The sequence below is a fragment of the Stylophora pistillata genome, chromosome 5 (genome assembly GCF_964205215.1).
Source record: "Stylophora pistillata chromosome 5, jaStyPist1.2, whole genome shotgun sequence".
Lineage (NCBI taxonomy): Eukaryota > Metazoa > Cnidaria > Anthozoa > Scleractinia > Pocilloporidae > Stylophora > Stylophora pistillata.
Genome location: NC_142523.1, coordinates 36,748,609 through 36,870,504, shown reverse-complemented (window position 1 = coordinate 36,870,504; position 121,896 = coordinate 36,748,609). Strand labels below are relative to the sequence as shown.

The following is a 121,896-nucleotide window of genomic DNA, read 5'->3' as shown; positions in this document are numbered from 1 at the left end:
GTGTTCGAAATTGAAGCTGCAATTTAAAGAATGGCCTTATTGTGACTTGATGATAGCTTCCAAGGGAAAAAAAATGAAATTTGGGGAGTGAAACTCCGAAAATTCGTCGTGGGAATGATAATTGATTTTGAATTTTTCAAAATAGAGATAAATATTAGATTTATCGTCCCTCCAACCGGTACTACAGACATATAAGCCTGAGTGACTATGCATTTTATTTCCTTCGCATAAACAAAATTCCATATTACAAAAATATATAGGAAAAAATATCTCTAATCTTAACTTGAGACACTTTTCTTAGTTAAATTTTCTTGTAGTGCCTCAACAACTCCAATTCTTTACAATAGCTCATGAACAGATCTCCGCATCTTTCGACGCATGAAAAACTTCAGCTAGTTACCGGATCTCTGATTTAGTAAGTGTGCTATGATTGTTCAATTTAACGGGCTGTTTTTCCCTGTGTTTTTTGAATACAGATATATCTTAGTAATCTCGTTTTCCAGGTTCGTATTATATGTTATGCCTTTTTCGCTCGTTTTCTCCACTCGAAAAAAGCTCGGTCTATAACTTACAGTACGGACATCGAGCTCGGTTAGTAAGTAGTATTTCAGTTTCTCTATTTCACAAAATAAGCGGCCTAGATTTATGTACCGGTATTTATTCAATTACACACACGTGAATGTTAATGAAACTAACACCGTGTCTTTGATTTTTAGTATTATATTATCAGTGATATTATTCGGAGACACATTGTGAGAGTTAGACGTAAACAAAATGCTTCGTAGGGATCAAGAAAAACCTAACCATATTTGGCAAATCAATCTTGCCTTTTATTACCCTACCAGCTGTTGAAAGTATCCCATAATATTCTTTGACTTCATTATGTCTCGTATGTCTCTGTCTCGTAATTTTGAAGAAAATTCTGAACGTGAATCAATTTATTGAAAATTGCAACCTCTTCAGGAGAACGTATTTTTTTCAATTCCTCAAATATTTTGAAGCTATTAATATCACAAGGCTCAAATAACCGTGACCTCTATAGTCTCACTGCTTTCCTGATTTTCCGGACTTTTTTCGTCAATTTCCTCAGCTTTCATTGCACGAGCCAAAAGTTCCATCCACCTGATAAGAAATAAAAACTCTCCTTACAGTTTTCCGCTTATTTCTTTGGATTAAGGTGCGGAGAATCTGACAAAATTCAGCCCTGATTGTCAGCAGTCTTCTCCTGGAACAGTTTTCTCTATCTACCCCCTGCCATGGTATGAGAAATCATTCTTCAATGCGCTCTTCAGTGTAGTTATACTAAACCACACCGCTGGAGATCACACCAGTTTCTGTATCAGAGGGTAACAAGTCGCAATGACTACCGCACCCCCACCCACCTCTCCACGGGGTTCTAGTCTATCAAAAGTTATCCCCTTTCCATCCCCTTCCGTCCCAACTCCCTCCCTTCCCGCCATTTCGCCAGGTCTTTTGACAATGTGCTGGTCTTCATTGGGGTGGACAGAGGAAGTTAATACTTAAATTCCCCGGAGTCGATTCACAACGATCTTCTACCTATAATACCCATACATTATCCAGCAAACAGGTAATGAGCATTCTCAAACTTATCAGGTAGAATTATCATCTTGACCCGTCAACAAATTCCCATAACTAAATTACAAGGAAATGTGTAGCAGGTGGAGGAGAGAATTAACCATCAGATTTTGGGAGTTAGAACCCAGACCTCGCGATTTGAATTCTAGCGCGGAGACTAAAACATAAGTAGAAATATCACATCATAGCGATCTCTGATTCATTGACAAATTCTGACTAGAAACGTATACTGATTACCAAGGAGAATTTGAAATTTCGTCAGTTGTTATTACCTTTGCATGCTCTCTCCATTTTCGGCCTGGAAAAAGTACACCCGTAGGTTTTTGTGATGTGCTTTAAACACATTTTTTCGGCCGTCCACCCCGTCTGCCTAGAATGGAAAATGTAACAAGATACATAAAAATCATTTTGCAATGATGCGTGTAAAATAATTTTAATGCGACATCGTAAAACAGCGCGTGCTTAGAACACAGAGGCATTACTTGCTGCAACAAAACAAACTTTGCCATCTACTGAGAGGCTTTGCAAGAATATCAATTTACCATAAAAGTAGGCATACAAAAGTTAAAATCTTATTAGAAACCGTGCCAAGTTTGTAGTTCAGAAAGAGAAACACTGTACTGTTTACACGATTTACATACATTTTATGCTTCGCTAAAGACTTGTAGTAAAAATGTCGTAATGTGATGAGTCATCGCAGAGAATCCAAAGCACTTAACTAATCGATTGTACGTCGTAAAATCAGTAGTCAAGTGATCAGAATGGCCAATCAGAATAAAGGAAGAAATCACGAGGAGCCAATCAGAACTCAAAGAAACAATAGGCCAAGGGCCTGAAGCGCGGGAAAACGCGGTTGACGCGCTTTCAAGAAAGGAGATTTTCATGCAGGGGTTCATTTCACAGGAATTACACGGTGCTGTCAACAGAACTTACCAGAGATGGTTTGTCTGCATTGTGACCAGGGAGGGGGAGGTTAAACTCTGCTTTTGTGTCCTGCATCAAAGAGACACAAATACTTTCAATGAACTCCACCAAAGACTAAAAGCACAACACTTATAACAGCACGAGAATCGCAGGGACCGCTGGAGGCAGCTTAAACAATCTTGGCGCACGCATGAAAAACAAACTCGAGCGATCGCAGAAATAAGTTTGATTGTTGCACTCGCAACAAGCGCTATCGCGTTTTCTTTTTCTTTTCTTTTTTTTTTTCTCAGCCTACTTAGCGAAATAGTTTCCAGTTTCCAACCTAAAAAAATTCAACGAATTTACAATTTAAAATAGGTTTAACTTGTCTTGGTAAATTTCTCTCTATTTTACGTCTAGCTGTAGTAATGCAATCATTGATTAAGAAACACTTCCTGTCAGTCTTCGATAAAGTTAAAAGTACCTCAAGATGTTGCCAGCCAATACTGGAAAACTGTTGTTACTAGTATTGCCACAATGTAAGTACTAATACTGACTCGGAAGTGATCAATATGATACTGATACTAATAATGCCTTTACATTCTTGGCCTTGTACCGCAACAACACAAAGTCACTCGGAAGCACAAACCATATCTTCTGCCAGCTTTTATCTCCTTTGGCCTTGAAATTCAAGTATCCACTGTGCCAGATCTTTGATTCCTGGCCGATTTTCAACACACTCTGACCCATCCCTTCCACTTCCTTAACTGCTTCCTCGCTGGAGCCCTTCACAAGAACACTGTGAGAAATTTCGCTAACCTTCTCCAGTTTCCCATTCTCGTACTCCAGCGGTGCTTTGAAGCCAGAACAATGTCCGCACACCACCCGTCCAAAGGCGCGAAAATGATGTCTCCGACGAAACTTCGTAAACAGGACGTCTCAAAGCATGCACGTGCTCACTGCTTCGTCTCGTACCCAGGCTGGCGCTTTCTTTCCCAGGTCTCCCTCTTCCATGACTTCAAGCTTGGTCCCTCTTCGATAACTCACTCTTTTCGTTGTCAGTTCGTCCACGGTCTCCTTAAGTTTATTCACCCAAGCTTCTTTCTCCTCGGCGGACGCTGCGGTGAAATCCATGACTCTTTGTTTGCTTACTATACGAAAGCAATTCTCTATTTCCAGTTCCTCGTCCACGTCGTGTACTTCCATTCCGTACAAGTCCATTTCTACTTTCACTTTGTAGTTGTTTGTGCCAGGAAACTTTGCACAGCAAAGGAGAATGTCGTTGAACTGCAAAACAAAGAACATGGTCCAAATTTAGCTTCTACTACCCTTTTTAGAGTAGAAAGGGGCGAAACGTTTGAAGGCGAACATTACACTTTGCGGCTTTTATTGTAGTTATCTTAGAATAGGTTTACACTGGAGGAAATTGTTCCGGATTCGTGATGAATTCCAAACGTTTTAGTACCGGATTCATTCTGCCGTTTACACGAAAGTGGACGAATCCGAGATAAAAACTTCCCGGTTTGGTCGTGTCTCCGGAGATTTTGAATCCGGAATTTAAAGTAGGAACTTTGAATCCGATAACTTTGAATCCGGAAAGTTTTGTCGTGTAACCGCTTTTTTTCTCGAATCCGGATATTATTTCCACCTGCAATCTTTTGAGTTTGCGGTGAAACCAAAATGGATCTGGTGCTAACATTGCTGGCGGTCTCCGGTTGCCTAATCTTGTTGCAGGTTCAGGCGATAAATTTTATCATGTGTACCGCAGTATTTCTGAAGAAACGCAAATTATGATTGTAAGGAAGTTTAACGTCAGCCACACTTAGTCGCCGACGACGTAGACTGCTTGGCATCTGTCCAACTCAAATTTGCTTCAGTGGCATCTGGATCTACTCTAGCCATTTTTGGGGGAGGCATTTTCACTTTGTCGATCGAACGACGAAACAACACTGGGCTTGGTAACCATTCCATTTCGAATGTTCCTGGAGTTGTCGTTGTGTGTAAACGGTAAGGAATCCGAATATCCTTTCAGTGTAAACGCCTACGAATCCGAATACTCCAAAATTGATGAATCCGGAAACATTTAAGAATCCGGAAAACTCTCCTCTAGTGTAAACCTAGTCTTAGAGTAAGAGATAATTTATTCCCATTGTTAAGTAAGTCGCATTTCAGCCGGCCCGGGGACTGCAATGATTTTACTCCCCTATAAAGCTATTTATCTATCTAAGCTATCTATCTACAAAGGCGTTCCAAATATAACAAGTTTAAGGAGCTAGTCCCGAACTAGAACTCTGAACTGCGTGCTCTCCAAACATATACATATATTTATTTAACAAGTAAGTTTTAAAAAATACGCAACTGTACAGCTGACATGGACCTACCACTACTAAGTCTAAATAAGGGAAAACAGAAATTTACAATACAATTGTCATAAAGCTACAAATAATATACAATACAAACTAAAAGAGAAACCAGATAATTTTAAAAATATGTAAATTCAGGGTTCCTTTTATATTTGTAGGGCATTCCTTTTGAATGGTGATGTCCCTGACATAGGTCTTGATAGAATTTATCTTTCTTTTAAAATAGACAGGGTTTTCAAGCTGTTTAATAGTGTCAGGTAAAGGAGGAGACGGGAAATATAGTTCTAAGTTCTCATCCGAGAGAGCGACAATCAGCGCTCGACACTAACTTTTCAACTCACTAGCCAAGTGGCTAGTGACATCTTACATGTTTTTAGATGTTACGACAATTTCAGTTTGTTTACTAGCCAAACTGGCTGGTGGAAATTGAAAACCACAAGCCAAAACTGAATTTCTACTGGTCTGTGGCTAGTGGGCTACTGTGTCGAGCGCTGGATAATGTCTGACATTAGACAGAGGGCATCGCAGATACAGAGAATTCTCTTCATTAGTTTTATGAGCATGGACACATCCTTTACTTACCAACATGAATATTCGTGTTTACAAGGCAGCTTGGGTTACTCTAGTGCTAGGGTAACCCTAGCTGCCTTGTAAACACGTCGATGAAAAAAAGAAGAAATGTGGGAGCGTTAGGGTAACCCTCCTGCCAGGGTAACCCTAGCACTAGGGTTACCCTACCTGCTTGTAAACAAGGCCTAAGTTACAATTTAATTCGGTAAAAGAAAGGCAAGGAAAGATTGCCACCTAATCGACACGAGGAAGAAAAGGTTGGCACAAAAAAATTACAAGCAACAGTTCTGTGCCTCAGAACAAATTCCAGATTTAACTTTAAGACTTACCGTTTTCTTCATGCTGTCACTGGCTCACTGGCATGCTGTGCTGAAGCAGAGATGATTTTTAAAGCACCTAAAATAAAAACAAAACAAAAAAAAATTGATTTTGACAGCACCTCAAAAAAAGAGGGGAGACAGAAAGAGATAAAATTTGGTTGGTTGAACCGTATGGGAAAGATGTAAGGAATTAGGGAAAAAAGAGGGATATTTCTGTAATGAATCCCACCACATCAAGATACAGGCTAATACGTCAGTCACCGATACTTCTCTGAAACTTGTCACGTTATGCATGTTGGCACAGGAAGCCCAGCCTCGATATACGATTACACACGTTTTCACTTTGCAACGGTAGAAATATCAGGGCTAAAGGAACCGAGGTCCGCTATTGTTTTTAACCTAAATCTTGGATAATTTTTGTTTTTTTATTACCATCATATTCCCGATAAAATCCTTATATTTGTTATTGCTGTGTAACAACAATATAGTACAGACAGATTTACTGAGCTTTGGCTTGGGCCACCTGTGAAACCTCCTCCTTCTGATCCCCGTAGGGAGGGGGAGGGTGGGCTGTGGGTACCCCGGTATAAAGGATGAAGCAAAGGGGGAATTAGCCTTACATCTTTCCGTCGTGAGAGGATGTGGGTGTTACGAAACACGAAAAAAAGGGTCAGCATACCTGAAGTGTTCTTCAAGTCAGGAGAGTCCTGTGGTAGCTTTGCGACATAGTCTGAACAAAGCAATGAGTAAAAATATTACCAAAGTAGAGGGACAGACAATTCCCTTTTCATGTGAGACTTAACATACGGATCTCAAAAACGTTTTTATTTTTGCGGGCGCACACATGAAACCATGGCAACACTATACTAAAATACCATGAATTTTTGTTACACAGGTTGAGACGTAAGCAAAGAGGTAAAGATTGAAACTTTCGCCACAGACCGTCCATCACCAGTGGTACAAAATATCTTTTGCACCTGACCAGGTTTGATTCTTGCACTCTTGCCGAAATTTAGCCGCTTATATACAGTGGTAATCAGTCAATGGCGAAAATGCATTCACGCACGTTAGCGAACAGTTATGTCGATATGTCTACGGGAGGTTTCAGATGGAAACAGTTATTCCCACTCGCGGCTTTACCTCTCAATGTTTCAAACCGCGCACAAAACCGCCAGCTACGCAGGAAAGGCGCATTTCAAACAACAGAGATGAAAACGGCCCATCACATCGAAAGGAATTTTCAAAGCAGTAAAAAATTGCAACCTACATAAAGCGGGGGATAATCGGGTAACCGAGCCTCGGTTGGTTTCAGTGTTGCATCTGATTGGTCGAGAGGGTAGTCTGGCTTCTGGATAATTCATCAAAAACGTGAGGAGAAGTTTTACTTCCAGTAAGAAGATACAAAATTAACTTCTGATAATCTCATGGCACCTAAAAACGACATTAATTGCTCCACTTGACTTGGTTGTTGTGGATAACTTTTGCGAGACATAATGGCAAAGCATGTTATTTTTGCAAACGTGTTATAAAACGAAAACCGACGAGAACTCGATGTAAAAAACAAGAAAACTTCCTAAAGCGCGGGAAAACGCCAGCGATCAGGTCGTGATTGGTTTTAGTTTTGAGCCTGATTGGCTGAGAAAGCGGCGCGAGTTTTCTGGACCAATCACAAAGCAAAATGAAGCAAAACCAAAGCAGTCTCGGGTCACTTTGGACGCTCAATTGAAAATTTCTCTAATTGTGTGACGTACTTGGATTTCCTCAAAAAGAGTCACCATATTTGGTGACTTCTTTATCCAAGATGCTAAAGTTTCTGTTGAATTGGCGAAGTTTCCAACATACAGTGTATACATCTAAAGAAGCAGAAAATGACAAAAACAACATTATAATTGGAATTAATAAGGCTTGGGAAAATGGAATCAAATGATAGTTTAAATTGACAGTTGTAAAAAACAATGTATACGAATTGAAATTATCCAATTTTCTTTTTTAGCCTGTAAAAGAATTCACTACAATTCGAGGCAACAACAGGACTCAAAGCCATGATCTACACTCAAACATCAGTATGGATATTCTCCATACTGTTCTCTATACATTTCCTTAGATGCTGACAAGGAGAATTTGTCAAACAATCAAGAGCTTCTTCAGGGCTCGACACTAACTTTTCAATTTACTAGCCAAGTGACTAGCGACAGCTCAGATGTTACTATCATATCGGTTTGTTTACTAGCCAAACTGGCTAGTTGGAAACCAAAAACTACACGCCAAAACTGAATTTCTATTAGTCTGTGGCTAGTGGGCTAATGTTAGTGCCGAGCCCTGGGTTCACTTCTGGATTGTGAATCCCTCTGAGAAATAACTTGATGTAAGAATGTGCAAAAACGAAATTAACAATGTGTATGCGAAATAATTTGAAAAACACTTGCCTTTTTAGAAATGGAGCCAGCCCTTTTAGAATATTCCCAATTTGGTTGTTGGTGCCCCTGATAAAAGTAAATAAATAATTATTCTAAGTCAATAAATGAATGAAAACCTACAGGCCAGAGAATCAAGCAAATTCATCAAATACATGTTGAGAACTGATTGACTGACTGACTAATTGATTGATTAAATAATTGATTAAATGACTGACCGATTGAATGACTGAGTGACTGACTGACTGACTGACTGACTGAGGGACTTACTGACTCAGACTGACAGACTGAGTGACTGACTGACTGACGAAGTCACTGACTGACCAAATGATTGATGGATTAACTGACTGACTGACTGTCTAAATGACCATTGAATGTCTGGCTGAATGAGGAACTGACTGATGAATAAAGTGGGTAAGTTTCTAACCTAAGAGAAACTGGAGACGCAGTGGCCTGACTTACTGTCTAAATGACCATTGAATGTCTGGCTGAATGATGAACCGACTGATGAATAAAGCGGGTAAGTTTCTAGCCTGAGAGAAACTGGAGGTGCGATGGCCTCATGGTTAGTGCACTTGACCCCAGATCAAGTGGTCTGGGTTCGAGCCCTGGAAGGGAACTTTTATGTTGTGTTCTTGGAGAATAAATGAGTACTGGCGAATTTAACACTGGGGTTAGGGTTAGACTAGCATTCCATCCAGGGAGGAGTTGAAATACTCCTAGTCGCTTTATGCTACAGAAACTGGATTTAAGTGCTGGCTGGATGGGCCACTTGGCTCATAAACAGGCTTTTACCTTTCTACCTTTCTAGAGAAACTGTGGTGCTGGGTCCATGGGGAGGTATAACAAGACAAATTGGTTTTATCAGCTCAGTTGATAATGTAGATTGGCCACCATAAAGAGATTCTGAAGCTAACATTTTGAGCATCAGCTCGTCTAAAGGAAGAGCTGAAGAGACACTTGAAATATTCTTCTCAGAGCCCTTCTCTATGACCAAGGGTTAACACTCAACATGTCAGAAACCCTTTACTGTGGTCAATCTACCAAGGCTGACCAACTCATGGCAGCCTTGAAGTTGGGAGCACTCTTTCTATTGATGAGAAAGAAGCACTATATAATTCAATTCCAAAAATGAAACTGGATGAAGGCTTACTGTCTTTGGCTTCATTAAATATTCATTAGATATGTATTAATTTCTTAACTTTGATTGAATATATCTAGTAACCAAAACATAAACATAATTATACCATTCTTTCATCCTCGCCTCCAACTTAGGCAACAAGAAATCTCTGTGCAGTTGGTGAATAGCTTGAATGTTGGAGAAAATGTCATTAAGAACTTCCCAACAGAGGTAAAAGCCCTGTTGCACAGCACTGGTTATTAATTTGCTGGTAAAAGACCTATACATGACATGAAACAAATAAATAAATGTCAAATATAGACCACTTTCATAAATGGCTACCAGATTAATATTCATTTGTTTAAATTTAAATTAGCCCTTCTGGCCTCGTTTTCCAGTACAAAATTCAAAAGAATACATTATCTCAAGCGAGGCCAGAAGGGCTAATTTAAATTTAGGCAAAAGAATATTAATCCGGCAGCCATTTATGAAAGTGGTGTATACAGAACCCTTTTTAAATAACCAAAACCCGGGTGAGCACCAGGGGTAATGAATATGTTTTTAGTAGTTATCATGGTACTCAATCATCAAATTGTAGACAAATAGAATCGTACTGAGTTTTCTTTCAAAGCAATCAAATCTGAAATCCAATTTCACACTAACCCTGGCCTGGGATTTTAAAGGAAGCCAATAAGATCAAAGTCTTCCCCACAGCCATTGTTTGATATTTTCACAGAAAACTTTTTCTCCCTCTCTGTAGGAAAGGAGTTCACTGAATGACAAATTTACAATTGCTCCAATCAAAGTTACGTACATTGAAAATTGTTTCCAGTAAACAAAAGAAATGAACATTACAATTGTGCCCTGTTAACAATAGTTGATAAAATACTGCTAACTAATATTTCTTAAAATGTTAAAAGTAATGATTAAAGCCAGATCCACAATTGCAGAATAAATTTTCATCAAAAAGTGTTCCATACATAACCACCAAAATGACTGCACTGACACAACATTGACTGTTTATTGTATTTGAAAGATGTAACAAATATATAAGATAAGATTTTAGTGAGAAACCTTGTATCTGGTCAGCCCCCTTTCAAAATTTTCTTGCTAAATTTTATTACAATAAATGCAATAGGAGTGTTTCTCTTCCCTGCTTTTGTTTTTCCTTCCTTAGGGAAATTGCACAGTCTCTGTCTAACAAGCATTGACTTCATTTTGTACGCCTTACCTGATCAAGAAGGTGCAGTCTTCTGACATAGCTGTAAATAAAATAAATGAATTAAAAAGAATTAGTTTAAAAAAAAACAAAACAAAACAAAACAAAAAAAATAAATAAATAAAGCAAATCATTTCAGTAAAAGTTTCTCAAGATCTGAGACGATCATTTGTGCTGGTAGGGCTCTGAGCTCAACTTTTTTCTGTTTTCAATTGGGGACCCAAATCAATAAATGGTCACTGGAAAGTCATGCAAAAGAGACTCTTAAATTCCATAAATCAAAGAAGCTGGAAATCAGTTTTGGAGGTTCATACCATTTCTTAAGGCCTGGTTCAAAGGACAAGTAGATTTTTCTAATTAAAAAGTAAAATTGGCCTTGACATTGACCTTGACATGGATATTGACCAAACGTTCTGACCAATCAGAATGTCTGGTTTGTTTCTTTCTTTGCACTGAATTAACCCAATTCTGCACTGATATAACTCTCTTCTGCACTGAATTAACTGAAAACTGCATTCATCTTACCCAATCAGAACTGAGAAATTTTTTCATGTATATTATTAAGATTTAAACAACAAAAGCATGTCTCCGAATTTTTTATTTCCAAATACTTTTTTTCTCCAGAGCGATCTTTGTATGATCAATCCACATTTTTTTTAATCCTTTTTCAAAATGTTCTGTACCTTTTCACTGAAATTGAATATGGCAAATCACAGACGCTTTGGTCCCGGGGACGGAGGAACACATTAAATGAGCAAAAAACAAAATTTGCTGGCAAGAGTAGTACATTAATAACCCCATACATTAATTATGCATTCAGTCTTTGTTCAATGATCTGTCCTTTGATAGCTTGCCACATGGTTTAATTTTAGCCAAACTTGCTGCCTATGGTATATCATCCAAAAGTTGTGCATTTATAGGTAATTACTTAACTGATCACTTACAGAGAGAAAAATTAGGCGATCAATTTTCAGATTGGAGTCCTCTTCTTAGAGGAATTCCTCAAGGGTCTGTATTAGGTCCCCTTCTTTTTAATATTTACCAAGATGATTTACTGTTATCTAGTCTTCAGTCCAAAATAAGTTCATTTGCCGATGATAATCAGATCTTTGATATTAATAACGATGTTTCCCTACTACATGGACACCTACAAACTGATCTTGTCACTGCTCATTCTTGGTTTTGCTCTAATGGCCTTGTGATGAATCCTGATAAATGTGCTACCATGTGGGTGGGTAAGAGCAATGACACAACTATACCCTGTTTTTCCATTGGGAGACAGGAGATCAGTTTTGTGGGGGGTGTTAAGCTACTGGGTGTAACCTTGATCATGACTTAAAGTTTAATGAACATGCATATAGGTAACATAGCACGGAAAGTTAGCAAGCAAATTCAAGTTTTACAAAGACATAAGAAATTAATTAACATCCATGCCAAGGTTAAATTATATCATGCTTATCTTTTGCCTCATTTAAATTATTGCTCTATTGTATGGCATCATTGCAGAAAAGGTAATTCCAACAAATTGAAAGAACTTAGTGAATGTGCATTGTGCTTTATTTACAATGATGATAAAAGCTCGTATGAGGAATTATTATTGCATATTAAGCATCCCACTTTATTTAACAGAAGAATTCATAATATTTTAACATTGGTATTTAAAGCTTTGCATGGGTTGGTTCCAGAATATATTTCTAGGTTATTTACTTTATGCAACTGCAAGATTAATCTGAGGGGGGATAATATTCTTATGGTACCCAGGGTTAATACCACTAGCTATGGCCTCCACTCATTGGCCTATCAGGGTAGTAAGCTATGGAACTCTCTTCCCAATAACATAAGACTGCTACATGAATTAAGTCAATTTAAATCCGAAATTTCTAAATTGAAATTCGACCTGTAGAATAAATTTTACTTAGTTGTCATCTTGTTTAGAAATTATATTTTAATATCCTTTGCTTTCAAATTATATTTTGTATTTTATATATAGATAGTATTTAGATAGTAATTAGGTTAATTTTAAATATTTTAAATTTAGATCATTTAACTTGGATATATTAGCATGTATTTGCTATCTTAAATTCAAGTATAAATAAAGTTATTGTCATTGTCATTGTCATGAAAACAATAGCGATAACAAATAGAACTCCGCAGAGACTAGTAGTCTTTGTTCTCAAAATTTGGATTTTTTGTCTAAGTCTTTTTTTAAACAAGGTAAATTCGACACGTTTGTAATCACATTTAGAATTGTGACTGGCTTGTGTCATTCCTCACCTTTGCTGTGTACACGTTTCAAGGGGGTTTTCAGTCTTTGCTTCCTCGAAAACTTTTTGCCCCAAATCGTGCATTTGTAGAACGCTCGATTCTTGTCGATTATTTCTACATAAAGTGAGTTCACATCATTATTCATATCAACGTCAGAACGAGGATCCAAGGGTATCCATCGACCAAAAAGCAGAGCAACGTTCAGAGAAGGCAGGATGTTCTATAATCTTGCTATCTTGCACGCTTCTCTTGAGACTGCAATCGGGCAAGCCAGCGGACTATCTTAACTAACCAATGACAATTCCCAACATACGCACGTGATCATGCCCGAGCAGAAACAAAGAAAATTTCAATTAGCGCTCATCTTTGAATGTAGTTTTCATCTGTGGACTGCATTTACGTTGTTATTTCTCTTCTTGACTGATTAGCTTAAAACAACATCCCTAAAAAAGATGGGTTTTTACCGTCGTTCGATGGGAAGACGAGAACAGCGTGAGTATTTTAGATGAAAAGCAAGTTGTTGGCGCCGTGGAGTTTAAAGAAGGGACAACAGTTCACATATCGACTACATAGTAGTACAAACAAGTAATAAGGGTCGAGCGGCCATTTATAAAGCTACGATTTTGAAAGTTGGTGGTGAGTATAAATTGCGATATTCAGTACGGGATCAAAACTGAGAATCGAATCGGTCAGTTGCATGCGACAGTTTCTTAAGCTTACGCTTAAAAATGAATCAAATCTATCCGTAAGGTAAAGGTTTCAGGATTATTTTAGTCACGTTTGACAAGCTGCGACCCCAGCAAAAAAAGACACAGCTGCTAAGCCTGCAGTTTAGGATAACTTTATTACAACTTGTTGTTACAGTTACAACACGATTCTGATGAAAAAATCAATTATTTAACTGTTATTAAGCCCTAGCTTCACTCCCAAGAGTGTTGGGTCAAAATTGAGTAGAAATCTTTGAATTTCAATTTGCAGTTCTAATCAACAAAAACAAACAGTATACATGAAAATGCTGCTTGGCAGCTTACATTTGAATGCTAACGCACAAGTGTTTTATCCAAAGAAATTACAACCACAAAAAATTGAGTCAAAGCCTGACTCTCACAGGAAAGGGTAAATACCATTTGTATCATTTTGTGACTGATAGTATTTATTGAAATAAACATAATTCAGGTTAATGTATTTCATAGAAAGGAATCAACATATTCTATTCACAATTTGTGTCAAACCAAATTGAATGATTGATTAGGACTATTTTAAATAAATAGCTGTAATCAAGGATAGTGTTTATGAAGTTTTCAAGAAAAGAAAAATAAATCAAATTTCACTGTAATATTACTACACATTGATGTTAATATACCATAGAATATAAAATTATTTTACATCTAAACCTGAGTTAAACATGTAAATAAATTTCATTTAACTAATTGAATTTTTAGTTGGAAGTTAATGCATGTATTCATTTTATATTTAGTTATCTCAAAGTTTTCCTTAAATTCCCAGTAATTCTTGAACATTCTTAGAAATTCCTAGGAATTTGTGGCAAGTTTTTCATTTTATAGCCTTTCAGGGAAGTGATTGGTGCTCTGAGTTGAAATTCATAGGAATTGCTTAGAAATCCAAGTCCTGTTGGCTATGAACTTGGAATTTCTGGGTATTTCTAGATTTTTAGAACCAGAGTGGTTGCAGTTGGGAATTTCCATTCAGAATTTACCATAAAAACTCACCTCTTATTCCTAGGAATTCCTAGAAATAAATACTTAGTAATCTGTGGATAATCCTAGGAATTCCAAAATCCATTTTGTAAGGGGGGTTCAAAAGGGGGTTAATATTGATCTAACATAGGTTAACCTTGGTTTTAAATTTCTCAAAACTGACTGAAAAAATGCAAATGAAAAATTCCTTTGCAAAGCTACTTAAGTAAATTAAAATTTTATTCTAACTCCAGTGTAGGTTAATTGTGTTTTGAACAACCTGGTCCAACTGGTATTTTAAATGCCAATGCAGACCCTTCTCCCCATTCCCCTAGTGAAGGACATTTCTTTACAGTTGGTGACAGGGGTTTTGTTTGTCATCAACTGAAGCAATAGGCTAACTGTATTCTACTTTTGTTTTTTTTTTTTTGTGATTTTTAAAATTATCACTTCAATCTCTGTAACAGCCCATTTCTGCCAACAACCCAATTGAACAAGAATCTACAGTCAGTGATATCAGCAAACAAAATGCAAACAAAAGGAATCCTCTGATGTGACTGTCAGTCACAGGGAGGCCAATCTTCAACAGAAGAACACGATTAAGTACTAGTCCCACCTGCTTCTTTCAATATTGAATCTTCCTTGAACAAGAAGGACTTGATGGATCTTATCAAAGACAGCAGTTATGGAGATTGTTCTGGGGATGCGATAGGATTTTTAAGGGGTGAACTGCCACATAGCAAATAATATACATCATATCATATTTATGCCTGCCAAATTTCCAGAGTCAAATGCATGCAATTTTTCTAACCTTCATTAATAATAATAATATAATAATAATAATGATAATAGTAAATGCCCTCATTGCTCGTTAGATAAAAATACGTATCTAGGATGAAAGGATTAAAACTTCACCTAAATTGTAATAGAGTAAAAAGATTAAAAATGTGAAAAACTAGTTACATTATATCTGGCATAAAATATCATAAAAGGTTCTATTTAAAAATTAATCTATTTACAAATGTGTTCTTATAACATTCTGTGTTTATCTTGGGCATTTCGCAGTTTTTACGTCTAAGCTTGTTGGTTAAATTGTTTTTTTCTTACAGTAAGCTTACCTCAGAGGGTGGTTATCAGGCTGTTTAACTTTTTAAAAAATCACTTTTAATTGTGTTTTCTTGTAGTAATGATCTAGTCAATCTCATTACCCAAATTTCTGAAAATCCTTCAACTTCTGAACACTATCAAAGATTATCAAAAGACTATCAAACCCAAGGTTAACCTTGTAAGGTCCCTTTTGCTTGCATTAGTCATGCCTCATATGTTAAACATCAGTATGCATATTCTCCATACTGTTTTCTAAAACATTCCCATGATACTCATGATGAGAATTTGTTAATCAAACTATTGGGTAGTCCTTTCAGCCTTAAGGCAGCAACTTTTACTTCATTTTACATTGATTAAAATAAATCTCTGATGAAGAAGTAAACAATTACACTATAGAAAAACTGTGGAAGAAATTTGTGTTACAAAGCAGCCCCTTCCCATTTTTCCTGTGGAAATGCTCAAAGGCTTGTGCAAACTTAAGACATTTTAACTGAATACTGTATTTACCTGTGTATAAATCGACCTTTTATGACCAAAAATATCAGCTCAAAAAATCACCCTTAGCTTATACACGGGTCATACACAAAAACCTGACCCAAACAATCCAAGAAATTAGCATAACAATTCTCAGTGTGGGCATAATCCAACAAAACAACATGGTGTTCACAATAACCTGGTGCCCTACGATAATTTCTTATTTGCTTTCTGCTTTCAAACTAGTGTTGACAGACTTGGTTTCAAAGTATCTTTGATTGCTTCTTCCTCAAGCTCCCAAAGTATGAGAGGTTATAATTGTGAACCTTCACCTCCTTAGACTCCATTACTCAGTAATAAGCCTATATTATTGTATGATTCTTACAGATTTACAGTAAGACACACTTTATAAAGAAAGTAAAGAAATTTTCAATGCAAGTCAAGATAGGATACGTTTGGAATATGATATGAAGTTCAAGGATGCTCACTGGTGGAGATGAGACACTGGAGACTGGACAGATGACTCAGATCAAATGATTTTGATTTTCTAGTCTCCATCACTTTTTCAATGGCTCATCCTTGAGCTCTACTGCAAAGAGCCCCCTGGCACAAGTAAAGACTTTAAGACAGTAAGGGCTCTAGATTGACTTGAGGTAAACCACCATTGTAGATAAAAATAATATGTGATCTGTTTTTAATACTGATTTGGAGTGTTGGCTGTTTGATTTCTTGCAGTTGGTTCCTGTTGATTTTGCCAAAAAAAAATTAGATTTTGGAGCAGAAAAGGTTTTCCAGAGCTAGGTCATAGTGGTGGAATGGGAATTGGCGGGACCGCATAATTATGGTGTTCTGCATCATCCTGACTTTCTTACTGATCCACACAAGGTACAGAGAAATGAGGGCAGTCAGTAATTTGCCCTGGCCTGCTCAAGTAAATATGATTAATAACAATTTAATATTTATATTGTGCAAATTAACATTGGGATATCATCAAATGCACATCAGAATGTTTCCTGGTGGACTTAACAGACTGCTTGCAGCAGTTTACAATTTTTTGTGAAGACTTATTTTAATATATGCCCCCAATTTCAATAAACAGGCCAGACCACAACAGTGGCAACTACATTCCCTACTCCCCTGGTCTGGGGCTCAAACCCTCAACCTCCCTCCTGCACAGCAGTCCAGCACTTGAGCTAACCAGGTGGCATAATGAACACTTTTACCCCTAAGATCATGTTTAGTAATTCTCATTACTGTCTGCCATACAATTCTTATAGTGTTAGTTTGGAGAATTTGATATTGGATCATCCTTCACATTTCTGGGATCAGAAAGTCCAGTTATCACTGATATTCTTACCCCATTTTGATGACTGCCGTTATCTATTACTGTGCAGACACATAGCAAGAGCTTCAATTGGTGATCATTTCCTTCATTCTCATAACTTTAATGTATGATTTTGGGCTGATGTTCCAAGGAGAAATTAGATGCTAATCACTCTGAGGGGTAATCATGCATTTGTCTCCCAATAGATCCTGAGTAACAACCGATCAAAGTGCGTGAATAATTCAGCTTGTTAGGTTAACTTACTGCTTAATCTTTGTTCTCAGGCAGCCGAGTACGTCTGGGAATCTTGAGGTCGCTTTGTAGCTCCAAACGGAGGAGTCATGCACACTTCAATTCTAGGAGTTCATAACTTTGGCGACATACGGATGCAGTGATAGAGAACACAAAGGCAGCATGTAAAGTCACCCATGCAGACCCAAGATGCAACGCGTCTTGTGTTACCGTGACAACAACCATTGCAATCATGTTGCAAGGAAAGCATTTTGTGGAGGAGTCTGGAAGCTATGATGCTGCGGCATTGATAAAGGAGGCTTTTGGTTATGCCTGTGCCACACTTGAAACTGTCGAGCAGGTAATGTTCGTTCATGTGTTATTGCACCCTCGGAGACCTAGGGGATGTGGGTCGATTTCAAGTTAGGGCATGAAGAGCCTCTGGGGACATTGTCTTACAAAACTAGTTCCAAACGGTCGCAGTCGTTCTGCCATCTGATTGGTGCCAAAAAATCTTTGTGTTTTTCTGCCCAATCAGAGTGAAGTGTACTTTGGAGTCCTTCCGTGTGTTGTAACACGGACAAATATTAATAGCTCAGCTGCTCGCTATGTTTGTTTGGGCCGTGTGATGGAGAATTGCTTGAGGTGAAAAGTTTCAGTCTCAGCACACAACGTAAGAGAAATTGATCAGATTGTCCGCGAAAATCTTACCGGAAATTATACTGAATACTTTCGCAGGTATCACTAGAGAACGTGTTTTAAAGTTTGCGAGGTTTGTATACAACACGATGGTGGCAGTCATTGATATGTCGCTTTAAACGTTAAACGAGATTTGAGCTTAAATCTTTCTAGACTTTTTGCATAATTTGCTGTGACTGAAACTTTGCCAATCCCGTGAAGTTATTTCGTCGCACGGGCCACGCAGCTGTGTCGAGCAACTAGCGCTTTCGCCTACGTAGCTTTCTGCTTTCTGTGCGCGCCAAAATCTAATCTTCGCTTTGTAGTTAAGTCGTTCACAATACGGCTTACGTTCGTGGATGACCTCCAGCAAGCGCTTAGAGAAAGCTTAGCTGTGTATCCGGTTAGCTAATTAAAATCTGAACAATGACTTAACGAGAACATCGTGGGAAGGAGAGGTTTTTTCTGGCAGTTACCGAAGGGGTTTGGAAAGATTTGGAGATATCAACAAAGTTGAAGTGGTAATTGGCTACCGTAACGATTTCAAAAGCTGACGTTTCGAGCGTTAGCCCTTCGACGAAGGGCAAACGCTCGAAACGTCAGCTTTTGTAATCGTTACGATGGCCAAGTTACCACTTCAACTTTGTTGATATATCCAAATTATTTCGTTACTCCCACCAACGCAGCCCCAAACAGTTTCTTCCGAAACTATCAGCCTTTATTCATTTCGAGCTAGGGAGGCCACGGATTCTCTTCTAATCCCTTGGTCATTGTCATTTCACCTCTTCTGTCGATTGTTGAAGACCAAGTTAAATACCTTTGATAATTGGGAATCGATCCGATGCTGCTTTCATTGGGAAAAACAAAACCAAAGACCAAGAAATAATGGATGGAAAGGGCGGGTTTGTTTTATTGCAAATGTCAGCTTAATAGCACAGGGTCATCTACCCACATCTAATAAGCAAAGTTTCCACGCTTTGCTTTTCTTTTTTTTCAAGTGAAGATGAGATTAGATTTTGGCACTCACAGAAAGTTACGCGAGTACCAGTTGCTCGACATACCTGCGTGGACCGTGCGACGAAATAACTTCACGGGATTGGCAAAGTTTCAGTCACAGCAAATTATGCAAAGCTGAAATCTCGTTTAACGTTTAAAGCGACATATCAATGACTGCAACCATCGTGTTGTATACAAACCTCGCAAACTTTAAAACACGTTCTCTAGTGATACCTGCGAAAGTATTCAGTATAATTTGCGGTAAGATTTTCGCGGACAATCTGATCGATTTCTCTTACATTGTGTACTGAGACTGAAACTTTTCACCTCAAGCAAATCTCTGTCACACGGCTTAAACAAACATAGCGAGCAACTGAGCTATTAGTATTTTTCCGTGTTACAACACACGAAAGGACTCCAAGGCACACTTCACTCTGATTGGGCAGAAAAACACAAAGATTTTCTGGCACCAATCAGATGGCAGAACGACTGCGACCGTTTGGAACTAGTCTTGTAAGACAATGTCCCCAGGGGCTCTTCATGCCCTAACTTGAAATCGACCCACAGCCCGTGGGTCTCCGAAGATGGTGTTATTGAGCACGCAAAGAAGCCTCGTGAAAGCTGGTGACCAACGTGACTGTGCTAACCATTGAAGAAATAACTAACGGGAAGTTTCTATAATTTAAATGGGGTAAGTTTATAAGAAAACTGTGGTGCTGTATCCGTAGAAGGTATAAAAAGATAATTTGCTTGGATCAACTAAGTTGATAATGTAAATTGGCCAGCTTAAAAATTGTAAAGATGACGTTTGGAGCGTTAGCCCTTTGTCAACACGATTTGCTTTATTTGGCCCTCAAGCTACCAGGGTGTGCAATTTCTCCTACCACCTACTCAAAGGCTCAACATGGAAAGACTCTATTGAGATAGTCGGCTTAGAGCCTGGTTCTCAGGTTAAGAGATACGAGTCCCCTGAAGTGTGCACATAAGCATAGACTTAGGCAGTCCTCTCTTAAGCGTGTATGAAATAATTCTAAGGTACTTCAGTTTTCTGTTGATTTACAAGTAAAATTACCAGTAGGTTTTTGACTGCTTCAGGGACCTGTCGTTATTTATCGCCAGTTGAAATGGTGGATAAAGGATTCTTGGGGGGGGGGGGGGTTAGAGGGAACGGAGGGGGATCTCTCGTCGCCAATAGAATTTAAAGGGGATTAGAGAAAATTGACCTCCAATTAACTGCCAATCAGCCGGTACCATGGAAATATCACAGAGCGTTATAGAGAGATCTGGTAAATCTTCTCGTAAAACAACCAAAATCCTTACCCCTCCCCCCTCCCCCAAAGCGATAAATAACGAGCGGTTCCATAGAGCATCTGTATGTGGCCTGTCAGTTATTTTAAACCAAAGTGAGAACCTTATCTCGTGAATTGCTTTTAGAAAAAGGGTTTGGAGGAACACATGTTTGCTAAGTCATTGGAAGAGATCTACAGCTTGGCCAACACGACAAAATAGGTTACACGTACAAATGTTTAGGCGCTGGAATTTGGTCGTTGAGGCAAAATGATTTTCGTGCCGCTATAGAAGCAGTGGCATATGAGGTAAGTCTGATATTTGGCAAAACACATTATCGTTTTGAATTTTTCTTGTATAAACCATCATTTTGAAGAGTCCAATTGAATTGTAGTTTCTACGGAGTCTTTGTCTGAATTGCCGAGGGAATATGAATATGAAGCATCGTCTTACCTTTGCAAAATTCGTTTCTCTGGGAACAAAATCTTCCACAATTTTGATGCGCTACTCATATTACAAGAATTTTAAATCTGCAGGCAAGGCCCATTATGTAGGACTATCGGTGCACCATTAGAAGTCAGTTTGCTTTATGAGGTTGTTGGAAAAATTTTGCGATTAAAGAAAATTTCAAAGGTCAAGTTTTAAGCCACATCTGTTTCAACAATGTTCTGAAATTTCTTTTTTCGCACGCACTAACTTGCGAACCTACATTTCTTCTCAGGCCGGGGACGCTGACACAAATGGCGCAGTAGCCGGAGCGCTGTTAAGCTGCAGACTGGGTGCCAGTAAACTTCCAGAGTCTTGGCTACATAAGAAGTGGCTAGATGAGAAGATTGAGAAGTAAGTAAAACATCATAGAAAATTACGCGTGTTTTCGGAAGTAGCAGAAATTGCTCGAGTCGCTGCGCGACGCGGGCAATTTCAGCAACTTCCGAAAACACGCGTGATATTAATCCTTAATTTTACTCGGCTCCATGCGATTACCTATACTAATCGGCCCTCATATTGGTGAACCTGCTTTGTACTCTCAGTTGGCGGAAAGACAGCGGAAGGTAACGTTATATCATTAGCATTTTTGTTTTTCATTATCAAACAAAATTGGTGAACCCCTTTTTTTTCAGGTGCTTGCCTCTACTTGGTCTGACTGAATGAAGAATGAAAACCCGCTCCTTCCTAACTGTGACAATATTTAGCAACAACTTTTTTATTTTTATTTTTACGGTATCATTTACACCGCTTTTTAAACTAGTTTTTACATAGATCCAAATATATATTATTAGAAATTTTAACCAAGTTATTTCCTCAACAGTTATAATTTAATTTTAGAATCTTTTCAAAATTAGATCTTATTAGATCCAAGCAGAAATTTATAAAATTTCAAAACGGTTTAGCTTACTTTTTTTTGTTTCTAGGCACTTGGATTATTATAGAATGCGAATTTGATAATATTCATACGTTAATTTGCGCAATAGAAGCCCTAAATTGTCATTTACATTTTAAGTTAAACTTAGAACTACTAGAAACAAGGAGAATACTACCTGCGCTAGCTTTAGCGTCATGTTAGTGTTATAAGTAACACACCTGTATAACGTATATGAGAACGATCCTTCGCAGTAAAGCACTATTTGAGCAATAGTGAAAATCAGACCTGAAAAAAATTTCAGGCCTGTACGGGATTCGAACCACTGACCTCTGCGATACTAGTGCAGCGCTCTACCAATTGAGCTAACAAGCCAACTGGGAGCAGGCCATCAAATTAATTCGATATAAACCCGTCGATGATAAATCAAACAACAACAAACATATGAAACATATGTGTGAACTGCGGTTATGAGACGTATATGAGAACGATCCTTGTTTGATTTATCATCGACGGGTTTATATCGAATTAATTTGATGGCCTGCTCCCAGTTGGCTTGTTAGCTCAATTGGTAGAGCGCTGCACTAGTATCGCAGAGGTCAGTGGTTCGAATCCCGTACAGGCCTGAAATTTTTTTTTTTTTTCAGGTCTGATTTTCACTATTGCTCAAATAGTGCTTTACTGCGAAGGATCGTTCTCATATACGTCTCATAACCGCAGTTCACACATATGTTTCATATGTTTGTTGTTGTTTGATTTAACACCTGTATAAATACACACACGGAAACTCACACAAACTCGCTTTAGCCAGAAGTCACCAAACTTAGGTAACGGTTTAAGTATGTTCCGTACAAATGGAACTAGAAAGATTTATTATTTAGATTACTAAAGGTCAAAACAGGTAATTGAAGCTCTACCGAATATACATTGAGATGTAATTAGTGTATGAACATACTAATTAAACAATGGACAAAACCCCAAAGTATGTATGAAGTCAAATAACTTTTCCTCGGTTCAGAAATTCTTCAGAACGGTGAATTGAAATACCCACCCAAGAAAGCGAAAGGCTTTCTGCGTAATGAAAGGATGGCTCGCAAGGTGATTGAAAATTAAATATTGGCGCATAAAGGAAAAAAAAGAATTATAAATTTTAGCCGCAAGAAGGAATGAACATTTCAAGGAAAGGTAAAAATGGAGACAAATATTCTTACAATGGCATGAAAACAATGGTTTCCTCAAAAAGTGCGAGAGAGTTGGGGATAAATCAGTTGTACGTAACGAAGTACGACGGAAGGGCAGGTATGCCCAGGCTTCCTTCGGGAAATCTTAGGACAAGTCAGCTTAGGTGTGAGAGACGTGAAGTAGAGAGAAGCACAGCAAAGTACCGATTTAGTTTTCTTTCACTTGCTCGAGCTGCTACAGCACTTTATGTCTACGGTGCTACATTTCCTGTGTTAGGTAAATATCCTTGCTTACATCTTAACACACTGCTCAAGAGGAAACTTAAAGGGAGGGAAAATTGTGATATCTGTGGTCTCCTGACATACCAATCCATCCATACAGCCACATCCATGCAAATCCTGAGAAAAAGATTGGAAATACCCAAGAATGACTAACGATGAAGGAAGTTAAAAATATTACTTATAAGTTAAACCCTTGGCCTTCTATCTAGTACTTTGAAGTTGCAGGCGCCGTCTTCTGGGATTTTCGGAATAGACCACTGGGCCAGAATCGGACAGCAGAAATTTGCGGCGGAGTCAACCTCATATTGACACCTGGTTTATAAAAAAGAAAAAGAAATAGTTACTAATAAAACTGCTTTTCGAACTGAACTGCATGCGGATTCCTTTACCTAAGGATCTGTTGATGGGCTGTTTAGTTCGTTCGAGAGGTAAACTTCGATTTGTCCTTGACACCCGTTTCTAGAAATCTCCTTCATTTCGTTCTCAGCAAAGTAAGACAACCCCCTCCCTTGGCTGCGCATTAGTTCCGGTAAGAATTCCCAGGAAACGCTTGACTCTGTAAGCTGTGTTGGCTGCACCGATCTGCTCCTCTGGGTCCACGTTGATTTTCTCCACATCAATCTCCTCATTGTCGCCCATGCATTACTTGACGGGAATAGTTTTGCCATCCACGATCATTTGTTTGGTTAACCTGCACGATAGACCGGGTTGGCAGTTGCAATCAAAACCCTGTGAAAGAGAAAATAAACCAATGAAAGCGCATAAGAGTGAGTGTCGCGAGACCGATTCGTAATAAAAACCACGGCGGCCAATCGCGACACGGGAAAAATCCCAATGAGAATTCATATTAAATTCTTGTTAGCGGTCTGAAGCGCGGGAAAACACAGATGACCAAATTTCAATTTTACTTTTGACTGGTTGAGGAGATGGCGTGAGTGTTTTAGACCAATTACAGAGCAATGTGACGCATAACCTATTTCACCCTGATTACAATCCTTTTTTTTTTTTTTTATTTTATTTTATTTTTTTTTTCAGGTGTAAGGGAAAAATTTAAGGTTGCTCCGTTTTTTTTTAATCATTCTATTTTAGGAATAAAATAATTTTCCCTATCTGTACACTCACCTCATTGTTACAAGCCTCGAGCCTCTTGGGATTTTCACAGGCCTGGGAAGTGATAATCACACGAACAAATTTGAATAAAGATGTCAAATATCCATATCGACGTTAATCCTGCAGTATTGAAATATTGACAAATGAAGATATAACATTTTACCCTCTATTTCAGTATTTTGCTCTTTTAAACAGTAAGTGATAGAATTGAATGTTATACAATCCACAAGGTTTCTTTTGTCATTAAAAAATCATCATTTTTGAGATCATTCCGTTTTGTGTATTACTTCTTATTTCCAAGTCGCATGCATTTTGCTGACTTTTTCTAAAGTTCTGTGATTTTTCAAATCTAAGCTAGTTTTAATTTTTGACTATTCGCGCATTTGATCATATTGTCAGTTTGTGCGCTATAAGTAGTAAAATTATTTTTACTATTATTATTCGTAACTGAGTTGTACCATTATAAAATGCGAGAGGGAGGGATGTTTGCATTTGTTAGTATTGCAGATTTTTTTTAGGGAAGAAAAAGAATAATTTTATGAGCTCAGTTTAAACTATTCTACAAACGAGATATTAAAAAAAGAGGGATGCACTTCAATCAGCTGGGAAAAATCAGGTTTTACCTTCAAGGAAACCGACTCTAGATATACTTTGCGAAAAATAAATAATTTCTTTTCTTGTTGTTACTGTTTATAATCCAATTTGTTGAAGAATTACTGAGAAACATTACCGTCTTGTTGACATAACCCATTCGCAATTTCGTCAAATCTTTGGCAAGTTGTCACAGATGCTGTGGAACAATTTGCTTTGAAAATATTATTTGTTTGCTAAACAATTTCAAACGTTGATGTTCAGGTAACATTAGTATTAATGATATGTAAGGCCATCCTTTGAAAACGAAACGGTACTACGTAGTATTAAGGATTTTGCAGCAAGGAATTTTAATATTTATGCAAGTTAAAATCACTCCTTCTCCCCATATATCAAAATGTGCATGATCATGGATGGACTTGAGTAGCTAAGCAGCTGTCACATTAGTGTAGAGCAATTATCAAACTGCGTATAATCCCTTTTAGAAATTATTTTGATCTGTGATAGGGAGAAAACAAGGCATCCAACAGATTTTTCTACCAAAAGCCAAGATTAAAAGAGAATTGAGGTTGCCATTTCAATGAATAAAATTAGCCTTGCCTGTTTTGGGTTTGATATTAAATAACCAAAGACGACAAAATGATAAAGTCGATTTTGCGTTTCTGCCAGAAATGTAAATTGCACCACTTGCTCTTTAATTTTAACCGCAGTTCACGCCAACATTTGAAAGAAAACACTCACGTTTTGTTTTAAGGTTTAACACATTTATTTTAAAAACTGCATCTGGAGTTTTTCAATCTTTGTTTTCGCTTTTATAACTATAGCTAAACGCCATTCTTTAAGCATCCATACACTGCCTCAGAGAGAGCCTCGTTCCTGTGATAGGAAGCGTGATGTAGGCTGTCTCCTTACGTTCTAGTCCATCTGCGCAGCCGCACTTGTATACGTCCTAAAGAATAAATAAAAAGGAAAATGTTATTACGCCAAAAGCTTAAGGAAGCTTAAAGTCAATTTTGGAAAGATGAGAGAAACTTTATCAATATCTTACCAAAAAGAAATGCTATTAATGGCTTACCGTCAAAATGCAGGTGAAGTATTTCTTGAGTTTAGGAATACATCGGTTGTTAAAGGCTCAGCATCTATTGTAACTGCAATCTTCTACGGTGAGGCATCTCTAATTCATGACGAAAAGATAATTTTCTTTGAAATATAAAGAAGCCTAGGTTTGGGTTTCTTTACGTTTTGTCAACTACCTCACGAATGAATGAATGAATGAATGAATGAAAACTTTATTTGACTGTCTATGTTTTTAGCTATAAGCTAATGGGGGACACTAAAAAATTTAAAAGTCAAAACATTTACATGTGAAGATCATAGTTATTTACAGTAGATAATTAAAAAGATTATAAAGTTATTTAGTTAAGTTTTAAATTTCGACGAGAGTTGAAAGGTCGACTTTTCGTATGTTCTTCTTGAACGAATTTAGGGTTTCTATCGTCCTTAGGTGTCTTGGTAGCTTCGACCGGATGAGAGGTCCCACATATTTAATAGAATTCCTACCAAGTCTTACAGTTTCGAATCTTTGCAGTTCGAAGTCACTGTTCCGTAAATTATACTGAGTGTTCTTTATATTAAATAAGTCAGAAATATTCTCGGGAGCGAGACTGTGCTTAACTTTAAACATCAAAGTGGCAATGTCTTGTAGGCGCCGATTGTACAACGTCGGTAGTTTGGCGCGACTTAGCAGTTCTTGATAGGACGCTGATCTAGTTTTGTACACCGCCCTAAGTGCTCGCTCCTGAATCCGCTCAAACTTTCTCCGTTCCGATGCATTACAAAAGTGCCATCCTAGATGACAGTAGGTTAGATGGGGCAGAATTGAAGACCTGTAAAGGGATAGTTTAGCATTACAGGGTATCAAATTGCGTAGCCGCACTAGGATCCCTACTTTTTGACTGGCCTTAGAGCATATTATTAGAATTATGACTAGTAAAACTCAATTTTCCTCGATTTAAACTCCTAAAAGCCGTATTTCCCCCATTCTCTCAATAGTATGACCGTCAACAGAAAAGTTATCGGTCCTCAAAAATTTTCAATAAACAAACTTTCAAACTTACTTTGAAGTACAGCCAGCGCCTGACCCTCATGGGTGCATCTGCTGCCTGGTTATAGCAAGGTCGATCGTCTCCACTTCGATATCCATATCTCCCGGCATGCATTGTTTAACGGGATTCTCGATTCCGTGTTCTATCACATTCTTGGTGAGAACGCAGGAAAGACCATTCTGGCAACTGCAATCTCCTTCCTGGCCACAGAAAAGGAGTGACGAGAGCAGAATAATAATTCTCATCCAGTGAATTATAATTCAAAATGAACTCGCCACCCGCTTTGCCGTATGACGAGCGAGCTTAATGAAGAGGTAACCTTACAGCTGAATAAATTCTTAGGAAGTTTGTTCTTCGTTCTTCTTCTTTGTTTTTTTCTAACTTAGAAAGGCATTGATTTTCTTTTTCTTTGCCAGTTGCTAATAACGACACAAAACTAGTATAACCTTGGTCTCTAAAAGATTCACTCTATTGTAGTGTCACCTGGCAGGACGCTACAAAACGCAAGTCTCCTCATGAAAAATATTCGAAGCATATATGTGGTAGAATTGTTATAGAAAATTTGAGTTACCAGACTTCTTAAAGACAGCATTTTATGGCATTGAACAATAAAATAATCTAATTCAGGTGTTTACTCACCGGTTTGTTACAAACTGAAAGTTCAGGAAGTTCTGAACATCCCTGAAGAAAAAGAAAAGAACAGCATGCACAAGAAATGTGTGGAGTAATTGGAATCGGACATTTTACTCGAGGAGTACAAACGACAACAACAAACAGAACAGAAAAAGACTCATATCTGGTTTCCAAGTTTGCTCACAAGTTTAGAAAAGAGGTATGTTTTGTCTTTGTTTCCAGTTTTCCTTGAATGTGCGCGTGGTATAAAATAAAAGAAGTTCTGTGAAGTATTTGATAATGAATTATTTAAAGTTTAATAAAGCAGAAAACACGCCGTTTTGCCAGCAAATACTCTGTTCCAGTTTGATAGAATTAAACTCAGTTTTAGCGGTGCGTGTCTAAAATTGAAATAAAAGATGATGTTCAGTAGCACCATGTGTCTTAAATTCCTCAAAGCTCACCAAAGCAAGTAAAATGCTTTAGCTCAAAATTAGTATGGCAGTCATCATGTTTCTTTCGTTTAACTAAAAGAGCCGAAAGTATACAACTGGGATGTAGTTCACACTCTAACGGGACGTTTCAACTGAAACGTTGTTCCTTATACTTCACTACTTAAGTACAGTATTTTCACAGACATTATTAAAAAAAAAGTAAGAGTACTTTTAAACCTCTTACGAAAACGAACATTTTCAATGTGATAATGTGTTTTTTCAACTGTTTGTACGCATACACCGCAAGGGTCATGATCGAAACGCATGCGAGTGGAACCCTTGATGCCAGACAAGGGATTTCCATCATGTCCACGCATAATAGCATTATTTCATGTGTCGTAAGACTAAAAAAAATTAAATTGTAAGGAAGTATTCATCTCTACAGCAGAGACACATCCGCCTGTAGACTAGAACGACAAATTCTTTGCACGATAACCTTTGTATCTCCTTAGGTTGTTTAAGCCAGTTACTGAAATCCGCGGTAGTAGTTAAGTGTGCAGTACACTTTTTCAAAGTATTAATGCATATTGAGGACGTTTCTTTTTTTCTAATGGCAAGTTATCTTCATGTCGCAGAGTTTAACATTTGTTTTTATCAGTAACGAAATTATACTGTATTATATTCGGAGGGAGCTCTGAATTAAGTTCTATTAAATGAATTCAATTGTTTTTCGTATGACAGATTTTCAGAACGATCTAAGCCATAGTGCTCACTTGGAAACCAATTCCTCAGATGGATGAGAAACCACGGCGAAGCGAATTTAGGCGTGTGTATCCAGCCATCTTATGCCGAAGGCCATGGAGAACTCTGTGTAAATACAAAATTGTCAAATGGTCCAACGACCTTTGAAGAAAAACTATTTTCTAATCGTACGTTGTCTTGAAATTAAAACTAGATCAACAAAAGATTGCTATGCTAGCTAAGTGCCTGTACAAGTCTGATGCTATATTTGAATTAAAGAAACGTTTATTATTCGATGCTCCTGCGAATACATACTTTATCTTGCTGCAAATAGAGTAAGAAATACAGGTTGTTTTGTTTTTTTTACCAGCCTTTTTTCATCGCCAAAAAAGGAAGCTTTGATTAACAAAATAACACACACTGTTACCCCTTGTTTTAAGACTTCTTAAACCTGTTATAGATACTTCACGGTATATGACTTATTCTCTTAAAGCATGAACAATTTAACGCAACCATGTTAGTTAAGTTGTGTTTGTAGACATAGACTGTAAACGTAGTTATTTGTCGTAGTAGAAGCATTAACAAATCGTCGAATAACCATTTTTCAGAAGTCTGGGTCAGAAAAATTCCTCCTTTTCCCCAACAAGGGATTACTGAGGCGCGTTCTGAGAAACATGCATGCCAATTTGAATTTCTCTCCATAGCAAATGGTTTCTTTTGTATCATTTCTACAATTATTTTCACCATAAAAATATAAGGCAAGGATACAACTGAAATGTAATTGCGTTTGATAAATTTACTTCATTCCTTTCAACAAACAGCTAAGCAAATTTTGATTTCACAAATACAGTTATGCGCCTCAAAACTATAAAACCGCTGACACAGCAGATTACAGCACTCAACTTCACCAAAAGTTCATTTGGATCTGAGAGTTTCTGTTAGTCGTTTCATTGAAGTCATGAAGATTCTCATCATTCTGAGTGTTTGGGCTACAGCTGCTTTGGTGAGTTTAACAGCAACTTAAGAAATAATTTCTAGCCTTTTTCCTCATAAAGATGATTTATGTGCTTTTCACAAAGTTTTTCCATTAAGCGACAGGCACTTTTTTTCCATCAGCGAACGGAAAGTTTTGAAACAATCTATTAAGCCGTTATTGGAGTTTAATTTTTTTTTGTGTTTCTAGAAATGAATTGTTTGATGTTTTTTCCGATGTTTCAACGATACCAATTCTCTCCTCTTGGATTAAATGGATGTATGCGTCAGAAATAAAAGTGATAATTAAGAAAAAGCTTATCTGATACAAGAAAAAGAATTGAAAATAATAATCGAGGTTGGTTTTTTAGTGTTTAGAGTCTACAGTCACCATGATAATACAGCATTAGAAGTTGGCACAAGGTAGTCTCTCGTGGAACAATTTTTAAAGTCAAGATATCTTTTCTACCTTTCTCTAGGGATGCAGTAATCTTCCAAAACTGGCGGCTTGCAACATTGCTCCGGTAGGTGACTGAATGATGCTTGGGGTTCTCAGACTGTTTGGGTGGCTAAAAGTATCAGTAAGAGAACAATCACATTCTGTATTATATATACCGGCGCTTGTCCACCGCTAGCTGGACCGCACAAAATCCACTGGTAAATACAATGCACCGCACCAAACTTCTTTAGAGACGTCTCCTTCTTTATTATTGTATTACACCATGAAACTAAATATTGATTTAAGAAATTATGGACATGCAGATAGATTACGAAATGCTTCAGGTGCATCAAACTTACATAATTTCCGGGTTTGGCGAGGGTTGAAATCAATCGAACCTTCCCTTTCTTTCCTTTTTCTGATTTCTTTCCTTCCGAGCACGAGTGCTTACCAAAAACTGATCAAAGGGCCTCTTATCAAATATATTGAATTACACATAAGAACGAGTGACAAGCCACCAAGTGCGACTTAAAAGATTATAATAAACCTGAAATCAAACAAGGAACAGAAACTCGTGCTATAGGCGCACTTACAAACATAACAAAAAAGAAAGAAATACTCAGTCTTAGCGTCAAGAGGATATCAGGAGAAGGTTTAAAAGAAAAGGCGCCCCGGTGGACTGCTAGATCAAAATTATGTTTTTGTACGAGAAAGGGAAAAAGGAAAAGAGAGATTAAAATTCATCATATGATAAGCGTTTTGATTGGTTATTACTTATGGTTTATTGGAGGGCAAAAGCATAGATTACATCACCGTTCACAGCATTTTGGTATTTTATCATATAAAACAAATACATTCCATGTCGTTGTCTGCAAAAGATCACAGATGACGTCAAAATGTGGTTATTCATTTCAGGGCGGAGGAGACTGTGGCTGCCAAGCCGGTTTGTCCTGTGCGTTGACCAAGAATATAATTTACAATGGACAGGTTATTCCTGTTAAACAGTGCATGCTGGAAGGAATGGACATTGAGGTGGAAGAGGTTGATCTGGATAACCAGTCTGCTGACGAACCAATGAGGAAAAAACGATTTCTTTTTAACGTAAGACTTTCAACTTCCTCTCCCCGCTTAGAGGACCAAAATGCTATGAGGGGAAGGGGGGTGAGGAAGGTTTAATGAAGGAGCAAAAGGGTAATATCCCCCAATTTTACTGAAAAGTATGATGAACGTTCTGAACATACACCCCACATCCACATAGAACCCTGAACCACCGGCATTGTTTCAGCCCTAAACTATACCCACCCACCCCTACTCAGTAATGGCACTGCTTCCTACGATGAAAATACACCCCACATCCACATAGAACCCTGAACCACCGGCATTGTTTCAGCCCTAAACTATACCCACCCACCCCTACTCAGTAATGGCACTGCTTCCTACGATGAAAATACACCCCACATCCACATAGAACCCTGAGCCACCGGCATTGTTTCAGCCCTAAACTATACCCACCCACCCCTACTCAGTAATGGCACTGCTTCCTACGATGAAAATACACCCCACATCCACATAGAGCCCTGAGCCACCGGCATTGTTTCAGCCCTAAACTATACCCACCCACCCCTACTCAGTAATGGCACTGCTTCCTACGATGAAAATACACCCCACATCCACATAGAACCCTGAGCCACCGGCATTGTTTCAGCCCTAAACTATACCCACCCACCCCTACTCAGTAATGGCACTGCTTCCTACGATGCCTCGAGTCTCAAATTCATTTTCTTCAGTTATCAAATACCGAGAGAAGAATTTCCCGTAAGGATGGGCCTCATTCTAAAGGTTACCTTTAAACACGCCGAATCTGTGTTCCCATGCTTTTTCACAAGAAATTTGATCTTCCTTGTCATCAAGTATTTCTTGATCGAATTGATGCTGGGAGCGTTGTCCTCCCAAGACAAATTCAACATTAAAGAAATGAAAAAAAAGATTTTTTTTAGCTGATCTTCTCAGTCCGAGGCATATTTATTTTTTATTTACGCCATGTTGCATCTTCATAGAGGTGCAGTTCCGAGGCTGAATGTCAAGATAACTACTGCTGCGCGCTTGGCAAACGTTGCGCTCCTAAACTCGGAGAGTTCTTCACTTGTTTTTTTGTGGTCAGTAACAAAGTTCTCTTTATAAATGTGTTTGTGACTTTTTTGGTAACGAATACTCGAAAAGTGAAGTAAAATATTTTGATTCACGATATAAAATCTTCTTTACTTGGTTTTAGTGACACTGTCAGTGTATTATCAGCTAAAGCCATATTTTTTACACTAGTTGTAACTACGTCGTGGAGATTTCGGTCAAAATATTGGAAAAGTATTTATTTAAAACTGGGGGTAACCATGCAATGGACTAGCATCCCATCCAGGGGGGAGTAGAAATACTCCTAGTCGCTTCATGCTACAGAAACTGGATTTAAATGCTGGCCGGATGGGCCATTTGGCTTGTAAACAGGCTTTACCTTTTACCTAAGAGAAACTGTGGTGCTGGGTCCATGGGGAGGTATAACAAGACAATTTGGTTTTATCAGCTCAGCTGAGAATGTAGATTGGCCACCATAAAGAGCTTCTAATGGTGACATTTTGAGCATCAGTTTATCCAAAGGAAGAGTTGAACACACTTGAAATACTCTTCCCAGAGCCCTTCTCTATGACCGAGGGCAAATGCTTAACATGTCAGAAACCCTTTACTGTGGTCAATCTACCAAGACTGACCGACTCATTACAGCCTTGAAGTTGGGAGCACTCTTTCTATTGACGGGAAAGAAGCACTACATTTCAATTCCAAAATGAAACTGGATGAAGGTTTACTGTCTTTAATTTCGTAACTTTGATTGAATATATCTAGTAACCAAAAAGTAAACTCACACTTCTTATTCCTAGTCTTTCCTAGAAAAAAATACTCAGGAATCTGTGGATAATCCTAGGAATTCCAAATTCCATTTTGTAAGGGGGGTTCAAAAGGGGGTTAACATTGATCTAACATAGGTTAACCTTGGTTTTAATTTCTCGAAACTGACAGAGAAAAATGCAAATGAAAAATTCCTTTGCAAAGCTACTAAAAGTAAATTAAAATTTTTATACTAACTCCAGTGTAGGTTAATTGTGTTTTGAACAACCTGGCCCAGCTGGTATTTTAAATGCCAATGCAGACCTTTCTCCCCATTTCCCTAGTGGAGGACATGTCTTTACAGTTGGTGACAGGGGTTTTGTTTGTCATCAACTGAAGCAATAGACTAACTGACTATCCTATTTTTTTTTGTTTTTTTTTTGTGATTTTTAAAATTTATCACATCAATCTCTGTAACAGCCTATTTCTGCCAACAACCCAATTGAACAAGAATCTACAGTCAGTGATGTCAGCAAACAAAATGCAAACAAAAAAGAATCCTTTGATGTGACTGTCAGTCTCAGGGAGGCCAATCTTCAACAGAACAACACAATGAAGCACTAGTCCCACCTGCTTCTTTCAATATTGAATCTTCCTTGAACAAGAAGGACTTGATGGATTGTATCAAAGGCACCATTTATGGTATGATTGTATCAAAGGCACCATGTATAGTTTTGGAGATGCAATAGGATTTTTAAGGCCGGGGTGAACTGCTACATAGCAAATAATGTACATCATATTATATTTATGCCTGCCAAATTTCCAGAGTCAAATGCAAGCAATTTTTCTAACCTTCATTAATAATAATATTTTGATAATAATAATAATAGTAATAATAATAATAAATGCCTTCATTGCTCATTAGATAAAAATACGTATCTAATGTTACAGGATGAAAGGATTAAAAGGTCAGCTAAATTATAATAAAAGATTAAATATGTGAAAAACTAGTTACATATATCTGGCATAAAATATCATAAAAGGTTCTATTTAAAAATTAATCTATTTACAAATGTGTTCTCATAACACTCTGTTTATCTTGGGCATTTGGCAGTTTTTACGTCTAAGCTTGTTGGTTAAATTGTTTTTTTCTTACAGTAAGCTTACCTCAGAGGGTGGTTATCAGGCTGTTTAACTTTTTAAAAAATCACTTTTAATTGTGTTTTCTTGTAGTAATGATCTAGTCAATCTCATTACCCAAATTTTTGAAAATCCTTCAACTTCTAAACACTATCAAAGATTTTGCAAGGAATGACAAAGGCAGGGGAAGCTGTAATTCTTGATGTCATTGTGAAACCCAAGGTTAACCTTGTAAGGTCCCTTTTGCTTGCATTAGTCATGCCTCATATGTTAAACATCAGTATGCATATTCTCCATACTGTTTTCTAAAACATTCCTCATGATACTCATGATGAGAATTTGTTAATCAAACTGTTGGGTACCCTTGCGAAATGGTTTCCTAGCTTTCTAGGATTCCTAGGAATTTCCTAGGAATTTCTTAGGAGTCAGTGGAATTTTCCTAAAAACATTTAAGCTCTCTAGAGGTGTGAACAAACATTACTAGGTTCCTAAGAATTTCCTAGGAAATTCCTAGGAATGATTACAGGTAGAATTTACATAAAAAAATAGATTCTTGATCCTTGGGAAATTCTTAGGAATTTACTAGGAAAAATTATTTTTTAAAATAAAACCTTAATTCTTAAGAATTATACTTGTGAGTTTAGCTTTTGAAAGAAAAGTGCCATTTTAGATGTTTCAAAAAGTCACTACTTGCAATATACCACAAATTTTCTTTTATTTCGCGTTATAATTTATAACTCATTAATTTTAAAGCAGATATTCTTGAAACTTATACAATTTCCAATAAAAGATTAATTTTTTATCCTTCAATTGCATATCACAATACATTGAAATAAAAATTTACTGTAGTAAAGAATACAAGCAGAAAACTAAATCAAATGCAATTCAAGTGGGATTTCAATCCATGTGTTTGGTGCTCCAGTCAGATAATAAAAAATGCTATACTGCAAGGACAGCGACTCTGACCACACTGAAATACAAAGTTATATTAGCCTGAGGCATCCCTGAAAAATGGTTTATCACAATGTGTAAGATTCAGCCAACATAATTTTGCACTGTCTCCTGATTTATTCCAATTATATGGTGAATTCTACATACTTTCCATTTAAAGTAAACTTAAGTAAGTTCAATATAGATAGTATCAAGTATCAATTTATTTGCCAGATTAGAATATTTTATACAAAAAGCTTAAGAACATATCTTTACTTAAATATTATCACAAGGAAGTCTTATTTGAAGCGATGGGAAATTTCAAATCTGGCATATTGAGACTTAAAAAGTGATATTTTCTTATATCTAACCACAGACACCATTAAAGTTTGGAAATCTTATTATAACATGGTTTCTGGAATTGCCATTTAGAAGCATAATCTTCTCCAAAATTTCAGTGACACTCTTTGCTTTCAGGTCAGACCTAAAACATTGAGAATAAGAAATATCAATGCGATGCTTCTTTTCAAAAAGTGCTAGAGGAATAAAAGAATAGTCGTAGGTTCAGAAGGAACAGTTGAGGAAGAGAGGATTTTGAAACTAATTTCTTAAGCTTAATTGCCATTTTTATAAAAGAATTGCTTATCAATTCTATAGTTTTTTTCGTACTGGTTTTGAAACTTACAAGCATCATTGACAAAAATGTAAGCTTGAAGTGCATTGAGACATTGTGAAATGCGCTATATAAGCTTAAGCACTACATTACATTTTCTTACCCGGTCCAACGTAACGATGCACAGAGCGCATGTGATTTTCCATTGTCTGTTGTCGTGAGAGAACACGTTTACAAGCCGTACATTCATACTTCTCTTGGCCGTTAAGTTTGACTAATTTGTAAATTTGATGTTCATTCCCATCCATGGTTCATACTAGCAGGCGTTAACACTAACTTTAAAAGTCATTTATCGCTACTTCGATCACCGTTCATAAGATGGCGACCATGGCGCTGAATGGATCACACGATCACTAGTCCCAGTCTTTCATGAGCAAAATCTTCACATGACCGACACATGACCAAGTATAATCCAATAAGGTGAAGTTTCCAGACGTGCCGCTCATTTCAACGTTCTATTCCGCTCCACAACAACCTTTACTCGAAAGTTTTGTGCGTTGCAGCTGAGTCTTGCTGTGTTCTTCTCTGATCTAAACGTTTTAAAGCGTTCGCAGCGTTATGTGGGTTCTGGTCGAATGGATCGAAGAAGGTCATAGCATAAGCGTCTTAAAAGACGAAGACATAATACGTTATCGAAAAGAAATCGCAACACGAATAGAATAATGTCGTGGAATAGTCCTCTTTACAGTTCCCGGCGCCATATTGAATGTGTAACCGCGCAAACATGATAGCGAGGTTAGTGTTGAGTCGCGTTGCGAGTTCTAGTGAGAGCTTAGTGAAATGTGGTTTTGCACTGTCCTTTTCATCGAGATATTTCGACAATGAACGATACTTTCCCTACGCAGGATATTCCTCCTTCTTCTTCGAAAGGAAGAGGAAGACACTGTGCCGCTTTTTGGTTGTGCTAATAGCTATTATGACACAGCAGGCAATTCAACAGGTCTGCATTTCCTCTAGTTTCCGAATGACTTCCAGCAGGAGTCAGATGGTGCAATCTCCTGAATCGCCAGCATGGAAAGGACGGATTCTTCATCACAAAATCAATTTTTTTTGTGCTCAGAACATTTCAAAAAAGAAGACATGCGAAAAAACGTGGGCAGGTCGCTGGAAATTGGTGAAAGGTTTATAATGTTTGTACGGTTGTTTTGTTGCTTGGATACCGAAAGAAAATGCCTGCTTTGATTTTCGGTACTGAAGTGTTTATGCTGGGATTTTTGTTTTGGGGGAGGGATTTTTTTCTCCTCATTAAAAAGGTGATATTTATATTTCTTTGTGTACTGTGGTCTTATACGATATCTGTAAACTGAATGTAAAATTATAAAATTGTAATGTAGAATTAAAATGTAAAATTTTAAACTTATAAAATGATGAGTTTAATTATTATATATATGGGCAGAACCATCTCGATTTAACTGGTCAGTACCGAAAAATCTATGGAAAATGCCTGCTAAAAGGGTCCCGGTAGCAACTGTGAAAACTGAAGGAGAGTCATTTGAAGTTGAACAGGAATTATTTCAACAAGAAGTTGAAGCACCTGTGTCAACTGTCAATGCTGCTTCACCTTCACCAGCTCAAATTTAATGCTCAAATTGATTTAGGTGTAATCTTTCCTTACATTAAGAAATATTAATATTAATGTTGTTAGTACTCAGGGAAAAAAGATGATGTTGGGCTTGTAAAATCAAGATAAGGTACCATTGTACATTGTGTAAATAAGAGAAGTGATTGGCATGACAATAAAACACGAGTTAAACTATGTTTTATGGGAAGGAGCTTCAAAATTCTATTCTTCAAACATAACATTTCGAAGAGCCTATTGACAATAATTAACATTATTATTCACAGAAGAAAAAATAAACAGTTCTGTACTGTCTAAAATAATCCTAGTTGTTGCATATTGAGCAAACTCTTGCAGCATATTCTTGTAAACAAGTTCTTGTGCTGGAGATGGGAAAGGTTCTTTCGGTTCCACATAGTTAAGATTAATCCATGTAATGCAGATTCTGGACACCAGGCTCTTGCTGATCCCAAATCTATCAGCAAGATATTGTACAAATAACCCAGCCTTTAGTCTCATAAGTATGAGTAAAAATTCATCCAAGAATGACAGTTTCTTGAAGGCCCCGGCTTACCTCTGTTATCATCTGTTTGGTATGCTGACTCTCTTTCGACAATTTCTCTCCTCTCCAGTACTGCATCTTTGCCAGCATTGGTTCAATAAAATTATAGAAGCTTATGAGTGCTCCATAGTTTGGGAATCCAGTATAAAATAGAACCGCAGACTCATCATCTTTAATTTTGTCAATTGAAAATTGGCACGCCAATAAATATCCCCCTCGTTTTCAACTTCACTTAGTTTTTCTTTCAAGTCAGCTAATTGTACTTGCAGTAGCTCTATTTCTCGTTGCAGCTTAAGAACATCTGATTGTTGCAGGGCTGGTGAAGATGAAGCAGCATTGACAGTTGACACAGCTGCTTCAACTTCTTGGTGAAATGATTCCTGTTCAACTTCAAATGACTCTTCTTGAGTTGTCACAGTTGCTACTGGGACCCTTTAAGCAAGCATTTTCCGTGGTTTTTTCGGTACTGACTAGTTTAATCGAGATGGTTCTGCCCATATATATAATAATAAACTCATGATTTTATTAAATTTTTAATTTTACATTTTAATTTTACATTATAATTTTATAATTATACATTCAGTTCACAGATATCGTATAAGACCACAGTGCACAAAGAGATATAAATGTCACTTTTTAATGAGAAGAAAAAAATCCCAGCATAAACACTACAATACCGAAAATCAAAGCTCCATTTTCTTTTGGTATCCAAGCAACAAAACAACCGTACAAACATTATAAACCTTTCACCAATTTCCAGCGACCTGCCCACGTTTTTTCGCATGTCTTCTGTTTTGAAATGTTCTGAGCACAAAGAAGTTGATTTTGTGATGAAGAATCCGTCCTTTGCATGCTGGCGCTTCAGGAGATTGCACCATCTGATTCGCTGCTGGACGTCATTCGGAAACAAGAAGAAATGCAGACCTGTTGGATTGCCTGTTGTGTCATAATAGCTATTAGCACAAACAAAAAGCGGCACAGTGTCTTCCTCTTCTTTTCGAAGAAGAAGGAGGAATATCCTGCGTAGGGAAAGTATCGTTCATTGTCGAAATATCTCGATGAAAAGGACAGAGCACCACCACATTTCACTAAACTCTCACTAGAACTCGCAACGCGACTCAACACTAACCTCGCTATCATGTTTGCGCGGTTACACATCCAATATGGCGCCGGGAACTGTAAAAAGGGCTATTGTCGCCATACGAAGTAAAAGAGGGCACTCAGATTTTCAAGGCGAAAGTTATTTCTGTTCATAGTAAGTATTACACTTTTATTTGGTTAATCGTTGTCATATGTATCATTTCTACTTCTATCGATTGATTGCAGAACATATGAATAAATATTATGTAAGAATTTTAAGCTTAGCTTTAAAAGTAGCTTTTCTAAGTTTCATTAGTTTAAACTGAATATAATGGTAATAAATGCTTCTTATTTGTGTCATTTAAAAGGTACTAAAGGTGAAGCTACAAAGAAAGAACTTAGTTTGCTTGTTCCAGGTAATTTTGAGTTAAAGGCTTTTCATAACTTTTTGCACGTGTGACAAAGCGAAGCGCCATTTTGCGGGGTGACGACGTTACAGCGGACCAATCCTTTTCCATCCCCCTAGAAAAAAGCATTTCTGCTTTAGAGTACACTTTAAAGCTTTTAATAGCCCATAGTCTTTTTGTATGCCTAGATCATTTGTGAAAATTCACATCACTTTTGGTTTATTTATACGACAAAGATCCAATATAAAACCTCCGCAAATTATATAGGAACTGTCTCAGAAGATATTGAAAGCATGAGAGACACCAGCGTTGCAACTTTATATCAGAAGACACTGTTTATATGTAGCGATTATTCGCCGAGGGTGAGGTGAATATCGTCGAATAATCCTCTGAGACGAAGTCTCGGGGATTATTCGACAATATTCACCGAGCCTGAGGTGAATAATTGTTTTAGTATAATTTCAGAGCTGAACAACAGAGAATTTTCAAAAGTCATAGCATTTTAGTAACATTTATTAACATTTTATTTTAACATTTTATATAAACCGCACAGAGCGGTTTATATAGCGTCTTAGTATGATTTCAGAGCTGAGCAAAGAGTTCCAGCCATCTGATTTGTCGAGCAGTTCCTTATATGATGCTATTTAAACCGCCCCACGCGGTTTATGTAAAATGTTAAAATAAAATGTAAATGTTACTACAATGTTATGACTTTTGAAATTTCATTGTTGTTCAGCTCTTAAATTATACTAAAACAATTATTCGCCTCAAGTTCAGTGAATATTGTCGAATAATCTCCTCGACTTCGTCTCTGGGATTATTTGAAGATATTCACCTCGCCTTCTGCGAATAATTTTTAAATAAGGAACCGCTCGAGCAATCAGATTGCTGGAAACTCTTTGCTCAGCTCTGAAACTATACTAATTAACAATTAAAATGATATCACATAAGAATAACAATCTTAATTAGTTCAGATGCCAAAATAACATTGACATGTTTGTGCGCGCATTTTATCAGCCGGAATGAAAACATGCTCCACTGGAAAATAATGATTTTGCCAAAAATGTATATTTTGATCCAAACTTTTCAAATTGCATCAGCCATGCATGATTTCTGATAATTGATATATGTGAATCCTAAGTTGTCAATTTATTAATCCTTTGAATGATCTTTTACTGTTTGTTTTGCATTCCAAGTAATTTTGTATATGCATGTACAATCTATAGTAACAACAAAAAGTATTGTTAATTGTAATGTTTATTTGAGTTGTATATAATAAATTCAATTCAATTCCTATCATATGGTGTTGTATGTTTTATGCAGTTAAGTGCAATTTAATGGAGTTGACAATGTGGAGCACAAGTGCTACCCGGTGCAGTCAGCGGTCTGGCATGCACCTGCATTCCTTTTGTTCTTGGTCCACGGGGCGTTGTTCAGTTTTGTTAGTGTTTTAGTCAGTGTTTTTCTGAGCGTTAGCATTTTTCCCTGTTTTTCTCCTTCTGTGTGGGGGCTCATGGCTGGGTCGCCTGGATTTGCCATCCATGGGAGCAGTCTTCATCTAGGAGCTGGCTGCCAATAGTGGAAGCTCCTGGATGTCTCAGGCACCCTACCTCCACTTTGTGGGGCAGTTGTTAAAGTGTCTATATTCTATTTTTCCTATTTTCCTAAGAAATTCCTAGGAGTTTCCTAGGAATTTCCTTGGGGACCTAATCTTGGTCAGACAAAAGTGAAATGTGTATCCTAAGAAATTCCTAGGAATTTCCTAGGATTTTTTTCGGATTTTAATTTTTTCACTCCTAGGAATTTCCTAGGAAATTTCTAGGAATTCTTTGAATTCTTCGTCCCAATTTACTGTGAAATTTCACACCTTATTCCTAGGAATTTCCTAGGAATATTCTTAGGAAATTCGTAGGAGAATCTTAGGATTTCCTAGGAATTTCCTAGATCTTTTCGCAAGGGTAGTCCTTTCAGCGTTAAGGCAGAAACTTTTACTTCATTTTATGTTGATTAAAATAAGTCTCGGATGAAGAAGTAAACAATTACACTATAAGAAAAACTGTGGAAGAAATTTGTGTTACAAAGCAGCCCCTTCCCATTTTTCCTGTGTAAATGCTCAAAGGCTTGTGCAGACTTAAGACAATTTAACTGAATAATGTATTTACCTGTGTATAAATCGACCTTTTATGACCAAAAATATCAGCTCAAAAAATCACCCTTGACTTATACACGGGTCATACACAAAAACCTGACCCAAACAATCCAAGAAATTAGCGTAACAATTCCCAGTTGTGGGCATAATCTAACAAAACAACATGGTGTTCACAATAACCTGGTGGCCTATGACAATTTCTTATTTGCTTTCTGCTTTCAAACTAGTGTTGACTGACTTGGTTTCAAAGTATCTTTGATTGCTTCTTCCTCAAGCTCCCAAAGTAGTAGAGGTTATAATTGTGAACCTTCACCTCCTGAGACTCCATTACTCAGTAATAACGCCATATTATGGTATGATTCTTACAGATTTACAGTAAGACACACTTAGTAAAGAAAGTAAAGAAATTTTTCAATCATAGGATACGTTTGGAATATGATATGAAGTTCAAGGATGCTCACGGTCGAGATGGGACACTGGAGACTGGACAGATGACTCGGATCAAATGATTTTGATTTTCTAGTCTCCATCACTTTTTCAATGGCTCATCCTTGAGCTCTACTGCAAAGAGCCCCCTGGCACAAGTAAAGACTTAAAGACAGTAAGGGCTCTAGATTGACTTGAGGTAAACCATCATAATAGATAAAAATAACATGTGATCTATTTTGAATACTGATTTGGACTAACTTGGCTGTTTGATTTCTTGCAGTTGGTTCCTGTTGATTTTGCCAAAAAAAAAATTAGAGTTTGGAGCAGAAAACGTTTTCCAGTGCTAGGTGATAGTGGTGGAATGAGAATTGGCGGCACAACATAATTATGGTGTTCTGCATCATCCTGACTTTCTTACTGATCCACACAAGGTACAGAGCAATGAGGGCAGTCAGTAATTTGCCCTGGCCTGCTTAAGTAACTATACATGTAATTAATAACAGTTTAATATTTATATTGGGCAAATTAACTTTGGGATCTGATCAAATGCACATCAGAATGTTTCATGGCGGACTTAACAGACTGCTTGCAGCAGTTTACAATTTTTTGTGAAGACCAATTTTAATAGATGCCCCCAATTTCAATAAACAGGCCAGACCACAACACTGGCAACTACATTCCCTACTCCCCTGGTCTGGGGCTCAAACTCCAACCTCCTGCACAGCAGTCCAGTGCTCTAGAACTTGAGCTAACCAGGTGGCATAATGAACACTTTTACCCCTAAGATCATGTTTAGTAATTCTCATTACTGTCTGCCATACAATTCTTATAGTTTTAGTTTAGAGAATTTGGTATTGGATCATCCTTCACATTTCTGGGATCAGAAAGTCCAGTTCTCACTGATATTCTTACCCCATTTTGATGACTGCCGTTATCTATTACTGTGCAGACACATGGCAAGAGCTTCAATTGGTGATCATTTCCTTCATTCTCATAACTTTAATGTATGATTTTGGGCTGATGTTCCAAGGAGAAATTAGATGCTAATCACTCTGAGGGGTAATCATGCATTTGTCTTCCAATAGATCATGAGTAACAACCGATCAAATTGCGTGAATAATTCAGCTTGTAAGGTTAACTTACTGCTTAATCTTTGCTCTCAGGCAGCCAAGTACGTCTGGGAATCTTCAGGTAGCTTTCTAGCTCCAAATGGAGGTGTCATGCGCACTTCAATTCTAGGAGTTTATAACTTCATATATTTCATTGTATCTGATTTATCACTTTCACGGGTTTATTACGAATCAACTTAACGGCCTGCTCTCAGTTGGCTTGTTAGCTCAATTGGTAGAGCGCTGCACTAGTATCGCAGAGGTCAGTGGCATCATTACGGAAAAGGTTATTCCAACAGATTGAAACAACTTAATGAATGTGCGTTGTGCTTTATTTACAATGATGATAAAAGCTCGTATGAGGAATTATTATTGCATATTAAGCATCCCACTTTGTTTAATAGAAGAATTCATAATATTTTAACATTGGTATTTAAAGCTTTGCATGGGTTGGTTCCAGAATATCTTTCTAGGTTATTTACTTTACGCAACTGCAAAATTAATCTGAGGGGGGATAATATTCTTATGGTACCCAGGGTTAATATCACTAACTATGGCCTCCACTCATTGGCCTATCAGGGTAGTAAGCTATGGAACTCTCTTCCCAATAACATAAGACTGCTACACGAATTAAGTCAATTTAGATCCGAAGTTTCTAAATTGAAATTCGACCTGTAGAATAAATTTTACTTAGTTTTCACCTTGTTTAGAAATTATATTTTAATATCCTTTGCTTTAGAATTATATTTTGTATTTTATATGTAGTTAGTATTTACATAGTAATTAGATTAATTTTAAATATTTTAAATTTAGATAATTTAACTTGGAGATATTAGCATGTATTTGGTATCTTAAATTCAAGTATAAATAAAGTTATTGTCATTGTCATGAAAACAATAACGATAACAATAGAACTCCGCAGAGACTAGTAGTCTTTGTTTTCAAAATTTGGATTTTTTTTTCTAAGACTAGGTTTACACTAGAGGAGAGTTTTCCGGATTCGTTAATGTTTCCGGATTCATGAATTCCGATCAAAGTGCGTGAATAATTCAGCTTGTTAGGTTAACTTACTGCTTAATCTTGGTTCTCAGGCAGCCGAGTACGTCTGGGAATCTTCAGGTAGCTTTCTAGCTCCAAACGGAGGTGTCATGCGCACTTCAATTCCAGGAGTTCATAACTTTAGCGACATAGATGCAGTAATAGAGAACACTAAGGCAGCATGTAAAGTCCCATGCAGACCCAAGATGTAAACCTACCCCCCCCCCCCCCACATAATTTAAAGGGGGTAAGTTTATAAGAAAACTGTGGTGCTGCATCGGTGGGAGGTATAAAAAGATCATTTTCTGGGATCAACTAACTTGATAATGGAAATTAGCCAGCTTAAAAATTGTAAAGCTGACATTTGGAGCGTTAGCCCTTTGTCAAAGCGACTTGCTTTATTTGGCCCTCAAGCAACCAGGGTTAGAAATTTCTCCTACCAGCTACTTAAAGGCTCAACATGGAAAGACTCTATCGAGATAGCCGGCTTAGAGCCTGGTTCTTAGGTTAAGTGGAGATGCAGGTTCCCTGAAGTGCGCACGTGAGCATAGACATAGGCAGTCCTCTCTTAAGTGTGTATGAAATAATTCTAAGGTATTTCAGTTTTCTGTTGATTTACGACAAGTAAAATTACCAATAGGTTTTTGACTGCTTCAAGGACCTGTCATTATTTATCGCCAGTCAAAAAGGGGGGGGGGGGGGAGGGAGATTCTTGGGAGGTTTCCAGGAAGAACTGAGAGAGAACCTGTCGTCGCCAATACAGTTTAAATGGGGATTATAGAAAATTTACTCCGGTACCCTAGAAACATCACAGAGCGTTAAGGGGAATCTGGTAAATTTTCTCCTGATACAACCAAAATCCTCACCCCTCCCCTCCTCAGGCGATAAATAACAACCGGTCCCATAAAGCATCTGTATGTGGCCTGTCAGTTTAAACCAAAGTGAGAACCTTATCTCGTGAATTGCTTTTAGAAAGAGGGTTTGGAGGAACACATGTTTTGCTAAGTCATTGGAAGATCTTCAGCTTGACCAACGCGGCAAAATAGGTTACACGCACAAATGTTTAGGCGCCGGAATTTGGTCCTTGAGGCAGGATGATTTTCGTGCCGCTATAGAAGCTGAGGCATATGAGGTAAGTCTGATACTTGAAAGACACAATATCTTTTTGGATTTTTCTTGTAAAAACCATCATTTTGAAGAGTCGAAATGCATTGTAGTTTCTACGGAGTTTATGTCTGAATTGCCGAGGGAATAAGAATATGAAGCATTGTCATACCTTTGGAAAATTCGTGTCTCTGGGTACAAAATCTTCCAAAATTTTGATGTGCTACTCATCTTACAAGAATTTGCAATCTGCAGGCAAGGCCCATTATATAGGACTATCAGTGCACCATTAGAAGTCAGTTTATAGGGCTTTGTTAGGTTGTTGGAAAATGTTTTACGATTATAGAAAATTTTAAAGTTCAAGTTTTAAGCCACGTATATTTCAACAATGAGATGCAATGAATATATGCAGTTCATATATTTTGAACTGCGGTAATAGATACGTATGATGTGCGATCCTCGCAGTAGATAGCGCTATTTATGCAATAGCGAAAATCAGACCTGAAAAAAATCAGGCCTGTATGGGCTTGTTCGCTCAATTGCTAGAGCGCTGCACTAGTATCGCAGAGGTCAGTGGTTCGAGTCCCGTACAGGCCTGATTTTTTTCAGGTCTGATTTTCGCAATTGCATAAATAGCGCTATCTACTGCGAGGATCGCACATCATACGTATCTAATACCGCAGTACAAAATATATGAACTTCATATATTCATTGCATCTCATTTATCACTTTCACGGGTTTATTACGAATCAACTTAACGGCCTGCCCCCAGTTGGCTTGTTAGCTCAATTGGTAGAGCGCTGCACTAGTATCGCAGAGGTCAGTGGTTCGAGTCCCGTACAGGCCTGATTTTTTTTCAGGTCTAATTTTCGCTATTGCATAAATAGCGCTATCTACTGCGAGGATCGCACATCATACGTATTTCAACAATGTTGTGAATTTTCTTCTTTTTTTTTTTTTTTTTTTACGCACTAAATTGCGAACCTATTTTTCTTCTCAGGCCGGAGACGCTAACACAAATGGCGCAGTAGCCGGGGCGCTGTTAGGCTGTAAACTGGGTGCCAGTAAACTGCCAGAATCTTGGCTCAATGAATTGCTACATAAAAAGTGGCTAGATGAGAAGATTGAGAAGTAAATAAAACATAGAATGGCTAGAGGTTTCGAACATTTAAATATAGCCAAACAAAACAAGGATTTATTATCATGGTACATTTCAAGAGATAAATCACTCACGTGATGGGCACGTGGAACGAGGCACGCGCAATCAGGTGTGTGACTCAGACGGTAAGTCACGCATAAAGTCACGCAAAAAGTACAATTTATATAAACTGGCGTTTCTAATACCAGTTAAAAGATAATCATTATAACATATACGTTCCGAAAAATTGTAGAATAAACGATCCCTGAAAAGGTCTTTGAAAGAAATGGTTATATTTGTATCAGTAGGGCCTTTGAAACGAGGATAATAATCCACGGCTTGTGTAAGACGGAAACTGGACCAATTATAAGATCGCGGTTTACATAAACCGCGAAATGTTCGTATGAGGGGTTCATGTCTTACGTCTTATGAGCATGTGTGAGGTCACGAGCACGGGAAAAATGCCCAAGCGCGGGAAAATATTGCGCTTTCGCATTGTAAGGTCGCGTCTTGCGTAAGCCGCGCATGAGCTGCAATGCCATTTATACGAGTAGTTTCGCATCTTATCAAAGCCGCGGCTTATTCAAGACGTTCTCATAACCCCTATTTTGCAGAAGCGGCCTTAAAAGTGGCAGTGTAACGTTTACACGATGAGTTCGCGACTTAGCTATGCTGCGAATTAGTTTCTTAGTATAATCGGCCCTAATATTGGTGAACCTGCTTTTTACTCTCAGTTGGCGGAAAGACGGCGGAATTTAACGTTATATCATCTGCATTTTTTAGTTTCATTGTCAAACAAAGTTGCTTTACCTTTTTTTTTCAGGTTCTTGGCTCTTCTTGGTCTGACTGAATGAAGAATAAAAACCCGCGCCTTATTTACTGTGACGATATTTAGCAACAACTTTTTTTTCTTTTATTTTTACCTTATTATTTACACTGCTTTTTGAACTAGTATTTAGATAGATCCCAAAAGATATTATTAGAAATTTTAACTCAGCTATTTCCTTAACGGTTATAATTTAATTTTAGAATCTTTTCAAAATTAGATCTTATTAGATCTAATCAGAAATTTGTAAAATTTCAAAGGGGTTTTGCTCACATATTTTTGTTTCTATGCACTTGGATTATTATAGAATGCGAATTTGATAATATTCATGTTACTCTGCGCAGTACAAGCCCTAAATTGTCATTTACATTTTAAGTTTAACCTAAAACTATGAGAAACAAGAAAACTGCCTGCGCTAGTTTTAGCGTCATGTTAGTGTTATGAGTAACACACCTGTATACATACACGCACAGAAACTCACACAAACTCGCCTTCTGAAAAGAAGTCTTCAAACGTAGGTAACAGTTAAAGTATGTTCCGTATAAATGGAATTAGAAGGATATATTAGATTACAAAAGGACAAACGGGTCATTGAAGCTCTACCGAATATACATTGAGATGTAGTGAAGATACTAATAAAACAGTGGACAAAACCCCAAAGAATGTATCAAGTGCAGTAACTTTTCTTCGGTTCGGAAATTCCTCAGAACGGTGAATTCAGATACCCACCCCTGTAAGGGAAAGATTTAATGCGTAATGAAAGGATGGCGCGCATGGTGACTGAAAATCAAATATTGGCGCAGAAGAAAAAGAAGTAAAGAAGTTTAAATTTTGGGTGCAAGAAGGAATAAACATTTCAAGGAAAGGTGAAAATGGGACAAAAAGTCTTGCGATGGTATAAAAAAAATGGTTACCTCAAAAAGTGCGAGAGAGCTGGGGACAAATAACAGTTGTACGTAGCGAAGAGTACGACGGGAGGGCAGGTTACCCAGGCTTCCTTCGGGGAAGACTGAGGATAAGTCAGTATAGGTGTGAGAGACGTGAAATAGAGAGAAACATGGCAAAGCACCGTTTTATTTTTCTTTTACTTGCTCAAACTGCTACAGCCCTTAATGTCTATGTTTCCTGTGTTAGGTAAATATCCGTGTTTACATCTTGACACACTGCTCAAGAGGAAACTTAAAGAGTGGGAAAACTGATATCTGTGGTCTTCTGACACACCAATCCATCCATACAGCCACATCCATGCAAATCCTGAGAAAAAGAAATTGGAAATACCCAAGGATGACTAAGTTAAAAATATTACTTATAAATTAAACCCTTGGCCTTCTATTTAGTACCTTGAGGTTACAGGCGCCGTCTTCTGGGATTTTCGGAATTAACCGCTGGGCCAGAATCGGACAGCAGAAATTTGGGGTGCAGTCAACGTCAGATTGACAACTCTGGCTTATTAAAAGAATTAAGAAATAGTTACTAATAAAACTGCTTTTCGAACTGAACTGCACGCGGATTTCTTTACCTAAGGATCTGTTGATGGGCTTTTTGGTTCGTTCGAGAGGTAAACTTTATTTTGTCGTTGACACCCGTTTCTAGAAATCTCCTTCATCTCGATCTCAGCAAAGTAAGACAACCCCTTCCTAGGCTGCGCTCTAGTTATCGTAAGAATTCCCAGGAAACGCTTCACTCTGTAAGCTGTGTTAGCTGAGCTGACAAAAAAAAGAGAAGAGTGCACTTCAATCAGCTTGGAAAACTCACGTTAAATATACCTTGCGAAATAGAAATAATTTTTTTTCTTGTTGTCATTGTTTACAATCAAATTTCTTGAAGCTATACTGACAAACACTACCGTCGTGTTGACATAACCCATAAGGTAAGGTTTTCGTCAAATCTTTGGTAAGTTGTCACAGATGTTATGGAACAATTTGCTTTGAAAATTATCAAAAAATTTCAAATGTAGATGTTCAGGTAACACTAGTATTAATGATATGTAAGGCTATCCCTCGAAAACGAAACGTTCCTATGTAGTATTAAGGATTTTGCAGCAAGTAATTTTAATATTTAAATGAGTTAAAATCACACATCCCCACATATAAAAATGTGCATGATCATGGCATGGGCTTGTGTAGCGAAGCAGCTCAGTCACATTAGTGCATAGCAGTTATCAAACTGCGTATTCTTCCCTTTAAAAATTATTTTGATATGTGATATGGAGAAAACAAGGAATCCGGCAAATTTCTCCACTGAAACCCAAGATTAAAAGAGAATTGAGGTTGCCATTTCAATGAATAAAATTAGCCTTGCCTGTTTTGTGTTTGATATCAAATAACCAAAGACGACAAAGGATAAAGTCGATTTTGCGTTTCTGCCAGAAACGCAAATTACACCACTTGCTCTTTAACTTAAACCGCAGTTCACGCCAACATTTGAAAGAAAACACTCACGTTTTGTTTTAAGGTTTAACACATTTGTTTTAAAAACTGCATCTGGAGTTTTTCAAACTTTGTTTTCGCTTTTATAACTAAAGCTAAGCGCCATTTTAAGCATCCAACACTGCCTCAGCGAGAGCCTCGTTCCTGTGATAAGAAGCGTGATGTTGGCTGTCTCCTTTCATTCTAGTCCATCTGCGTAGGCGCACTTGTGTACGTCCTAAAGAATAAATAAAAAGGAAAATGTTATTACACCAAAAGCTTAAGGAAGCTTAAAGTCAATTTTGGAAAGATGAGAGAAACTTTATAAATATCTGACCAAAAAAAAAGCTATTAATGGCTTACCGTCAAAATGCAGGTGAAGTATTTCTTGAGTTTAGGAATACATCGCTTGTTAAAGGCACAGCATCTATTGTAACTGCAATCTTCTACAGTCAGGTATCTCTAATTCATGACGAAAAAATAATTTTCTTTGAAATATATAGAAGCCTAGGTTTGAGTTTCTTTACGTTTTGTCAACTACCTAACGAATGAATGAATGAATGAATGAAAAACTTTAAGTGTCTATGTTTTAAACTTTAAACTAATGGGGGACACTAAAAAATTTTAAAGTCAAATACATTTACATATGAAGATAATAGTTATTTACAGTAGATAATTAAAAAGATTATGAAGTTATTTAGCTAAGTTTTAAATTTCAACGAGAGGTGAAAGGTCGACTTTTCTTATCTTCTTCTTGAACGAATTTAGAGTCTCTATCGTTCTTAGGTGTCTTGGTAACTTCGACTAGATGAGAGGCATGACTAATGCAAATCCTGAGAAAAAGAGATTGGAAATACCAAAGGATGATAAACGATGAGAGAAAATTAAAAAATGTTGCTTATAAATTAAAACCTTGGCCTTCTATCTATTACCTTAAGGTTGCAGGCACCGTCTTCTGGGATTTTCGGGATACACCGCTGGGCCAGAATCGGACAGCAGAAATTTGAGACGCAGTCAACGTCAGATTGACACCTCTGGCTTATCAAAAAAAAATTAAGAAATAGTTACTAATAAAACTGCTTTTCGAACTGAACTGCATGCGGATTCCTTTACCTAAGGATCTGTTAATGGGCTTTTTGGTTCGTTCGAGAGGTAAACTTCAATTTGTCCTTGACACCCTTCATTTCGTTCTCAGCAAAGTAAGACAAACCCTTCCTTGGCTGCACCTTAGTCATCGTAAGATTTCCCAGGAAACGCTTGACTCTGTAAGCTGTGTTAGCTGCGCTGACAAAAAAAAAAAAGAGAAGAATGCACTTCAATCAGCTTGGAAAACTCAGGTTTTACCTAGAAAGAAACTGACTTTAAATATACCTTGCGAAATAGAAATAATTTTTTTTTCTTGTTGTTACTGTTTATAATCAAATTTGTTGAAGATATACTGAGAAACAATACCGTCTTGTTGACATAGCCCATAAGGTAAGGTTTTCGTCAAATCTTTGGTAAGTTGTCACAGATATTGTGGAACAATTTGCTTTGAAAATATATGTTTATAAAAAAATTTCAAATGTAGATGTTCAGGTAACACTAGTATTAATGATATGTAATGCTATCCCTCGAAAACGAAACGGTCCTATGTAGTATTAAGGATTTTGCAGCAAGTAATTTTAATATTTAAATAACTTAAAATCATACCTCCCCATATATAAAAATGTGCATGATCATGGGATGGGCTTGTGTAGCAAAGCAGCTCAGTCACATTAGTGCATAGCAGTTATCAAACTGCGTATTCTTCCCTTGGGTACGTCCTAAAGAATAAATAAAAAGGAAATGTTATTACGCCAAAAGCTTAAGGAAGCTTAAAGTCAATTTTGGAAAGATGAGAGAAACTTTATCAATATCTTACCAAAAAGAAATGCTATTAATGGCTTACCGTCAAAATGCAGGTGAAGTATTTCTTGAGTTTAGGAATACATCGCTTGTTAAAGGCACAGCATCTATTGTAACTGCAATCTTCTACGGTGAGGCATCTCTAATTCATGACAAAAAAACAATTTTCTCTGAAATATAAAGAAGCCTAGGTTTGGGTTTCTTTACGTTTTGTCAACTATCTCGCGAATGGATGAATGACTGAAAAATTTTATTTAAGTGTCTATATTTTTAGCTATAAGCTAATGGGGGACACAAAAAAATTTAAAAGTCAAATACATTTACATATGAAGATAATAGTTATTTGCAGTAGATAATTAAAAAGATTAGAAAGTTATTTAGTTAAGTTTTAAATTTCGACGAGAGTTGAAAGGTCGACTTTCCTTATGTTCTTCTTGAACGAATTTAGAATTAATTTCTATCGTTCTTAGGTGTCTTGGTAACTTCGACCAGATGAGAGGTCCCATATATTTAATAGAATTCCTACCAAATCTTACAGTTTCGAATCTTGGCAGTTCGAAGTCACTGTTCCGTAAATTATACTGAGTGTTCTTTATATGAAATATGTCAGAAATATTCTTGGGTATGAGACTGTGCTTCACTTTAAACATCAAAGTGGCAATGTCTTGTAGGCGCCGATTGTACAACGTCGGTAGTTTGGCGCGACTTAGCAGTTCTTGATAGGACGCTGATCTAGTTTTGTACACCGCCCTAAGTGCTCGCTCCTGAATCCGCTCAAGCTTTCTCCGTTCCGATGCATTACAAAAGTGCCATACTAGATGACAGTAGGTTAGATGGGGCAGAATTGATACTTTAGCATTACAGGGTATCAAATTGCGTAGTCGCACTAAGACCCCTACTTTTTGACTGACCTTAGAGCATAGATCACTGAATTGACTACTAAAACTCGATGTTTCGTCGATTTGAGCTCCTAAAAGCCGTTTTTCCCCCATTCTCTCAATAGTATGACCGTCAACAGAAAATTTATCGGTCCTCAAACATTTTCAATCATTCCAACAAACTTTCAAACTTACGTTGAAGTACAGCCAGCGCCTGACCCTCATGGGTGCATCTGCTGCCTGGTTATCAAGGCCGATCGTCTCCACTTCGATATCAATATCTCCCGGCATACATTGTTTAACGGGATTCTCGATTCTGTGCTCTATCACATTCTTGGTGAGAACGCAGGAAAGACCATTCTGGCAACTGCAATCTCCTTCCTGGCCACAGAAGAGGAGTGAAGAGAACAGAATAAAAATTCTCATCCGGTGAACTTGCCACCCGCTTTGTCGTATGAAGAGCGAGCTTAATGAAGAGGTAACCTTACAGCTGAATAAATCGTTAGGAAGTTTGTTCTTCGTTCTTCTTCTTTGTTTTTTTCTAACTTAGAAAGGCATCGATTTTTCATTTTCTTGCCAGTCGCTAATAACGACACAAAACTAGTATAACCTTGGTCTCTAAAAGATTCACTCTATTGTAGTGTCATCTGGCAGGACGCTACAAAACACAAGTTTTTTCATGAAAAGTATTCGAAGCATATATGTGGTAGAATTGTTATAGAAAATTTGAGTTACTAGACTTCTTAAAGACAGCATTTTATGGCATTGAACAATAAAATAATCTTATTAAGGTGTTTACTCACCGGCTTGTTACAAACTGAAAGTTCAGGAAGTTCTGAACATCCCTGAAGAAAAAGAAAAGAACAAAATGTACAAGAAATGTGTGGAGTAATTGGAATCGGACATTTTACTCGATGAGTACAAACAACGACAACAACAAACAGAACAGAACAAGATTCATATCTGGTTTCCAAGTTTGCTCACAAGTTTAAAAAAGATGTATGTTTTGTCTTTGTTTCCAGTTTTCCTTGAATGAGCGCGTGGTATAAAAAAAAGAAGTTCTGTGAAGTATTTGATAATGAATTAATTAAAGATTTAATTAAGAAGAAAACACGCCGTTTTGCCAGCAAATTATCTGTTCCAGTTTGATAGAATTAAACTCAGTTTTAGCGGTGCGTGTCTAAAATTGAAATAAAAGATGATGCTCAGAAGCAACATGTGTCTTAAATTCCTCAAAGCTCACCAAAGCAAGTGAAATGCTTAAGCTCAAAATTAGTATGGCAGTCATCATGTTTCTTTCGTTTAACTAAAAATTAGCCTAAAGTATACAACTGGGTTGTAGCTGACACTCTAACAGGACGTTTCAACTGAAACGTTGTTCCTTATACTTCACTATTTTTAAAACAATTTTGAAGTACAGCATTTTCGCGGATATTATCAAAAAAAAAAAGCAAGAGTACTTTTAAACATCTTACGTAAACAAACATTTTCAATGTGATAATGTGTTTTTTCAACTGTTTGTACGCATCCACCGCAAGGGTCATGATCGAAACGCATGCGAGTGGAACCCTTAATGCAACACAAGGGATTTCCATCATATCCACGCATCATAGCATTATTTCATGTGTCGTAAGACTAAAAAAAAATAAAATTGTAAGGAAGTATTCATCTCTACAGCGCAGACACATCCGCCTGTATATTAGGACGACAAATTCTTTGCACGATAACCTTTCTATCGCCTTAGGTTGTTTAAGCCAGTTAGTGAAATCCGTGGTAGTAGTTAAGTGTGCAGTACACTTTTTCAAAGTATCAGTGCATATTGAGGACGTTTCTTTTTTTTCTAATGGCAAGTTATCTTCATGTCTTTATCTGCTTTTTCTTTCATTCTTAGCGTAAAAGATATCGTTATCAAAGTTAGTAAAAAATTAATGATTCATGTATTTTTTTTTTTTAAGATTTTCGATTGTAAAAAACTTCGGTAAGCCACCCAAAACAGTACTCAAGAGGTTTAAAGAAACCGACTAAATCTAGGTAAATATTTGTGTTTAAGAATAAGAAAGACCCCCACCCCACCTGTTCTTCCGCTGACCCCTTAATCGAAAGTCAAGCAATGGTCTCGCTGTACGTGGCTCAACCCTAAGCAAAACCTTTCGACTCAGCGTTTTGGCGGCTAAAAGCCAGGAGGACTCAGCACAAATCAGACATGACTAAATTGGCATTGCAGCTGAACAACTTTGCACTGCGTTAAGAGCTCCTTTCTGCTAACATACAAAATTATCCAACACTAACGCACTGAGTGTTGTCTCCTAAAGTGCCTTACTCAACACGCAGTTGAACAAGCTTCGTTTCATTTTCGTTTAAACGCGCTGTTTGAAATACTTAGCCTCATTTTGCACTCCTTGAGATAAATTGCAAAACATACCACTTCAAAATTTTTCTCGGAAACTTTAAGAGCAGGGCGCGAGGGCCTCTAGTCACAATTTGTTTCATCAAGATCATAGCCTCTATATCGTTGTGAGCGATTCAAATTCCATTCACTCAAACTCAAGCCATGAAGATCTTCATTTTTCTGAGCCTCTGTGCTGCTTTTACTTCGGTAAGTTTCCAAAAGTGGAAGCGTTTCATTTCTTTTAATACTCCATCTTTTCCCTCTCAGTAGAATGAAGAGAATCACTAATTCATATCCCTAACCAAATCACGCGTTTTGTGAACGTTCTTTGAAGAGGCAATTAAGAGGCTTGTGTTTCTTTCAGGGATGTTCAAATCTTCCAGAACTTGCAGCCTGTAACAGAGAGGTGAGCTCAAAACACATTTCTCATCCTTTATGGTGTTCATAAATATTTATGGTAATAATGTTAGTAGTCACTTCAATTAGTCACTTCAATGGCTTAGAGAAATTTTCAGTTGACCGTCGAAAGTAATCCGGGACTCCTTGGTTCTGCTTAGACTCCACTTGGTGATTGGTCCAGAAAACTCTCGCCTTTACTTTTAAGAACCTCAATTAAAAGCTAAAATATTACGTGAGGTGGCTCTACCTCCCAGATTGTAGTAAGGGAGGGGAGGGGGGCATTAGAGCCCGTCCCGCCGCTCTTATTCCGCCACCAAAACTTCTGCCTCAAGGTCTCTAAGACTGTTGTGTTGTCCTCGGAATTTTGGTCCTCGAGGCTGTTAGTGCAGTTGTCTCCCTGTGTGTCTCAGTTTATAATGTATTAGTTACACCCACGTCACGTGAATCTTATAACAGAAGGGAGACTGCAGCTGCCAAACTGGTCTGTCCTGTGTTCTGACTAAAAAGTTGATCTACCAAGGACAAATGACCGACGTCAAACAGTGCATGCCAGAAGGGATGGAGATAGAAGTGGAAACAGTGGATCTTGACGGGGAAGGTGCTATGGCTCCCATGAAGAAGAAACGTTTTTTGTTTAATGGATTATTTAAGGTAGGGGGGATTTAATTGTAATAATTGGGTAACCATAGAATCATATATCACAAGCGAGACTGTTCCGTCTAAGGATTGTAAACTGTTTAAAAAAAAAAAACAAGGGAAGGTCAAGAAATACACTGAACGAGCGTCAAGCACATGAAAGGCAGGAGCATAAGTCGTGAATTGCTAAAGTTTCAGTTGCGTTTAATTGATTGATAATATCAAGGGATGTTAAACCCACTATATGCACCAAGTAATAACAACATTTTTCTTTCATGTTTAAAGCTTAGTGTTGCACGAATGTTACTATTGCCAAAAGGTCTGGAGATATGTCACGAATTTATGTCACAAGTTTATGAAAAGATATGATATTTTTTAAGAACATATTTCGGCAGTTCTTCTGTCATCTTCAGTTCAATTTAGACAACTTTGTGCTTTGCATGTTTTTAAAAATGTCGTATATTTTCTAACATGTTACTATTATTTTGCAAAACAGAGATGTAAAACTCAAACTGACTGAAGAGAAGACCAGTGTTGCTTATTGAACAAGAGATGCTCTCCAAAACTTCCGAAGTACTTTACATGTTATTTAACGTTAGTTGAAGAATGAAGGTTTACATTATTTCTTGTAGTCCAGTCGTAATAAAGGCAATAACAACGGTGGGGTATCATTAACAATCTTGTTATCGCTATCCTTATTTTTGCTGTTATCCTTTTGATCGTAATTATCATTATTAGCATCCGCCATTATCATTAGCATTATTGGATTTATTGTTATCGTTATTATTATTAATATCATTATGAGCAGTGTTAATAGCCTCATCATTATTCCTATCGGTTTTGTTCTTATTATCATTATTATTATCATCAGACTGATAATTATAAGCAGTGCCAGCATCATTATCAAAATTATCTACATCATCATCACTGTTGTCATAACCATAATGAAAATGAAAAAAAAGAAAAAAAACCAAAAAGTACGCGCCTCTGATTGGCTGAAAACGAGTGTATTTTTCCATGTATTTGTAACACGATGTATATTACAAATAGTGCGCGTGTGCTGTGAAAACTTCGTTTTTCTTGACTTAATGTAATGATTTTTTCTTTTAAATTATTAGTAAGTAATACCATGATTCGTCGTGCAATTTAATGTAAAAGAGAACCTTTGTAAATTTTTCAGACCATAAATTGCACTTACCTTACGGTACCGTGCAATGTTTTTGTCTTTGAAAATTTTACTCGCACTTATTCACACCAAACTGCACTCGAAATCATATCATTATCCATATTTGTCATTTTTATTATTTTCATTATCGTCTCATTATCATTTCATTACAGTAACTATAACCAATAATATTATCTAATTGATTTTTTTCAGCACTTGCACGAGTGTGGTTGCCGTGACGGTCTCATTTGTACCGAAACAGCCTCCGTTACCATCCGTCTGACTGGTATCAAGGTCGCCCTGAGGCAGTGCATGTAACTCGTACCAGCCTCTTGACCGAGACAAAGTAATCAGCCGAGGAGAAGACAAAACTAACCATGTAACGCTTAGAATAATTTCAGTGAAAGGAATAAAGAAAGTCTTCGAGAAAAATCTGGAAATTACTTGTTGAATTCAGTTAACAGACTCTTTAATTCGAACAGTTCAGTGACTTGCGGCATAAGATTGAAAGTCGATCATTTGTTATCATTCAGCCAAGCAAGGGGAAAAATTGAACAATTCCTGTGCAGGTAGGAAATTGTCCCACAGTTCTGAGAACTGTTCATTAAATCTTCTCCAAAGCGGACGATAAAGCTAAAACAAACTTCGTTCTCAATTGCAACTTATGAGGTTATCTTTCATTGCCATGACACCAATCTCCAAAATAAAAAATTCATAAAGAGGAAGAAGAACAGCCTATCAGAGACTTACATTTTAGGTTAGGTGTCGAATATGAATGAAACAGAAGAAAAAATTCCAGAGTTTTCATCACGTAGTCGTACACCAGATTTTTACTTGTTCTACTCAATTGTACACTATTGAAGTAATCTTAAACGCCAGTGGTGTGGCACGCGAGTGACCGCCTGTGCCTCTGGCGCGAGCTCTTAAGGGGGTCCGGTGGAAGTGAAACAATTTCGTAAAAAAATCCTTTCATTTATATTTTTAGGAAAAATCAAACTAAATAACAAGAAAGAAATACTGCTCAAAGGGAAGAGGGAGGTTTACAACTCCCTCAGCCCCTACCCCGGATCTGCCTCTGATATAAAATCCTTCAATTCTTTGTTCTAAAAGGCCGATAATTTGCCTGACATTATTTCTCAAAAACCTGCAAGTGATGAAAGCAACACGACACAACACAACTCAATTTCAATGCAATAGCTTAAGGGTGACAAAGCTTCATAATGAAATCCATTACTTTGAATTTGCCTAAAAAAAAATTTAAAGGTAAACTGCCGTTTAACTTGTGTACACACCACAAGTTACTACAAACAAAATCAAAAGATTCTTGACCGATAGCTTCGACGCGAAGCATACTTGCACATTTTCACGTGGCCTTAGTCAGCTTTTTCCTACGATTACTTCACAAACTTTGATACGCTTTTAAAACTGTCGAAAGGAACATACCGTGCTTTCGTTTGTTCCTCGAGACAATGCAAAGTCGTTTCTCAATTTTTCGAATAAGATGAGAAGCTTATGACTTTGAAGGGAAAACATTTGGTAGAAACGTTAAGTTGTCGTCACAGTTCGTCCCCAAATTTCAATTGATGAAAATTCATGATTTGAATGGAGCGCTTCTTCCTACCAATCCCATGTGGATGACCGCGCATATTTTGATTGGGTAGTGTAGCTGCACGGCCTTTCCGCCCCCGAAAAATATTTTTGACTAATTAGGAACGAAGTTAATTACGGAATACGTGAGAGATTTTTTTCACCAATTTTTTTCCTTTCAGACTAGATTGAAGAAAAGCATACTTACTGCTTATCTTCTGATCAAAAAAAGGAAGTCCAAAAAGCAATTGTTATGGAAAAAAGCGTTTTTTCACGGAGATACACAACTATGACAAACAGAATATATGAGCGATTTTTTTTCTTTATCTCTCTTTGATTAATATGGGAAAATCCCGTTAAACAGTTTTTGGGGAGGGTCTCGGAGAATTCCCAATAAATTTTTCTCAACTTGGGAGCGTGGCCTCACTACTGAATGATTCTTAACTAATTAAATCCAGCGGTTTTCAAAACTATGAAGCCGCAGAGTTTAACGTTTGTTTTTATCAGTAACAAAATTACACTTGATTATATTCGGAGGGAGCTCTGAGTTAAGTTGTATTAAATGAATTCAATTGTTTTTCGTATGACAAATTTTCAGAACGATCTAAGCCATTGTGCTCACTTGGAAACCAGTTCCTCAGATGGGTGAGAAACCACGACGAAACGAATTTAGGCGTGTGTATCCAGCCATCTTATGCCGAAGGCCAAGGAAAACTCTGTGTAAATACAAAATTGTCAAATGTTCCAACGACCTTTGAAGAAAAACTATTTTCCAATCGTACGTTGTCTTGAAATTAAAACAAAATCAACAAAAGATTGCTATATTAGCTATCTAAGTGACAGTACAAGTCTGGTGCTATATTTGAATTACAAAAGATTGCTATGTTAGCTATCTAAGTGACTGTACAAGTCTGGTGCTATATTTGAATTAAAGAAACGTTTATCATTCGATGCTCTTGCGAGTACATACTTTATCGTGCTGCAAACAGAGTAAGAAATACTGTTTGTTTTGTTTGTTTTACCAGCCTTTTTTCATCGCCAAAAAAGGAAGCTTTGACTGACAAAATAACACACAGTTAGCCTTTGTTCTAAGACTTCTTAAACCTGTAATAGATACTTCACGGTGTATGACTTATTCTCTTAAAGCAGCAACAATTTAATGCAACCATGTTAGTTAAGCTGTGTTTGTAGACATAGACTGTAAACGTAGTTATTTGTCGTAGTAGAAGCATTAACAAATCGTCGAATAACCATTTTTCAGAAGTTTGGGTCAGAATAATTCCTCATTTTCCCCAACAAGGGATTATTGAAGCGCGTTCTGAGAAACATGCATGCCAATTTGAATTTCTCTCCATAACAAATGGTTTCTTTTTCATCATTTCTACAATTGTATTCACCATAAAAATATAAGGCAAGGATATAACTGAAATGTAATTGCGTTTGATAAATTTGCCGTGGCAATTAACATTCAGAGCGGAAATTGTTTATTCTTCTCTAAAAAAAGAGCACATCAAAAATATTTCAGAATGGGTTCTGTTTTCTTTATTCCTTTCAACAAACAGCTCAGCAAATTTTGATTTCACAAATACAGTTTTCGTTTGAAAGATTTGTTTAAAGACTCTCACATTGTTAGTAATGTTGTAAAAGCTGCTACTCAGCCTCTGCGCCTCAAAACTATAAAACAGCTGACACAGCAGATCACAGCACTCAACTTCACCAAAAGTTCAGTGGGATCTGAGAGTTTCTGTTAGTCGTTTCATTGAAGTCATGAAGATTCTCGTCATTCTGAGTCTTTGCGCTACGGCTGCTTTGCTGAGTTTCACAACAACTTAAGAAATGATTTCAAGCCTTTTTCCTCATAAAGATGATTTATTTGCTTTTCACAAAGTTTTTCCATTAAGCGACAGGCACTTTCTTTCCTTCAGCGAGCGGAAAGTTTTGAAACAATCTATTAAGGCGTTATTGGAGTTTAATTTTTTTTGTGTGTTACTAGAAATGAATTTTTTATGTTTTTTCCGATGTTTCAACGATTCCAATTCTCTCCTCTTGGATTAAATGGATGTATGCGTCAGAAATAGAAGTGATAATTAAGAAAGAGCTTATCTGATACAAGAAAAAGAATTGAAAATAATAATCGAGGTTGGTTTTTTAGTGTTTAGAGTCTACAGTCACCATGATAATACAGCCTTAGAAGTTGACACAAGGCAGTCTCTCGTGGAACTATTTTTACAGTCAAGATATCTTTTCTATCTTTCTCTAGGGATGCAGTAATCTTCCCAAACTGGCCGCTTGCAACATTGCTCCGGTAGGTGACTGAATGATGCTTGTGGTTCTCAGACTGTTTGGGTAACTAAAAGTATCAGTAAGAGAAGAATCACATTTTGTAATATGATAGAAAAGAAAGAAATACTCGGTCTCAGCGTCAAGAGGATATTACGAGAAGGTTTAAAGGAAAAGGTGCCCCGGTGGACTGATAGATCAAAATTATTTTTAGGGAAGAGAGATTAGAATTTATTATATGATAATATGATAAGTTGTTTTGATTGATTCTTACTTATGATTTATTGGAGGACAAAAGCATAGATTACGTCACCGTTTACAGCATTTTGGTTTTTATCATATAAAACAAATATATTCCATGTCGTTGTCTCTCTGTTCAGCAGTGATCAAAGATGACGTCAATATGCGGTTTTTCATTTCAGGGCGGAGGAGACTGTGGCTGCCAAGCCGGTTTGTCCTGTGCGTTGACCAAGAATATAATCTACAATGGACAGGTTATTCCTGTTAAACAGTGCATGCCGGAAGGAATGGACATTGAGGTGGAAGAGGTTGATCTGGATAACCAGTCTGCTGATGAACCAATGAGGAAAAAACGATTTCTTTTTAACGTAAGAATCTCAATTTTTTTCCGCGCTTAGCGAACCAAAATACTATAAGGGGGAGGGGAAGGGGGTGAGGGAGGTCGAGTGAGAGAGCAAAAGGGTAATATCCACCAATTTTACTGAAAAGTATGATGAACGTTCTGAACATACACCCCACATCCACATAGAACCCTGAGGCACCGGCATTGTTTCAGCCCTAAACTATACCCACCCACCCCTACTCAGTAATGGCACTGCTTCCTACGATGAAAATACACCCCACATCCACATAGAACCACATCCCACATCCCACATCCACACCCCACATCCACATAGAACCCTGAGGCACCGGCATTGTTTCAGCCCTAAACTATACCCACCCACCCCTACTCAGTAATGGCACTGCTTCCTACGATGAACATACACCCCACATCCACATAGAACCCTGAACCACCGGCATTGTTTCAGCCCTAAACTATACCCACCCACCCCTACTCAGTAATGGCACTGCTTCCTACGATGAACATACACCCCACATCCACAGAGAACCCTGAACCACCGGCATTGTTTCAGCCCTAAACTATACCCACCCACCCCTACTCAGTAATGGCACTGCTTCCTACGATGAACATACACCCCACATCCACATAGAACCCTGAACCACCGGCATTGTTTCAGCCCTAAACTATACCCACCCACCCCTACTCAGTAATGGCACTGCTTCCTACGATGAACATACACCCCACATCCACATAGAACCCTGAGCCACCGGCATTGTTTCAGTCCTAAACTATACCCACCCACCCCTACTCAGTAATGGCACTGCTTCCTACGATGAAAATACACCCCACATCCACATAGAACCCTGAGCCACCGGCATTGTTTCAGTCCTAAACTATACCCACCCACCCCTACTCAGTAATGGCACTGCTTCCTACGATGCCTCGATTCTCAAATTCATTTTCTTCAATTATCCAATACCGAGAGAAGAATTTCCCGTAAGGATGGGCTTCATTCAAAGGGTTACCTTTGGACACGCGGAATCTGTGTTCCCATGCCTTTTCACAAGCAATTTGATCTTCCTTGTCATCAAGTATCTCTTGATGGAATTGATGCTGGGAGTGTTGTCCTCCCAAGGCAAATTCAACATTAGAGAAATGAGAAAAAGGATTTTTTTAGCTGATCTTCTCAGTCCGAGGCGTATTTGTTTTTATTCACGCCATGTTGCATTTTCATAGAGGTGCAGTTCCGAGGCTGAATGTCAAGATAACTACTGCTGTGCGCTTGGTAAACGTTGCGCTCCAAAACTCGGAGAGTTCTTCACTTGTTTTTTTGTGGTTAGTAACAAAGTTCTCTTTATAAATGTGTTTGTGACTTTTTCGTAATGAATACTCGAAAATTGAAGTAAGATATTTTGCTTCACGATATAGAATCTTCTTTACTTGGTTTTAGTGACACTGTCAGTGTATTATAAGCTAAAGCTATATATTTTGCACAAGTTGTGACTACGCCGTGAAGATTACGGTCAAAATATTTGAAAAGTATTGGCACAGTATATTAGCGACAGAAGTCTCAGAAACTTTTCATTATTTATCTCCTTTGTGGTAATTTTGAATTTTGAGGGAGATCACATGATTTTTATGGAGAATGAGTTATCGCCAAGAAAGTATAAAGGGGGACTCAAGAAAATAGACTGCCAATTAACTGTCAATGGTAAAAGGGGTGGGGCATAAAGATGTTGTAAGGTGTTATGGGGGAATCAAGTGAATGTTATTTGGACAACCAAAGTCCTCCAAGATCCCCCCGGTCCCCATATTTCATAAAAAACAGTTAACATTGTTCCCTTCTGTATAATTTCTTTCCATGAGTGCGCTTCATATTTTTTCCTCTTTTTTTTTTACCATAGAGCAAACATAACTGCGGTTGCGGTAATGGTTTGGCCTGCAAAGTAACAACCACGATCCGATTGCCTTTTGGGATCAAGATTCCCATCAAACAGTGTGTGAAGCCCGAGTGAACATAGCGCAGAACTGACATGATTCAAAATTGCAGATAAAGTAGTTTGAAATTTGTAGAGCAAAATCTGTAACAACAAAGTGAGGAATAAAAGCACATTGAAAACCTTAAACAATCTCCTTCTAAAATATGACTTTGTAAGCGGGTATTGGAGAGCGCCAAATAAGAGTCAGGTCCCTCACGGTCACGGTCAGTGTTGTCTGTATCAGGGAGGGTAGGGGAGGAGAAGGAAAGGGGAAGGGGGGAGGGGAGCGTCAATTGGTGGGAAATTTGAGCTTCGTAGCATGGTATGAAACCTTACTAGTCAGCGAATCTTAGCCTCGCTGTTATTCTTCTCTTGACTATGCATTCTCTCGTAAATTAAAATAAGAATATGGGTTGTATGAGGATAAATAACTTTACTTGATACTTTTTCCAGTTCTCGCACCCGTTTCACAGTTGATTTTTAAAACTCGTACCGAGATTTTCTGTGTTCATCCACTGTTAGTGGCGCGGTTGAAGAGTTGAAGATAACTGATTTCAAGACTAAGATATTACCGTTTGCTCATAAAAAACTTGGAAAAATTAAAGAGCCCCATGTGAAGTCCATTTAAAATTTGACACAGTAATACTTACAAATGATGAATTGTTCTTTGTGTACATTGTGTATGTGTACTGGTGTGTGCTATTATCTATGCATAAGTCGTGGCTTCTACCCGGGCTTGAATGAATGAACAGATATTTGGAAGAAGTGTGATTCACATTTAGTAGAGTGACCTGTTCAGATCAAATACATCTAATTAAACATATTGTTTAGGTATATTATTTCTTTTTTTAAAAACCTTACCCTTGCTCAATTTTTGGCATATTAATGTACAGTTTTTCATCATCTGTTGACAATTTGCCATTTCCTTCCGATTTATTCTATTCATTTTGATATATCAGTTCTTCCTCCCCAGGAAAATATCTGGTGTTCTTTTACTATCCCTCTGACTTGTAAGTATCAGATTTTAGTAACATCTTTAAAATAAATTAAAAGCATGTTGTACTTTGCGGCCTCCTTGCTATCCTCATAAATTACATAATTAGCCATCTCTCCACAACTGTTACAGTAATCATGACTGTCCCCAAGGGGACTGGTAATGAAAGGTTTCCTTTATTGTTATGACCCTAATGCTTGAACCAGCGTGACGCTGTAGGTAGACATTAGATACCAAGAACTCCGAGCTATCTGAAGGTTGAAAAATTTCGATTAGTCTCAGCGAACAACTCGACGGAAAAATAATTAGTGAGTACCAGCCGCTGTTCGGGAAATGAGCCCACGCTCTTATTCAGATCCCAGTAACTGGCGGAAATCGAACCTGCATGTGGAGTTAAGGATCAGAGCTGACGGTAGGAGAGACTACTTCGCTGTTTGAAAGAGTGCCCTCAGTGTCTTTACCAAGGTGACTGGAAAAATATGGATATGTTTTGCTTTTATAGATTTGATGACATTTGAAGCTGGCCTTTTTTTAAATCCAGCCAGTTCCCCTTACCCCAGCGAATAAGAGGTAACTCGTGGGTCCTACCCTTGTAATGTAATGTTCTGTTCGAAATAAATGTGCAAGAAAAGATTATGAAGACAAGGAAGGGGTGTAGTGTGGGAGGGATTTGACCGCTGCTGAACAAAATGTTACCTTTTCTGTTGGTAGTTTTTTTCTTTCCGAAACCCTTTTTACAATAATATTTCAATGCTAACCAGAAGGGTGATGCTCGAGGGACAAAGACTGCATTTTCTCTAAAACTTTCCGGGTGTAAACTGCAGTAAATATATAGAAAGAAGTAAGAAGAATCGATATCAAGATCTTTGGAGTAAAAATGTTGATGAAATGGACTAGAACTACATTATGTACGAAGCAAATACAAAGGAACTCCTTTGTTACCGCATTTCATAATTTAATACAATGTCTGCTTTAGGTTTTTGCAATAGTACATTACTTCTAAAGTGGAATGTGGAATAACGATTTAAAATGCATTTAAAAAAGACATATGTACAACTTGTAGCAAGTCAAAAACTTCAAAGGTAAAATATCTCTACATTATTGGTAACACCAAAATTGAAACCTGGTATTTAGCTAATGCCTGAAGCTGTTCGGAAAATCATAAAATTGTTGTTCGTCTCTGTGAAAATGACTCGATAATAAGCCACACGAAGTTTCACGTTGATTTTTTTGCAAAACGTTGCTGAATAATCCCAACGGAGACCATGTAAAATTAGTTAGAATGTTTTGTCTTCATAATGTCTTCCGTATGGCCGTAACATTAGCTACTCAATATCCACAGAAAATCTGTCATCTAATTTTCATCAGTATGAATCCCCAAAACTGAATATAATGAAAGACCAAAAAGAGTTTTGAACTGTACATACGTATTATTGATCGCTTTGGTTGCAATTAAAGTCGTTTATTTTTTAATTGCCTCGCAGCAGGTTATTTAATACTTCCAGCCACTGCTTAACATTTAATTTGTGGTTTCCCTCTGTTAGTTCAATCTGCCATCGGTCGATGTCACCCGCCGGGGATCTAGTCATGTCTTGTCTGCACACAAATTGATTCTGTAATGACCTAAAAGAAAAATGAAAAAACTACGAGATATAGAGGCATATTCAAATTTGAGGTATTTCTTGAGTTCCTGTAAGGGACTCTAAACACGGGGATGGGGACCCTATATGAATGAAGTAACCTACATAGCCGTGCTCCAAAAATAGCCCTCGTCTACATACAATCTTACAATTTCGGAATTCCAGGGTGAGAAATTGTTGGCGTGCTTGCTCATGTAACACGAACGCACCCCTAGACTGATCACCCCACCTTGAGACGTTTATATGGCAAATTGTCGGACAGACTGAGCAACCTGCCAAGACAGGTTGCCCCCGCCCCTCATCATGTAAACGTGATTAACATAAAATAAGAGATTATCTGGACGGGCAGGTCCCACTTTCCTGGGGTCCCTTACCTCCATGTAAACAGGCCCCAACAAAATGAACCTAGGTCCCGTGCTTCATTGAACGCAGTGACTCAACTCAAAACATAGGTCCTTGGTTTTTTTGGTCTCTTTGCATTATACGCCTTCTGTCTCGGCTGTTCGATCAAAGTGAAGTTTAAAAAGATAAAACTGAATTTGACCTCAGAGTAACTGAAAAAATGTACAAATCCTAATTCAAGAGTTGTCAATGTAAGGATAAAGTAATAATTAACATCTCACTTTTTCTTGATTAAACTTAATTAAAAGTGCACTCACGTTGAGAACATCTACATCTCGGTCAATTCCAGTTTCACGTCATCTCCAATAAGGACAAAAGGCGCCCAGTAATACGCTTTTCTAAACATTTCAGTTTCTCTTAGACACTTCGTGGCTTGACTGACAGCTTCACTGGCACTCCTCCCTTCAGCCAGGGCTCCATAAAAATATTTCATGAACATCAGAGTACCATGGTCGTCAATGGCCCACAGGGCTACCAGAACGGATCGAGCACCGGCACCCAAGAACGCTCGTGCAATACCAACCACACCTTCGGCCATGACCTCTCCGCAGGCGCTGTGACAACAGCTCAACACAACCAGCCTCGCTCGCAGCCCAGCCTGCAAAACGTCTTCCATTCTCAGTAAATAGTCTTCCTCTTGAGCTTGACGAGTTCTCCTCTTGATATCTGGTGCCAAGAGAATTTCTCCTGTTTCTTTTTTACCATGTGCTGCAATGTGAATTAGGGCAACTGAGGACATTCGCCTTAATACCTCGTACTTTGTGGCCTCCTCTCCAATAAGAGGAGCAATGCCGATGATTTCTCCAATCATCTTCACCTCTTTCCTTGCACCCGGAAGTTGACTGAGCAATTTCTCCTGATGAATAACTTGTTTGTAACACGGATCACCCACGAGCAGAGCACCGGTTTTAACATGAAATTCTTTCGGGCAGTCAGTGATTGATTTTAAAATGGTTAAGGATGGAAGCACTCGAATCCTGAAAGATTCGCACAAATACCTTAAATTCGAATCCACCAATGCAGCGTAAGGCACCAAGCAGAGTGGACCTTCAGGAACAAATACAATCTCATCCCCTTCCACCAAATCAGCAATAGGAGTAACTATGATATCATGGAGCTTCCTCAGAGCATTTGTCATCGAGTTTCGCAAGGAGTCATCGTTCGCTCCTTTTCCATCTCGGCCCACTTCAGGTAAACTCATTTCCCATTCAACAGCAGCCCTTGCATTGACTTGTGAGAGAGTAGCCTTATTCAGAGAGGTGAGGTAGAATTCTAATTCATCCTGGTAAACAAAATTGTTCACATGCTTCATTCTCCATCCGACGACTTTCCCATTTCGAATTACCCACGAAACAATGTAAGGTCCGGTTATTGCTAGAAAAACTCCATCTGATAAAATGTTTCTTAATGAAAGGCAATCATAGCGTTTTCCAGAGCTCAACCGAGCGTAGGCTTGTACAAAGTTATACTTTACATCCATCAAATCTACTAGAGCTTGTGCACGTCCCTCTTCGGCAGCAAGAAGAGCTTTGACATCCTCACCCTGTCTCAAAAGAACGCGCCAAATACCCTTGTATGCTGTTTGGTGAACATTTCGGAATGAAATCTTCCATGCATCGTGAGTCAGAAGAGTAGCCCGAACCTCATTAAAAACCTCTCCACTGGAAACAAAATAGTCCAGGGCCAACTGGAGACCCCCCTCCTTTTCATGAATGAGAGCAAGATTACATTGAGTCACGGCCATTTCAAGCATTTGCCCTTCTTCTTTGGCAATTTCTAGCGCGCTTTTAGAGTACTCGATGGCTGGTTTGAACTGTCCTAGACAAGAGTAAGCACTGCCAAGATTTGCATAACTCCCTCCTTCTCCAGCCTTGTCTCCCACTTCTTTGGCAATTTCTAGGTCACGTTTATGGTACTCGATGGCTGTTTTGAACTGTCCTAGACCACGATAAGCATTGCCAAGACTTCCATAACTCTTTCCTTCTCCAGCCTTGTCTCCCACTTCTTTGGCAATTTCTAGGTGACGTTTATGGTACTCGATGGCTGTTTTGAACTGTCCTAGACCACGATAAGCATTGCCAAGATTTCCATAACTCCTTCCTTCTCCAGCCTTGTCTCCCACTTCTTTGGCAATTTCTAGGTCACGTTTATGGTACTCGATGGCTGTTTTGAACTGTCCTAGACCATCATAAGCAATGCCAAGATTTGCATAACTCCCTCCTTCTCCAGCCTTGTCTCCCACTTCTTTGGCAATTTCTAGGCGACGTTTATGGTACTCGATGGCTGTTTTGAACTGTCCTAGACCATGATAAGCATTGCCAAGATTTGCATAACTCCCTCCTTCTCCAGCCTTGTCTCCCACTTCTTTGGCAATTTCTAGGTCACGTTTATGGTACTCGATGGCTGTTTTGAACTGTCCTAGACCACGATAAGCATTGCCAAGATTTCCATAACTCCTTCCTTCTCCAGCCTTGTCTCCCACTTCTTTGGCAATTTCTAGGTCACGTTTATGGTACTCGATGGCTGTTTTGAACTGTCCTAGACCATCATAAGCAATGCCAAGATTTGCATAACTCCCTCCTTCTCCAGCCTTGTCTCCCACTTCTTTGGCAATTTCTAGGTCACGTTTATGGTACTCGATGGCTGTTTTGAACTGTCCTAGACCATGATAAGCATTGCCAAGATTTGCATAACTCCCTCCTTCTCCAGCCTTGTCTCCCACTTCTTTGGCAATTTCTAGGTGACGTTTATGGTACTCGATGGCTCTTTTGAACTGTCCTAGACCATGATAAGCATTGCCAAGATTTGCATAACTCCCTCCTTCTCCAGCCTTGTCTCCCACTTCTTTGGCAATTTCTAGGTGACGTTTATGGTACTCGATGGCTGTTTTGAACTGTCCTAGACCATGATAAGCATTGCCAAGATTTGCATAACTCCTTCCTTCTCCAGCCTTGTCTCCCACTTCTTTGGCAATTTCTAGGTGACGTTTATGGTACTCGATGGCTGTTTTGAACTGTCCTAGACAATGATAAGCATTGCCAAGATTTGCATAACTCCTTCCTTCTCCAGCCTTGTCTCCCTCTTCTTTGGCAATTTCTAAGTGACGTTTATGGTACTCCATGGCTGTTTTGAACTGTCCTAGACCACGATAAGCATTGCCAAGATTTGCATAACTCCTTCCTTCTCCAGCCTTGTCTCCCACTTCTTTGGCAATTTCTAGGCGACGTTTATGGTACTCGATTGCTGTTTTGAACTGTCCTAGACCATGATAAGCATTGCCAAGATTTCCATAACTCTTTCCTTCTCCAGCCTTGTCTCCCACTTCTTTGGCAATTTCTAGGTGACGTTTATGGTACTCGATGGCTGTTTTGAACTGTCCTAGACCATGATAAGCATTGCCAAGATTTCCATAACTCCCTCCTTCTCCAGCCCTGTCTCCCATTTCTTTGGCAATTTCTAGGTGACGTTTATGGTACTCGATGGCTGTTTTGAACTGTCCTAGACAATGATAAACAATGCCAAGATTTGCAGAAATGTATCCCTCTGCAGCCTTGGCTCCTACTTGTTTGGCAATTTCTAGGTGATGTTTATGGTACTCGATGGCTGTTTTGAACTGTCCTAGACCATCATAAGCATTGCCAAGATTTTCATAGCTTCTTCCTTCCCTGGCATTGTCTTTCACTTGTCTGGCCATACGTTCTACTGTCTTGTTTAAGTCTTCCTAAGGGTTTGGAAATGTGTCGCAAACTTTTATTTTACTATTATTCGAAGACTTAGTTTTAGGTCCGAATGAAGGTCTTGCATTAAAGGCCAGAGACAACTAGTTTCCTTGTTAGACCTTCGTGATTGGTCTATGAGATACACTAGTACAAAGGTTTTATGAATCCTCGTTCGATGTGGATTTTCGAATGACATGTCGTCTTTGTGAAAGTGACTAAGCGCTAAAAAATGAGGTGATGGAGGGGCAGGCTTATGTCTAAGCCATTGAAATATGCCAATTGATAATCATTAGAACGTAAGTATTTTTTACAAGACTTCGGCCTAAAGGCTAATCACTTTTTGATGTTCTGGGTGGGAGTAATGTCATCTTAAACAGCTTGAAGATAAGTTTTGTCTATAGAAGCGAGTAAGAAAAACGGAAATTATTTCAGTGTGGATGTCTGACGAAACAGAGAAATTATTTATCACTCAAATTGAATGTGACTTCGGAAAGATCGACAAGTGTTAGGTGCTAAACAGCTTCTGAATTGTTCCTCTCTGTCCCCTCATTTTCCACTATGTGCACCAATACTCTTCCAGTAAGGCGGCAAACAATCTTAGCCTATAATAGAATTATAATACGACTGAAAACTGGTTCTTAAGTGCGTGGTTCGCCGTTCATTTCAAATACTAGAAGTTTTAAGTCACGTGAAAAATACACACTGACGATTTAAATGGATAGAAATAGTTGACGTATGAAATAATTTCTGACTAAAAATAACTGTTATAGTTATTTAAACCATCATAATTTCATATTGAGTAGTAAAAAGTGCCTAAAAAGTTTTTCAGATCGACAAAAGGGACCAAAAAGTTTTTAAAATTTGATTTTTGTTTTCAAAATGGTGACAGCTTTGCCGGCAAAAACAGAACCGACGAGATCGAATCTATCTTGCTCTAGGTGTGACTCAAATCTCCCCTACGACCTGAAAGCTTTATGACTTTGCGAATACAGTCCGAGAGTTATCGGAATCATCATCAAACAGTTAGTTGAACCTTGTTTATAAAACATATTAACTATTAACAGTAATGTGCGCTCGTCCGAGGCTCTCCTAAGGTGAGCAGACTCGGTTGCCAGCTTGCTTCTGTCATAGAGAATGAATTCATAGGAATGTGACATTTAGAACTAAAAAAGGATGAACGAGTTACCGAAACGTCATTCAAAATTATTATCGCTCATTTTTATTCTTAATGACTTGTCCAAAGCCCTCGGTACACCTTGAGTTGGCAGAGAAAAATAATACAAGGTTCCTAGGGCATACTTAGCCGCTAATATTTTGCACCTAATAGACGAGGGATCAATCGCCATCCAATACCGGCTACTACATGTCCGTGTGATCGTAACGACACAGCGATGTAATTGGTTGGTTTACGTTACCAGATCTGGATTAAAAGATGTGAACTCGAGATGCTCGTTTTAACCTCTTTAAATTTTTTTGCCGCCTAACATAATTTCAAGAGAAAAATCGAGTTTCCAGATGGGATCTGAAACCACGACCCTCTGTGATCTAGTTGGATGCTCTAATCACTGAGCTACAAGAGACTCAATGGTGAGCAAGGATCTATTAGTGGGTATTGACTAGAACCGCATCACGCGGCTACACAGCCAAACCTCTGCTAGCGCATAGAAGCTCACTAACAGCATCACGCTGTCACATTAGAGCATCAAATGCATTAAAGCATCACATGCAGCCGACCAGCCCTCAAAGTGAGCATGTAAAGATGAAATAAACAGTTTTTAATATAGGAGGAAAATCGAGTTTCCAGATGGGATTTGAACCCACGGGATTTAAATACCCAATTGAATACCCAATACCCACGGGATGGGATTTGAATATCCAATTAGTGGGTATTGAAGTCAAAACCCACGAATTGACCCTTGCTCACCATAGAGTCTCTTGTAGCTCAGTGGTTAGAGCATCCGACTAGATCACGGAGGGTCGTGGGTTCCAATCCCATCTGGAAACTCGATTTTCCTCTTATATCAAAAATTGTTTATTTCATCTTAACATAATTTTATTTAAAGAAACAGTTATGAAGGGATTCTCAAGTTTACCTTTTCTTGCTGTGGCTTTATCTCTCCGGATGCGATTGTCTCCCCAACACACTTGTTTAGTAGATGACGCAATCTTTCCCTATTATCGCCTATCTTCGTATCGTTAAGTCAAATGAAACTGCTGGGAGGAAGTGTGGAAGGCTCAAGGTTTGTTTAATTCAGTGTTTTGGTGAATGCCATGTATAGACTGCAAGACGTCTTTATGTTCTAACTGCAAAGTGCCTTTTTGGCTGTTGAAAACTCGCTGAAACCACGTCGCAACAAAGATTTGAATGACCTTTAAGACAAAATTGTCGATAATAACTGTACTTACTTTGCAGTTCACATAGTCATTTATTCCTTGTGCAATTCGTTTAAGTGGTCCACTTCTCAGCTTTTCTTATTGTTCGCTTTGCCACTTTGTCTGCCTCTTAAATGTCATTTTATACTCATTAACATAAATTTGAACGGGGGATAAATTGTGTCGAGTCACTTCGAGAGAAATCTGCGCAAAGGAGCAGGGATTACTAACAAATGCTTTCCAAATATCACTCAGTATAAAACAAAGTACGGATATCGTACCCTTTTGACCAAGAAAGGAGAAGCGTTTTGCCCCAAATGCACTCATTGGAAAAGTCTGATCGCTAAGTTCTGATTTAAGATAAATTGACAGTTTGTGACATGTAGAGAGGCAAGGAATTATTGTTTAAATGCTTGAGTAGAAATGGAATGATTGATCTCTTAAGATGATAACTTGCCAAGGCAAGGAGAATTACATCTTAGCGAAAATTGACACAACAGGAACGTTTTTAATACGCTCAAAAAGGCTGAAGAACTATATATAAGTATTTCGTGATGTTTTGACGGGATAAAAGAAAAGGGCATCTAAGAATTACAAGAGGTTTCAAAGTTTGTTTGTTATAAAAGGAAGTAAGGGGCCACCAGTTTGATGCAAATGGCATACACTTTAAGAATTATGGAACGAGCTCTGGGGGACAACGGGTGGATTAGGGCTTTAATCGTCACACAGACTAACATATGACGAAAAGATAGAACTGTGACAGCAATAGAGAAACAGCGAATGAGTGCTGATTAAGATGGAATTAGAACTGGCAGTTTCAGAGGGGAAGGACAACGGCTGGGAAGATTTTTATTTTAATTGACATTCCTGAATCATAGTTAGAGATGGAGAAAAGCTGTGAAAACACAAGAACTATAGGGAGAATGGCAAGCAGATTAAAATATTTTAACCTCAACTGGGGCCAGCATCAAAGCGTGTTCGCAATCCAAGGAGAACCTTTAATTTAGATGGAAAATGAAATGTGCATTACACGAATGTGGAAAGAGTAAGACATTAAGATCCACCACTTGTCAGTGCTGGGTGACGAGGTTACATGTGACTAAGACATATTTGGGCAGGGAAGACGCGATACTCTCCTCGCGGCCTGTTCGCCATTTGAGCGCTTTGTTTTGTATGTCTGCAAAAAACCTCAAAAACTTGGGCCTGTTTCTGAGATTGTTGACAAATTGGTATCTATTGTTCATGCCAGGACAATGGATAATGTATCGTTTTTCCTGTGCAAAGCGGGTGTGCAAGATGTCGATAGCTGAGGAAAAACGTGAAACGGCGCAAGATAAAGCTCGGGTATTGCTTTTAGCTGGATAATCCGTTATCCTTGAGGCCCTGGCGATGAGGAGAGTTTGATTAGTCTCTTAGGCATTATAGCAGTAGATATACAGTCAATAAATACCTCCAACTCGTAGTCAGAGCTTAGCGACAGGTGGTGTTTCTGGTTGAGAGGGTTAACATATTTTGCTGAAGGAAAAGGCAATCTTCAAATTACCGCCATACATCGTCGAGAAACTATCAGTAGTTCTACCGTACATGCAGAAACCCATGAGGATGTTTATAGCAGAGGACCATGACCATACGAAAGCTAAGAAAAGAACCGTCGGGGTATCGGTATTAACACTGAGCTTTATTGGAGCAAGGAAGGGTAAGAGCGAGGAGAGCAGGTGGATTTACGAGCCAAAGTCTAGGCGAGTCTTAGCGGTGGAATATCTAGATGGAAGAAGAGGCTGTTGTTTGGGCCTTTGACATCTAAAGTTTCCTACCGGGGCTAACAACATAAGAGCTTATCCCTTATTGCAAAGCTGTGAAACAGGTCTTTGGACCCAAATCTAAACTATCGGTCAGAATGGAAAGGTTGGTGTTACGTTTGATGCACTTCAAGGCATGATTCTTGTAGGACCGAAATGATTAGGTCATTGCAATTGCCTCAAATTGGCTCTTTAACTTTTAAACACCAAGTCTTCCACGTGTCGACAATACTACCGTGTGACATGAGTTCGGCTACTCCCTATACGTCCCCGAAAATTGAACGAGCAGGGAGTCTATCATTGCAAGAGAAATTGTAGCCTTCAATAAATGAAAAGTGAGTCTTATAAACAGTATCAGTGCTCAAAAGAAATGAGTGCTCGCTAAGTCCAGCCATACGTATGGCAATCAGACCTAACCTGTGACACAGAGGTCGATACCACATGCCTCTTCACGTGCTAGCCCTGTAAAGCTGTTTTATGACAGGAGGATTTCAACAAAGAAGCCAGAATCTGAATGAGGTGACGAGGGCCACGATGAAAGTGATTAGTAAGCTGGATTTAGACATTTTAGTTTTAACTGAATTTGTTAATTATTCAGCACCATAGTTTTAGCCTCAAAACGAAGGCAGATGTAGTGACCATAAATGATGAATAGTATGCTCGTCGTCTCTTTCCGAGACCTAACGAGTTAAGAAGTAAAATAGAATAACATAGAAAAGGTGGTTTCGTTTCAAGTGACCGTTTAATACAGGTGGAGGACAATGCAAAAAAGACCCTTGGGACTCATTCAAAGGTGACCACGACCGCTTAGTAAAAGTGAAATTAAAGTAATCAAGGAGAAACAAATTCGCTACTTTGACAACTGTCCTACTAATACAGGGTGATCGCTTAATACAGGTCTGACTGTTGTTTGAAGCACTTTTTACATCTTTTATACGAATGAATTTCTCAAAGGATATAGCTAGTCCTTTCTGACACCAGATCTTTGCTTCATCATACAACTTAAGCTGTGCACAAGCCTCAGCTCCTATAAAAACAATGTTTGGTGGGAAATAGTTAAGTGCCTTTATTGAGAAGACAAAAGATTGGCATTTTCAATACACAAAAGATGTTTTCCAGTGTGTGACCACGTAGATATGAGCCGAGACATTTTATGTCAACGTAGCCAGAGCCTTTTTACTGAATGGTGGCTAAAGTAAAACTTACCTTTCTTAAGGGCTTTGGTGAAAGTTGGCTCCAATTGAACGGCAACCGAGGCATCATCCAGGCTGTTTTCAAAGTTTCCTAAGAGAGGGATATCATACGATAGTAAAAAGAGTATCCGATTCGCCTTTAAACTGGCCTGTTTACTACTATTTCGAGTTTTTTTCACGGCTGAGTGATAAGAAAACCAGCTCGATCTTTTCACCTACGATAATGAGATAAGAAGGGAGACTGGAGAGGAGGAAGAGTAGAATACACACGGGAATTGACGGTGTTAATGGGATTGGCTTATTTATTTCCCCCCTATTTTTAACAGTAGGACCTACAAATTGAGCTTTCCTAACCTCCAAACGTTGAACAAGAGTCGTGAGTGATATAAAGCTCTCTTCGGGGCTTTTAGTCCAATAAAAGTTGCAAGATACGGATTCTTTGTCTTAAGTAGTCATTATATTACTGGATATTCTTCAACTTGTTTGGAGTCATTGATAAACGTTCAGAAAAAGTAGCCTAAAATGGGACCGCATAACCCTTTTCGAAGATGAACTTTTAAAGTAAACTACAAATATTTTAACATTCAAATTCCATACCTAAATGGAAATGTGCTGCTGCCCTGTTACTGTAGAGTTTGGCTGTCAGCCGATTATCTTTGCAGTTAAGTTGAAGTCCCTCGGTGTAGAGTTGTATTGCACCATGATAATTTTCCTGCATGTATTCTTTGTTACCTTGCTGAAGACAGTCCTTTCCTATCACTAAAAACGCAGGGAAACGGAAACGTTACTCGATATGACCACTAACTTGCAACACCTAGGATACCCAGTAAAGTAATGCTCATGTCCAAAACTATACAAGTCCATTTACTGAGTGCTCATTCCTCACATTTTTTCAAATGAAACATGGGTTTTACGATTTTGAGAACATTTTGAGCAAGTGGATCAAGAAAATGTGATCCACAATGACAACAACGATAAAACAGCCTCAACAAGAAAACCAAAGACTTAACAACAGCTTATGGCAACAAAAGTAAATAACTGGTTTAAAGAGCGGGGAAACACAAACAACAAAGGCGCGATAGGTTAGATTTATTTGACATTTGATTGGCAAGTCCGTGACGACATTTTGAAAACAATCGTTAAATAAACTCAAACAAAACAAGAGAGGTTTTGGAATTATATTTTCCTTTAATGTACGTTGCCGTTCACAGCATTCCATAATTTGAACTATAACATAACCAAAGTAAAGCGCGCGTTCTTACTGGCCAATTTCGTGTCTACCATTTGCTCATGGATATTCGTTGCTGACATGAAGAAATGCAATGACTGTTTTCCGCACGCTTGTTTTTTCTGGTCACGTAATATTTGTTACATAAATAGGAACTTTTTTGCTTCAATGTATGTTGTCATGCTATAAAACAAATGCTTAACACCACAGCGTACGCTACTGAGTTGTGTATGCCATAAGAAGGTTTACTAAGCACTCAAGAAACCAGAGTCTCTCTCGGCTATCGCCCCGCGAGACCCTTACGCTTCTGTGGTACCTAAACACCTCCCACGTGCATCCATTACTCAAAATTAAACGCTGTGGTGTTAACCATTCACTAATTTTCAAGATGAACGGTTCACTTTTTCAATTTACAATTTTTAAAGGTTACCTATTTGTTTCTTTAGGGTACAGAAACCACCTTTTTTTCCCGTACGACGGTAGTAATAAGAGTTCCTCCCAAAAATATTAACATTTCACTTCGTTTTATTTGACAAAATTAAAAGTTTTGTACCAAATCAGTTCGAACTCATGATCCATTTTTTGCAACGTTCCCACAAAATTAAAAGTTTTGTACCAAATCAGTTCGAACTCTTGATCCATTTTTTGCAACGTTCCCACGTTTTCTCACAGCGATGACTTACTGATAAGAAAGATTATCACATTGACAAGTTTGTTAAAGACCATAGTTACGGAAATTCGTGGCCGTAAAATTACAAGGTGGTAACAAGATTGAAATAATTTCAGCCTTGCATGACAGACGCTTTAGTATGTAACATCTACACTAGTATCAGATTGCCTCCCGTCTTCAACGTCTTCGTCAAAGAATGTTTGATCTACCGGTATAAATGATTGAACTGTCCTCTTTCAAGTCCACAGTGAAGCTCAGTTTTACCCTAGAACTTTCTTAAAACTTAAATGTGTCCGAAAATGCCAAGAAAAACAGACGCCTCCGCTAGCTTACGGAATCTGGTGTTGTAAACAATTTCACCATGTGGAATGGATGAGAATTTGAAACGAAAGCAGGGATAAAAACCAGTCTGTCGTCGGTAGCTATGCAAGGGTAGCTTATTGTACTGATTTCCTGATCAAACACGGTACTTACTGTAAAAGGGTGCTTGGAATTTCTGCGTTAACCACAGGGTACCTAATTAGACTAAGTCGTGACGTAACTGCCGATGTTGCGATTTTCACAAAGTTCAGCCTGGTTTTTTCGGCGAAAATAGAAAGCCCTAGACTAATTTTTACATCCTCGAGAACAACACTATTTTCACTTATCATGAGCTTAACCTGAACCGATTCTGAGTTACACTGCATGTAGTAAATGATAATTGAAAATTTGCTGCGAAATGCGATATTTGGATTTTGAAATATTGGTAATTTTCAAAAGTGTTCCGTGAGCTCCAGATTAAATAAAATGGTCCCGTTTTTGACTAAAACCATGCCTGTATCCTTCCTATACAAATTTATAAAATTAATATGAGCCTGCTTTCCTTAGCACTTTTCATAAAAAAAGCTCATTTGCCTCTACTCGGGGCACTGATTTCCGCCATTTTACGACTACCGACGCTCGTTTCAGTTTCGTGAATTTTCTAGGATAAAGATGCAAGTCTGAAAACAAAACCTCACCACATTTCTATGTTCACTACAAAGTATCTCTGGGAAAAATTTGAAGGTTTTCAATTTTTCGACCATGTGCCACATTTTTCGATTTCCACTCGGTCAATTCACAACGTCGCTCGTAAATGGCCACTAGTGGGCAAAATATTAAAACAGCTACTAGTGGCCAAAAGGACAAAGCGGTACCTTGTGGTTAAAATGGCGAAAGAGCCACTTGTGGTCAAAATTGCCAAACGGCCGCTTGTCGGCAAGATTCGTAAACGGCCACTTTTGGCCAAAATGGCAAAACAGCCGCCAGTGGCCAAAATCATCCAAAACGGCCACTAGTGGCTAAAATCTCAAAACGGCCACTAATGACCAAAATCTTAAAAACATCCGCTAGTGGCGAAAATGGCAAGACGGTAACTAGTGACCAAAGCTGCAAAACGGCCACTAGTGACCAAAATTGCAAAACAGCCACCAATGGCCAAAATTGCAAAACAGTCATTAGAGGCCAAGAACGGAAAACGGCCACTAGTGGCCAAAATCCTAAAACGGCAAGAAGTGGCTAAGATGGCGCAACGACCTCTAGTGCCCGAAATGGGAAAACGGCCAATAGTGACCAAGATTCCAAAACGGCCACTAGTGGCCAAAATGGCTAAACGGCCCCTGGTGGCCAAATTTCGGAAACGATCACTAGTGGCTAAAATATCGAAATGGTTACTAGCGGCCAAAATTTCAAAACAGCCACTAGTGGCCAAAATTACTAAACAGCCACTAATGGGAAAAATTGCCAAAAGGCCAATAATGGCCAAAATCCCTAAAGGGCGACTATAGTAGCCAAAATCCGAAAACGGCAACTAGCGGTTAAAACGTTTTGTGATATTTTGTTAGGTTTGGCTTGCGCTTACATTGCTTTGGCTTTGGTTTAACAACACTTAAATGAAAAGCGCTTTTAAAGCAGCGGTTTAACTGTAATTGTTAATTGGATGTCTGATTTAACGTTTAGTTCAACGCATTGGTTGTCTCACTTACCAACTAAGGGGTCTTCGTCTGGATCCACATGTTGATCACCTGAATTGTCGCTCTCTGAAATCATAGCAACGATATATAAGATATAATTTGCGCGTGATACAAGTCAACTTATTTTCGACTTAGGGACCCTTAATGAATGTGCAATTCATGGAATATACAGTTTGATTTCCATGCACGTTGTTAACCCCACTGATTGGACTAACAAGGCATCAATTTGATTGAATCGATATAACTGACCCTGTTTGTGGACAGGTTAAACTCTTCCTCATCGAGTTTGTATCAATGGCACATGCTAAATGTTGATCACGATCAATTTCTCACCTGACGAATTGTTGACGGCAAAGTCCTCGTTTCCTTCAGCAGCGTCAACTTGTGCCTCTTTGAGAACTAAAATGAAAGGGGTGATGATAACAGCATAAACAATTATGATTTTTAACGGTCCTTTGTATCTTACTCTTTTATCTCCTGCCTTTTACCCTTCTGTTGAGAAGAATCTGCCCTAAGTAGGTAATTCAGTTTCCGAGAGTCAATCGTTTAACTTAACTCGGTTAAACATCGATCTTGCAAAGTCCCAATCAACATTTCGGCCGATATTTCTTTTCTATACCAGGCTTACCCTCTCTCAGTTAAGACTTTAATAATTTCACCGAGTTTTCTGACTTATTTACCTTCCACAGACGTATTGCTTGAATCCAGGTTTTTGTCACCGGAAGTAGCCTTACTTTTGTCTGTTAAAGAAATGACAAAGAAAAGACTTTCACTGATTGTCTTTTTTTTTTTTTGTGGCATATTGTGTGTTCTGTAATTCCCTCTTGAACTGGTTCTCTTTATCGTGATCAATAAATTTTCTTTTGATCACAGGCGCGACTCTTGGACCAAACCAATGATCGCGCAATCGACGACTGGTGTATTCGACGGTCGCGATACAGAGACAATTCGTTATGCTCATCATAGCTGACAAATGACGGTTGGAGTTGTGTCATTTTAATTATGGTCAAAATCTGACAAAGTCTAGTTTTTTCCTCACCTGAGAAACCGCTGTCGACGTCAGCAACGGCCAGGTTTCCATCGGCTGCCATATTGGTCTCTTCGTCAACTGAATATAAAATAACGGTTAATTAAAACAGGCGCGATCTGGGGTGATTTTCGTTTTTTCAACCTGTAATACATTCCAGGATTTTCCCCATAAAGTCACAATATTTAAGTCTAAAATAGCTTAAAATACTGAAAAAAATCAAATTGCACGGTGATGGTGCAACGTTTGAGCTGTGAAGAAAACTTACCCATTATTTTAATTTTTTTTTTTTCACTCGAAAGTTCAACTTCTCTTGCAACATTTCTAAATAACCCTTGCCATTCTCAAGTCGTTTTGCACAAATTTGGTTGATTTATGTACTTCTTTTGACGATTGACGGCCCATAGTCGCTTAACCAAATAAACTCACGACACAGTGTCAGAAAAATCTTCAAATTTGTTGGATATAACAGGGCCTTAAAACCTTGGTTTGATGGTTGGAAAACTCTAAGGAAAAATTGTATGATAGGAACATTCCAAGTTATTTTGCCTTGTTTTAAACAGAAGCTGTGCCAAGTCTCACCTAATTGTGGAGATTTCTAGATAATTTCCCGCAGATTTAGGCTTACACACATTAGTAGTTTAGATTATCTCTTACTTATACCTTTTGGTTTGCTTCCATGATCATTTGCGGATTCCTTCTTGGATGTAAAATAATCTTGAAATAGTAAGAAAGACAAATTCAATTAGAACAATGAACTGAAAACATTAGATTGTGCGGTAACGATACAATGTTTGGGCTGTGAAGAAAAAATTATTTTCTATCCCTAAGACTGACTCACCGATACTCACTCGATCCGTGTTCAATCTGTCGAAAGTCCAAATTGTCTTGCAACAGTTTTTCCGAGTAACCTTACTGTTTTTAGGTCCTTTTGTACAAGATTCGCTGAACTTATAGCTCGCGATAGAAAATGTGAGAAAGAGTATAAAATTGTTTGATATAACAAGGCCTCAGAAGCTTGGCTCGTAGTTGGGAAACAAATTGAATTAATTCCATTTTAAGCTTTCTTGTCTTGGTTTAAACAGAGACTTTGCCGAGCGTCACTTTATTGTGGCTCACACTCATCAGTTTTCAATGAATTTTTGTACCTTTTGGTTTGCTTCCATCGTCATCTGATTCCTTCTTGGATGCAAAATGATCTAAAACAGCAAATAACACAAATTCACTTTGAGCAAAGAACACTGTTACTGTTGATTTTGTCAGTGTGTTCGTTTCCATAGCGCTCGTTGTACTCAGTGGTTACAAACTTAGAATACAATCATCTTCTTAGGCGTTTTTTGCCCCAACCTGATGAGAGTCCATCATCCAGATCCAGTTTTTCTTGGATTGCTGTAACTTTATCCTTCGACGCACCTAAAAAGATAGAATTGGGTTGTGCTTTGGAAATCAATTGAAATTGATGAAAGATGATAAATTGCTAAAAGATAACCGGCTGACTTCGCATAAAACTTTGCATCTAATGTGCCAGATCAAGAATAATTGGGGATGTTTCTGGCCTTAGGTTCTCCTATTGTTGATGTTAATTACTGTCTTAGAGATAAAAGAGTATGGAAATAAATCTGGCCCATTTAACTCCACCAGGCTCAATCTTTTAAAGACTTTGATTTCACCTCACTTCCTCGCTTACTTACTGACGGAATATACTTCATATCCAGTTTATTCTCAATAGAAGAAGCTTTACTGTTGTCGGTCAATAAAATTAAAACGAAATGCCTTTCATTCTTTTCTGAGTTATCAACTGGTCAAAGAGGCAATTCATGGACTAAACTTGTGATAGTGCGATTCATAGGTGCTCTCTCAGATGCCAAAAATATTTCAGTTGCTCATCATAGTTGACAAACTTTCATGTCCAGTTGTTTTAAATGGGGCCCTCGATAATTCTATAAAAAGTCTGAAGAAGCTTTATATTTTTTTCTCACCTGGTGAACTGTTGTCAGCAAAGTCCAGGCTTCCTTCAGCTGCTACAGGGGAGGCCTGGTGACCAACTAAAATACCTATACATATCAATAATAATAACACTCTTACTCATGAGAAACTCGTGACTTTTGTTTTCTTCATCACCTAACTTATTCAAGGTTTTTCCTCCTGAAGTGAAAATATCTAATACCGCAATCAGTTTGGAAGTAAAAAAATTGAAACCTGTGGCTATTGCGCAGACCTACGTCAAGGGGAAAAGTAACTAATACCGTAATCAGTTAGGGAAGTGAAAGGATTAACACTCATGGTTATTGTGCAGATTTAGGCTCTCAAATTAGTTTCTTCTTATGTTTATTTCTATCCTAAATGTTGACCCACAGAAAGTTATTCACTCAGTTTTAAATCTTCGAAAAGTTCACTCGCTTCGCAGTGTGTTTCCCATTGTTTAATTGACGCCTAAGCTTACACACATTCTGAGTTTGCACTAATTACTTGTACCTGTTGATTTGTCATCATCGACATCTGACTCCTTCTTCAATCCAAATTGACCTTGAAATGGTAAAGAAGAATACTACACTTTAAGCAAACAAAACCTTGAGCCGTAGTGATTCAGTTGTGCGTGTTTGATTAATTTCCAAAGGTCTTAGAGAAGAGCGATTTATTTGATGTTTTATTGCTCTAACCTGATAAAAGCTCCTCGTTTAAATCCACCTTCTCTTGGTTTGCTGAGTCCTTCCCTTTCAAAGTATCTAAAATGAATAAAAAATCAAACACATTGAGTTGTGCTTTGGAAATCTCCTTTCAACGATGATAATAAATTTCAAGACAGAAACCTGCCTACTCTGCAAATTTCTCAAGCATTAGATCCCTGTATTAGATGCAGCTAGCTGTCTGTTAATTCATTTCAAACCAAAGTTTAAATAAGAAACCAGATTAATGATTGAAATACCTCTTTACTATTTACAGCTTATCTATGTACCTGTCGGGCTGCCGATCTCTAAGTCTTCTTTTTTTCCAGATACCGATAAAACTTGAGTTTTCTCCGACTCTGAAAAAAAAAAAAAAATGGGTTTGAATGATCGTCATCAACATTATCATATTTTTGTGACTATTCATGTTTTCATTATAAATAGATTCTGTTTACCGTTACCCTAATCGTTTGGGTCATGTAACAATTCATTCTACGAAGTCCTTAAGAGATAGTTTCCTACTATGAATATGTTGTATTATTAATGATCCAAGTCAGTCCTACTTACCTGTAACTGACGAAGAAGCTGTAAAATCCACTCCTTTATCACTTACGGTACCTTCACTTTTAGCTGATCCTGAAATTTCGATGAAAAGATGTACCTTATCTAAGTTGATTTTAAATATGGAGCTTCTTAAACAATTTCGCGTAGATTTAGGCTTACACGCATTAGTAGTTTTTGAATTATCTCTAGCTTGTACCTTTTGGTTTGCTTCCATCATCACATGATTCCTTCTTGGATGTAGAATAATCTAGAAATAGTCAAGGACACAAAATCAATTAGAACAAAGAACTGAAAGTATTGAATTGTTCGATGAAGATGCAAGTATTGAACTGTTCTGTGAAGAAAGACTGACCCATTGATACAACAATTACAATTTATAATTACAATTTATCACTTATAGAGCGCTACTTACAATGACAGATCAACAGCGCTTTACGATCAATCACTAAATCCGTTTTCAATCCGTGGAAATTCCAAATTTGTCTCGTAACATTTGTTCCAAGTAACTCTTTCTGTTCTTTTAAGTCCTTTTGTACAAATTTTGGAAGGGGTAAGCTATGTGCTCCTTTTGTTTCAAGTTACTAAGGCCTAGAGTCGCTGAAACTATTACTCACGATAGAAAGGGTGAGAAAAAACACAAAATTGTTTAATATAACAGGACCTCAAAAGCTTCGCTCGTAGTTGCGAAACAAATTGAGTTATTTCTGTTTTAAGTTAATTTGCTTTGGTTTAAAACAGAAACTTCGCCGAGCGTCACTTGTTTGTGTATTATGTCCTGTAGATTTAGGCTTACAATGATTACTTTACGTATAATGCACGATCCTCGCAGTAGAGAGCGCAATTTATGCGATAGCGAAAATCAGACCTGAAAAATATCAGGCCTGTACGGGATTCGAACCACTGACCTCTACGATACTGACGCAGCGCTCTACCAATTGAGCTAACAAGCCAACTGGGCGCAGGCCGTTGAGTTGATTCGTAATAAACCCGTGATGATAAATCAGATACAGTGAATATACGAAGTTCATATTTTTTTTTTTGGGTAGAGCGCTGCACTAGTATCACAGAGGTCAGTGGTTCGAATTCCGTACAGGCCTGATTTTTCTCAGTTCTGACTCGCTATTGCATAAATAGCGCTCTCTACTGCGAGGATCGTGCATCATACGTATCTAATACCGCAGTTCAAAATATATGAGCTTCATATATACATTGTATCTGATTTATCATCACGGGTTTATTACGAATCAACTTAACGGCCTGCTCCCAGTTGGCTTGTTAGCTCAATTGGTAGAGCGCTGCACTAGTATCGCAGAGGTCAGTGATTCGAATCCCGTACAGGCCTTATTTTTTTCAGGTCTTATTTTCGCTATTGCATAAATAGCGCGCTCTACTGCGAGGATCGTGCATCATACGTATCTAATACCACAGTTCAAAAAAAATATATATATATATGAACTTCGTATATTTATTGTAAATGATTACTTTATCGATGATTACTTTATCGATGATTACTTTATCGATGATTTCTTGTACCTTTTGGTTCGCTTCCATCGTCATTTGATTCCTTCTTGGAGGCAAAATGATCTTAAAACAGCAAATAACACAAATTCACTTTGAGCAAAGAACACTGTCAGTGTTGAGTTTGTCAGTGTGGGTTTGTCTTTATAGCGCTCGTTGTACTCAGTGGCTATAAATTTAGAATACAATCACACTGTCAGTGTTGAGTTTGTCAGTTTGGGTTTGTTTTTATAACGCTCGTTGTACTCAGTGGCTATAAATTTAGAATACAATCATCTTTTTGCGGTTTTTTTTTTTCTCTCACCAGAGGAAGGTCCATCATCCAAATCCAGTTTTTCTTGGATTGCTGTAACTTTATCCTGCAACGTACCTAAAAGATAGAACTGGGTTGTGCTTTGGAAATTATCTGAAATAGATGAAGTATAATAAATTGCTAAAAGATAACTACCCGAATTTGCATAAAACTTTGCACCTAATGGGCCAGATCAAGAATAATTGGGGATTTTTTTTTTTTGCCTAAGGTTTTCGTAATGTTGCTTTTAATTGCTCTCCTAGTTAGAAAAGATAATAGAAATAAATCCGGCCGACTAAACTCCACGAGGCTCAACTTTTTAAAGACTCTGATTGCACCTCACTTCCTCGCTTACCTGCCAAGGGAGCATCCTTCATGTTCAGTTCTTTCTCAACAGAAGTAACTTCACTTTTGTCTGTAATAAAAATAACAACGAAATAATTTTCACTCTTTTCTGAGTTATCAAATCGTCAAAGAGGCAGTTCATGGACTAAACTTGTAACAGCGTGATTGATAAGTGGTGACTTAGATTGTCGAGGTACCAAGAATATTTCCTTTTCTTATTATAGTTGACAAACTTCCAGGTCTAGTTGTCATTGATAATTCTACAAAATATCTAAAGAAGCTTTATGTTTCTTTTTCTCACCTGGTGAACTGTTGTCAGCAAATTCCAGGCTTCCTTCAGCTGCTGCAGAGGAGGTTTGGTGACCAACTAAAATACCAATAAACATTAATTAGTACATTGCACGCAGCACCCTTGAGCAAGATGAAGCGGATCCCGTGGCTACCCGAGCGGTCCAAGATGGGCCCAGCTTGCCCGCCCAGGATTTTCCGCATCGATCCCGCGCATGAAAAAAAATTGAACTAGAACTATGGAAACGCAAAAAGTTGCTTAAGATTATCCAAACAAAGAAAACAGAAACGAAGTACAAACACAGTTGGCTTTCTTTCCCGACTCTCAAAGTAAACAGGTCACTCCTAATTCTTATTTAGGGAACATTTTTTTGCAATAGAATAAATTCTTTATCAACCGAGCTTGTTCGGTCAAGATCGCTGGATAATAGCACGGTGTTTTTTGTTTTCTGTTTTTCGCATTATTATGGACCTCGGCCTCGTCACGGTCCATAAAAATGCAAAAACAGAACTTGGTCACTATCCAGCCATCTTGACCTCACGCTTGGTTAATAATGCATATATAATAATAACACTCCTACTCGAGAGAAACTCGCGACTTCTGTTTTCTTCATCTCCTAATATATTCAAGGTTTTTACCCCTGAAGTAAAAATATCTAAGACCGAAATCAGTTTGAAAAGTGAAAAAATTAAAACGCATGGTTATTATGCAGATTAAGGTTGTAAAATAATTTCTTTTTTGTCTCTGTCTTAAATATTGACCAACAGAAAGTTACTCAATCGATTTTCAATCTTTGAAAGCTCACTTGCCTTGTAACTTGTTTCCCAGTGTTTAATTGACGCCTAGGCTCACGCATATTATAAGTTTGCGCTATTTACTTGTACCTGTTGATTTGCCGTCACCGTCATCTGACTCCTTGAACTCAAATTGACCTTGAAATGGTAAAGAAGAATATTTCACCTTAAGCAAACGAAATTTAGAGCCGTAATGATTCAGTTTTTTGCCTTTTTTTTTATTTGCGTGTATTTTCAAAGGTCTTTTTGTAGTCACAAACTTCAGAAGTGAAATTCATTTGCTTTTTCATTTCTCTCACCTGACGAAATCTCATCATCCAAATCCGCCTTCTCTTGATTTGCTGAATCTTTCCCTTCCAAGGTATCTAAAAATAAATAAAGAATCAGACATATTGGGCTGTTCCTTAGAAATTTCCTTTTAACGATGAAGGATAATGAATTTCTAGAAAGTAATCGCCTACTCCGCACACACCAAGAAAAATAATTACACCCTCTATCGCTCCTGTTATCTCAGTATTGTTGCTTTTTATTGTTCTCAAGCGTTTCAGTACTTTATTATGTGTGGCTGTCTGTTAATTAATTTTCAACCAAAATTTAATTGATAAATCAGATTGATGATTGTAATATACTTCTACAATGTTTAAAGTCTAACTCAGTACCTGTTGAGCTGCCAATCTCTAAATCCTCTATTCTTCCAGGTGTCGATGAAATTTGAGTTTTATCCGGCTCTAAAATAAAGAAAAAAGGGGTTTGACTGGTCGTCATCACCGTTTTTATCGACATGAACAATATCATAATCTTGTTACTATATATGTTTTAATTATCAATAGATTCTGTTTACTGTTCCCACAACAGGGCTAGAGAGAAAAGAGTATGGAAATAAATCCGGTCAATTAAACTCCACCAGGCTCGATATTTTAAAGACTTTGATTTCACCTCACTTCCTCGCTTACCTGCTAAGGGAGCATCGTTCATGTTCAGCTTTTTCTCAACAGAAGCGGCTTCACTTTTTTCTGTCAATTAATTTACAAAGAAATGATTTTCAATCTTTTTTGAGTTATCAACTGATCAAAGGGAAATTCATGGCCAAAATATGTGATAACGCGACTGATAAGGGGTTTCTTAGATTGTTCATGCCAAGAATATTTGCTTTGCTCATCATAGTTGACAAACTTCCGCTTCCAGTTGTCTTATCATTGATAATACAAAAAATCTCAAGAAACTTTATTTCTTTTTCTTACCTAGTGAACTGTTGTCAGAAAAGTCCTGGCTTCCTCCAGCTGCTACAGGGGAGGCCTGGTGACCAACTAAAATACCAATACATATAAATAATAATAACACTCTAACTCGTGAGAAACTAACGACTTTTGTTTTCTTCATCTCATAAGATATTCAAGGTTTTTCCCCTTGATGTAAAAATATCTAAGACCGAAACTAGTTGGAAAAGTTAAAAGATTTACATCGCATGGTTATTGTGCAGATTAAGGTTGTAAAATAATTTCTTCTTTATTTCTATCTTAAATATTGACCCACAAAAAGTTATTCAGTCCGTGTCAAATCTTTCGAAACTCACTTGCTTTCCCAGTGTTTAATTTAGGCTTAGGCTCACACATACTCTGAGTTTGTACTAATTACTTGTACCTGTTGATTTGCCGTCACCGTCATCTGACTCGTTTAATCCAAATTGACCTTGAAATGGTAAAGAAGAATATTTTACTTTAAGCAAAGTAAAACTTTGAACCGTAATGAATCAGTACTAGTTGTTTGCGTTTAATTATTTTCTTTAGGTCTTTTTGTAGTCACAAACTTAAGAAGTGCAATTCATTTACTGTTTTATTTCTTTCACCTGATGAAAGCTCATCATCCAAATCCACCTTTCCTTGGTTTGCTAAGTCTTTCCCTTTCAAAGTACCTAAAATAAATTAAGAATCAAACATATTCCGCTGTTTTTAGGAAAGTTCCTTTAAACGATCAAGGATAATCAATTTCTAGAAAGTAACCCCCTACTCTGCATACATCAACAAAAAATAACTGCACTTTTTTTCACCCCTGCTATCTCAGTATTGTTGCTTTTTATTGTTCTCAAGCATTTCATTACTGTATCATATGTGGCTGTCTGTTAATTCATTGTAAAGTAAAATTTAATTTATAAACCAGATTTTTTATATTAATATTTCTATACTGTTGACAGTTTAACTGTGTACCTGTGGAACTTTCGATCTCCAAATCCTCCAGTTTTCCAGATGCCGGTGAAACTTGAGTTTTCTCCGAGTCTAAAATTAAAAGAAAAGGGCATGAATGATCGTCCTCGTCGTATTTATCGCTGCAATATCATCATATTTCTGTTGGTACTTGTGTTTTCATCATCATTAGATTCTGTTTACCCCTCCCTTAACCGTCTGGGTCATGTGACATGACATAATTGTATGAAATCCTTATAAAAGATACTTTCCTACACGAAGATGTTTTATTGTAATCCAAGTCAGGCCTACTTACCTGCAACTGACGAAGAAGCTTTCAAATCCACTCCTTTATCACTGGAGGAAGCTTCACTTAAAATATCTTCCCCTGAAATTTCGTGGAAAAGATGTATCGTAACTAAGTTAAATTAAATGTGTTGTTGGTTAAATTTAGTTTAACGCTTCTGAATGGTCGATTGTCTTTTCAAGTTAAGCTCGGTGCAGCATAAATTTAGTTCAGTATGACTGGTCTAGTTTGTAACAACGAATGAAATAAAAAAGCCAGCTTATGATCAAGAACGCATATCAGATATTGAACTTGTCACACCCAACCAAATGGTATTCTATCACAGGCGGCAAAGTTACAGCGAGAGACAAGCGAGGGGTGTAGTGCGAAATTAGATCTACAAGATCATACAAATTCTAGAAGGATGAGTTGATTAACAACGCGGATACTTTCTGTCCATCGTGAGGAAATATCTCAGGAAACATCTAAATCTGGTTTTCTTTTGCCACGTACTATTTACATGTAGCTACAATTTAAATCGATTAGAAATTTGGTGAGCCACTTTAATTAGACAGGACAATACGGATCTAATGGAGTTACTTTGGCTTCAAATGTAGCAAGGGGTAGACAAAGTAAATTACAAGACATTAACAGAACTGCCGTACGAGGTTACAAGGAAACCAAAGCTATTCTCAGGATTCGAAAAAAAATTTTAACGAAAAATGTGACGTCACTCTTCAAAGTTCCATTCTATGAGCTGGTGAATTTTGCAAACCTAATACTTGTTAACTCTAATGTCTTTATTTGTTTTATTCCATCATTTTTTCTTGACGAAATGATGTCGAAGTGTAGCTCTCCAGCGGGCGTTAGCATGAATTTTGGAACTCGGCCGGTCGGGTGAAACTTCAAGTGTAGTTACAGTTCAAAACTTACATGAAGATGAGTAAACAGATTTAAAAATAGATGATAAAGTGAGAGCTTCCGTAAACCAAAAAAAAACCAAGGAATTCAGCTGGGTGTCGAAACAGATTTGTCCCACATGTTTTAAATGTGATATACATCGCACGCTGTTTTATCAAGTAAAAAAAACTAAACAAAAACAATAGTAGGATACCTTTCTGCGTTCGACTTTGATGGCCGCTTTTAAACTATGCAAGCTCGATTTATCGTCAAAGAAGCCCGTACCCTGAACTACAGATGGTATCTACCTCGGCGTTATTTTTTTCTTTTTAAGTTTTGAATGTCGTGTCTCTCGCTTAAAAAGATTTGCAAAGATGTCGACACTGTGGCAATCGACCCGTGGAGCGTAAATCTACCCTGGCACAAACTGGCTCCAAATGTCAATGAATAGCCGCACACGTCTGACTCTAAAATCTGAGCGAAACAAGCGGTTAGCTCCTCAGTGTATAAAAACTGTCATTTACTTTTAGTTGTTAGTGGCAACGCCGTCATAGGAATTCATCTTTATACTCGTTAAAGATTAAATTAATTTGTCCATCTTCCCACTATGTGCATGCCATAATTTGTTGAAAAACTTTTTCTTTTACCTGTGGGACTCTCGCTCTCCAGACCTAGTTCTTCTTTCAATTGCGAAACTTTATCTTCAGCCATAACTAAGAATAAAAACACAACCAAACCGATTTCCTGCGTGTCATAAACATTTGTTTGAAAAACGATTCTGAATGCAAAGGTAAAACAGGTAAACATATTACAGTCTAAAACATTGTAGAGAAAAACTGGAATGTATCGTATATTTTTAATAAATTTAATAATCTACCAGGAAAATAAGAAAGAAAGATAACAAAACACCGTACAGGTTATTGGACCGACTGCGGTTGAATATGAAATAGAAATAAACGTTATAAGTTTTCTAGCCTCAGAATGATGAATCTCCGAGTTTCAACAGTTTCCCACAGTAGCGCTCTTACTTGGGATCGTCTTGATCCCCATGGCGAGTAGAATAAAGAAAAAAACTAAAATCAGTCGACTAAGTTTGCAGGGATAGTCGTCATTTTGCTGATTTGCGTTCAAATAGATTTAACGCACATTTGTGTAAGATGACGCTTAAAACAATGCACCACAACTGAATTCTTACCTCAATCTCAAAGATAAATTCTTGAAAAAATGTTTCCGCGATCAAACTTTCTCGAGCTCTTGACTCTAGATGATTGTCTCCAAAATGAACATGTAACATATACAGTGTTCTTGTACAGACAGGAAGTCGTAGGGAGGTTGTAGGTAATTTTAAGAAAAAAAAAAAAAACTGGAAACGGAAAGCAGAACTTCACGTTTCATTTTCGTATGTCATATTTTTATTAAGGTGCTGGGTAATTTTTAGCATTATTATCTAAAGCTTGACTGAATCGAAAACTGTCGCGAACGACATCATGAGCGCTGCTGCTCTCAAATCATAAATGAAACCATCATCCAATTATACAGAATGATTTAATGAAAAAACTGATTGGCAGAGAATGTTTATCTTTGCTTTCAAGACGTGAAAGCACAATTATCCGGAAAGGACTTCAACTCACGCGTATAACAACGCTTGATCAACACGAGAGAGATGCGCAGCAGTAGTGTGGTGAATTTTACGGAAGACTGTTAAATTCGACTCCTCTGCTCCTTTTGCTAGAGGTACCTGTTACCTACTAAATTTCCCTTCATACCCCCCCTGTCATCAGAACTCATATTCTCCACAATGTTCTGTATACATTTCATATCACTGACGAGGAGAATTTGTGTATCGATCAAGAGCTTCTTTAGTTGGCAATCAATTTCTTAATTCTCGCTTTCAACTTTCTTCTGTAATCGCATGTCACCACTAAATATAAAAACAGATTATAAAGCCCTTGGCCTACTATTTTTGATAGGCATGGTTCGAAAAGAAAATTTATTATTTACGCTGCCCCTCCCACAGAGAAATAAAAAAGTGGGATGCCAACACCAGCTTCTTCCGAGCAACAAAAAAGCACTGAGCCTCGAAAGAATTCGAAAAGCACCAACGATATAACTAAAGGGAACAGCAGATCAAATTTGTTCACATTCCCTTGCGAGAACGATGAACACGTGACTAAAATTTGCTTTGCCCCCAGCATAAGCGGGCTTCGTAGCTCAGTTGATATTAGCATCCAACTAGTGCCTAGAAAGACTGGAGTACCACACCTTATGCCCCGGGCATCGAATGCCCCCTTGCATCATTAGACGGCTGCATGTTGACAAGTATTTTGACTTCATAATGACCTCAGTTTCAACATGCGTTTATTACATTGCGAGAACCACTTTGCATGTGATCCACCCAAGATCACATGCATGCTTTACTATAATGTTTCTACTCAGTTTAGAAACTGAAATACCTTACACATCTTAAAAACGATAGCATAACTGATAAGTAATGGTGCGGTTGCGGTAATGGTATGGCCAACTGACTTGATGACTTAAACTGGCCACCTTAGAGAATTTCTAAGCTTACGTATCGAAGTAGTGTTGCTTTTGTAAGCATAACCAAACTTAAAACTCTTTTATGTTTCATCAACGGCAACTTATGGATTCTAAGCAATGACTCATAGTCTTAAGCCCTCCCCGCCATTTTCTCTTAAGAAATAATAAGAATGCGCTAAACGACAATTTAACGTTTTCAATAAGAGGTGGGTTAATGTTTCTGCAGAGGGCATACATCTTCATTTCCTTTTGAAAAGTTTCTTAAAGCTTTGGAACTCTTTCATGTCTGTTATTAGATTGATATGATCCAAGCATTTTTACTCAAAAGCCTGTCAAACAGGTTCTCAATAGCATCGTGCGAAATCTACGATCACGTGACAAAAACGTATAAAGATGACTGACCCGGCAATCTGTAGTTTTACTCAGTTAAGACTGAGTCAATTTCGATCCTCAAGGTTCCGCCATTTAATTTCGATAAGTTTCAGGACCTCAAAATGAAAACCGTAGCTGTCCTGCCGCCGTTTTTTTTTTTCCTTGTCTTTGGTAAGTTGTTCATATAAAGCTTAAAAGAGATTACTTTTCGTTTCGGAACCAGAAACGCTCTAAAGCAAGTTGTCAATCCTTTAACGTCCATGAGTGAACAGGACAAAAGTTATCCTTAAAATAAAGGAAAACATCAATTAGGAGATTATTAGTTGATCCAATACCAGATTCCCCAAACTAACATCATAAGAATTGTATGGCAGAGGGTAAGGAGAATTACTAAACATGATCTTAGGCCTAAAAGAGTTTAAAAGTATCAGATTAGAGCGGTAATTATCGATAAGGCTAAGCGGTGCGGTGTAACTAAAATGTCCTGGTGTAATTCAATTTGATTACCTTCAATTTCTTTGCATATATAAAAAAAACAAACAAACAAAGAAACGCGGTATCGATACTAACTGGACGAAAAAGAGGAGAAAATATTTTGTGAAAAGCAAAGATATAGATGATTTAACCGTGAGTGATAGTTTGCGTAGAAATTTTATTCACACACTCATACCAAAAAGAAAATTTAAGCGGTCTGTTTTGATTTTCAATTGCTAAAGGGATGATTAAGGTTGGAGTAAACCGACGGATGCAACAGAGTTAGTAATCTCAGCTTAAATAACGATATTCTTGATTTAGATAAGATTAAGGTGTATGGTGTAAAACTCTTCTTAGTTGGAAATCAAACTTATTATCTTTCTTAGGCTTGCTCCAATTTGCCGAAGTATTCAGCGTGCGACACTTTGGTAAGTCTAGAACTTTGACATTTGCGAGAATTTAAGCTCCTAACCTGAAGCTGTTTTCTTTTCATTCCCAGGAAAAGCCCCATTGTAACTGTGCACCGAGCTTAGCCTGCAAGGAAACACGGGAAATTGACATAGGAGAACAAACAGCTGAAGTGAAGCAATGCATGCCGATCAATGAGCCCATCGTCGTCGAAAAACTAACAGAAATTGATGTCAGTGAAATTTTGGACCCTGGAAGTGCAGTACTGGACCCGGTATCAAGATTTTATCCCGGCAAGGTGAGGAAACTGATAATTAAAAAAAAAAAAAAAAAGAAAAAGCAGAAAATAATTGTGTATTTTGTCCTTGCAAGGTTTTCTTTCTTATTTCTATTGGAGCAGAAACTGTCAGAACTTAGGTAAAAATTTAAATTATTTTTTCCTCGCAGCGTTTTTAATAACTTGTAGTCGAGAGAAATCGTGTTACAACGGTTCTAGCAAAACTCTGTTTTACCTTATAATTAGAATTGTTTTCCTTGTCTTTTGGAAGCATCAGAAATTATGCTGTTTCTTTGAACGAGGAAAAATCCCTATCATGAAATCTTGCCTTTGTTCAACTTTGATTTCAGAAATGCACGACGGCAGCCGACTGTTTTTGGCCAAACACCTGTTGTCTGTTTAACAAGCGATGTAGCCTGAAGTTGCTGAAATACTTCACTTGTTACCTCAGGGTAAGTGCAATAACTGTGAATAGTTAAATTTTAATTAACTGTTGAAAGAATCGTGGATCACTTTGGTTTTGTTCTACATCACTCTGTGATTGGTTAAGAAAGTTTGCGTCTTTTTTTTAACCAACCAGGTTCAAAATGAAAACCAATCGCAACTGGTCCCTCGTTTAAAGTTGTTCAGGGGGTTTCGGTGTTCACTTTGAGTTCCTATTGGCTCCTTGTAATATTTCTTTAGTTCTGATTGGCTGTTTTGACTACATAAACTTTTGATCTTTACAACATGTAATCGAGAAGCGCTCTTGGATGGTAGGCGGGTTTCCTTTGATGCTGATGCCTATTCCCCAGTCTTTCATAAGTTTGTCTCGGTCGAATCACGCGATCTGAGAACAAACTGAGGTCTGAGAACAGACTGGTTTGGGGGGTAAAAATCGGAAGGGAACAATGAGGGTTCAAAATAAGAAAGTGGAATTTAGAGTGCCCAAGGCCCACCCCCTGAGGAGTGTTTGTCTACTCCTTAAAGATTGTCCCTTTTTCTACAGCTAAAAATTGTTCCAACTTCTATAGCTAAGTCGAGCCACCAAAACGAGTCAATGTTGTTTGGGACGCTCTGAAAGTGTAAATACATAGGTAGGCTTTGTGAAATGGAAACTATAGAGCGATAAAAATGGGTTTTCAAAAGTTAGAATAGACCACCGAAATCTCACTGGAAAGTAAACAGGCATTCACGCTCCCCCGAGTCCCACCCCCCTGAGGACTCTTCGTTTATTCCGCTACTGTAATGAACCCGATCTACTTTCCTAACCAGACATTATTTTTTTATTTAACTTTTAGAGCGTGCATAAGTGCGGCTGTCAGGAACATTTGGTTTGTAAAACCATGACTCACGTGACACTTCTGATCGAGAAGATTCCCTTTCCCATACGGCAGTGCTTGCCGAAAGACGAAGCAAAATCTTCTTCGTAAGATTTCTAGTAATCATTGTAACATGAAATAAAATCTGATGGTTTGATTTGGTCTTGTGGCTAAGATTCAATGTTTTGTATAGTTCTTTGCAGTCTATTTCACGTCACCAGCACGCTAACTGCACTTTCCTTGCGCTTTTCTCGCATTCAAGCAGCAGATTGTCCCAGGCTAATAGTGGTTTTCCCTTACGGTTACCGAACTTTTACTGCTCTTTTCCCGTAGATTATCCGCATTTTATCCGGAGTCTTATCCGGCAGTTTTTCCCCGCAATTTACTTGCGCTTGCCTCGCGGTTTCCCAGCCCATCCCACGTACTTTCTTACACCTGGCAATAAAGAGAAAAATATAACCCTCTTGAGCAGGCCATCATGTTCATAATGACAATACCCGCGGAGAGTGTTTGAAATTGAAGCTGCAATTTAGAGAATGGCATTATTGTGACTCGATGATGGTTTCCAAGGGAAAAAAAAGTGAGATTTGGGGAGTGAAACTCCGAAAATTCGTCGTGGGAATGATAATTGATTTTGAATTTTTCAAAATAGAGATAAATATTAGATTTATCGTCCCTCCAACCGGTACTACAGACAGATAAGGCTGAGTGACAATGCAGTTTATTTCCTTCGCATAAACAAAATTCCATATTACAAAAATATAGAGGAAAAAATATCTCTATTCTTAACTTGAGACACTTCTTAGTTAAATTTTCTTATAGTTCCTCAACAACTCCAATTCTTTACAATAGCTCATGAACACATCTCCGCATCTTTCGACGCATGAAAAACTTCAATTAGTTACCGGATCTCTGATTTAGTAAGTGTGCTATGATTGTTCAATTTAACGGGCCGTTTTTCCCTGTGCTTTTTGAATACAGATATATCTTAGTAATCTCGTTTTCCAGGTTCGTATTATATGTTATGCCTTTTTCGCTCGTTTTCTCCACTCGAAAAAAACTCGGTCTATAACTTACAGTACGGACATCGAACCCGGTTAGTAAGTGGTATTTCAGTTTCTCTGTTTCACAAAATAAGCGGCCTAGATTTATGTACCGGTATTTATTCAATTACACACACGTGAATGTTAATGAAACTAACACCGCGTCTTTGATTTTCAGTATCATATTATAAGTGATATTATTCGGAGACACATTGTGAGAGTTACACGTAAACAAAATGCCTCGTAGGGATCAAGAAAAACCTAACCAAATCAATCTTGCCTTTCATCATCCCACCAGCTGTTGAAAGTATCCCATAATATTCTTTGACTTCATTATGTCTCGTATGTCTCTGTCTCGTAATTTTGAAGAAAATTCTGAACGTGAAATAAATTTATTGAAAATTGCATCCTCGTCAGGAGAACGTATTTTTTTCAATTCCTCAAATATTTTGAAGCTATTAATATCACAAGGCTCAAATAACCGTGACCTCTACAGTCTCACTGCTTTCCTGATTTTCCAGACTTTTTTCGTCAATTTTCTCAGCTTTCATTGCACGAGCCAGAAGTTGCATCCACCTGATAAGAAATAAAAACTCTCCTTACAGTTTTCCGCTTATTTCTTTGGATTAAGGTGCGGAGAATCTGACAAAATTCAGCCCTGATTGTCAGCAGTCTTCTCCAGGAACAGTTTTCTCTATCTACCCCCTGCCATGGTATGAGAAATCATTCTTCAATGCGCTCTTCAGTGTAGTTATACCAAACCACACCGCTGGAGATCACACCAGTTTCTGTATCAGAGAGTAACAGGTCGCAATGACTACCGCACCCCCACCCACCTCTCGACGGGGTTCTAGTCTATCAAAAGTTATCCCCTTTCCATCCCCTTCCGTCCCAACTCCGTCCCCCCCCCCCGCCATTTCGCCAGGTCTTCTGACAATGTGCTGGTCTTCATTGGGGTGGACAAAGGAACTTAATACTTAAATTCCCCGGAGTCGATTCACAACGATCTTCTACCTATAATACCCATACATTATCCAGCAAACAGGTAATGAGAATTCTCAAACTTATCAGGTAGAATTATCATCTTGACCCGTTAACAAATTCCCGTAACTAAATTACAAGGAAATGTGTAGCAGCTGGAGGAGAAAATTAACAATCAGATTTTGGGAGTTAGAACCCAGACCTCGCGATTTGAATTCTAGCGCGGAGACTAAAACATAAGTAGAAATATCACATCATAGCGATCTCTGATTCATTGACAAATTCTGACTAGAAACGTATACTGATTACTAAGTAGAGTTTGAAATTTCGTCAGTTGTTATTACCTTTGCATGCTCTCTCCATTTTCGGCCTCGAAAAAGTACACCCGTAGGTTTTTGTGATGTACTTTAAACACATTTTTTCGGCCGTCCACCTCGTCTGCCTAGAATGGAAAACGTAACAAGATACATAAAAATCCTTTTGCAATGATGCGTGTAAAATAATTTTCATGCGACATCGTAAAACAGCGCGTGCTTAGAACACAGAGGCATTACTTGTTGCAACAACACAAACTTTGCCATCTTCTGAGAGGCTTTGCAAAAATATCAATTTACCATAAACGTAGGCATACAAAAGTTAAAATCTTATTAAAAACCGTGCCAAGTTTGTAGTTCAGAAAGAGAAACACTGTACTGTCTACACGATTTACATACATTTTATACTTCGCTAAAGACTTGTAGTAAAAATGTCGTAAAGTAATAAGTAATCGCAGAGAATCGAAAGCACTTAACTAATCGATTGTACGTCGTAAAATCAGTAGTCAAGTGATCAGAATAGCCAATGAGAATAAAGGAAGAAATCACGAGAAGCCAATCAGAACTCAAAGAAACAACAGGCCAAGGGCCTGAAGCGCGGGAAAACGCGGTTGACGCACTTTTAAGAAAGGAGATTTTCATGCAGGGGTTCATTTCACAGGAATTACACGGTGCTGTCAACATAACTTACCTTAGATGGCTTGTCTGCATTGTGACCAGGGAGGGGGAGGTTAAACTCTGCTTTTGTGTCCTGCATCAAAGAGACACAAATACTTTCAATGAACTCCACCAAAGACTAAAAGTACAACACTTATAACAGCACGAGAATCGCAGGGACCGCTGGAGGAAGCTTCAACAATCTTGGCGCACGCATGAAAAACAAACTCGAGCGATCGCAGAAATAAGTTTGATTGTTGCACTCGCAACTACCGCTATCGCGTTTTCTTTCTTTTTTTTTTTTCTCAGCCTACTTAGCGAAATAGTTTCCAGTTTCCAACCTAAAAAAATTCAACGAATTTACAATTTAAAATAGGTTTAACTTGTCTTGGTAAATTTCTCTCTATTTTACGTCTAGCTGTAGTAATGCAACCACTGAGTAAGAAACACTTCCTGTCAGTCTTCGATAAAGTTAAAAGTACCTCAAGATGTTGCCTGCCAATACTGGAAAACTGTTGTTACTAGTATTGCCACAATGTAGGTACTAATACTGACTCGGAAGTGATCAATATGGTACTGATACTAACAATGCCTTTACATTCTTGGCCTTGTACCGCAACAACACAAAGTCACTCGGAAGCACAAACCATATCTTCTGCCAGCTTTTATCTCCTTTGGCCTTGAAATTCAAGTATCCACTGTGCCAGATCTTTGATTCCTGGCCGATTTTCAACACACTCTGACACATCCCTTCCACTTCCTTAACTGCTTCCTCGCTGGAGCCCTTCACAAGAACGCTGTGACAAATTTCGCTAACCTTCTCCAGTTTCCCATTCTCGTACTCCAGCGGTGCTTTGAAGCCAGAACAATGTCCGCACACCACCCGTCCAAAGGCGCGAAAATGATGTCTCCTACGAAACTTCGTAAACAGGACGTCTCAAAGCATGCACGTGCTCACTGCTTCGTCTCGTACCCAGGCTGGCGCTTTCTTTCCCAGGTCTCCCTCTTCCATGACTTCAAGCTTGGTCCCTCTTCGATAACTCTCTCTTTTCGTTGTCAGTTCGTCCACGGTCTCCTTAAGTTTATTCACCCAAGCTTCTTTCTCCTCGGCGGACGCTGCGTTGAAATCCATGACTCTTTGTTTGCTTACTATACGAAAGCAATTCTCTATTTCCAGTTCTTCGTCCACGTCGTGTACTTCCATTCCGTACAAGTCCATTTCTACTTTCACTTTGTAGTTGTTTGTGCCAGGAAACTTTGCACAGCAAAGGAGAATGTCGTTGAACTGCAAAACAAAGAACATGGTCCAAATTTAGCTTCTACAACCCTTTTTGGAGTAGAAAGGGGCGAAACGTTTGAAGGCGAAACATTACACTTTGCGGCTTTTATTGTAGTTATCTTAGACTAGGTCTACACAGGAGGAAATTGTTCCGGATTCGTGATGAATCCGAAACGTTTTAGTACCGGATTCATTCTACCGTTTACACGAAATTGGACGAATCCGAAATAAAAACTTCCCGGTTTGGTCGTGTAACCGCGGATATTATTTCCACCTGCAATCTTTTGAGTTTGCGGTGAAACCAAAATGGATCTGGTGCTAACATTGCTGGTGGTCTCCGGTTGCCTAATCTTGTTGCAGGTTCAGGCGATAAATTTTTATCATGTGTACCGCAGTATTTCTGAAGAAACGCAAATTATTATCGCAAGGAAGTTTAACGTCAGTCACACTTAGTCGCCGACGACGTAGACTGCTTAGCATCTGTCCAACTCAAATTTGCCTCAGTGGCATCTGGATCTACTCTAGCCATTTTTGGGGGAGGCATTTTCACTTTGTCGATCGCACGACGAAACAACACTGGGCTTGGTAACCATTCCATTTCGAATGTTCCCGGAGTTGTCGTTGTGTGTAAACGGTCAGGAACCCGAATATCCTTTCAGTGTAAACGCCTACGAATCCGAATACTCCAAGATTGATGAATCCGGAAACATTTACGAATCCGGAAAACTCTCCTCTAGTGTAAACCTAGTCTTAGAGTAAGAGATAATTTTTTCCCATTGTAAAGTAAGTCGTATTTCAGCCGGCCCGGGGGCTGCAATGATTTTACTCCCTTATAAAGCTATTTATCTATCTAAACTATCTATCTACAAAGGCGTTCCAAATATAACCAGTTTCAGGAGCTAGTCCCGAACTAGAGCTCTGAACTGCGTGGTCTTCAGACATATACATATATTTATTTAATAAGTAAGTTTTAAAAAATATGCAACTGTACAGCTGATGTGGACCTACCACTACTAAGTCTAAATAAGGGAAAACAGAAATTTACAATACAATTGTCATAAAGCTACAAATAATATACAATACAAGTTAAAAGAGAAACCAGATAATTTTAAAAATATGTAAATTCAGGGTTCCTTTTATAATTTGTAGGGCATTCCTTTTATATGGTGATGTCCCTGACATAGGTCTTGATGGAATTTATCTTTCTTTTAAAATAGACAGGGTTTTCAAGCTGTTTAATAGTGTCACGTAAAGGAGGAGACGGGAAATATAGTTCTAAGTTCTCATCCGAGAGAGCGAAAATCAGTGCTCGACACTAACTTTTCAACTCTCTAGCCAAGTGGCTAGTGACATCTTACATGTTTTTAGATATTACGACAATTTCAGTTTGTTTACTAGCCAAACTGGCTGGCGGAAATTGAAAACCACAAGCCAAAACTGAATTTCTACTAGTCTGTGGCTAGTGGGCTACTGTGTCGAGCGCTGGATAATGTCTGACATTTGACAGAGGGCATCACAGATACAGAGAATTCTCTTCATCAGTTTTATGAGCATGGACACATCCTTTACTTACCAACATGAATATTCGTTCTTGATGACTGTCTGTCGTCCTCGCCGCAACCTTCCTAACGCCTCTCCCTCAATCACAAATTCCTGGAACGACAACAATGATGCAAATTTACGAAAGCCATCGAAAACCGATTGGGATATAGAGATGACTCCATGGAAAATGCGCGCGTACGATTTTTATTCGCGAGTTGGGGAGTATCAGAAAACGAACGAGTGAGCGCTGGGAACGAGTGAGTTTTCTGATACTCCTCAACGAGTGAATAAAATCGTACAAAGCATTTTCCATGGTGTAATTTCTTTATTTTATAGATATTGATATTTTTGAAAAGAAAAATTGCTGGTGAATTTTAACAATTTGGGCGCGCATGTTTAGAAAACCCATTCAATTGCTATTATCAACTAAAATATAAAGTTCTCTTTGTCTTTTGAAATGTTTAATGAAGATAACAAATCCAAATATGTAGACGTAAATGACAACTTTTAGAGAGAAAAACTTGACTTAGATTTACAAGTCATAAATGTCGTAAATCAGAATGTCACTAAATCATGAAAACAGGCAGCGTCATACGCTTTTACGCTGAATAACGCAATGCAAACCTTAACCGATATCAGTTAAAAACAGTCTGCAACTTTCATGAAAATTCAAGGCAAACTTACAGTGTACATAACTTAGTCATCATTGGAGTCGCTGGATACTCTGATTCTCTTCCACTGATGCTTTTTCGTAATCTTGTCCTTCTTTTGTGCGAACGCTTAAAATGAATTCACTCAAAAGTTCATTCAGCTCGGCGGGAGGAATTTCAGCTATTTCACTTCGTGCTTCTCCTTTTGTTTGAAGGAACTCTGTAAACAAAGCAACATCTCGTTTCGTTTTCTTCGCTGTGTTCTGGTTTTCCTGTTCTTCAATAAAAGTCTCAATGGAACCTTCCAAAGAAGCAAACCTTGAACTAGCCATGTTGGATTCAAGAGTCGGAGTGAAACTCGCGGGCCACGATTGTGCACTAGTGAATTTTCGTCGTTCGCGTTTGTGATTGGGCGAACGACGTTTTTTCACAGTGAAAAGTCATCGTTCGCGTTTCCTATTGGCTAATGGATTTAACGTACTAGTTTTACGCGGGCTTTTTGTCGTGTGTAAGTCTCAGTATCTATGAAATAAAAACCAGTTTCAAACGATTGAACAAGATACTCACACGACTAGCAGTTATCAGCAGATAATCATCTCCTATTCGTTCCTGGATTTCCAAAAGAGTCTTGAATCGCTCCTAGTTTTAAAGAAAATTACTTTAACTATAAAACTGTTATCATTATGATTAATATCATTAAGGTATAGTGAAAAGACATTACTAGTCTAATTTTTTTAAAATTTCTGCAAAACTCACTCATTTTTCAGCATTTTATCCTTTCAATATTTATGAAAAAAAAGATGATGATGATGATTTTAGAAGTATATTGGGTTACTCTGGGTCCTAACCAATCAAAGACAGCCCTGGACCAATCAGTTATTTAATCCTACAACTCTGGGATTTTTAGCGGCCCTAAAACATCCGGTATAAATTACGTCAGAAGCATATTACTGACTTTTTTAAATTGTAATTAATTTGGTTTTGTCAACTAAGTTGAAATTGTAAATTGGTCACCTTAAAAAGAGTGAAAAAGCTGACGTTTCGAGCGCTAGCCCTTCGTCAGGGCGAATGATTCGCTCTGACGAAGGGCTAAGTCACCAAGACCCTGTTTACAAGCAAGGAGGGTAACCCTTGTGCTAGGGTTACCCTAGCAGGCGGGTCAAAGATAGCCCGGGTTTACAAGCAAAATTTCACAGATAGGGTTACCCTACCACCTGGGACAACTTACCTATGCTTGGTAACCGCACGCATTGTTATCAATGTTCAAAGGGTCTGGAAACAAGTAAAAAGTTGTCCCGGGAAGGCGAGTTATCCCCAGCAGAGCGTTTACAAGGCAGCTAGGGTTACCCTACCGCTAGGGTAACCCTAGTGCTCAGCTTGGGTTACTCTAGTGCTAGGGTAACCCTAGCTGCCATGTAAACACGTCGATGAAAAAAAGAAGAAATGTGGGAGCGTTAGGGTAACCCTCCTGCCAGGGTAACCCTAGCACTAGGGTTACCCTACCTGCTTGTAAACAGGGCCTAAGTTACAATTTAATTCGGTAAAAGAAAGGCAAGGAAAGATTGCCACCTAATCGACCCGAGGAAGAAAAGGTTGGCACAAAAATATTACAAGGAACAGTTCTGTGCCTCAGAAAAAATTCCAGATTTAACTTTAAGACTTACCGTTTTCTTCATGCTGTCACTGGCATGCTGTGCTGAAGCAGAGATGATTTTTAAAGCATCTAAAATAAAAACAAAACAAAAAAAAATTGATTTTGACAGCACCTCAAAAAAAGAGGGGAGACAGAAAGAGATAAAATTTGGTTGGTTGAACCGTATGGGAAAGATGTAAGGAATTAAGGAAAAAAGAGGGATATTTCTGTAATGAATCCCACCAGATCAAGATACAGGCTAATACGTCAGTCACCGATACTTCTCTGAAACTTGTCACATAATGCATGTTAGCACAGGCAGCCCAACCTCGATATACGATTACACACGTTTTCACTTTGCAACAGTAGAAATATCAGGGCTAAAGGAACCGAGGTCCGCTATTGTTTTTAACCTAAATCTTGGATAATTTTTGTTTTTTAACTACCATCATATTCCCGATAAAATCCTTATATTTGTTATTGCTGTGTAACAACAATAGAGTACAGACAGATTTACTGAGCTTTGGCTTGGGCCACCTGTGAAACCTCCTCCTTCTGATCCCCGTAGGGAGGGGGAGGGTGGGCTGGGGGTACCCCGGTATAAAGGCTAAAGCAAAGGGGGAATTAGCCTTACATCTTTCCGTCATGAGAGGATGTGGGTGTTACGAAACAAGAAAAAAAGGGTCAGCATACCTGAAGTGTTCTTCAAGTCAGGAGAGTCCTGTGGTAGCTTTGCGACATAGTCTGAATAAAGCAATGAGTAAAAATATCAACAAAGTACAGGGACAGACAATTCTCTTTTCCTGTCAGACTCAACATACAGAACTGAAAAACGTTTTTTTTTTTTCGCGGGCGCACACATGAAACCATGGCACTACTAAAATACCATGAATTTTTTTTACACAGATTGAGACGTAAGCAAAGAGGTAAAGATTGAAACTTTCGCCACAGATTGTCCATCACCAGGGGTACAAAATATCTTTTGCACCTGACCAGGTTTCATTCTTGCACTCTTGCCGAAATTTAGCCGCTTATATACAGTGGTATTCAGTCAATCGCGAAAATGCATTCACGCACGTTAGCGAACAGTTATGTCGATATGTCTACGAGAGGTTTCAGGCGGAAAGACTTATTCCCACTCGCGGCTTTACCTCTCAGTGTTTCAAACCGCGCACAAAACCGCCAGTAACGCAGGGAAAGCGCATTTCAAACAACAGAGATGAAAACGGCCCATCACATCGAAAGGAATTTTCAAAGTTGCAAAAAATTGCAACCTACATAAAGCGGGGGATAAACGGGTAACCGAGCCTCGGTTGGTTTCGGTGTTGCATCTGATTGGTCGAGAGGGTAGTGTGGCTTCTGGATAATTCATCAAAAACGTGAGGAGACGTTTTACTTCCAGTAAGAAGATACAAAATTAACTTCTGATAATCTCATGGCACCTAAAAACGACATTAATTGCTCCACTTGACTTGGTTGTTGTGGATAACTTTTGCGAGACATAATAGCAAAGCATGTTATTTTTGCAAACGTGTTATAAAACGAAAACCGACGAGAGCTCGATGTGAAAAACAAGAAAACTTCCTAAAGCGTGGGAAAACGCCAGCGATCAGGTCGTGATTGGTTTTAGTTTTGAACCTGATTGGCTGAGAAAGTGGCGGAGGTTTTCTGGACCAATCACAAAGCAAAATAAAGCAAAACCAAAGCAGTCTCGAGTCACTTTGGACGCTCAATTGAAAATTTCTCTAATTGTGTGACGTACTTGGATTTCCTCAATAAGAGTCGCCATAGTTGGTGACTTCTTTATCCAAGATGCTAAAGTTACTGTTGCTTTGTCGAACTTTCCAACATTCAGTGTATAGTTACATCTAAAGAAGCACAAAATGACAAAAACAACATTATAATTGGAATTAATAAGACTTGGGAAAATGGAATCAAATGATAGTTTAAATTGACGGTTGTAAAAAACAATGATCTATACGAATTGAAATTATCTAATTTTTTTTTAACCTGTAAAAGAATTCACTACAATTCGAGGCAACAACAGGACTCAAAGCTATGATCTTCACCCTAACATCAGTATGGATATTCTCCATACTGTTCTCTATACATTTCCTTAGATGCTGACAAGGAGAATTTGTCAAACAATCAAGAGCTTCTTCAGGGCTCGACACTAACTTTTCAATTTACTAGCCAAGTGACTAGCGACAGCTCAGATGTTACTATAATATCGGTTTGTTTACTAGCCAAACTAGCAAGTTGGAAATCGAAAACTACACGCCAAAACTGAATTTCTATTAGTCTGTGGCTAGTGGGCTAATGTTAGTGTCCAGCCCTGGGTTCACTTCTGGATTGTGAATCCCTCTGAGAAATAACATGATGTAAGAATGTGCAAAAACGAAATTAACAATGTGTATGCGAAATAATTTGAAGAACACTTGCTGTTTTAGAAATGGAGCCAACCCTTTTAGAATATTCCCAATTTGGTTGTTGGTGCCCCTGATAAAAGTAAATAAATAATCATTCTAAGTCAATAAATGAATGAAAACCTACAAGCCAGAGAATCAAGCAAATTCATCAAATACATGTTAAGAACTGATTGACTGACTGACTGACTGACTAATTGATTGATTAAATAATTGATTAACTGACTGACCGATTGAATGACTGAGTGACTGACTGACTGACTGACTGAGGGACTTACTGACTCAGACTAACAGACTGACTGACTGACTGACTGACGAAGTCACTGACTGACCAAATGATTGATGGATTAATTGACTGACTGACTGACTGTCTAAATGACCATTGAATGTCTAGCTGAATGATGAACCAACTGATGAATAATGGGGGTAAGTTTCTAGTCTAAGAGAAACCGGAGGCGCGATGGCCTCATGGTTAGTGCACTTGACTCCAGATCAAGTGGTCTGGGTTCGAGCCCTGGAAGGGAACTTTTATGTTGTGTTCTTGGAGAATAAATGAGAACTGGCGAATTTAACACTGGGGTTAGGGTTAGACTAGCATTCCATCCAGGGAGGAGTAGAAATACTCCTAGTCGCTTTATGCTACAGAAACTGGATTTAAGTGCTGGCTGGATGGGCCACTTGGCTCATAAACAGGCTTTTACCTTTCTACCTTTCTAGAGAAACTGTGGTGCTGGGTCCATGGGGAGGTATAACAAGACAATTTGGTTTTATCAGCTCAGTTGATAATGTAGATTGGCCACCGTAAAGAGATTCTGAAGCTAACATTTTGAGCATCAGCTTGTCCAAAGGAAGAGCTGAAGAGACACTTGAAATATTCTTCTCAGAGCCCTTCTCTATGACCAAGGGTTAACACTCAACATGTCAGAAACCCTTTACTGTGGTCAATCTACCAAGGCTGACCAACTCATTGCAGCCTTGAAGTTGGGAGCACTCTTTCTATTGATGAGAAAGAAGAACTATATAATTCAATTCCAAAAATGAAACTGGATGAAGGCTTACTGTCTTTGGCTTCATTAAATATTCATTAGATATGTATTAATTTCTTAACTTTGATTGAATATATCTAGTAACCAAAACGTAAACATAATTATACCGTTCTTTCATCCTCGCCTCCAACTTAGGCAACAAGAAATCTCTGTGCAGTTGGTGAATAGCTTGAATGTTGGAGAAAATGTCATTAAGAACTTCCCGACAGAGGTAAAAGCCCTGTTGCACAGCACTGGTTATTAATTTGCTGGTAAAAGACCTATACATGACATGAAACAAATAAATAAATGTCAAATATAGACCACTTTCATAAATGGCTGCCAGATTAATATTCATTTGTTTAAATTTAAATTAGCCCTTCTGGCCTCGTTTTCCAGTACAAAATTCAAAAGAGTACAATATCTCAAGCGAGGCCAGAGGGGCTAATTTAAATTTAGGCAAAATAATATTAATCCGGCAGCCATTTATGAAAGTGGTGTATACAGAACCCTTTTTAAATAACCAAAACCCGGGTGAGCACCAGGGGTAATGAATATGTTTTAGTAGTTATCATGGTACTCAATCATCAAATTGTAGACAAATAGAATCGTATTGAGTTTTCTTTCAAAGCAATCAAATCTGAAATCCAATTTCACACTAACCCTGGCCTGGGATTTTAAAGGAAGCCAATAAGATCAAAGTCTTCCCCACAGCCATTGTTTGATATTTTCACAGAAAACTTTTTCTCCCTCTCTGTAGGAAAGGAGTTCACTGAATGACAAATTTACAATTGCTCCAATCAAAGTTGTAACGTACATTGAAAATTGTTTCCAGTAAACAAAAGAAATGAACATTACAATTGTACCCTGTTAACAATAGTTGATAAAATACTGCTAACTAATATTTATTAAAATGTTAAAAGTAATGATTAAAGCCAGATCCACAATTGCAGAATAAATTTTCATCAAAAAGTGTTCCATACATAACCACCAAAATGACTGCACTGACACAACATTGACTGTTTATTGTATTTGAAAGATGTAACAAATATATAAGATAAGATTTTAGTGAGAAACCTTGTATCTGGTCAGCCCCCTTTCAAAATTTTCTTGCTAAATTTTATTACAATAAATGCAACAGGAGTGTTTCTCTTCCCTGCTTTTGTTTTTCCTTCATTAGGGAAATTGCACAGTCCCTGTCTAACAAGCATTGACTTCATTTTTTACGCCTTACCTGATCAAGAAGGTGCAGTCTTCTGACATAGCTGTAAATAAAATAAATCAATTAAAAACAATTAGTTTAAAAAAAAAAAAACAAAACAAAACAAACAAAAAAAAAATAAAGCAAATCATTTCAGTAAAATTTTCTCAAGATCTGAGACGATCATTTGTGCTGGTAGGACTCTGAGCTCAACTTTTTTCTGTTTTCAAATGGTGACCCAAATCAATAAATGGTCACTGGAAAGTCATGCAAAAGAGACTCTTAAATTCCATAAATCAAAGAAGCTGGAAATCAGTTTTGGAGGTTCATACCATTTCTTAAGGCCTGGTTCAAAGGACAAGTAGATTTTCCTAATTAAAAAGTAAAATTGGCCTTGACATTGACCTTGACATGGATATTGACCAAACGTTCTGACCAATCAGAATGTCTGGTTTGTTTCTTTCTTTGCACTGAATTAACCCAATTCTGCACCGATATAACTCTCTTCTGCACTGAATTAACTGAAAACTGCATTCATCTTACCCAATCAGAACTGAGAAATTTTTTCATGTATATTATTAAGATTTAAACAACAAAAGCATGTCTCCGAATTTTTTGTTTCTAAATACTTTTTTTTTCCAGAGCGATCTTTGTATGATCAATCCACATTTTTTTTAATCCTTTTTCAAAATGTTCTGTACCTTTTCACTGAAATTGAATGTGGCAAATCACAGACGCTTTGGTCCCGGGGACGGAGGAACACATTAAATGAGCAAAAAACAAAATTTGCTGGCAAGAGTTGTACATTAATAACCCCATACATTAATTATGCATTCAGTCTTTGTTCAATGATCTGTCCTTTGACAGCTTGCCACATGGTTTAATTTTAGCCAAACTTACTGCCTATGGTATACCATCCAAAAGTTGTGCATTTATAGGTAATTCCTTAACTGATCGCTTACAGAGAGAAAAATTAGGCGATCAATTTTCAGATTGGAGTCCTCTTCTTAGAGGAATACCTCAAGGGTCTGTATTAGGTCCCCTTCTTTTTAATATTTACCCAAATGATTTACTATTATCTAGCCTTCAGTCCAAAATAAGTTCATTTGCCAATGATACTCAGATCTTTGATATTAATAACGATGTTTCCCTATTACATGGACACCTACAAACTGATCTTGTCACTGCTCATTCCCGGTTTTGCTCTAACAGCCTTGTGATGAATCCTGATAAGTGTGCTACCACGTGGCTGGGTAAGAGCAATGACACAACTATACCCTGTTTTTCCATTGGGAGACAGGAGATCAGTTTTGTGGGGGGTGTTAAGCTACTGGGTGTAACCTTGATCATGACTTAAAAGTTTAATGAACATATAGGTAACATAGTATGGAAAGTTAGCAAGCAAATTCAAGTTTTACAAAGACATAAGAAATTGAATAACATCCATGCCAAGATTAAATTAGATCATGCTTATCTTTTGCCTCATTTAAATTATTGCTCTATTGTATGGCATCATTGCAGAAAAGGTAATTCCAACAAATTGAAACAACTTAATGAATGTGCATTGCGCTTTATTTACAATGATGATAAAAGCTCGTATGAGGAATTATTATTGTGTATTAAGCATCCTACTTTATTTAATAGAAGAATTCATAATATTTTAACATTGGTATTTAAAGCTTTGCATGGGTTGGTTCCAGATATATTTCTAGGCTATTTACTTTACGCAACTGCAAGATTAATCTGAGGGGGGATAATATTCTTATGGTACCCAGGGTTATTACCACTAGCTATGGCCTCCACTCATTGGCCTATCAGGGTAGTAAGCTACGGAACTCTCTTCCCAATAACATAAGACTGCTACATGAATTAAGTCAATTTAAATCCGAAATTTCTAAATTGAAATTCGACCTGTAGAATAAATTTTACTTAGTTTCATCGTGTTTTAGAAATTATATTTTAATATCCTTTGCTTTAGAATTATATTTTGTATTTTATATATACATAGTATTTAGATGGTTGGTAATTAGATTAATTTTAAATATTTTAAATTTAGATAATTTAACTTGGAGATATTAGCATGTATTTAATATCTTAAATTCAAGTATAAATATATCTTATTAACCAAGCACGAGGGTCGTACTGGGAGAATATCGGCCTGAGGTCTTGACAGTACGGACTGAGCGCAGCGAGGTCCGTACAAAAAAGACCGAGGGCCGATATTCTTCCAGAACGGTCCCGAGCAAGCTTGGTTAATAAGAGATTTATTATACGACAGAAGTTCAAAGGGACACAACTGCGGTATCATTCGGGACCATTCGGGACAGTGCCCGGTCCAATACTTAGAGAATATTGGACCGGCAATTGAGCATTTTGATTGGTTGATTTTAGTTATTGGCCCTCTGACTGCCCGAGTCGTGTAATAAATAAAGTTATTGTCATTGTCATGAAAACATTAGCGATAACAATAGAACTCCGCAAAGACTAGTAGTCTTTGTTTTCAAAATTTGGATTTTGTTTTAAGTCTTTTTTGAAACAAGGTAAATTCGATACGTTTCTAATCACATTTAGAATTGTGATTGGCTTGTGTCATTCCTCACCTTTGCTGTGTACACATTTCTTGGGGGTTTTGAGTCTTTGTTTCCTCGACAACTTTTTGCCCCAAATCGTGCATTTGTAGTACGTTCGATTCTGGTCGATTATTTCTACATAAAGTGAGTTCACATCATTATTAATATCAACGTCAGAACGTGGATCCGAGGGTATCCATCATCCAAAAAGCAGAACAACGTTCAGAGAGGTCAGGATGGCCAGGATGTTTTATAATCTTGCAATCTTGCAATCTTGCAGGCTTCTCTTGAGACTGCAATAGCGTAAGCCAGCGGACTCTCTTAACTAACCAATGACAATTCCCAAAATATCCACGTGATCCGGCCCGTGATCAGAAACAAAGACGATTTCAATTAGCGCTCATGTTTGAATGCACTTTTCATCTATTGACTGCGTTTACGTTGTTATTTCTCTTCCTGACAGATTAGCTTAAAACAACATCCCCAAAAAAGATGGGTTTTTACCGTCGTTCGATGGGAAGACGAGAACGGCGTGAGTGTTTTAGATGAAAAGCAAGTTGTTGGCGCCGTGGAGTTAAAAGAAGGGACAACAGTTCACATATCGACTACATAGTAGTACAAACAAGTAACAAGGGTCGAGCGGCCATTTATAAAGCTACGATTTTGAAAGTTGGTGGTGAGTTTAAATTGCGATATTCAGTACATGATCAAAACTGAGAATCGAATCGGTCAGTTGCATGTGACAGTTTCTAAAGCTTACGCTTAAAAATGAATCAAATCTATCAGTAAGCTAAAGGTTTCAGGATAATTTATTTTAGTCACGTTCAACAAGCTGCGACCCCAGCAAAAAAAGACACAGCTGCTAAGCCTGCAGTTTAGGATAACTTTATTACAACTTGTTGTTACAGTTACAACACGATTCTGATTAAAAAATCAATTATTTAACTGTTATTAAGCCCTAGCTTCACTCCAAAGAATGTTGGGTTAAAATTGAGTAGAAATCTTTGAATTTCAATTTGCAGTTCTAATCAACAAAAACAAACAGTATACATGAAAATGCTGCTTGGCAGCTTACATTTGAATGCTAACGCACAAGTGTTTTATCCGAAGAAATTACAACCACAAAAAATTGAGTCAAAGCCTGACTCTCACAGGAAAGGGTAAATACCATTTGTATCATTTTGTGACTGATAGTATTTATTGCAATAAACATAATTCAAGTTAATGTATTTCATGGAAAGGAATCAACAGATTTTATTCACAATTTGTGTCAAACCAAATTGAATGATTGATTAGGACTATTTTAAATAAATAGCTCTAATCGAGGATAGTTTTTATGAAGTTTTCAAGGAAAGAAAAATAACTCAAATTTCACTGTAATATTACTACACATTGATGTTAATATACCATAGAATATAAAATTATTTTACATCTAAACCTGAGTTAAACATGTAAATGAATTTCATTTGACTAATTGAATTTTTAGTTGGAAGTTAATGCATGTATTCATTTTATATTTAGTTATCTCAAAGTTTTCCTTAAATTCCCAGTAATTCTTGAACATTCTTAGAAATTCCTGCAAATTCCTAGGAATTTCTGGCAAGTTTTTAGATTTATAGCCTTTCAGGGAAGTGATTGGTGCTCTGAGTTGGAATTCCTAGGAATTGCCTAGAAATCCAAGTCCTGTTGGCTATGAACTTGGAATTTCTGGGTATTTCTAGATTTTTAGAACCAGAGTGGTTGCAGTTGGGAATTTCCACTCAGAATTTACCATGAAAATTCACACCTCTTATTCCTAGCAATTCCTAGAAAAAAATACTCAGGAATCTGTGGATAATCCTAGGAATTCCAAAATCCAATTTTTAAGGGGGGTTCAAAAGGGGGTTAACATTGATCTAACATAGGTTAACCTTGGTTTTAAATTTCTGGAAACTGACAGAAAAAAATGCAAATGAAAAATTCCTTGGCAAAGCTACTGAAAGTAAATTAAAATTTTTATACCAACTCCAGTGTAGGTTAATTGTGTTTTGAACAACCCGGCCCAACTGGTATTTTAAATGCCAATGCAGACCCTTCTCCCCATTCCCCTAGTGGAGGACATTTCTTTACAGTTGGTGACAGGGATTTTGTTTGTCATCAAATGAAGCAATAGGCTAACTGTATCCTTTTGTTTTTTGGTGATTTTTAAAATTTATCACTTCAATCTCTGTAATAGCCTATTTCTGCCAACAACCCAATTGAACAAGAAACTACAGTCAGTGATATCAGCAAACAAAATGCAAACAAAAAAGAATCCTCTGATGTGACTGTCAGTCTCAGGGAGGCCAATCTTCAACAGAACAACACGATGAAGCACTAGTCCCACCTGCTTCTTTCAATATTGAATCTTCCTTGAACAAGAAGGACTTGATGGATTGTATCAAAGGCACCATTTATGGTATGATTGTATCAAAGGCACCATTTATGGTATGATTGTATCAAAGGCACCATGTATAGTTTTGGAGATGCGATAGGATTTTAAAGGGGTGAACTGCCACATAGGAAGTAATGTACATCATATCATATTTATGCTTGCCAAATTTCCAGAGTCAAATGCAAGCAATTTTTTCTAACCTTCATTAATAATAATATTTTGATAATAATAATAATTGTAATAATAATAATAAATGCCTTCATTGCTCATTAGAGAAAAATACATATCTAATGTTACAGGATGAAAGGATTAAAAATGTGAAAAACTAGTTTCATATATCTGGCATAAAATATCATAAAAGGTTCTATTTAAAAATTAATCTATTTACAAATGTGTTCTTATAACATTCTGTGTTTATCTTGGGCATTTGGCAGTTTTTACGTCTAAGCTTGTTGGTTAAATTGTTTTTTTTCTTACAGTAAGCTTACCTCAGAGGGTGGTTATCAGGCTGTTTAACTTTTTAAAAAATCACTTTTAATTGTCTTTTCTTGTAGTAATGATCTAGTTAATCTCATTACCCAAATTTCTGAAAATCCTTCAACTTTTGAACACTATCAAAGATTTTGCAAGGAATGACAAAGGCAGGGGAAGCTGTAATTCTTGATGTCATCTTGAAACCCAAGGTTAACCTTGTAAGGTCCCTTTTGCTTGCATTAGTCATGCCTCATATGTTAAATGTCAGTATGCATATTCTCCATACTGTTTTCTAAAATATTCCCATGATACTCATGATGAGAATTTGTTAATGAAACTGTTGAGTAGTCCTTTCAGCCTTAAGGCAGCAACTTTTACTTCATTTTACGTTGATTAAAATAAATCTCTGATGAAGAAGTAAACAATTACATAGAAAAACTGTGGAAGAAGTTTGTGTTACAAAGCAGCCTCTTCCCATTTTTCCTGTGTAAATGCTCAAAGGCTTGTGCAAACTTAAGACATTTTAACTGAATAGTGTATTTGCCTGTGTATAGATCGACCTTTTATGACCAAAAATATCAGCTCAAAAAATCACCCTTGACTTATACATGGGTCATACACAAAAACCTGACCCAAACAATCCAAGAAATTAGTGTAACAATTCCCAGTTGTGGGAATAATCTAACAAAACAACATGGTGTCCACAATAACCTGGTGGCCTACGATAATTTCTTATTTGCTTTCTGCTTTCAAACTAGTGTTGACAGACTTGGTTTCAAAGTATCTTTGATTGCTTCTTCCTCAAGCCCCAAAGTATGAGAGGTTATAATTGTGAACCTTAATTCACCTCCACAGACTCCATTACTCAGGAGTAAGCCTATATTATTGTATGATTCTTACAGATTTACAGTAAGACACACTGTAAAGTAAGTAAAGAAATTTTTCAATGCAAGTCAAGATAGGATACATTTGGAATATGATATGAAGTTCAAGGATGCTCACTGGTGGAGATGAGACTCTGGAGAGTGAACAGATGACTCAGATCAAATGATTTTGATCTTCTAGTCTCCATCACTTTTTCAATGGCTCATCCTTGAGCTCTACTGCAAAGAGCCGCCTGGCACAAGTAAAGACTTTAAGACAGTAAGGGCTCTAGATTGACTTGAGGTAAACCACCATAATAGATAAAAATAATATGTGATCTATTTTCAATACTGATTTGGACTAACTTGGCTGTTTGATTTCTTGCAGTTGGTTCCTGTTGATTTTGCCAAAAAAAAATTAGATTTTGGAGCAGAAAGGGTTTTCCAGAGCTAGGTGATAGTGGTGGAATGGGAATTGGCGGCACTGCATAATTATGGTGTTCTGCATCATCCTGACTTTCTTACTGATCCACACAAGGTACAGAGCAATGAGGGCAGTCAGTAATTTGCCCTAGCCTGCTCAAGTAAATATAATTAATAACAATTTAATATTTATATTGTGCAAATTAACATTGGGCTATGATCAAATGCACATCAGAATGTTTCATGGTGGACTTAACAGACTGCTTGCAGCAGTTTACAATTTTTTGTGAAGACTAATTTTAATAGATGCTCCCAATTTCAATAAACAGGCCAGACCACAACACCGGGAACTACATTCCCTACTCCCCTGGTCTGGGGCTCAAACCCTCAACCTCCCTCCCGCACAGCAGTCCAGCGCTCTACCACTTGAGCTAACCAGGTGGCATGATGAACACTTTTACCCCTAAGATCATGTTTAGTAATTCTCATTACTGTCTGCCATACAATTCTTATAGGGTTAGTTTGGAGAATTTGGCGTTGGATCATCCTTCACATTTCTGGGATCAGAAAGTCCAGTTATCACTGATATTCTTACCCCATTTTGATGACTGCCGTTATCTATTACTGTGCAGACACATGGCAAGAGCTTCAATTGGTGATCATTTCCTTCATTCTCATAACTTTAATGTATGATTTTGGGCTGATGTTCCAAGGAGAAATTAGATGCTAATCACTCTGAGGGGTAATCATGCATTTGTCTTCCAATAGATCATGAGTAACAACCGATCAAAGTGCGTGAATAATTCAGCTTGTTAGGTTAACTTACTGCTTAATCTTTGTTCTCAGGTAGCCGAGTACGTCTGAGAATCTTGAGGTCGCTTTGTAGCTCCAAACGGAGGAGTCATGCGCACTTCAATTCTAGGATTTCATAACTTTGGCGACATACGGATGCAGTGATAGAGAACACTAAGGCAGCATGTAAAGTCACCCATGCAGACCCAAGATGCATCGCGTCTTGTGTTGCCGTGACAACAACCATTGCAATGATGTTGCAAGGAAAGCATTTTGTGGAGGAGTCTGGAAGCTATGATGCTGCTGCATTGATAAAGGAGGCTTTTGGTTATGCCTGTGCCACACTTGAAACTGTCGAGCAGGTAATGTTCGTTCATGTGTTATTGCACCCTCGGAGACCTAGGGGATGTGGGTCGATTTCAAGTTAGGGCATGAAGAGCCTCTGGGGACATTGTCTTACAAAACTAGTTCCAAACGGTCGCAGTCGTTCTGCCATCTGATTGGTGCCAAAAAATCTTTGTGTTTTTCTGCCCAATCAGAGTGAAGTGTACTTTGGAGTCCTTTCGTGTGTTGTAACACGGAAAAATATTAATAGCTCAGCTGCTCGCTATGTTTGTTTGGGCCGTGTGATGGAGAATTGCTTGAGGTGAAAAGTTTCAGTCTCAGCACACAACGTAAGAGAAATCGATCAGATTGTCCGCGAAAATCTTACCGGAAATTATACTGAATACTTTCGCAGGTATCACTAGAGAACGTGTTTTAAAGTTTGCGAGGTTTGTATACAACACGATGGTGGCAGTCATTGATATGTCGCTTTAAACGTTAAACGAGATTTGAGCTTAAATCTTTCTAGACTTTTTGCATAATTTGCTGTGACTGAAACTTTGCCAATCCCGTGAAGTTATTTCGTCGCACGGGCCACGCAGCTGTGTCGAGCAACTAGCGCTTTCGCCTACGTAGCTTTCTGCTTTCTGTGCGCGCCAAAATCTAATCTTCGCTTTGTAGTTAAGTCGTTCACAATACGGCTTACGTTCCTGGGACGACCTCCAGCAAGCGCTTAGAGAAAGCTTAGCTGTGTATCCGGTTAGCTAATTAAAATCTGAACAATGACTTAACGAGAACATCGTGGGAAGGAGAGGTTTTTTCTGGCAGTTACCGAAGGGGTTTGGAAAGATTTGGAGATATCAACAAAGTTGAAGTGGTAATTGGCCACCGTAACGATTTCAAAAGCTGACGTTTCGAGCGTTAGCCCTTCGACGAAGGGCAAACGCTCGAAACGTCAGCTTTGTAATCGTTACGGTGGCCAATTTACCACTTCAACTTTGTTGATATATCCAAATTATTTCGTTACTCCCACCAACGCAGCCCCAAACAGTTTCTTTCGAAACTATCAGCCTTTATTCATTTGGAGCTAGGGAGGCCACGGATTCTCTTCTAATCCCTTGGTCATTGTCATTTCACCTCTTCTGTCGATTGTTGAAGACCAAGTTAAATACCTTTGATAATTGGGAATCGATCCGATGCTGCTTTCAATGGGAAAAACAAAACCAAAGACCAAGAAATAATGGATGGAAAGGGCGGGTTTGTTTTATTGCAAATGTCAGCTTAATAGCACAGGGTCATCTACCCACATCTAATAAGCAAAGTTTCCACGCTTTGCTTTTCTTTTTTTTCAAGTGAAGATGAGATTAGATTTTGGCACTCACAGAAAGTTACGCGAGTACCAGTTGCTCGACGTACCTGCGTGGACCGTGCGACGAAATAACTTCACGGGATTGGCAAAGTTTCAGTCACAGCAAATTATGCAAAGCTGAAATCTCGTTTAACGTTTAAAGCGACATATCAATGACTGCAACCATCGTGTTGTATACAAACCTCGCAAACTTTAAAACACGTTCTCTAGTGATACCTGGGAAAGTATTCAGTATAAGGATCACTCACAGTTTCTGGGCAACCAGTCGATTTTAAATCGTCACGATTTATAAGTCACTCGATAAACGATTTAAAGCGAGACTCGTTTGTTTGTGAATAGAAACGAGACTCGTTTAGGAACGAGACTCGTTTTTAGAAACGAGACTCGTTTTTAGAAACGAGACTCGTTTGTAGAAACGACACTCATTTTTAAAAACGAGACTCGTTTGACGAAACGAGAGTCGTTTTGCGAAAGAATACTCGTGTGCCAAACTTTGCTCTTGGCGCATGCGCGGATGTATATATTTTTTTTTCCAGGGTAAAGTTTTAGGTTCAAGATAAGCTGGGATTTTGCTGCAATATGTTAAGGTAATCTCTATTTTCTTTTTCTTGGGATTATAAAGTGCAGGGAAGGCTTTAACCGATATTTTTATAGAGCTTCTAGCATGAATTTCAGCACATAAAGTAGCACTAATTAATTAACTAATTAATTAATTAATTGAATCGGATCCTATCCCATTACTAAAGTTACTTCATCTTTCCACAACAAGAGGGAAACCAGAAATTAAAACCATGAAAGATGTACATTTTGATAAATAAAAATTAAATGCTGAAACTTCGTATTCATTATGCAAGGAATATTTCATCATATTTTGCTGTTTTAGACTTTTTTTTTCCCTTTAAGTAGACGCATAGCTGCTTCAACTTGGGCTTTCTATATCGCACATCTGGAGTTATCTTTAGGAGACTGCCCTGTTGCCATTGTTACTGTCGTTACGAAATTTTTTCATTTCCAATCATGAATAAGTCTACTTGTTTTTATTTTTGCCTGCTGGAGTTTAATGAATGTTGTTATGGTACCAGACAATAATCAAAATAATAGGAGTAGGTTCCTACAGGTGCTAAAGGTTGAAATTGAAGGGCTTTTCAATGACTTTGCCAAGTTTTAGATAAATTGAAGGACCTCTTTTGGAAAGGTTTGCATAAGAAAGTTTAAAAATTATTTAACATTATTTCTCAGCTTTTCTATTAAAGTACTGCAATTTTTTACTTGAAAATTGTTGAGAAAAAGCATTGCAAAAATCAAGTTCTAGTCCTCAAATTCAAGTACTTTCAAGACCTTGAATTTGTAATTTTTGAATTCAAGCATCTTCAAAGACTTTCAAGGCTTTTATGAACTATGAGTAGGTAATGTACTTGCCTTTAACTGCACGGAGAAGGGAATTTTTTATCTATTATTGATATCGAATCAAAGTTTGTTGCAAAATGTTCACCCAAGGGGAGTTTTCACAAATCAGTTGATTGAAGCAATATTACTTTTCAATAGTTCATGTTGTTTTTAATAGAAAAATGTCTGAATATTGAATATCGCTGATGGCCACAACAAGAGAAGTTGTACTATTTACAGTTTTAGTATATTCAATTAGAGGGATTTGACTTTCATTAGATACCAAGAGGCAATACACATATTTTGACCTTTTAGTGGGTTAAAAATACATGTCATAAAAAAAGAACTGAAAACCTCATTGAAAACCCTGTGCATTCATTATTATTTCTTACAAGATTTTCAAGAACTGATTTGCTATTAACTGAATCAGACATTGTTCCTTCACTGTAATCACTTTTAGGATCTAAACTTACTTAATTTAATTCAGATGGTTCTTATTATCTCCCTTTTTTTTTTCCATGCTACAATAACTATTTTGCATAAGTCAGCCAGTACATTTCGATGATTTTTTATTAATATTCAAGATTTATTTATTTAACACATGATAAATATCATTGGTTTGCATTTCTGTGAATTCCCATCCCAGTCATCAACTGTGGAAGAGAAACAAATACAAAGAGTTAGGTGTGAATTTTGAGTGAAAGTCAATTTAAGATGACAGGCATGGGTAATAGAAAGATGAAACAATCTTCAACTAAAAAAGGCCTTCTAGATGGATGATTTGACTTCCAAGAGACAAGAAGGAACTCTAGGCCAAAAATGATAAATAAGGTAAACCCAGAAATGGCAGTGATTATAACCATGGCAAGGAAGGGAATTAAAGAAAAAGGAGAGGAAGTTATGAACTAAATCAACTAACTTGTAAGAGAAAGGGCTGACAACTTGGCGTTTAGTATTCTGGTTATTTCCTTTTTTTTTTTTGGGGGGGGGGAGAGGAAAGGTGGGGCATGTTACCTTAAAATTCCACAATACGATTTAAATCATTCACACCTACCACCTCTATTCATTCACAGGTTCATTGTTACAATGTAAAGATCCATTACTTGACATCAGAAAGTTGTACTGGGGAAAAAAAGAGCAAAAAACAAGTGGGAGTATGTCTTTCTAATGACAGAAAGACATACTCCCACTACAACTAACCCTATTTCAGAAAATTTGGCTGAAATAATTTTTTATTATAGCAATACCAAACATCTCAGTGAGTCAACCAGACTCGTTCTCAGCGAGCCAACTAGACTTATTCTCAGCGAGCCAACCAGACTTATTCTCAGCGAGCCAACCAGAATTATTCTCAGCGAGCCAACCAGACTCATTCTCAGCGAGCCAACCAGACTTATTCTCAGCGAGCCAACCAGACTTATTCTCAGCGAGCCAACCAGACTTATTCTCAGCGAGCCAACCAGACCTATTCTCAGCGAGCCAACCAGACTTATTCTCAGCGAGCCAACCAGACTTATTCTCAGCGAGCCAACCAGACTTATTCTCAGCGAGCCAACCAGACTTATTCTCAGCGAGCCAACCAGACTTATTCTCAGCAAGCCAACCAGACTTATTCTCAGCGAGCCAACCAGAATTATTCTCAGCGAGCCAACCAGACTTGTTCTCAGCGAGCCAACCAGACTTCTTCTCAATGAGCCAGACTTACAAAGTCCAGTATCCTCAGCAAGTCAAAGCCCAGTATCCTCAGCGAGTCAAAGACCAGTATCCTCAGCGAGTCAAAGACCAGTATCCTCAGCGAGTCAAAGACCAGTATCCTCAGCGAGTCAAAGACCAGTATCCTCAGCGAGTCAAAGCCCAGTATCCTCAGCCAGTCAAAGACCAGTATCCTCAGCGAGTCAAAGCCCAGTATCCTCAGCGAGTCAAAGCCCAGTATCCTCAGCGAGTCAAAGACCAGTATCCTCAGCGAGTCAAAGACCAGTATCCTCAGCGAGTCAAAGACCAGTATCCTCAGCGAGTCAAAGACCAGTATCCTCAGCGAGTCAAAGACCAGTATCCTCAGCGAGTCAAAGACCAGTATCCTCAGCGAGTCAAAGACCAGTATCCTCAGTGAGTCAAAGACCAGTATCCTCAGCAAGTCTAAGAGCAGTATCCTGAACAAGCTAAAAAGAAAGCATTTAATTTGGGGCCAGTCAAGGTATATGGATCCTCTACAAGTGATAGCTTTAGATTTGCAGCAAACTTAATTCCATTAAACACTATGAGTCTTAGTGTTATAAGCAAGTTGAACTATAGATACAAAATAAGGGACAATCATACTAACCTTTGGAATAAAGCTCCAGGGGAATTGTCCAAATTTCTGTAAAAGAACAAATATGTTAGCCAAGTCACTGGTACCACTAAATGAGGAAAAAATCTAAATGAGAGTGAAAAGGAACCATTGAGTGCTGTATAATTTTTTAAATATCACCCTGAACTTTAATCAAGTGGAAACTATTTTAAGAAGTTGATTCTGTTTGCTTTACTTGCCTTTCATAAAAAAATAGCTGTTGATAATGGGTGCATAAATACTCCTTTTCTGAATTTTAACCTTGATTTCAATGTTTCCCATCAGCGGAGAGAGTGATCTCAGGATAAACAATGTTCTTCCTATTTTAAAATTTATAAATGAACTCTTAACATATTTCCAAGGTTG

General features: G+C 37.9%; 9 protein-coding genes, 2 long non-coding RNA genes and 3 pseudogenes across 25 annotated transcripts in view; 6 read left to right on the top strand and 8 right to left on the bottom strand.

Moving 5' to 3' along the window:
* Window positions 1–1,895: 1,895 nt before the first annotated feature.
* Window positions 1,896–13,036, bottom strand: LOC148731773 (FYVE, RhoGEF and PH domain-containing protein 4-like). Of its 8 annotated transcripts, none has more exons than XM_088762025.1 (8): window positions 12,780–13,036; window positions 10,518–10,548; window positions 9,414–9,566; window positions 6,432–8,235; window positions 5,762–5,828; window positions 2,984–3,786; window positions 2,530–2,589; window positions 1,896–1,966 (listed from the first exon to the last, which is right to left on the bottom strand). In XM_088762025.1, the coding sequence occupies exons 1-4, from the start codon at window positions 12,913–12,915 to the stop codon at window positions 8,034–8,036; spliced, it is 522 nt and encodes a 173-aa protein (XP_088618151.1). In that variant the 5' UTR covers window positions 12,916–13,036; the 3' UTR covers window positions 1,896–1,966; window positions 2,530–2,589; window positions 2,984–3,786; window positions 5,762–5,828; window positions 6,432–8,033. The 8 variants fall into 8 exon arrangements, with proteins under 8 accessions (XP_088618151.1, XP_088618152.1, XP_088618156.1 ...); XM_088762026.1 differs by having other exon boundaries at window positions 1,897–1,966; window positions 3,319–3,786; XM_088762028.1 differs by lacking the exons at window positions 1,896–1,966; window positions 2,530–2,589 and having other exon boundaries at window positions 2,779–3,786; window positions 6,432–6,482; window positions 7,504–7,605; window positions 8,179–8,235.
* A 3,194-nt stretch (window positions 13,037–16,230) lies between these two features.
* On the top strand, window positions 16,231–56,728 carry LOC148731769 (uncharacterized; annotated as a pseudogene). The gene is made up of 7 exons (XR_016001994.1): window positions 16,231–16,316; window positions 16,436–16,442; window positions 16,760–16,933; window positions 17,657–17,964; window positions 20,712–20,872; window positions 21,286–21,404; window positions 56,502–56,728. The product of XR_016001994.1 is annotated as an uncharacterized LOC148731769 (transcript).
* LOC148731772 (uncharacterized) lies at window positions 29,939–31,650 on the top strand. Its single transcript, XM_088760788.1, has 3 exons — window positions 29,939–29,983; window positions 30,432–30,476; window positions 31,307–31,650. The coding sequence occupies exons 1-3, from the start codon at window positions 29,939–29,941 to the stop codon at window positions 31,565–31,567; spliced, it is 351 nt and encodes a 116-aa protein (XP_088616914.1). The 3' UTR covers window positions 31,568–31,650.
* Window positions 35,229–37,203, bottom strand: LOC148731771 (uncharacterized). Its single transcript, XR_016002056.1, has 2 exons — window positions 36,112–37,203; window positions 35,229–35,819 (listed from the first exon to the last, which is right to left on the bottom strand). It is a non-coding gene; the product is annotated as an uncharacterized LOC148731771 (long non-coding RNA).
* Window positions 38,796–48,071, top strand: LOC148731770 (uncharacterized). Of its 5 annotated transcripts, none has more exons than XM_088762065.1 (7): window positions 38,796–39,383; window positions 39,577–39,624; window positions 42,186–42,365; window positions 42,474–42,624; window positions 45,313–45,472; window positions 46,445–46,575; window positions 47,406–48,071. In XM_088762065.1, the coding sequence occupies exons 4-7, from the start codon at window positions 42,581–42,583 to the stop codon at window positions 47,434–47,436; spliced, it is 366 nt and encodes a 121-aa protein (XP_088618191.1). In that variant the 5' UTR covers window positions 38,796–39,383; window positions 39,577–39,624; window positions 42,186–42,365; window positions 42,474–42,580; the 3' UTR covers window positions 47,437–48,071. The 5 variants fall into 5 exon arrangements, 3 of the variants coding, with proteins under 3 accessions (XP_088618191.1, XP_088618192.1, XP_088618190.1); XM_088762066.1 differs by having other exon boundaries at window positions 42,186–42,389; XR_016002025.1 differs by lacking the exon at window positions 42,186–42,365 and having other exon boundaries at window positions 46,445–46,712.
* Window positions 56,729–60,812: 4,084 nt separating the features above from the next.
* LOC148731768 (uncharacterized) lies at window positions 60,813–63,740 on the top strand. The gene is made up of 5 exons (XM_088761945.1): window positions 60,813–60,818; window positions 61,018–61,062; window positions 61,460–61,645; window positions 62,857–62,955; window positions 63,525–63,740. The coding sequence occupies exons 1-5, from the start codon at window positions 60,813–60,815 to the stop codon at window positions 63,633–63,635; spliced, it is 447 nt and encodes a 148-aa protein (XP_088618071.1). The 3' UTR covers window positions 63,636–63,740.
* A 1,784-nt stretch (window positions 63,741–65,524) lies between these two features.
* LOC148731767 (uncharacterized) lies at window positions 65,525–80,409 on the bottom strand. The gene is made up of 9 exons (XM_088761944.1): window positions 80,289–80,409; window positions 79,942–80,007; window positions 79,621–79,674; window positions 76,317–76,478; window positions 75,733–75,810; window positions 75,453–75,553; window positions 72,448–72,546; window positions 66,893–70,356; window positions 65,525–66,216 (listed from the first exon to the last, which is right to left on the bottom strand). The coding sequence occupies exons 1-8, from the start codon at window positions 80,407–80,409 to the stop codon at window positions 66,904–66,906; spliced, it is 4,134 nt and encodes a 1,377-aa protein (XP_088618070.1). The 3' UTR covers window positions 65,525–66,216; window positions 66,893–66,903.
* Window positions 80,410–81,953: 1,544 nt separating this feature from the next.
* LOC148731766 (uncharacterized) lies at window positions 81,954–83,473 on the bottom strand. Its single transcript, XM_088761943.1, has 5 exons — window positions 83,459–83,473; window positions 83,296–83,410; window positions 83,111–83,161; window positions 82,615–82,689; window positions 81,954–82,048 (listed from the first exon to the last, which is right to left on the bottom strand). Exons 1-5 carry the CDS (start codon window positions 83,471–83,473, stop codon window positions 81,954–81,956), a joined length of 351 nt encoding a protein of 116 aa, XP_088618069.1.
* A 2,426-nt stretch (window positions 83,474–85,899) lies between these two features.
* Window positions 85,900–88,716, bottom strand: LOC148731765 (uncharacterized). Its single transcript, XM_088761942.1, has 9 exons — window positions 88,677–88,716; window positions 88,345–88,410; window positions 88,057–88,116; window positions 87,763–87,831; window positions 87,403–87,468; window positions 87,194–87,241; window positions 86,322–86,387; window positions 86,031–86,090; window positions 85,900–85,934 (listed from the first exon to the last, which is right to left on the bottom strand). Exons 1-9 carry the CDS (start codon window positions 88,714–88,716, stop codon window positions 85,900–85,902), a joined length of 510 nt encoding a protein of 169 aa, XP_088618068.1.
* Window positions 88,717–88,944: 228 nt separating this feature from the next.
* On the bottom strand, window positions 88,945–89,660 carry LOC148731764 (uncharacterized). The gene is made up of 3 exons (XR_016002057.1): window positions 89,600–89,660; window positions 89,308–89,376; window positions 88,945–89,015 (listed from the first exon to the last, which is right to left on the bottom strand). It is a non-coding gene; the product is annotated as an uncharacterized LOC148731764 (long non-coding RNA).
* Window positions 89,661–96,543: 6,883 nt separating this feature from the next.
* The window catches only part of LOC148731754 (FYVE, RhoGEF and PH domain-containing protein 4-like), a 98,850-nt pseudogene continuing 73,497 nt past the window's right edge, over window positions 96,544–121,896 (bottom strand). Inside the window, exons 3-10 of the transcript XR_016001993.1 lie at window positions 104,632–104,682; window positions 103,970–104,028; window positions 102,873–102,944; window positions 101,687–101,766; window positions 99,433–100,119; window positions 98,869–98,928; window positions 98,208–98,305; window positions 96,544–97,458 (exon numbers count right to left, since the gene is read on the bottom strand). The product of XR_016001993.1 is annotated as an FYVE, RhoGEF and PH domain-containing protein 4-like (transcript). The remainder of the gene's footprint in view (window positions 97,459–98,207; window positions 98,306–98,868; window positions 98,929–99,432; window positions 100,120–101,686; window positions 101,767–102,872; window positions 102,945–103,969; window positions 104,029–104,631; window positions 104,683–121,896) is intronic.
* Window positions 106,202–111,432, bottom strand: LOC148731763 (FYVE, RhoGEF and PH domain-containing protein 4-like). Its single transcript, XM_088762063.1, has 4 exons — window positions 111,191–111,432; window positions 108,624–108,654; window positions 107,518–107,670; window positions 106,202–106,437 (listed from the first exon to the last, which is right to left on the bottom strand). Exons 2-4 carry the CDS (start codon window positions 108,650–108,652, stop codon window positions 106,236–106,238), a joined length of 384 nt encoding a protein of 127 aa, XP_088618189.1. The 5' UTR covers window positions 108,653–108,654; window positions 111,191–111,432; the 3' UTR covers window positions 106,202–106,235.
* Window positions 115,284–121,896, top strand: part of LOC148731759 (uncharacterized) — a 26,627-nt pseudogene continuing 20,014 nt past the window's right edge. The window contains exons 1-2 of the transcript XR_016001510.1: window positions 115,284–115,448; window positions 116,180–116,487. The product of XR_016001510.1 is annotated as an uncharacterized LOC148731759 (transcript). The remainder of the gene's footprint in view (window positions 115,449–116,179; window positions 116,488–121,896) is intronic.
* The window catches only part of LOC148731762 (uncharacterized), a 3,927-nt gene continuing 23 nt past the window's right edge, over window positions 117,993–121,896 (top strand). Inside the window, exons 1-3 of the mRNA XM_088760787.1 lie at window positions 117,993–118,405; window positions 120,446–121,253; window positions 121,893–121,896. The exon at window positions 121,893–121,896 is cut by the window's right edge and continues 23 nt beyond it. Coding sequence (XP_088616913.1) covers window positions 118,398–118,405; window positions 120,446–121,253; window positions 121,893–121,896 — 820 coding nt within the window. The 5' untranslated portion in view covers window positions 117,993–118,397. The remainder of the gene's footprint in view (window positions 118,406–120,445; window positions 121,254–121,892) is intronic.

Bases quoted from the DNA above. Each gene is read 5' to 3' on its own strand.
- LOC148731768 (XM_088761945.1), top strand. The intron at 61,063-61,459 runs GTAGGTGACTGA...TTTTCATTTCAG, and splicing joins CCGCTTGCAACATTGCTCCG to GGCGGAGGAGACTGTGGCTG. The intron at 61,646-62,856 runs GTAAGAATCTCA...GCATTTTCATAG, and splicing joins AAAAACGATTTCTTTTTAAC to AGGTGCAGTTCCGAGGCTGA.
- LOC148731770 (XM_088762064.1), top strand. From the start codon at position 42,581: ATGGTGTTCTGCATCATCCTGACTTTCTTACTGATCCACACAAG. The intron at 42,625-45,312 runs GTACAGAGCAAT...AATTGCTTTTAG, and splicing joins TTCTTACTGATCCACACAAG to AAAGAGGGTTTGGAGGAACA. The intron at 46,576-47,405 runs GTAAATAAAACA...TTTTTTTTTCAG, and splicing joins CTAGATGAGAAGATTGAGAA to GTTCTTGGCTCTTCTTGGTC.
- LOC148731773 (XM_088762025.1), bottom strand. From the start codon at position 12,915: ATGAATAATGATGTGAACTCACTTTATGTAGAAATAATCGACAAGAAT. The intron at 9,567-10,517 runs GTAAGGCGTACA...TGTCATGTATAG, and splicing joins GACTGCACCTTCTTGATCAG to GTCTTTTACCAGCAAATTAA. The intron at 8,236-9,413 runs GTATAATTATGT...TACTTTTATCAG, and splicing joins GAGGCGAGGATGAAAGAATG to GGGCACCAACAACCAAATTG.
- LOC148731772 (XM_088760788.1), top strand. From the start codon at position 29,939: ATGAAGATTCTCATCATTCTGAGTGTTTGGGCTACAGCTGCTTTG. The intron at 29,984-30,431 runs GTGAGTTTAACA...ACCTTTCTCTAG, and splicing joins TTTGGGCTACAGCTGCTTTG to GGATGCAGTAATCTTCCAAA. The intron at 30,477-31,306 runs GTAGGTGACTGA...TATTCATTTCAG, and splicing joins CGGCTTGCAACATTGCTCCG to GGCGGAGGAGACTGTGGCTG.
- LOC148731763 (XM_088762063.1), bottom strand. From the start codon at position 108,652: ATGTCAGAAGACTGCACCTTCTTGATCAG. The intron at 107,671-108,623 runs GTAAGGCGTAAA...TGTCATGTATAG, and splicing joins GACTGCACCTTCTTGATCAG to GTCTTTTACCAGCAAATTAA. The intron at 106,438-107,517 runs GTATAATTATGT...TACTTTTATCAG, and splicing joins GAGGCGAGGATGAAAGAACG to GGGCACCAACAACCAAATTG.
- LOC148731765 (XM_088761942.1), bottom strand. From the start codon at position 88,716: ATGTGTGAGCCTAAGCCTAAATTAAACACTGGGAAAGCAA. The intron at 86,388-87,193 runs GTACAAGTAAAT...TTGGTATTTTAG, and splicing joins CGGTGACGGCAAATCAACAG to TTGGTCACCAAACCTCCTCT. The intron at 86,091-86,321 runs GTGAGAAAAAGA...TTTTTATTACAG, and splicing joins TGCTGACAACAGTTCACCAG to ACAAAAGTGAAGTTACTTCT.
- LOC148731767 (XM_088761944.1), bottom strand. From the start codon at position 80,409: ATGCCACAAAAAAAAAAAAAGACAATCAGTGAAAGTCTTTTCTTTGTC. The intron at 79,675-79,941 runs GTGAGAAATTGA...CTATGATTTCAG, and splicing joins TGCCGTCAACAATTCGTCAG to AGAGCGACAATTCAGGTGAT. The intron at 72,547-75,452 runs GTAAAAAGTGCT...TGACTTAACGAT, and splicing joins AATTCATTCGTATAAAAGAT to ACGAAGATAGGCGATAATAG.
- LOC148731766 (XM_088761943.1), bottom strand. The intron at 82,690-83,110 runs GTACAAGTAATT...TGATATGTATAG, and splicing joins CGATGATGACAAATCAACAG to GTATTTTAGTTGGTCACCAG. The intron at 82,049-82,614 runs GTGAGAAAAAAA...CTATCTTTTTAG, and splicing joins TGCTGACAACAGTTCACCAG to GTGCGTCGAAGGATAAAGTT.